The 123,155-nt window shown below is 47.0% G+C and overlaps 1 protein-coding gene across 3 annotated transcripts; it reads left to right on the forward strand.

The window, feature by feature from the left end:
• The first annotated feature begins 1,555 nt into the window (after positions 1 to 1,555).
• Positions 1,556 to 115,503, forward strand: Bcar3 (BCAR3 adaptor protein, NSP family member). Of its 3 annotated transcripts, none has more exons than XM_036191070.1 (12): positions 1,556 to 1,977; positions 7,789 to 8,116; positions 37,713 to 37,752; positions 89,161 to 89,289; positions 92,751 to 93,193; positions 95,960 to 96,063; positions 97,053 to 97,705; positions 103,361 to 103,476; positions 106,688 to 106,859; positions 108,243 to 108,354; positions 108,595 to 108,807; positions 114,877 to 115,503. In XM_036191070.1, exons 2-12 carry the CDS (start codon positions 7,800 to 7,802, stop codon positions 115,053 to 115,055), a joined length of 2,478 nt encoding a protein of 825 aa, XP_036046963.1. In that variant the 5' UTR covers positions 1,556 to 1,977; positions 7,789 to 7,799; the 3' UTR covers positions 115,056 to 115,503. The 3 variants fall into 3 exon arrangements, with proteins under 3 accessions (XP_036046963.1, XP_036046964.1, XP_036046965.1); XM_036191071.1 differs by having other exon boundaries at positions 1,562 to 1,680; XM_036191072.1 differs by lacking the exons at positions 1,556 to 1,977; positions 7,789 to 8,116; positions 37,713 to 37,752 and adding an exon at positions 67,094 to 67,509.
• The last annotated feature ends 7,652 nt before the right edge of the window (positions 115,504 to 123,155 follow it).

The following is a 123,155-nucleotide window of genomic DNA, read 5'->3' on the forward strand; positions in this document are numbered from 1 at the left end:
AACGAATGTCAAGGCTCTGCCTGTAAAGTCTGAGGGTAAGGCAGCTTATATTTCTGCTTAATTGGTTAACATGCTCTGGGCTCCATGGATCGGGATGTTCCTTTCTCAGTCCAGATTCAGGACGTTTCCTTCCACTGCCTCTTTTTCTGTTCCTACAAGAATACCCAGAATGCGATACATAGATTGGTTCACTTGATTGGCATGGCATAAACTAATAGGCTTTTCCTTTCTTTTTTAAAAAACACAAAGTTCCTCAAGTTTAATGATTGTTTTAAAAAAATTATTATTCTTGAGTCCATCGTTAAAGCTGACTGTGGAATTTTTCACTCCGGCCATTCTCTAGCTGCGAAATCATTTGGCTCATTTTACAGATTTATCCTTGGTGAACTCCTGGTTGTGCTCATGCCTTCCTGGGTTCATCCAGTTGCCCATCTATGGTGGTTAGTTTTTGTCAACTGGAACAATCTAGAGTCACCTGGGAAGAGGGGACATCAGTTGAAGAATTATCTCCATCAGATTGGCCTGTAGGCATGTCTGTGGGGTGTTTCCTTGAGCAGTGTTGAAGTTGGCCCCTGGGCAGGTGGGCCTGGATTGCGTAAGAAAGCTGAGCGCACCACGGAGAGCAAGCCAGGGAATCCCATTCCTCCCTGGTCTCTGCTTGAATTCCTGCCTTGCCTTCCCGTGACAACCGACTGTAACTGGTAAGCCAAGTAAACACCTTTCTCTCTCAAGTTGCCCTTGGTCACAGCATTCATCACAGCTACAGAGAAGCGAAACCGGACACTTCTTCCTAAATAAAACACCCTGCCTGTTTTCAGTTGAACTTTCTGGCTTATTCATGTGATCTGAAGGTGTTCGTTATATAATCTGTATACATTTCCTTTATTAGATGTCTTGCTTATGTTTTGTCTGTGATTTGCGTTTTCATTCATGGTATGGGAGCTCTTAATGTCAGTTATGTCAATGAGCAGTGTCCCATTCTAGTTAATACTTCATGTATTTAAGGAATCTCAACAGCAAGGTATTTTCCAATAATTTCTTTAGTGTTACTACCGTTTTACCTTTTATATTTACATCTAAAATCTATCAGGATTTGATCTGGGGTGTGGTATGGGGTTGGCATCAAGACTCCAAGACCTAGCATCATTTATTGGACTGTGAACTGTCTCCCACAGGTCAAGCCACCAGATAGTGCAGATGTGTCTCTGGATTCTGGTCCATTGGTCCTTTAGTCTGTGTGTGTGTGTGTGTGTGTGTGTGTGTGTGTGTGTGTGTGTGTTTCTGTAACTTTATAAATAGGTTTGATAACTGCTATTATGGGTAGCCCCACGAAACCATCTAGTACTGCGTGCACATCCCCCAACTTGGCTTTCCAAGCTTCCGTGTGGAGAGCGACTGATCTGCCTGTTTCCAGGCTAGTTCACTGTGGTTACCTCGGTCTTTGTCCCATCAAAGCCCTTTAAATTGAAAACCAGCCAGGTGTCTGCAGAGCCGCAGATTTGTTGGGTAATTAAATAACGCCGGGAAGGGGGAGGAGTGGATTAGGCGAAGCCGGCCGGTTGAGTGGAGTTCCGTCAGTAAGAGTTCCCTCTACACTTGAAGTCTAGCTTCTGGAGGAAGACCCCGGGGAGTCAAAACTCTCAAATCCAGGCGGAGGAGGGCCAGACGAGGTCACCGAATGTAAATGTCGCGGGGGGTTCGGCCCAGCCCGGCGAATCGGCTGGGCGGGGTGGGGCCGCGAAGCCGCAAATCACCAGTTGAGGGCCCGAGAGCGCGCCGCCCGCTCAGAGCCGTGCTTGCCGCCGCGGGGCCGGGCGGGAGCCGGAGCGGAGCCGCCGTGCGCACCGAGCAGCCGCGCCGGCCTCTCGGCGGACGCCCGCGGACCATGAGCCGCCCGCGCTCCCGGAGCAGCTGCGGGGCGGGGCGGGCAGAGCGGCGCTGAGCCGCAACCCGGGACCCCGAGCGCCGCGCCGGGAGGTGAGTGTGCCCCGTGCGTTCCTGCTCAGGCTCCCGGGCTCGTCCTGAGACGGGACTGGGAAGTTCTTTAGAGACAAGTTAGGCTCGGGAAAGGGCGCAGCCCGCGTGTTTGCCCCCTAGAGTCCCCACAGACGGCGTGGGGGTGGGGGTGGCCAAAGTAGGGATGAGACTTGCGCCCTCGGGGTCGTCGGATCCCGGAGCTCCCGGGAGTGAAGCGCCGGGATGTGTGTGCTTCCAGCATCTCCACCCTCGGGCTCCCGGACGGTAGCATCCCGGGCGGTAGCATCCCGGGCGCTGGCTTCCAGACCCCCTCCGGACCCCTTCCCAGTCCCGTCCCGTCCTGCCCGAGGCCGGTCTAAGTTGGGGAGATGAGATGGCAAAGAGGATTCTGCTGGACGCCGGAGGCTTTCTCCGCTAATCTCTTGGGAAGTTTGCAAAGAAAGTGAAGGAGCCTGCCCTGTAACCGTTGACAACATCTCCCTCCCCTCGCCTTCCCTTTGTTGAGAAAGAATGAATAGTTGGTTGTGTGGCTCCCCTTGAGTCGGGGAGGGGAAGGCAAAAGGAGGGAGGGACGGGTCGCAGCCCATCTTCCTTTACCCGTCTAGTCTACTGCCACTTAAGAAGTTTGATCAGGTGTAGACACTCATCGAGGGCAGCGAGTGCTGGAGGACCGCGCATCACAGGACTCAGGCTTAACAGTCGCTTGAGGCGAGGTGGAAAGGGGAGTAACCCGAGTCTGTTTTCGCCACCGCAGTTAGGCAGGAAAAGTAGAGCCCCGAGTTCAGAGATTCTTTTAAACCTTGACTCTTATCTCCCAAGGTTCCACCGACCTCTCAATGGCAAGTACTCTGGGCCAGGGAAGGTCGGTTTCAAAGCTGATTATCTCACTCTGTGTTCCCCCTGGTGGAGGTGAGATCCTGAAGGGGGCTCTGCAAGGCCGAGTGGGGGAAGCCCACTGGCTAAACCGTTCGCCCACCCACGAGTGTGCCAGGAAGCCTCCTGAGTATAAAGAAAACAGTTTACCATGCCAAACGCCCCCTCGGCGCCCAGCACCGACTCCCTCACAGGTGCTGTTAAAAAGCTTGGCATTTCCAAGATGAGTAACCAAGACTTCAGTTCCTATTGATAAGAAAGAACTGCTTTGTCAGATGGGTGCTAATCTTAAGAACCTTGCACTGTAAATCCTTCACTGTATTGCTTGAAATATAATCCATGGAAGAATTATTCATACTTCAGTCATTTGGCTAGACTTCATAAGTTTACTTCAAAAAGAAAAGGATACCCCCGATTCGTAAAGCCAAGCCAAGGTTCTAAGTGGAGAAGCCAATTTTGTCTGCCTTTGCAGAAGACAGGGTCACTGATTTGAATTGTAAATTCTCTGTCGTGGTAAGGGCGGCTGAGGCAGTGATATTTCCAGTTTGAGATATAAACGTACTTGAGGCCCTTTCATCAGATTGCTATGTGAGTTCAAACCTGAAAATATTCCCCATTTCAGAACCAGAGAAAAATCTAAGCAAGTGGGCTGTTTTTATCTTTTGCCTCAGCTGGCAAGATCATCAGGTCTTACTGTTCTGTTTTAGAGCAAGTGAGTTGGACCCAGCTCATTAATGTTTCAAAGCTTGGTGGCTGACCAGGAAGGCAGGCAGCAAGGCTGTTAGGAGTTTGTTTTGAGGCTCGCTCATGTTCTCAGCCTTCCCAGAGTCCCATACTTCCCCTATCAAGATGGAGCATCTGACCTTTGTGTGTGTTTCAGGATCTGGCCGTAGCCGATGGTCAAAGTCTCTGCTGGTGTTTGTTTGAAAGCACGTTAGTTCACTTGGTGCCTATGCCCTTTTGTGTCTATGCCCTCTCGGCTTGGTGTGTTTACATCTGTTCTAGGTTGAAACATCTCAGCTCCTCACCCTCCCCAGCTGCTGCAGTGGGTGCTTTCATTTGTGAACTCCAGCTTCAGACGGCTGGAGGAGATGGATTCTTGCTTGCTGTGCATCAAGGACTTCATTATACACGATCACATTTAATTTTCACCACAACCCATGGTTGTTAACGCGTTTAACACATGACCACTGACTGTTGGGGAGGGGTGTGACTTGTCCTAAGCCTCCTAGCTACCGAGGCAGAGCCAGGGCAGAGGTTTGAAGTAGTGAATACTGACTCCAGGACCCAGGTTCTGAGTCATATCATTTGATTGTCAAAGACCAAAGGGTACACAGAGTGTTTAACGGCATCAGAAACATCTGCAAGTGGAGAATACTTGAGAGTCCAAGTTACTGTGGTAGCTCCTTAGTCCCAGGCTTCTGCCTTTGTGGAACTGGAATCCTTTCCCTGCCTGGGGCTGCCTTAGATCTCTTCTTGCCTGGTCCCTTATCTTTTTTCTCACATCTCATGCCATTGTTAACTCTTCAGAAAGGTCCTGCCAGACCATCATCACATCATAAAGTTATCTTTCCCTCCAACCAGTATCCTCTATCATTTCACTCTGTTCTGTTTTTGAATTCTTTGGAGTACTTACAACTTGGGTATTGCCTGGTTTATTTTCTTGTTTATGTGGTTTGGTTGGACTCCCTACATCTCAGCTCAGGCGTCTTGAGAGCAGAGTGTTATTATAGCCCCGTCCCTGGTACACTCTAAGCCCTCACAGAAAATATTTTGAGTGAATGAATGTTATTCCTTCAAACTGGGAAAATGAGCTTGAACTAGCAACAGTTACTGTCAGTTTCCTATATAAATTTTAAGGTCAGGGATCATTTCTAGATTATTATTATTTTTATTGTTGTTGTTTGAAGAACATGCACAGTGTCAGCCATATTTGAGGCTTTCCAGCATTTGATTCTGTTACCCAGGTTGACATTTTGAGTGACAGGTGCTCTCTGCCAAGGAGAATCCCCAGTGTGGTGCTTCTGAATCCTGGCTTCAGATTGGGCAATGCTGTAGAGCTTTAAAAATGCTGACGCTGGTGCTCTGCCCACAGAGATTCTGATTTTAGAATCTGGTTTGCGGTTGAGCCACACTGTAAATATTCCCTATAGGATGCCTAACATGCAGCCAGACCGAGCCCTAGGTGTTGGTATTCTAGAGCTCACCCTCTCTGCCTTGGCCCCCGACACGCTTGAGGCGGCCATGGTGAGAAGCAGGGCCGTCCTTCATGTTTTATTGATGATTCCTGGTAGCGTGGGAGATACTTTCACATCCGCTGTCATAGGTGACAATCCTCAGTGCTCTGGATTCTTCCCTCTGTGTTGATGATTCCATGATGATTCTAACCTACACTGAACTGTCCCCTGGTGTCTCACACACAGCTCCAGTTGGTGACCTTATCTTCCTCCTGCCTGGATCCCTTCTGAAACCACTTGTGTTAACGCACCATGCCATCCCCCATGGCCATGGCTTTGGCTTCCTTCCAGCTAGAGACCTTGAGCTTCTAATAATTCTTTGCTCTGCCCTATCCTTTCTCTTGGCCACTTCCTGAGGTCAGAATCCTTCCCTGTTCTTCCTGGTTTACTGCCATCTGCCTGAGTGACAGCCTGGCTTCCTTTTCCCTTTCCAGAATTACCAGAGTCACCCGCCGAGGTGCAGTCTGGACCCCTCCTGTACAGGTCTTCCCTGGTGCTCACCAGTCAAGTCCAGACACTTTGGCAGAACCCTTGAGACTCTATGGCCTTGTCCTAAGCTGTAGATCTCTCAGGAAATGTTTCTCAGCCTCTCCACTTGGCCTGCAGTGACGTGGTGTGTGGGGTTGCTTCCATACCTGCAAGGGCTTGCTGTCACAGTGTCCTCTCAGAAGGCTTTTCCTGATATGTTCAGTATTTTGTCTCTTGTCTTTTGGATCTCTAGGAGTACTTCTGTCAAAGTTACTCATTGTTCCTTCCGGCTTGAGGTTTGCTGTTTGCGAGTTCTGTTGAAGTAGAAATAAGAAAGGAAGATGTTAACACTTTGTTATCAGAGGATATATTGAGGTGTGGGGCATTCACGGGCATCGTAGAACCTTTTAGTGCAATGGCAAATTCCAGATCAAACTTGGATGTCCAGAGAAGCCACATGCCAGAGTCACTGGGGCTAAGTTACTCTTGCTCTTCTTGGTCCACAGCGTGGCCTTTACACAGGAAGATGTTTTGTGTGGTGTTAGTGGAGTGTGCTGTATCTCTCTCTCCCTACCCCCACCCTGCCAGTTTCTTTGAGATGAAGCAGGCCTGTCGATGAAGAAGAAAGAAGCTTGACCAGAGGGAGTCCACAGCTGTGAGGGGTGGGGGGACTGCTATTTGGTTTGCGTCACTGGTGGTCAGGTAGAGGGCTAGGGAATTTCGATTTCTTCTTCTTCTTTTTTTTTTTTTTTTAATAACAATGATTAACACTGAGTAAGTGCTGACAGTGTGCCAGGAACTGGCCAGGACGGGAAGGGCCCTCCCAGGACTCACCGCCCTGTTTTTCTCTATCCCTGTGAGCCAAGCCTTCTGTGGTCTCACGGGCCATGGACAAGCCTCTGAATTATCAAGGATGAGAAAAAAGAGGCCAGGGTTAGGACTGTATTCTTGAGTATATTCTACCTCGTTCTCAGTACTCGTGAACTTTTCTCTGTTGCACGGGGCAGTGGATTTGTGTGGCTCCGCATTCAGAGTGGGTTTCCTTTGCAGATTCCCGTTATCCCGCTGCCACCACTTCCGGGAGCTCAAGAGTGGTCGGTGGTGAAGCCAAGTCTGCAGGGGCGCTACCAGGGGCAGTTTTCATTGAAAGCTCCTTCCCCATGAGGACTGCAGTGGAAAGGCTAGTGAGGAGTAGGTGCTGGGAGCTGAGAATGGGCTGTGGAGTTCAGCTGTCCCGCGGTGACGTGCAGATCCTGGTAGGATGTCATAGGCCATGTAGAACATCTTCTGGGATTTTAGGTATCCAGGGAATTGTTACAATTGGATTTGTATGTTGGCCATGATGGGTCTTGTACAATTTGGCTTAGGATAAAACTACAGTTCAAGGCCAGTGATACTGCCAGCCATACGTGGGGGCAGTTGGAGCTGGCATTGCCGTCTCACTGAAAAGTTTCCTCTTTTTCTGTGCCCCCCCCCCCTTTCTTATTGTCTCTGCCTTCCTTTTTTCTTCTTCCCTGACTTTACATGCACCTGTGGGCATCGCGTAACCCTGCTGGTGGCTGCCAGGTTCCTGACTCCTCTTGGAAAGAATCTACAGGGTGTTCCCACCTGATGGCTTTCCGGTACAACTTAGTGTGCTGATATGTGGAAGAAAGAGCCACCCCTGACCCCTGTCCCTGCCTTGGTTAATTAGAGTACACTGATTTATTTATAAAGCATCCAGTCTTTGCCAGAAAAGCTGCCCTATCATTGTGGGTAGCACAGTTTTGGTCTGGCATGGTAGAAATCCCAGTAGCTAAAGAATTCCAGCCGTCTCTGCTGGTCTTATCATTTTCAGGGTGGTGGACATCAGGGTAGCCATCATCCAACAATTTATAGTATTTTTCCTGGTATTTATTACTGAACCTGCCAATCCTTCCATAACAGTCTTTTCCCCTTAATTGCACCCCCCCCCCTCTGCAACAATGATAAAGATGGCCCACATGCCTCTAACAACTCTGAGATGTGCTCATCTATTTGGATTTGCTGTCCATCCAGCTGAATTTCTCTATAGAATCCTGAAAAACAGAGATGAACAAACTATCCCTGCTTAGGATGTTCTGCTAGTGATGCCTTCAGGCATTATTTCCCTTCTGAGGTTTCATGTTTTTTTTCCAGTTTCTTCCATAAGCTTGAAGTTGATTCTTGTGGATGGTTACTTAGCTTTATCCTTTCCTTTATTTTCCCTCGGCAGTGTTGAGAATCATGGCGGCAGGGAAATTTGCAAGCCTTCCCAGAAACATGGTTGTGAATCACCAGTTCCCCTTGGCCTCGTCCATGGACCTTCTGAGCAGCAAGTCCCCTCTCGCTGAGCATCGCACAGATGCCTATCAAGACGTGTCTATACACGGGACTCTTCCACGGAAGAAAAAAGGCCCTCCTCCCATACGGTCCTGTGACAATGCCAGCCACATGGGTACCCTCCCCCACTCCAAGTCCCCACGACAGAGCTCACCTCTGACCCAGGACATCATCCAGGAAAACCCACTGCAAGACTGGAAAGGGGAAGCCTTCACCTTCAGGTAACTCCTGTTATTTTATGAGTGAAAATTATTTGTCTGGAGGGCTTTGTGTTAAACGTATGCAAAGCTGCATGACTCCCCTTCCCTATCTCCCTTCCCTCTTCCTCTCTTCCTTCTTCCCTTCCTTCCGGTGTTAGAGGACCCAGGGCCTTACACACGTGAGAAAGTGCTTTCTCCCAGAACTGCGTCCCTAACCTAGGTGAATAGTGTAACTTCTGAAGCTCTCACTGCACCTTAACTGTTACCACCTGATACAGCCAGTCCTGTTTTGTCTTTATTTCTCCCTAGCTCCCCTCCTCTGCCATTATTGAGGCAAATCTCATTTTCTTTCCCTTTTTTGTGGGGGAGGGGAGACAGGGTTTCTCTGTGTAGTTTTGCGCCTTTCCTGGAATTCACTCTGTAGACCAGGCTGGCCTTGAACTCACAGAGATCCACCTGGCTCTGCTGGGATTAGCCTGCGCCACCACTGCCCGGCGTGCAAATCTCATTTTCTAATAAACTTATTTTATCTATTTTTGTATGTGCCTTTTAAGAGTAAGGATTCTGATTTAAAGTGTAACTAACCACAACTTAAATATAACAGCTTAAAAAAAATCATTTTGTCATATCATCTAATATTTGAGATCTAAAGGATTTAAAAATCCAACTTGCTACATTAAGACTCTTAAAAGAAAACACATTTAAAAAAATCATAGCATTGGATTAAACTACATTTAATTCTGTAACAATGCCAAGGTATATGTAAGTTAGGATCCAGACTTCCTTTAGTTGCTAATAGGCCAAAATTGCATTTTGTGTGGCTGCATCACCAGATCTGCTCATGACAGTGTTGTGGAAGGGTGGATTTCTCTGTGCTTAGTCCAGGGCTCTGGTAAGGAAGCCTCAAGCTGGGAATGGCTGGGCTGTGATTGGCTTCTGCTCCTCAGAGCTGGTTCAGGGACTGGGCTCCCTTTCCTGTAGATGAGTGGCCTCTGGTGGTATCAGGTAAAGAAAGGGCGGTTTCCTCCTTTATCTTTCTTGTTCAACCTTGTAGCAAAGAAAGCTACTCTGATCCTGTCTCATTTTTTGGTGCCATCTATATATTAGACACCTATGTTCATTGGAGTATATTGATCTTATAGGCCCCAGGGTCTCAGCAGGAAAGTTCTCCCCAGTCCCAGTGAGTACTTAAAGGGTTGGTTCAGCATTGCAGATACTCCAGCAGCCACAGTATTGGAGTAATGTGCTTTTGTCCTCTTGCGTCTGAAGCAATGCCCTCTCTGAACTGCATTTCAGTGAGAGATCAGATACAAGTAATTAAATAAGACAACTCAAGAGTATACTAAACGCTGTGGAAGGAGTAAGTTGACATGCTGGCCCCCGATGGACATAGGTAGTCATTGCTTTGTATTTGTAAAGGCCATTAGGAGATGATTTTAGATCTAAGATGACTACTTAATGAAAAAGGCAACCTTGACACATGTAGGCTCTTCCAAAGGCAAAGAGCTGGAGTTCAGAGCAAGTTCGGTGTGTTTGCAAATACCAAAGAAAGCTGGTGTGGCCTGTAACTGGAGTAGGTTAAGTTGAGAGGTGAACAGTAGAGATACTGGGGTTTAGGGAATGGGCAGACAAGACTGGAGCAATGCTGGGCAGTGGTGGCGCACGCCTTTAATCCCAGCACTCAGGAGGCAGAGCCAGGCAGATCTCTGTGAGTTTGAGGCCAGCCTGGTCTACAGAGCGAGATCCAGGACAGGCACCAAAACTACACAGAGAAACCCTGTCTTGAAAAACAAAACAAAACAAAACAACAACAACAACAACAACAAAAGAGTGGAGCATCAATTTTTAGTTTCATAATGTTTGTAAGAGGAAAATAGGTGAAGCCTAGGTATTCTCCATGGGCAGTGTTAGAGAGCCCTGGAGTGTTTCCTGGAGAATGGAAAGCCATGGACACCTCTGGGATACCCAGATGTGTGGTTTCCTAACATAGGGAGCCTGCAGGCAGCCTGCTGCTGAAATGAGCAGGTACCTGAGTGCATTATTGTTAATATGGCACTGCTGGCATCCAGTAGGCAAGCATGGAGAAGGACTGCCAGACACAAGCTCCAATCAGTGTTGTGTTACTGGATGCAGAGGCAGAAGTGACTGCTGTGATTGGCTTACTGGGGAGCATGTTTTCTTGCCTAGTCTCTTCGGGAGCTAGCTATCTGCCATGTACCAGACACAGACACTCCACAGAGCCACACCTTAGAACTGTGAGGTCCTCCCTCACCAGGTGCCAGCTCATACAGTGGGGGTAGGGGATGGGGGGTGGGGGATGGGGGACATGGACATGGACACGGGACCTGGAGAGCAGGGCTGCTCAGGAGGAGGTGGTAGAGAGTCGCCTCCTACCTCCAGGAAGTTCTTCAATAAATATCCAAGGTCCAACCTGCCAACCTGCCTGGAGTTCAAAGCTTTTTTATTTGAAAACTGACTTGGACAGAGGTCAGAGCTCTGTAACAGATCTTATCAGAGGGTGGACACAAGTCCTGACTTTCATGTCCTGGCTGCAGAATTAGCAAGTCCTGCCGACTTAGGGTTTGCATGTTGTTCACAGCTCCAATAATCTACATTCATACCTTCTTTTCTTCACTCAGAAGATCATACTATTTAGCATAAATACGAGAAGTATCAAGTGCATCTCCCACACAAATCACCGAGAGCGGGAAGGCCATGGTTGTGTGTGAAAGGCCCATGAAGTCTGACCCATTGAGACTCGTTATCAACAGATTCATTTTCCATGTTTTTTTTTTTTTTTTTAATCTCCCTTTGATTTTTAAGAGTTCAGAGTACATGATTTTTTTTCTTCTTTTAAAAATATTCCAGTAAGATTATGAGCTACTTCAATTCCTTTTTGGAATAAAACATGGTCTGAGGAAAGAGTCTGTACATGGGAGGTTAGAGATAAGGAGTGTAAATGAGAACCTGAGGTCCTGGAGAGGGAGGTTTTACCTGAATGTCACAACAGAAACTCAGTGAATGGTAGAACATCTCCATCTGTTCTGGCTTAGAGCTGAAGGCAGCCAGGCAAATGGCAGCCACCCACAGTTAGTTTCAGTTTGTGAGTGACCGGGCCAGATGCAGGGGATGGACACTTTCCATCTCTTCACATTTGGCCTTGACCTGGCAATGGCGGGTCCTTGTGGACATCCTAGATGCCCTCTTTGTGTGTACCCCACCAACACACAGGAGGCGACACTCCAGACAGGTGCCTCTTTGTGTTGTAAATCTCCATCTGCACTTCTGGGGTTTCAGTTACCCAGCATCAGCTGTTAGCTAAAATATTAAATGGAAAATTTTAGAAATAATTTACAAAATTTCAGTGTGGGCCACACAAAGTAGCATGAAAAAGAAAATCTCCTTGTGTTCTGTTCTGTTCCACTCAGGACAAGAATCTCATTCTGGTGCAGTGTCCCCAAACTCTATATGGTACTTCCCATTAGTCACTTAGAAGCCATGTTGACTGTTAGCGGTAGGGCAGTGTTTGTGTTCAGATGGCCACACTTGACTTCATAATGGCCCCAAGACAAGAGTAGTGATGTTGGCAACTCAGATACGCTAAAGAGCAGCGCTAAAGAAATTTTTTAAAAGTGAGAATTGAAAGTTTTTACCTAAAAAAAAAAAAAGTATGTTGAAGTTGCCAAGATGTACAGAATATTATTATGCTTGTTATAGTTTCCTTTTGCTGATGTTATTTTACTATGCCTGGTTTATAAATTATACTTTATCATAGCTGTGTGTCTAGGACAAAACAGGATGTACCGGGTCCAGAACTATCTCGTCTTCCAGCACCCATGGGAGATAAGGGGACTACTGTATTCTGACTTGTTGCAGAGCTGCTGTTTTTACAACGGACATGCTTAGTTTATCAATCATTAAACTGTGACTGTTATTGTAATTGCAAACGAATTGAACACCCATCCCACGGGAGGCCTTGAACAAAGTAGACAATCTCCCTTGTGACCCAAATGTTTACAGTTCTTAAGCTGACATATCCACACAGATCAAATGCTCCATTTTCTAAGTAAGCCATGCACAAAGAAAGCTATACAATATAAAAGGGTACTATTAGTATTCTTACATTTTATAGCTTTAAAATACCTTAAAGAGCTGGGTGGTAGTGGCAAATGCCTTTAATCCCAGCACTTGGGAGGGAGAGGCAGGTGGATCTCTGTGAGTTCAAGTCCAGCCTGGTCTACAGAGTGAGTTCCAGGACAGCCAGAGATACACAGAAAAAAAGAAAACCTGTCCCCAAACCAAAGATATATATATATATATCTTAAAGGGTATATCTTATTGGAACATCACAACCCGTATAAGGCATGGCACATCTCCTCCTTTCCTCCTCCTCCTCCTATCTCCTCCTCTTCCTCCTCCCTCTCCTCCCCTCCCCCTCCTCTCCCTCCTATCTTGCTCTTCTTCCTCCCCCTCCCCATCCTTTTCATCATCATCAACATCACCATCATCATCAGTGTGGAATGGGTTGAGAGCTCTTGAGGCACCTGAGCATAAACCCTAGTGGATAACTGAATTTGATGGGAAGGGATGGTGCTTGTTGGCTGCTCCCCAGACACTATGCTCCACAGTCTCCAAGAACGATGGTGACAGCTGTGGGCACCCTGAACTGTTTGCTTGAATGGAAGCGGGGAGTCTCCCATCTGACACCCTAACACCTCAGACATGGGCTTTGGAGAGAAGAGCCTCAGCGGCCAAGAGTCAGAGGCCCGCCTGGAGAAGGGAGTTGGTCTTCTCTTTCGGAGGCGGTATCGATTAGCTTTCTTGTTGTCTTGGCCGCCCTTGGATGCACTTGTGGTTTTGAAAAGTGGCCAGAGCCAGAAGCCAGAGAGTTCGTAAGCCTGCTGCTTGATGTCACAGGGGAGCCTTTGTTCTACACACACAGCCAGGCTTCTCCAGAAGGCCTCCAGACAGGATTTCCTCCTGATATTCGAGTCATTGGTTGCTGTCCCTTTGATTCATTTATCTTCAAGGATGGACTTGTGTTTGAATCTAGAACCCTACTTGAGCTGAGTTCCTACTGGGATGTCTGTGTTGTCAGGATCTCCGAGAGAGCAATGCTTGGGCCCTCTTCCTGCCTGTGGGTATGTGGAGGCATGCATTCCTGGGAACAGCTGTGCGGGGCTAATTCCTTCCGAATCTTGTGCTGTGGGCACACGTGGTGGGACAATGTGGCGTTTCATTAATTTGCACGAAGCATTCTGACTGACTCAGCACAGGTGTGGTAACTGACAGTGGGCCGCAAAGTCTGTGCAATTATTCTTGGTGAAAACCGGTTTGCTTTCCCAGACAGTAAGTAACCTACCACGCCACCACATCAGATCCTTAGGGAGGTGGAGCTGGGGGATCAGGCCCCAGATCCATGCAGACTTTTCTCTGAAAATCATTTCAAAGACATGACTCTGGGCTGTCAGTGCCCCCATCTGAAAAATTCTCCAACTATGGCTTTCTCCTTGACAAAACAAGATGTTGTCCCAGACACACCAGCAAACCATCCTTTCCTCTCAGAGATAACCAGAAGATCCTCAGTGCACGGGGCCACTCGCGGGTGTCTATAGTTTGTGCATGTCACACCTGCCACCTACCAGTTGCCAATTTTTCATAGATAGAGGAAAAACTGGCTTTTGAGTTTTAAAAATGTATCTAGTAGAATAATAGATGCTGTTTAATAAAAGGTTCGCTTATTGGGTGATTAGGGTAACATTGGCTTTTTAATAACTCTGAGCATAAGAATGTCTCGAGTGGGTTGAGTTTTCCTAACATATGGAAGTGCCTCCTTGATGTCCAAATGCAGCTGTTGTTGATGGGCAACTGTTTCCCGGAAATGGTATATGGCCTGGCCCTGTTTGTCCCTGGTGTGCTGAGTCTAGGAGCAGCTGGGTCAGAGGTGAGCCTGTCCCTTAGCTTACACTGCTTCTCTCTTGAAGGAGACCAGTATGAGCTGCCCAGAGCTCTACCAGCTGCTTGATGGTAGCCCTAAATCCTGTCCTGACAAGGAGCTGGGGGGGGGGGGGGCTGGGATCTGTGCATTCCCAGCTGTTCTGGGAGAAAGGAAAAGATTAAAAAAACAAAACAAAACAAAACTGATTGTAAACACAACCAAGAAAATGACCAGAGAGTGACACAACCCAGTCCTTGTCTAGCTGAACTTCTTAAATCCTCTCCCCTCCCCCGGGGCAGACCTGCTTTAACTCAGGCTTCTTCCAGACTCACCCATGCTATTTGGGAAGGGCCATGCTTTATTCTTAGCTGTTTACCTCCCACAGTATCTGCTAAGGCGCACTGTCAAGAGATCCTCAGCTACGCCAGTGAATCTGCCCGCCATCCCAGACTGGCCAGGATATGCGCTCTGGAGAATCTGTAGTTTGCTTTTGTTCAGTGGAAAGAAAGATTGTCTTCCAGGGACGAGGATTAGATGACCTCCACACCCTCAGGTCACAGCCACCCTGTGGTTTGTAATGGTCATCATCCAAGAGAAGCTCATGTTGTCTTGTTGGAGAATTGTGCTTTTATGTGCAAGCTATGGAGGGCTGAGGCACCGTCTAGTCTGTATAATCTATAGTTCCAGATTCACCTGCAAATAGATATCAGATTAGGGTGACTCTTGTCAAAATAGCTCCTAATGCAGATGAGCTAGACGCCTCAGTTCAGATTCCTGCTTCTGCCACTCAGGCAAGTGCCTGGAGAAAATTATAAATTATAAAATTGGTTTGAAAATGACCTGTCCTAAGGAGTGCTGTCATGGTTAACTGGTCCCCAGAGAGGAAGGTGTCTCTAACTTTCCCAGCTAAGCCCGGGCCACCTGAGGATCACTGGGAAGTTCATGTTGCCATGACTACCAAAGCTGCCAGGGATCTTGACACTGATTCCAACAGCCAGACCTGGTAGCTTTGTGTGACATTAGGCACGTTAGTTTACTCTTTTGAATGATCACATTCTTACAGGGTAGCTCAAAGCAGGTATGGAGGAGGGGCCCAGGCTGGTAGGTTTCCTTCCTTCCTCCAGGAAGGCTGAGCAGGGAGGCTCCTAATCCCCTTGTCTAAGCTGAGAGCACGTTCTAGGCCTGCTGCTCCAGTAGGAGAGAGTTGTGTTGATGGAGTTTGGCTAGGATTCCATTATCTAGGTCTGCCCCACAGCACTGTGCCTCAGCCATCACTCAGTGTCTGGGGTCTAACAGTCATCCAGGGTGGCCGTGAAATACCAGTGCACCTTTGCCTTCAGGCACTGAACAGAGCCTGGCTTCCCCTGGGGACTGAGGCAGCCCTACCTGGATTGTTCTTGTGCTAAGGTGAGTCTGCTGTTCATTCTTTGCACTTTATTAAGCTGCTTTTATTTGAGGTATTGTGTTAGATACCAGGGACCAGTGGAGAATAGAGGTGGCCCCTGTCCATAGGGAGCACCCAGTTTAGGGGCCCTGGGATAAATGCATTGCTAATACAAAAGGAAGTGTTGGGAAGATGCCATCAGAGGGCCCTGGCTTAGATTGGTGGCGACATCTTCTCTAGGCTTGGGAACACTCGCAGATTAAAAACATAAAGAAAATATGAAATACTTCACTAGTAATTTTTACATTACCGTGTATTAAAAGGGTAATATCTTCAGAATGTGTTAAATAAAATATACTATTAAAATGAACTCTACCTGTTGGTCTTTTTTTCCCCTTGACTATTATTAGGAGACTTTGAATCACCTGAATGATTCGTGATGTGTTCCCATTGGACAGCACCAGTCTAGACCTTGCTTAAGGAGTTTAGATCTCCTCTGTATGCAGAGGGGAACCTTTGAGTACATGATCAGACCCAGGTTTAGAAGATGCCTTGTCCCTCTGTGTAGGACTGACTTAGGGTGACGGAGGGTTGAGAGGGGACAGGAGCCAGTTCTGCTCCTGAATGACATCAGAGGAGACAAAAGGAGTGGATTCAAGATTGACTTTAAAGCCAGGAGAGCTAGTCCTCGTCTGTAATCCCAGCACTTGGGAGGCGAAGCAGGAGGACCTCAAGTTTAAAGACAATTTGAGTTAGAGGGAAAAAAAAATCTATGTAAAAAAAAATGCTCTGTAGAGTCTGACAAGTGTGCCGAGGGTTGAGTGTGGTAAGCTGGGGATGGCCAGGTGTGGCTCTGGCAGTAGGGGGTTGGAGGTGAGGATGGAGGGCAGGGACATTATGAGGGTAAAAGTAGGAGACTGAGGAAGGTGTTGCTTTTGGTTGTGTGCTTTTCCTTGAGGGAGGTGGTGGCTGGTCTCTGGGAATGGAAAGTTCTGTTTGGGGTGTGCCAAGTTGGAGGTGTGGAGATGGAAGACTTCCTTACTAGACAGGCGGTTGAAATCGAGAACCTGGGGCTGTGGAGAGGGGTCTGGTCTAGAAAATAAAAGTCTGCACCGAACTGAAATTAAAGCCATGAGAGTAGATTCTGTCTGTCCCCAAGGGAAAGACCTTATGAAGGAGAGAAACCCTGGGATCCAGCCCTGAGGGATCACAGCAGAGTGCATTCTGGGATCAGCAAAGGAAGCTGAGTTTGTGGGCAGAGAAACGGATTTGAATCTGGAAAGGGTCATTCAAAGGAAGGCCTTTTTATGTTTTAGAAACATTTTAGTAGGAAAAGATGAAATCTTTTCTGTTATGTAGCCCTGACTGTCCTGGAACTTGCTGTGTGTCAGGCTGGCCTTGAACTCAGAGATCCGCCTGCCCCTGCTTCTGCTGGGATAAAAGGCGTGCGCCACCATGCCTGGCTCAAGACTTTCTCATATAAGCTTTTGACAAAACAAAACACACTTTCTTTGTTTGTTTTTCGAGATAGGGTTTCTCTGTGTAGTTTTGGTACCTGTTCTGGATCTTACTCTGTAGACCAGGTTGGCCTCGAACTCACAGAGATCTGCCTGGCTCTGCCTCCCAAGTGCTGGGATTAAAGGCGTGCACCACCACTGGCCAGCTCAAAACACTTTTTTAATAGATCCTTTTCAAAGAGCATTTTTTATTTGGTTAAAGCGGACGTACCTTCAGGGGCCAGCATACCTGTGAACCTGTGTCTGCATCTCAGGGACATGCTTTAATGGCTCCAGCTATCCCCAGCTGATCCAGTTGCTGCCAAAGACAACTATGAGTATGGCCTGACATAAACTCATAAACTTACTTAAAACACTGAAGTGGTGGTGGTGGTTGTTTTGTGGTTCTGTTTGTTTTGGTGACTAGATTATGTGGTGGTTAAGCATCAGCTTTGTAGATGAACAGCATCATGATGTATTGTCTTGGATCAGACAAGTCTGTGTTGGCAGTCAGGCTTTGGCAGGAAGAGTGACAGGTGCTTTTCCAAATAGTAGACGGGCAGCCCCTTGAGAATGGCTGTGGACCACAGAAGGCAGATCTTATGTCTTCCTATCCGGTTAGATGGAACTCTTTTTCTGAGAGGCCCCAACAGCAACTAAAATCCTACCACTTTTATTCTGCTTTTGAAACTTGAGAAGAAACCTTAGCTAAATATGCTCTTTTAGAAGTGGGTGGGGAAGAGGGAAGGATGGGGGCAGGGTGAAGGGACCAGGGCGGCACCGAGGGAGGACAGATAGATACCAGCCAGACAATGCCTCTGCTGTCGTCAAAGGTGCTGTGTTTGGGCCTCGACAGCCTCACGGGTCCCGATGCCAGACCGTGTGTGCCTGCCAAGAGACACGCTGGCCTTATATGGCTTTTCTTATTCTAACTCTGTTCAGTCTGGAGACCGCCAAGTTAAAATTTCAGCAGTGACCTTTAGCTTAACGCTGTCACTGGGATTCTGCTGGGCACAAGCTGACCCCAGCTTGGTGGTTTACCAACTAGTCCCTGCCTGCTATCAGTCTTGGGTTCCCATGCCAATTTATAGTAGTGGAGGGTGCAAGAAACACAGAGGGAGATGTTGAATCATGATGCCGACTGCTGGTTTTTTTGTTTTTGTTTTTGTTTTTTGTTTTTTTTTAACTCAGGCATTGTTTCATTTTCAGATGAGCTAGAGACTGACTCAAGTAAGCATTGGCTCTTTGAGAGGACGTGTGTCCTCATCTCCAGCTTCTCTGGACTATAAAAAGAAAGATTCTCAAAGTTGAAAGTGATGGTAAATGTGACCCCATGGACTCAGGCTCCATATGGGAAAGGTAGGAAAACTAAAATAGAGTCCTCTGACCTAGTCAGAGGAGGAAGAGGCACATGACCTTCCAGGTGGTTCACACACATACACACACACACACACACACACACACACACACACACACACACACACACGCCAGAGTCCCTTCATGTTTTCATTCACAGTACTTTAACCCACCCTCAGGTGTGAGGCTTTGCGCCAGGGACTGGAGACTCAGAAAGAGGCCGGGCTTTGTCCTAAGGAGTTCATAGGTTTTGGATAAAGATGCCGCTTTGAACCATCTGTTCTTCCCAGCATTGTTCTTTCCTTCTTTGCACGCTCCTAACTTCCCACCCACCAGGTAGCCCTCTGTTCCACTCAGTTAATCCTTCTGACCTCCGACCTTAGCACCTGTCCAGGTATATCACACAAACACACCACAACATGGTGTGGAGGTAATCTTTCCCTCGGGGCCTGCCTCTTCGGGGTTCCCACTGCCCACTGCCGCTATGGCATAGACCCCAGGAAAGGTCAGGTCATGCAACCGAGACCCACGGCGGAGGATGTCACCGGCCTGTGAAAGAAGCAGGGTGCAGAGCAAGCAGGACTGTGAAAAATGTAACAAAGGGGCTTTCAGAAGTTATGGTTGGAACAACCAGAGCACAGAGGGGGCTCTAGAGAAACCAAATTGTTGGGCTCATTCGAGGGGGTGGGTACAGGAAGTAACTGCTCTGATTGGGAAGGGGGTGCGTGAGAATTGCACAGGCCTGGAGTGGGTGAGGCCAGGAGAAGAGGCCCAGAGGTCACGGAGACCGAGAGAAGAGGTGCTGAGGGTACCCACAGGCACTGCCACTGTAGGGATATTGGGGTGAGGAAAACTGCGGGAAGAATCTACAGATAGTTTTTTGGTTTGTGTTTTATAAAGAGGGCAGGGGTTGAAACTAGTCTCCAAAATGGGCTAAGGCTTCAATATGGCGGGGTGTAGGAGAGGAACGTTCCAGGTGTGGCCCTGGCAGCCAGGGTGGGCCGATGACTGAGATGGGAAGAACAGGAAAGAGGGAGAGGTCATTGTTTTCGTCGGGTGGTGTTCCTTGGGGGAGATGGTGGTGTCTGGTCTATGAGAAAGAAGAACTAATGTTGGGGTGTGACAAGTTGGAGATGTACACATGTCTCAGGGGACTTCCTTTTAACAAAGCCAGCAGAGCTTTAATGAAAGGAAGCCATCCCTGGCTTCCTGAGCTTGCTGGGATGAGAGTTTATAGCAATGCTGAGAAGGTGTGCATGCAAATGTGAGCTATTGGAGCCGTCCTTAGGGTGAGAGATTCAGGCTCCAGGATGGTGTATGAAGTCTGCGGGGGGCTGTGTCCTCAGCCCCCTTCTTACCAATTTTTAAAAATGCCGTTTAGACCACAATACTGGCATAGCAATGTCATCGAACCTGGGTTCCTGCTGTGAATCTTGAAGGATGTCCAACGACAGACATGAGCCCCAGAAAAGGATGTTCCGATTCTGAAACAACACACCAAATTTAATTAAATAAGACTTACACCAGGAGTCCAAAACACTAATTACAAAGTAAAAATATGGGGTTCAGATTCACTGCTTGCCGTGAGAAATGCCCTAGGAGTTGGACCACTGTAGCCTCAGAATGAGTCAGGGGCATGCTACGGTTGTCTAAGAAAATTACTGTGATTTTAGGGGCATTAATTGAAGCTCAGTATTCAGACCAAGGGAGGTCGTCACACATGACCGTGCAGATCACATGTGGTGGATGGTTTTAACTCTGACCTCAGAAACACAAGATGATTCCTGTGCCCCAGTGCTTCACGCCTTTCTGGTGTGAAGACCTGTTGATTTAATCTTTAAGGAACAGACCTTACATTCTTCTGTATCGGTTACGAGGTAATTCTGGTGTCATGTGTTCACCCTGTGAGAATATTAAAAAGTCCTCACTTTGGCCGGGCGGTGGTGGCCAGCAGCGTGTACACACCGTGACATCATCAGTAAGCATGCTGAGATATAGAGGAATGATTCTCATTTGTTTGTGCAAGCTGATGTGACAAAGATATCCCCCTACGTCATGTGTCTAAAGTGTGCTAGTCCTTGTGCTAGCAGCTACATCCCTTCCAAAGGTAGCAAAGGCAAATCTAGACAGTGTTTCCTGGTACCATTAATATTTCCCGGTATAATTAATCTCAGTATCAGAAACAAACAACAACAAACAAAAAAATAAAAAACAACCTTGTCACCCTGGTCACAGCTAATACCCCCCCCCCCCCATGTCATTACTTCACTCCCTCCCTGGATCAGTGCTGGAGTTTGTTCTTTTTTTGAGAGAGTTGCTGTATAGTCCAAGCTGGCCTTCAACTCACTATCCTCCTTCCTCAGCCTCCTGAGTGCTGGGATTGCAAGTGTGCATCACCATATGCAGCACCTGCCCTTTGTGAAACATCTGTTTCTTCTTATTTTCCCAGCTAACAGAGAGAAATTGTCCCGTGATGAACTCTGTCCTCTGGGTTATTGCCCCAGTTAACTTCCTCCCTGGCATTTCAAACATGCCCAGAGATTTTCCTGTTGGGCAGGAGCAGCCAGCCTGTCAACATCACTTCAGAAGCATCTGGTCTGTGGTGTGGGGAGGGAGGCAGTCCTCTGGCATGCATTGGGGATGGGTATTCTGTTGCTGAAGGAGCTATCTTGAGGCGGCCACACTTCAGTCTCGGGTCTGTAATGAAAGGCTTGGGGACCAGGTCTTCTGCACAGTGCAGGACACACACTCATACACACACACACACACACACACACACACACACACACACACACACACAAACTAACATTTATTGAGCAGCTGTGCCCTAGAGATGCAAGGATGGCGAGAATATGGAGTCTGTGCTCAGTATTTTTGTAGTCCTGTAAAAGAGACAGGGCACACAGTGTGTATTAAATTATTCTTGCCTTAAAACTTCAGACTTGGAGGCTGTAGAGATGGCTCACTGGTGAAGAGCACTTGTTGCTCTTCCAGAGGACACAGGTTTGATTCCCAACATCCACATGGTGGCTCACAACCATCTGTAGCTTCAATACCAGGGGATCTGATGTTTGCTTCTGACCTCTGTGGGCTCCAGGCTTGCATGTGGTGCACATACATACATGAAGCAAACACTCATACACATAAAATAAATAACTTTAAGAGATTAAAAACTTTCTAATTAATAAGAAAGGTGAACTGAGATGCTACTAATTCTTTGAGTTGTGGTTATAACAGCATAGAAAAGAGTGGTCACAATGTGTGTGTGTACAGATGTTAATAAGTTGGACAATCAAGGCTTGATTCAGAGAATTTGGATTGATTGGAGTTGTAAAGAGATAGGCTGGCAGGGTAGACAGGAACTTAGAACCACAGATAACCTCTAATGAAATAGAAGATGTTGGACTTTTCTGTATATTAATCTTCTCTAATCGAACATTACAGTTAAGTATATAATATATTGATATGTAAGGTGTAATTCGGTTGTAGTAGAAGGAAGATTAGGTTTAGAGTCTGTTGCCATCTCCCCCTTCCCCCCACCTTCCTTGTCCCAGCCAAGACTCAGAGCTCAATGGAGCTCAGGTGGAGACGAGATTCTATTCCTGAGGTGCAGAAGCCACCAAGTTACCAGGAAGGCAGGCTTTGTCCTAGTTGTTGGGTCCCTTGTCCTGATTTTTGTGGCATGCCCTGGTGCAGGGGTTGGTTAAGAAAGTAACTGGCAAGACTCCAGGTCTACAGGATTGCTCCTTTTGGGGGCCTGTTACTTTAGGTACGCAGACTCAGCCTGCTGGCCACACTTAAGTCTTCTTGTATTGCATCCACTCAGGGTTCTAGGAATGAGTTAATTTTGTGTTCAATAAGCCACCCATAAAGCAAGGCCTCTATTTCAGACTTACAAACTTTCTGGTTCCTGTCCTCAAGAAGTTTTTATTCTAAGATTTCATATAGTACTCTACTATCTAGATCCTTGCCCTAATTCCAAGAGCTTTGTAGATTTCCTTTGGGTTCTGTGCAGACAGTAGTGTAGCACTTTTCTCATACTTGTGACAGAAACACCTCAGAGGGGAAAGGTTATTGGCTCATGGCTTCAGAGGAGGTCTGCCCACCAGGATGGGGAAAACATGATCCAGCACTTGCAGCAGTAAGAGCTTGTGGCTCTGGGTTTTCACACCGTGAACTGCTGAGGACAGCATGACCTTCAAAGACTTGCCTCCAGTGACTGACTTCCGCCAGCCAGGTCCCACCGCCTAAAGGTTCCACAGCCTCCCAGTATTCAAACCATGAGCCTGTGGGGGACATTTCCTATTCATATCCTAACATCATTTATGAATTGTGACAGTTCGAGTCTCCTTTGCCAGCCCTTTACCTTTAATTTCTTTTGCTTCCTTCTAGTCTAAGGTCTGCCAGACAGTGGCAGACAGAAGCGGTCACTGGGGGTGTCTTTCTCTTGTTTCTGATTGGTTGATGCAGTGACTGACTGATTTTACTAATGCTTCTAATACTTTATAAGTGAGACTGATGCTTGCTGATAGGAACCTTCCATCAGATAGTTCTAGTTTACACCTTCTACCTAAGATGCCATGAAATGATATTTTTAAAAGTATATTCCCAATCAATTGGATGCCCCCAATTATTTTTCTCTTTCAATACATGAACGTGGCCAATTGTATTATTAGAACTTCCTTATTAAATTGTCAATATCCCTGGAGCAAATCTGACTTCATTGTATTTTTCATGTGTTCCTGGCTTTGGTTTATCAGTATTTTGCTTGGACTTTTTTTTTTAATACAATGTGTGAAATTTGGCATATGTATTTCCTCTTTCTTTTTTCCTTTTACTGGCTTTGCTATTGCTATCAAAATAATAGCATCTTCTTTGTCTGGTCTCTTGGAGAGTTTTATAGTTTTCAAGGACTAGATCATTTCAGTTTGGCCGAACTGACGATGTAGTAAAAGCTGTCTAGTGCAGAGACTTTTCTTACTGGGAGGATTTGAACTGCTAACTCTGTGTTTCAGATGGTTGTGGGCGTAGGTGTTCTCTTTCTTCTTGGAGTCTGATTTAGTGCTGTGTTTGCCCCCCCCCCCCAATATCTTTGGTTTTCCTAAGTTTCTAAACGCATTGATAATTGTGCTCTGTTTCATTCCTGCGGTGTCCTGTGCCTTCTTCCCTCCCTGTTTTCTCTGTCAGGGGTTGTTCCAGCGGACTCTGTCAAGAGCCAAGTTTGCCTGTTCCTTCATGCTCTCATGATTCACCATTTAGTTTCTGCCCATCTTTATCTCCATTTTGTATTTAGTCTGTTGTGTTAATTTAAACCAAACCCTTAGTGAGTTTCCAATCTTGCTTTCCAGAAACAGGCACTTAAGGGCACATACTTCTTTCTCAACTGGGTCCTTCTCTTACCATATCCTGTATTCTGAAATGTGCCTTGTAATTGTGAGTTCGACTTCGTTCCTGTGTCTGTGTTTTATAATATAATGGGTTTATACCTGCCTCTTATTCTGTAACATTTGTGAACTAAAAACATATGGGTTTTTGTTAGTGCTTTATTTTGAAGTTTTAAAAGAAATAGTTTAAGGCTGGGCATGGTAACATCTGCCTTTAATTCTAGCACTCGGGAGGAAGAGGTAGGTGGATCTCTAGGAGTTCTAGACCAGACAGAACTACATAGTGAGACCCTGTACCCCTGCCCCCCCAAACAAAACCCAAACCAAAAAACCCACAAAGCCCCAAACAAATAAAAATTCCACTCCTGTTCATTTAGAGGGTACCCTTAAACTCCTTTGGATTAGACTGTGGGACAGCAGTACTTGTCTTGAGCCTTTAAATACCAGCCCCGGTCACTTTCCTCGTAACTTTTACGTCATTATTGTCCCATATTTTAGGGGTTCTTGTTTGTTAAAAAAAAAAAAAAAAAAAAAAAAAAAAAAAAAAAAAAAAACCTATGTGAAAATACAATGCAAAACATAACATATTCAACATTTTAGTATAATATTGCATTTATTGTAACGCACACATTAAAAACTTAAGAATCATGCATATGAACTGAATAGTGTGACGTTTTGATACATGTATACAGTGTGTTGTGTTTGAATTTGATTACACACTAACGCTAGGGGGAGGGATCAGGGGGTAAGATGCTTGCTCTGTAAGCACACAGACCTAAGTTTGAATCCCCAGCACCCAGGTAAGAAAAGCCAGGTATGGCTATGTGTCCCTGGTACTGCAGCACCAGGGAGGGCGGAGACAGGTGGATTATGGGAGCCCATGGCCAGGTGGATTATGGGAGCCCAGTGGCCATCCAGCCAATGAGAAAGAAGAATTTCAAGTTCAGTGAGAGACTATGCTAGGGGAATATGGCATAACACAGTGGAGAAAGACGACAGCTTCCACAGGCACAGACGCCGCGCGTGCACACACACACACACACACACACATACACACTACACACACACACTTACACACACACACACACATACATACACATACTTACACACACATACACACACATGCACAACACACACATACATACACACATACACACTATACACACATACACACACACACACACACTACACACACAGACACACACATACATACAACACACATGTACACACACATACACAGACACACACATACACACATACACACACAACACACACATATACACACACATATACACACACATACACACACAACACACACACACACACACACACACACACACACACACACACACCATGTTAAATGTTGCTGTCCCTACATTTATTGTTGCCTTGCAGTGAAGTGTGTAATCCTTTCAGCTTTCTGAAATACAGAGCGGATTATTGTGAGCTGCAGGTGCCTCATTGGACCATCCTGCTGGTCAGTGTGTGATTTAATATCTGCTCATCAGCCTGGCCCCATCCCTTGCTCCAGCCTACTCTCCCCAGCCAGCCTCTGCAAGCCGTCGCTCTGCCCTCAACTTTCCCACAACACCCTTTTCTGAGTCTGTGTGAGGTCACGTGGTACATGTCTTTCTGTGCCCGCCTCGGTTCTTAGTGTGTCAGTAAGCGCCTTGACAGTGCTGTGCTGCCATTTTCTTTTTTTCTTCCTTTTTACTTTTTAATTATGGGTCTGTCTCTTTTTTGGTTTTGTATCTTTTTTATTTTAATATTTTTTCATTTTACATACCAACCACAGTTCCCTCTTCATCCCCCCTCCCCCCCCACTCTACCCCCGATTCACTCCTCAGAGAGGGTAAGGCCTTCCGTGGGAGTCAACTGAGTCTGGCACATCAAGTTGAGGCTGGACCAAGCCCCTCTTCTCTGTATCATGACTGAGCAGGTATCCCCCACTAAGGAATGGGCTCCAGAAAGCCAGTTCATAAATCCTGGTCCCACTGCCAGGGGTCTCACAAACAGACCAAGCCACACAACTGTCCACCACATTCAGGGGGCCTAGTTTGGTCCCATGCAGGTTGCTTAGCTGTTAGTCCAGAGTCCGTGAGCTCCCTCTAGCTCAGGTCAGCTGTCTCTGTGGGTTTCCCCTTCTTGTTCTTGACCCCCGCCCCCCTGCTCATACAATCCCGCCTCTCTCTCTCTTTGACTGGATTCCAGGTGCTTGGCCCAGTGCCTAGCTGTGGATCTCTGCATCTGCTTCTATCAGTCACTGGATGAAGGCTCTATGATGACAATTAGGGGAGTCACCAATCTGATTACATGGGAAGGCCAGTTCAGGCATCCTCTCCACTGTTGCTAGGAGTCTTAGCTGGGGTCTTCCTTGTGGGTTCCTGGGAATTTTCCTAGCACCAGGTTTCTCCCTAACCCCATAATGGCTCCCTCTATCAAGATACCTCTTTCATTGCTCTCCGTTTCTGTACCTCCCCGTACTCTGCCATCCTGTTCCCTCATGTTCTCATCCCCATCTTCTTCCCTCTGCCCCCTCAGTTTACTCAGGAGATCTTATCTATTTCCCTCTCCCAGGGTGTTTCATGTGTGTCCCTTTTGGGGTCCTCCTCTTGGCCTAGCATCTCTGGGGTTATGGATTGTGGCCTGGTTATCCTTTGCTTTGCATTAATATTCACTTATGAGGAGGACATCGCATGTTGGTCTTTCTGGGTCTGGGTTACCTCACTCGGGATGCTTTTCTCTAAGACTCTTTTCCTCTTACAGTATGTGTGCTGTACACTCTTCACTCTGCCTGTTTTCCTCCCCGATCAGAAGGACAGCACCGTTTCACTTTCTGTCTCTCTGAATTTGCCTGCCCTGGGTACCTCATGTATGTACAATCATACGCTGTGTCCTTCTGTCACTGGCTTATTTCACTCAGCATAATGTTTTCAAGGTCTAGCCATGCTGTAACACATGTCAGAAATGCCCTCTTGAAGACTAAATTATGTCCCATTGGATGTCTATGCCCTCTTTTCTTGGTACTTAGAGTCTTGTGTACATCTTGGCTTTTGTAAATATTGCACCTAAGAACATGAATACATGAATATTTCCCTAAGAGCTTGCTTTCAGTATCTACAGAGCTGTATAGATAGAACTGAAAAGAAGAATTTTCATTACTGGCTCATATGGTAATTGTGCCAGGGGCCTCATAGGCCCTGTCATAATCTCACATCAAGAGCAGGATCCCTCATCTAGCTCACCTGGATAACGACTATATTGTAAAGAAAACCAAAATGGGACCTACATTGTGTCCTCAAAAACCCCTTGGCGGAAGTACCCACATCGGTGTTTGATTGAATCCCTATAGGATAGGGCTCTTGGTGGGAAGGTGTCTGTAGAATTCTGCCGCTGGTATGAGGTTGTTGAGCTGACTGGTGTCATTACAAACTGGTTGATAGGCCATGAGGATGACAGAGGAGGGTCTTCCTTTGAGGTAGTAGCAGTCCTGGGATGGCGAGTTGGGAAGGATCTCTGCTACTGTGTGGCGAGAAGGTTGCAGGGCAGGGGAATGCAGGGAAGTCACTGCTGGAGCCCAACAGAATTAAGAGGTGCTGGCGGCCTAGACGAAGGCATGTTAACTCTTGAACAGTTTACAGTTCCCCAAACACGCCGTGTCATCCATGCCCTCAGCTTTGCCCATGTGTCTCCTCTTGGCTGGAACATTTCTCGTTCCCGCTCACCCTGTGACCTCTCCCCAAGACTGCGTGGGCTTCAGTTCAGCTTGTGTGTTGTTGAAAGGCTCTGTGGGGTACTCCACCTACCCACCCACACTCCCTCGCCTACTGAAGCTGAGCTGGACCTCTTGATCTGTCCTTCCCGTGTGCCAGAGGCCTCCCTGAGAGTGAGGACTTTGTGTGCCGTGCTGCGTGTGGCACACGGTAGGAAGGTGCCAAGGACATTTGTGGGTTGAATTTAAGATGTGTGGGAGATGCTGAGCGTGAAGCAGGTGTGACATTCCTTTTAGGGGTTGGTCATGTGGAGGGGGAAGAAAGCATACGATGGATATGTACAGGGAGTGGGGGAGTATACAGTGACCCATGCAGGATGGGGCGCTGGCTCTGCAGATTTTGAGTGTATGTGGAGTTATCTCCGTCTAGAACAGTTAGGTCTGATTTCTCACACTCTTCTATGATATAAAATAATGATCCCAATAAAGGTGACTTATTTTGTTGTTGCTGCTGTTACATTTCAAAAGATTTCTAGTGACACTGATAACCACTAATTATACATTATTATTATTATTATTTTTTAAAAAAGCAATCCTTAAGACATTTTGTAGATAGGCAGAGCTCTGTGAGTTCAAGGCTAGCCTGGTTTACATAGCAAGTTCCAGGCCAGCCAAGGCCATATAGTGAGACCCTAGCTTTAAAAAAAAAGACATTCTGTGATTGAGGACAGAGCATTTCTCAGTTTGTATTCTAACCACTCCAGAAAAATGGGGAGGCCTCTTAAGGTGTAACTCAAAACAGCAAACACTCAGATCAAGTGTCCTATTAAGAGGAAGGAAATAATCTGGTTCCTAATAAGAAAGTAAATTGTAAGTGTATCATTTCCGTGACTCAGACATTCCTGAAGTTGAAACTGTAAAAAGTGAGATGCTTTTTAAATAACTTAGCTTGAGTAGAGAGTGACGTTATCCATGATTTAATAAACTTAAAAATAAAATAACAAGAGTCTGGTCTCACCTCCTGTCATCTCTGCTGACCTTCTTGGTACACCAGCCTGCCCACCCACCAGGAAGGTCTGTGGCGCCTGCCAGACCCCCCCCCCCCATTTGTAACCAGAGATGCCACATCATGGACTCATGGAGTGGGGAGTCATCATTAGCATAAGCCAAAAATATTGTTTTTACCCCTGCCCTCTTCACTTAGATTGCCAAGACCCTCTGTTTGTTTTCTAGTGATCTTGCTTGGAGAATAGAAATCTATAATTTGAGACTTCTGGCTACAGTCTCATGTGAATAATTGGATATTCTGTTTCAACTCTGAGGCACGTCTCTAATGTCAACTGCTATGCTCTCTGGCCCATTGGGAAGGGTATTTGTAGGAGAATGTTTGCTCCTTTCTGGTGAGCTTAGTGCAAGTGGCTGCCGGAGAAGGGAGTAGACACAATCTTCTGTGTCCAAATAAGTGTCTTCTAAAAAATTGCTTGAATTTCCTCTGGAGTGCTAGTTTTTAAAGTATTTGGAGGGGGGATCGAACACAGGGTCTCATACATACTGCTACCAAGAAATAGTCCCAGCCCCAACCAGCCTGGTTTTCTGTTTCTATCCTTAATTTTCCCCCCACTCCATCTATGTCTAACTAGGAGACTAGTTAAGGAGTCTTGATGCTTGATTGACTATGTGAGCTGCTGTGTTCCCCTTCCCCGTACGGAATGTAGTCCTCGCTGGGTTCATTTGAGGATGTGGCCAAGGGGGACTTTGGTGGTGTTCTCATTCTGCTCTCAAAGCCTTTCAGATGAGGAAAACAGAATAATCGAGGGACTGCCAAATCACCCCTTGGAAGATCCTCCAAGCAGCTTGCCAGGGTTTCCTTCCCACCCTGCTCAGAGCGCCTTCCAGTCCATCCATGCAGAGAAGCGTGAGCTGACATGCTCCCTGCTGATGTCTTCCATGTGCCAACTCAGAGCTGTGTTGACAAGGGCTGGGGAGATTTGCTCTGGCTTCCTGAACACCAAGTGTTTTCTCTTGGCTTCACCTTTTGTAAGAGAATCGGGAAAGCGGGAGTGGCAGACAGTTCTGATTGTCTCTTGGCCTCTGCTGCCCAGACAGCTCTGCACAACTGACTCTCTCAGCTGCTGCTTTTGAGAGTCGGGGTTGTACATGATCCCTTGCTAGGTGCCAAGTGATATTATCAGTTAGAGGTTCAATCACTAATCTTCCCCCTATCTCTCTATTAATCTGTAAGTTGGGGGAAATACCACTTGCTTCCCAGGAGTATGATTAAATATTACAGTTTCTTTCCTTTTTTTTTTTAAAGACAGGGTTTCACTGTTGCCTTGGCTAGCCCCAGAACTCCCTATGTAGATGAGACTGACCTCAAATTCTCAGAGATCTGCTTGCCTCTGCCTTGCAGAGGCTGAAATAAAGGTGTCAGTCATCATGCCTGACTCCCCTGAAACATTTTAGCACAAGTTAAATGTTTTGTTGCTCTGTAGAAAGTCAGCCCCCACCCTCATGCCCTAGCTTTTCTGCTTAGCATAGACCTGCCCAGCCCCCGACTCTGACAAGTGACCAGCACCTTCCCTCCTGTGTCTTGGGAAGGTGCTTTCCCCCCATCTTCAGATGGTCTTGATGATTGGAAAGCACTCCCTTAAGTGAGGCCGACATCTTCCTGTGGCCCCCTGCCCCCCCCCCACGTCTAAACAGAATGTTTGATCTTTCTTGCACAGAGACATTGAGCTGTGAGGTGGCAATCTTGTCCACTCTCTCCTCAAGCCCATTCTTTACGGGCTAATATCTTAGTGTCAAGACCTTCTTCCCCCCCCTGCTTAGTCCTGCTTTTTCTGGCTGCCCTCAGTGAGCCAGCATTTCATTTATTACTGTCCTGTCACTTCTAGTGTATTAGTAAATATTCCAGACATGTTCCAACAAGCAGCTCCTCCCTCCCTCCCTTTCGTCTGGCCTAGGATCCCTCCAGATCCCTGATAATCTCATCTCGCTATTTCATGATGTAAATATGATCATCTAAATCTGATAATAATAAACTTTCTATCTTTCCCACCATCTATTGATGTAAGAACATTTTTAAAATTACAGGTTAAAATTGTATCCATCAATTGCATTTGGTTAGATTTTTCTTCTTCATGTGAACTATTTGGGGAGAAGACAGGCATCCTAATTAATGTTATCTGATGCACTGTTCAGACTTGTACTATATATAAATTTGTGTATTGGGCACTGTTTAAAAATATTTTGATAAATTAATGTCATCCTTATTTGGTATTCACAACTCCTATGATCTAGGAGCTGTTATTATTCCCACATTACAGACGACAAAACCAAGACACAGAGAGATTTCTTTCACATGGCAAATTGGGCCCAGGTTCTCATGGTTCATAGCTGTGCATGGAATCCATTAGCATGGCTGCCTGTCCCATGAACTCGCCCTGCTAGGTTTCTGTAACTTGAATGCTAAATGGTCTTTTAATAAAAAACCTGGACCAGATATTGGGGTGAAAGCTGCAAGATCAGGGAAGCAGAGCAAACCACAGCCATCACCTCTTACCTCACCAACTCCTCAGCCTGACAGAGCCTCAGCTGATAGGCGTCTAGCCAAATGAGCTTCCTCAGCCAAAAAGCCTCAGTTCCTTTCTCCTCATGCCTTATATACCTTTCTCCGCCCACCATATTACTTACTTCCTGTTGCTGGGATTAAAGGCGTCTGACTCCTAAATTCTAGGATTAAAGGCGTGTTTCACCACTGGCTGGCTCTGTTTCTCTCCTAGACTGGATCAATCTCGTAGTCCAGGGTGGCTTTGAACTCACAGAGATCTAGACGAATCTCTGCCTTCATGTGCTAGGATTAAAGGTGTGTGCCACCACTGCTTGGCCTCTATATTTAATCTAGTGGCTTGTTCTGTTCTCTGATCTTCAGGCAAAGTTTATTGGGGTACACAATCTATCACCACAGGTTTCCTTCATGTGTCCACTGATCACTGTGCTGTCAAGCCACCGTAACAGTGTGACTAGCATGGGGGCTGGGCTGGAGCGCTTTGTCAGGGCCTTTCTAGGTCATCAGGGGTTGCTTTGGCTTTGAAGGGGTGATGTTGGTTCAGTTTGCATCTGAACTACTTTACTGACTTCTTGTAAGTTGTTTTACTGTAGCAGTATCATGACCTCTCAGTTCTCGTACTGAAATCCGGATAAAATTTAGCTACTGCATTCCTCAGACCAGCTCAGCTGTTTAGCATATCGCAAGGGGAAATACAGTTATGGGCTGTGATTGGAGCCTCTAATTTTAGATGGAACTTTCTGTAATCTAGGATCTGCCCTTCCCACCATATCTGGATATAAAATCCCTTCCTTTTCCCCCCTTTGAGCTGGAACATTCTTTGCTCCTGTCTCCCGCAATACGTGTTGATATTCACTGTATTCCAAACCTCAAACCTTGGGAAAGGGGGTAAATATCCAGTACTCACTCTACCAGGTGCTGTGCCCTGTGGCTCCTGAGCCAGTGCCAGCTTCAGGGTCCCCCAAGAAATGGGGTCACCCAAGTGCTGGGTGGTCTATGCTCCTCCTCAGGTAGGCCTCAGTGAGAATGCCTCTTTAATGTCGCAGGGGGAAGCTTGACCGGCCACTTGGAACAGTGCACAGCAGTGGTGTGGACTAGAGTGACCTGGGGCCAGGCTCCGCTAGGGCCAGCTTCCTGGAGGAAGGACTCAGAAGGGGGGCGGTTCTCAGATGAACCATGCCTGGGGAAGAGCAGTCTTGGCCAGAATAATGACTGTCTTTCTCAGGAAGGAGAGGAAGATGGGGTTCCTTAGGTAATTTGGGGTTTCCAAATAGTGGATCCTTCGCTCTGCCCCTGAGACACTGGAGATTCTATTAGGAATTAGGAATTTTAGTCACTGGTGTGTAGGAAATTGAAGCAAGTGCTCACTGGTGCATCAGAGATGAAAGGAAATCAAACCTCCAAGCTGGTTAGCCATCTCATGGGAAAATGCTTGTGTTTTCCTTTTCTTTGTCTCCTCCACTTGAAGCCTTGGTCATTAAGGAAGAGCCTCTGGGATTGTCTGCAGTGAGGCTCCTGAGAAATATGGTGGCAGAATTGATCTGTAATTGGGATGTGTTGGATGAGAGCTATTTACCACACAAGGCATTGAGCACTTGGACATTTCACTCAACTTTAAATGGCCACTGGGACTAGTGACAACCACATTGAATAGTGAGGCTTTAGAAGGAGGTCATTGACCTGTGATGTGGAGCACATCATATTGTACTGATGTGAGCTCTTGCTTAGTAAACACAGTCCTGAGTTCAGTTCACAGCACCATAAAAATAGAAATGGCAGGAAAAAAGGAAGGGAAGAAAGAAAAAAAGCAAGGAAGAGAGAGAAAAGAAAGAAATTTATATGAAATAGATGAATTTTGTGGGCCAGAGAGATGGCTCAGTGGTTAAAAGCACTTACTGTTCTTCCAGAAGACCCAGGTTCAATTCCCAGCACCCACATGGTGGTTCACAACCATCTGCAACTCCAGCTCCAGTGGATCCAGTGTTCTCTTCTGACCTCCATGGGCATTGTATGCACATGGTGCACATACATACATGCAGGCAAACTTCATATATATAAAATATCTTGAATAGATGAATTTTGTCTCCTAAGAACAAGCATCACTGTGCATGGTGCTAGCCACACAACAGTTGTATTTTTAAAGGTGTTTGGGGTGTTTTTAGTACCTGATTAAAATGCCAGCCTGTTACTGCAGAATGAGAAGCACAGAAGACCTTTCACTTAGGACGTTGTGTTAAGCCCATGAAGCTGTAGTTGGCTCCATCCAGGACTTGTTGATGGCTTGGGCCTTGGCCATCATGATACTTCCTTCCATGATGTTTGCCTTTAACAGGTTGTAGAGACATTGACAGGCTCCATTGCACGTTGAAGATGGTGTGTGATGTGTGTCATAGATGATGAGAGTTCTGTAAGGTAAAGTAGAGTGAGAAGAAGTCGAAGGTGATGAGGGAATGCTGGAGCTGTGTTAGATCAGTTACTAGCAGCAAGGGTTTGAAGGACAGAAGCTGACGTGTCTGTGCACTGCTGCCCATGATAGCTGAGGAAGACTGACGGGCACCATGGGAGTGGGGTCTCCAGAGTCCTGATGGTACTTTTAAAACAGACATCTAAGGTATGCAGCATACTATGATGGGATACATACAGATAGTTAAAAAGTACTATAATTAGACAAATTGACACATCATCATCTCATATAGTTACCTTAACTTCTTTCTTTATTTTCAAGGGAAGAGCAGAAAAAAAAAAATCTCTTCATTTACTATGAATCCCAGATGCAGTCCAGTTTTAATATCTGTATGCCTGGTGTTACAGCAGAAAAATCTAAGTTTTGAGCACTTGGCTGACATGTAAATAGTTGTGTGCATGAGTACACACACACACACACACACACACACACACTCACTCCTTTTGGAATGAAAATTCTTGAAGTGTGATCTTGAGCTGGGAGAGCTTCTATAATAGCTAGTCCATTTTCGTAATGGTACTAGGATGCCACTGACCTTTTCTCTCTGTGACGACATTCGCAGCGACCATGGTAGAGGAAATGGCTGATACCTCAAGACAGAGCTCACTGTAGTTCTCATCTCTGGGCCATCACAGTTAGACGAGACTGCTTTTTAGTTTAAAATGTCTGATGAAAAGGTTAAAAACTTTATGAATTTTATTACTAGGTCTCATTCTCTTAAAAACTATTCACTCATGTGCGTGTGTGTGTGTGTGTGTGTGTGTGTGTGTGTGTGTGTGTCTGTGTGTGTGCGCCTCATTGTGTGCAGTGCCCTTGGGGGCCAGAAAAGGTTGTCAAATCCCCTGAAGCCAAAGGTACAGGCGGTTGTGAGCTGCCCCATGTAGGTGCGGGAAAACTGTCCTCTGGATGAGAAGCGTGGCCATCACCCCAGCCTCTAGACCTCAGGTCTTAAGTAGCCTTTCATACTTCTGAGACAGGAAGTGAAAAGCATGTGAGGAGCTCTTGTTCTCAGTGAGGGTGCTCACTGCAGCCAGCAGAGCCTCAGGCGTCACCTAGGCCCCACACACGGCCCAGCCACGCTGGTTACACAGACAGCCCCTTCCAGTAGAGTTTGAGGTTTAGCCTGAGACCTGACAGGGTGAGTGAAGTGAGTTTTCACATACACTTCTGGAAAGAGAGAGAAGTGCTGTAGCTTTCAAGGGTCAGGGCATATTGCAGCCAAGGAGGTAAGAAGGGCAAAGATTCCAGACAAAATTCTAAGTAAAATTATGAAATCGAGACTTGTAACGCTGCTTTAAAAAAAAAAGTTGAAGTCACACACATCATGACATTATGGCCTTGGTATTTGTCAGATATTTTTCTGAAAATGAATGACACCCAAGGAAAATATTTGATACTGTTCATTGCCAATGATGGGAGTGGAGGAGGGGAGAAAGAGACAAAAAACAAGAACTTAATCTTTGAAGTGAAAATGAGGAGTTTTGAAAATTTGTATCTTTCACCATAAAACTGACTTAATAACTTGTTACTTAATAACTTCCTCAGTGATGTCAGTGATGATGGTAACAAACAAATGTGTGTATGTGAGTGTGAGTGTGAGTGTGTGTGTGTGTGTGTGTGTGTGTGTGTGTGTGTGTGTAGAGGTGGTGGTGGTGGTTATGCTGGAATATTTGAGTCAAGATATGGGAGATCTGAAAAATTCATTAGCCAGTGTTTCCCAGAGTTATTGGTCACAGAATCACACACACTAGATAAAGGATACTCAAAGCATGAGAGTAAGACACTAAATTTTTGGTTTCATACTTACACCTAACCCATGCAAAAATACCACTAGCTAGCCTGTCATGAGTTCAAGGCCTGCCTGGGATGCAGAGTGAGACTATCTAAAACGCCAGGAGGAGGAGAAAGCTGTAGTGGTACCTCCCACTCACCGGCGTGTTCTGATTTTGTTGTGTTTTCTAAGACAGGGTCTCACTAAGGTGCCCAGGCTGGCTATGAACCTGTGGTCAGCCTCCGGCTTCAGCTGCCTGACTTTTAGCATTAGAGCAGATATCTGTGATTGTTATTATGTGATTGTAATATCTGTATTTCTTGGGGGTCTATTAAAGTGGCCTTCCCTTTGCCGCTTACATATCTGTGCGTCTGGCTCTTCCCCTTTCGTTGAAAACAGCACATATCACATCATCCATGGAATGCAGTAGACTTGAATTCAGCTGAACCCTACAGAGCCCGTGAAAAGATCCACAGAACTAAAATGATGTCATCCTCACTAAATCTTTACTGGGTAAACATGGCTGTTTTTAATGTAAATAGAGTAGCTTTAAAATCCTTCCCCCCCCTCCCTCCCTCCTTCCCTCTTTCTTTCTTTCTTTCTTTCTTTCTTTCTCTCTCTCTCTCTCTCTCTCTCTCTCTCTCTCTTTCTTTCTTTCTTTCGAGACAGAGTCTCTCTACATAGCCCTGGCTGCCCTGGATGAGTTTTCTCAGTTTGGTCAGATATGTTGAAGTTTCTCAGTTTTAATTTCTAATATCAATAATTAATAAATACTAAAACCAAAAAGCTTGAAAGCCATCCATTTCAACAGTACATATCATTGGTTTTTTGTGTGTGTTTTAATCCATGTGTTAGGGCATGTGTGTGTATGAAGTAAGTTTTAACATGTACATGGAATAGAAAGATGGAGAGGATGGAAGTTAGCATTGTAGTGACCAACTCCCAGAGTTGGGCCACTGGGCCTGTAAGCTCCAGACGTCAAGTGAGTGAACCCCAAGTTTTAAGAACTTAAATGGGGGAGTGCAGGCAAAAGGCTGGTGACAGTTCTGGTCACTGGCCGGGTGTTCCCATGGAAGCAGGGCTTGATGACATGACCACACTCCAGAGCATGGCACTTTCCAGAATGAGTCTAGCAGCGGCTTCACAGCGACCTGCAGAAGGAGGTAGTGATGTCGCAGCAGGTAGACTCAAGATGCCTGGCAAGAGAGCGCCCCCCCCCCCCCCTCCACAGACTCTGCTGAAAGCTTGGAAAGGTTTGGATTCACACCTATCTTCAATGGGAACATACCTGTTACTGAAAGCTTAGGCCCTGCGTGGATCCTTTGACCCCACAAAGGACTCACGTGGGAACCTATTTGCCTGCCCAGCAGCACCTTGAACACCAGCCTGTCTCAGTGCCACATGCTCTGAACAGTCACAGCAGCGTGAGGAGTAGGCTCCATCGTCACAACAGGGTCATCATATCCTTGACCTGTAGGATGGAACACTGTGTCCCCAACAGTGGCCTTGCAATCGTTCATGTCCTTCGCCGCAGCGGTGGGCTCACCCTCCCAAGGCATCAGCTGCCCGTGGGTTTCCCTGTGTTCCTAGGGCGGTCTTTCTGTCTCTGCTAAGAAACCTGCCTGCTCTTCAGAGACTGGCCTTGCAGGCTGTAGAGCCTTCCGGTTCTTTGTAAGGGATCTCCCATCTGTCCAAATGTGTTGCGCTGTTGAAGCTTAAGTCTGTGAAGCAGTTATCCTTTTCACGTTTACGTCTCATTAAAACCACACGAGCTCAGAAGGGCTAGATCTGGTGTCTCCCCTTTCTTCTCCTGGATCTCCCCATCTGCAGTAAGTCACCCTCCCCAGCACCACCCCTGCCGTCTACTTCTGATATCTGCTCAGCCCTTATGGAGGATTTTGGCAGACACAAAGTGGACATTAGATCGAGTGATGTACCAGGGCACTAAAAGATACTCGGCCGAGTCACTCAGGTTTACACAAGTGGGTGGGAAGGGCTAGTGATAAGACGAAGAGGAAGATGTTCTTGAGAAGCAGAGCTGTGCATGAGGACCCAGGGGCTGGCCAGCTGCCCGCCTGCCAGGACCTCCGTTTTCTTACTGTCCAAGCAGGGCAGCACAGTGGCCTGCTGTGGTTGTCTGGGCATTAACCTAGAAGACCTCAGTGCTGGAAAGGGCTGCATGTTTGAGCATCCAATGCTGCCCCCTCTCTCCTCTGCTCCTCTGGGGCTCTGCTTTCATACCTGAGGCTACCTTTAAATGTTTGTGTGCACTTAGAGTCACCACATATAAAACACTGTAACTTCCTGAGACCCGAATTTGGCTGGAAAAGATGACACATCTTGACTAAGCTCAGGGCTGTTCTCTCTCTCTCATGAGAAGAATCTGTTTCATCCTGACTTCCTTGTGTGAGGGGCATACCATCTGGGAACTGGGGGCAGCTGACTAACTTAAATGAAGAGAGGAAATAATGTTGGATGTCTTCACTCAGCATCAATGTGCATTGTTCTAACTGTCTTATATCTTTCCCTTTGTTCTCCTTTCAGGGATCCATATCTTCTGGACCCAACTCTGGAATATGTGAAGGTAGGAAAGCAGAGCTTAGCATGTAGTTATGACTCTGGGTAACAGACTTCCCGCTCTAACAGCCCTGCCCAATGCTGCCTGCAGTCTGGCGTATGTAGGGGGCTGGCCAGACCACCCGAAACAACCAGAGGAAAACTGGCGCTCAGGAGCCTTTGGTAAGCTTGGGAAGGGTCTCTATTGTTCTGTGAGAGTCTGTGGTCTCTCCCCCATGTTCTAAAATTCAGAGTCACGGGTTTGTTTTGGTTTTGTTTTATAAGATCTGGCTTACACTCAGTAATACCTCCAAAGAGGTCTGGAGTCAGCACCATATAATCAAACTCATTATTGTGGCACTCATATAATACTCACACTGGGTAAACAGCTAGCAGAGGATTTTATGTGTCCAAATCACATTTTGCCACCAAGTGAAGTCATTCTGTTCTGTTGTTGAGTGAATTCTTTTTTTAATCTCCTAGTTTCAGATTTGGAGGATTTGGGCAGGGCGTAGAAAGGCATTGTGGACCAAGCTTTATCTTGGGTAGGAGAATGAAGGCCCTGGGGTTTTAGAGTTTCTGGTCTTTTCTGTTGCAAGAGCCCCTACCCCCACCCCTCCTCAGGAACTAACTTGGAGCCAAGCAGTAACACTGCCCCTCAGTGGGTCTCACAGCCACAGCTCACAGTGGGGCTCTGACATTCCCTCCTTTTTGACCAGAGGGTAGATGGGAGGTGGAGAAAGTTCTAGTCAAATTGCCTGGTCATGTGGAGCAGCAGTGATGGAGTATGTGGTGATGGAGGAGGGGATAATTTCCTTATTCTTTCTTTCTTTCTTTCTTTCTTTCTTTCTTTCTTTCTTTCTTCCTTTCTTTTTCTTTCTTTCCTTTCCTTTCCTTCCTTCCTTCCTTCCTTCCTCTCTCTCTCTCTCTCTCTCTCTCTCTCTCTCTCTCTCTCTCTTCTTTTTTTTTGGTGGTGGTGGTGGGGTTTCTCTGTGTAGCCTTGGCTGTCCTGGAACTTGCTCTGTAGACCAGGCTGGCCTCGAACTCATAGAGATCTACCTTCTTCTTCTGAGTTGCTGAGATTAAAGGCGGGCGCCACCACCATGGGCCTTCTTCAAACCCTTTCTTAATCCTGAATAACGTGTGAGCTTTGGGACTGTGGCAAGTGTGTGGGCCAAGCCAGCAGGGTCACCACGCCGCATCTCGTCAGAGGTCTGTAAACTGTGTCTGCACCCCTCCTGTATGCACCCTGCACCGCCAAGCATTGACAGTACCCACATAGAGTGTGTTTTGACTTGCCCATAGCAAGGGAATGGTGTGTGCTACACTGATGCAGGTCACACTTTAAGTCACTCTGGGCCACGGTTCAGAGGCCGGCCATCTCCCACCAGAGGCCCAGACCCTCTGTATTCACCAAGTGTAGCCCTGATCCTTGCTCCAGTCACTCATGCCCCACTTTTACAAAACTCTAAACCTCTTTTACAAGAATCCCTTGATGAATCTGCTAAGGATGGGCCATGTTAGCACGGTCTGTTTTAATACAGCAGCCCTCACTTCTCCGTGGTTTTACCTGCCTACAAGCAACCATGATTCAAAAATACAAAATCAAAAATTCCAGAAGTAAGCAGTTCATAGGTTTTAAATTGTGTGTGTTTCCGAGTAGCATCTTGAAATCTTGTTGGATCCTGCTCATCCTTTTGGTGTATCCACACTGTATATGCTGCCGTTCCGTCTGTCACACAGTAGTTGATTGGCTGTCACTGAATTGCAGGGCTTGTGTTCAGGTAACTCTCCATTTACTTACGGGTCCCACAGCACAGGTGAGGGATGTGAAGGCAATGCTAGGGTGTTCCCACATGGCAGCCCTGCGGGGAACATAGGATAAGGCGTAGTATGGTATCCATAGACTGTGATATGATCTGTGATTCAGTCATCCACTGGAATATATCCCTGCGGATAAGGGAAGGACTATCGTATTACCTGAGTTATTGCAACTCATTCATGAATGTCAGCCATGGTGAGTTGAACTGTATATAAACATGTCGAAGTGGTGTAGTGAATTTCATTGTCTTCCATTTACCCCCGCTTTCCCTGCCTTCTCCTGGGAATGGCAAGGTTGATAGAGATGCCCTTTGGAGAGTCTTATTTTCAAGAGATTGTTTGTGGGGCAGGGGATGGGTGGTTCTGTTGTTCTGTGATATGCGTTTTCTCTCTTCCCTGATCTGAATCCCATCAGAGCTTTAAACTGTGGCTCCATCCTTCTTGACTATAGAACAAAGTTGGTTTTTTCCTCCACCACCCCCACCAGTGTGTGTGTGTGTGTGTGTGTGTGTGTGTGTCCTGAGGAGGCTGGAAGAGAGCATCGGATCCCCTGGGACAGGCGGTACAGACGGTTTGAGCCACTATGTGGGTGGTGGGAACCAAACTTGGATCCTCTAGAAGAGCAACAATTGCTCCTGACCATGGAGCCATCTCTCCAGCCCCCCAGCTTTTATTTTCTTGCTTTGTCCTTGCACTTCATCAGTGGTTCTCAACCTTCCTAATGCTGCAACCCTTTAATGCAGGTCCTCATGCTGTGGTGACCCCCCCCCCAACCATAAAGTTATTTTCATTGCTACTTCATAACTGTAATTTTGCTACTGTTATGAACTGTAATGTAAATACCTGTGTTTTCTGATGGTCTCAGGCGACCCCTGTGAAAGGGTCATTGGCTCCCCAAAGGGTCTTGACCTATAGGTTGAGAACCACTGGTCTAAAGCAAAAGGCTGGAAGAGGGTTGGGCCACTGGAAGATTTCATGGCCTCAATGGTTCAGGAAGCTCCAAAATAACATTCTGAGCACCAGGTCCCAAGGACCCTACCTGTCAGTCTTCTTGCGTGAGTTCTGCCCATCACAGCACCTCTGATGGAACTGTCCTTCAGAGCCAGGCAAATGGTGTCAGGAAGACCCGAGTCGGGGTAACTGGTGCCTGTGAGGGCTGAGGAGAGGTGTGGATAAAGGGAGGGCAGTCTAGACCCTAGACTCTGAGCTGTTTCTCCCCTACAACCTCCTGGTGCAGTCAAGTCTTTGGGGCATGAAGAAAAACAATTGTGCATTAAGTCTGTTGTGCCATGAAGGACCCTTCTGGTAGGGTCACCATTGGCCTAAGGAACTAGAGTCGAGGGGTCAGATGCTTAAGGATTTAAGGATGCCCTAGAACAGGAGTGGTCTGCTCTGTGGCCAAGCCCCATCTGAACAGAATCCCCAAACTGTGGCAAGACAGAGTCTCCCTCGCTTCCCAGTTGTGAAGCTGCCCTTTGCCTCCCAGGCCTGAGGGAAACAAGGCGCTGAGGCTGTCCCCATAGCTTGGACTGCAGTGTTGAAACAAGACAGTGCTGAGGAGAGAGGATCCGGACCTCAGCTCTGCCCAGTTTGAGTTCTCGGTCCTCACACCTGAGCGTTTGCATTCACAGCACATTAATGTGGCACTGAAGGGGACTGTTGCCTAGTTACCTAAGTTCTTTGCATATGGAATAGAAGGAAATCACCAGGCTGAGAAGCCCCAGGGTGGTTGATGGGTTCTTTCATATTGTCCACGGGGCTGGCCTCCTGCTGAACCTCCTGCCTAGATCCTAGAGGTTGCATTTGATGTATGGATGGACAGGAAAATTAATAGCAGATCTGAAGTAGCCCCCCACCCTACAGTGGAGAGGCATCGCCTTCCTTACAGATTTTGTCTTTCATTTACCTTTAAAGAGTATTGGGTCTGTTTTCTTCTTTTTCATGAAGTGCCCCCTCACAGGTTTCTCCCTCCAACACCCTCAGAAGGCTGTCCTCTTGAAGGTCAGACCTGAGCTGTTTTGTGTAATCCCAGAGCCTTTTCTGTAGTCAACTACCACTGCTTCTCACTACACCTCAGGGAGACTGGAATTCGTCTCAGTGGCTACCTGGCCTCCTTCCCTGCTGCCTTCTACTGTGTAGTCACTGACTTGGTTAGTACTGAACTGTTCTGGAATTTTCCTCTGCATATCTGGCATACTTGATGCTAGATAAAACCAACTTTTTTTTTTTTTTTTTTTTTTAGAAGTAAGCAGCGTGGTTAGAGGTCAGAAGTTAGAGGTGGTTGCCCTGAGCATAGCTGTGGTAGATTTTTGTGCCCACCTCCTTCGTGCCTGGTCTTGTCATATGCCAGGCCTACCAAGACGTATTTACTCTGCGTCCAGTTTCTTAGACATGTCGGGTGATTGCTTAGGAAACTTGATGCTAAAAACCATTGGTAATAGTCCAGTGTGCTGTCCTTCCAACGGAAGCTGAGCCCCATGTCCCATGGGGAGTTTGGTCCACACCCGGGTTTTAATTAACAGTGTGACCTGGATGGCCCACTCCAACATCCACTGAATCTATGAACTGTTGGAGCATGTGAAGGGGACGAACCTACAGATCCAAAGTGGCACGATCTCCACGACACAGGACAACAGGCTATCCGAGAAGAGCCCAGTGAGGGCCCATTATTGGTGTAGCAGAAACCAGAGGCCTGGAGGCAGACCAGTGACTCCAGGCAGTGCACACTTGCAAGTGAAGGTGAGTGGACTAAAGGTCAACTGTGTGACTCATGGGTCCACACCACAGCTTCCACGACAGATTCTCCTGCATCTGTTTTGTTTTCGTTGGGTTTGGTTTTTGGTTTTTCTTTTAAATTCGGTTTTGATTTGGGCAGCAGGTTGCAAGGGTAGAGGGTGGACAAGATGGGACAGAGAGATGAGTAGGATCGGAATGCAGGATGTGAAATCCACAAAGAAATCAATAAAAGTTAACAACAACAACAACAAACCAGTGTGCCCTGGAACTTAGCTCTTTCAACGTGGGTTCTGTCTTCCCCAGCACGAGGAAGATTGGGAAGGGATTTTGTTCTTCTAATTGTAACATTTTGGGGATCTTTATGTCTACGACAGATCAGAGATGGAGAGAAAGACACTCCCTCCCCCTCAAGTGGTAGGAGTTCTTATATCGTCACTGTGGTTTGTTTTCGTTGCTGTTTGAGGCAGACTGTGTAGCTGAGGCTAGCCACAAACTCACTATGTAGCCGGGGCTGGCCAGCTTGGAGTCTGTAATCCCCTTGCCTCAGCCTCCTGAGAGCCCGTGTTGTAGACACCGCCTGCCAGCTGTGCTGGCACTCTTGATTACAGAGTTGCCATGCTGTTTGGACCCCAAGAAGCATTTTCAAGTTGTATCTGTTGTATCTCAGACACTAGGACCAAGGCCGTGACGGACAGTGGTCACTTACTGGTTCTGTTCCTGCTGAGGAACGGAGATCTACCCCTATATTTGCTTTATGATCCATTATGCTGCACTTTTTAAAAAGCCATTCCTGCCAGCCCTAGAGTTCTGTTCTATCTATTTACTTGGTGTGTGCACACGTATGTGTGCAAAGCAGGGTAAGTTGCTGGAGTCACCTTTACGGGGGATGGAGCTCAGGCTGTGGGGCTTGGCAGCCATCACCTTGGCTGGCTAAGCCGCATCGATGGCCCATGTTTCACTTCTGTAACCCCTTTCTACACTTACTTTTGCTTTAACTTTTTGGCATTCTTGCGCTGGTTTTCTGGGCCTACTTGGTTAAGCTTCAACAGTTGCCCATCTCCTTTCACTAAATTCCACAGGCGTCTCTTATTCCTGTCTCTTTAGTTCATCTTGCTTTTTATAATTAAAATTTTAATGGATATATAATTACATCACTTCCTTTCCTATTCTCTTTCTGACCTTCCCACCCCTCCCCCAACTCCCTCTTAAACTGATGGCTTCTTTTTCATTGTTATTGCCACACACACACATAGGCATGGATCGATAAATACAGCCCGCTGGGTTTGTTTAGCATGGCTTGTGTGTATACGGTTTCGGGGCTGACCACTTGGTATTGGCTAGCCAGTTAGGGGGCTCATCCCTGGCAGAGGCTGATTCTCCCTTTCTCTGCTTACTCATTAGCATGTCTGTTGAGGTCACCATTGCTTGGGTCGTGTTTAGGCACCTAGGTTGAGGAATTATCCTGGATGAGTGTGCCTGTCATTTCCAGGAGACAATCTTGCAGCAGCCTTCCTGGTCCTCCGGCTCTTAACAACCTTCAATCCTCTCTTTCAAGATGTTCCCTGAGCTGTAGATGTAAGCTCATCTTCCTTATGCCACAGATTCTCTCTAGCTTCTTCACACAGATGTTACTTTAGTGAAATCTATTTCCTGGGCATGTTTTAAAGTTGAGGAGGGATGTGATTGGCAAGGGCATCATGGCTAGGTGATTTTCTCCTGGGGTGAAAAAGTGTTTATTATAGGTTTTCCATCTTGAAATAAATTGCTTTTAAGACAGATAAGTTAGAAAGCCTGGTGGAGCGGGAAGCACGGGCTGCCTGCATTTTCTAGTTAGGAGTGGAGAGGCAAGTGTCCTCCGGTGGGTGGGATGTGGACATCACAGTGTGGCCAGTAGACAAAGGCTTGCTCTCCAGACATTACATAAAGGAAGTGTCAGGAGGGGATGCAGCCTTTGTTCCTGGCTGGGTTCCTAGTCATCAGCCCTGGTGGCTTCTTGTGGCCCACTTGTGAGCATTAATAAAACTTGCAGTCTCTAAGCCTGCTTTGCAGGTTAGAGGAAAGGTCACCACCCTGGAGCTGGTGTGCTGAATGGGGACCAGAGCCCTTCACTTCCTCCTCTGGAGCCTAGAGGAGTCCTAAGAGGCTTAGAAAGCCATCCTTTGTGGGCTTAATGCTCATTCCCAGAGGGTCTTCTAAGTCTGTACATGTTAGTTTGCCAGGGGCTCAAATCTCCGTGAGGCCATTTCCCACAGTTGGCTTGGGACACCTTAGGTCACCCAGCAGATGAAAAGCGAAATAATTATGCGAATTCCAGCACTGAGAATAAGCAGTGTGGCTTTGGGAGGCCTCCGTAGAAGAGGGGGCAGGAGGGCCTCCGCTCCCCTTTGTGCTCAGTGTGGCTGCAGCCATGGTCACGGCTAAATAGCATGGTCTTTGAGGGAAGTCTTTTCTTCCAGCAGGAAAACAGGCGGGTCTGCTCTGAATTAGCCAGCTCACAAAGTCATGAAAGGGACTTACAGAAACAATGGTGTGCTGTGCATTCCGTGAGATTTTAACAAGCTATACGAACCAGATAATGGCCCAATTGGCTGGCGCTGCAGGTTTTTGCCTGAGTGTGCACATCCGCAGAGCCCATGTTGTCCCCGTGGGACCAGATGAAATGGGCGCCAGCAGCAAATGTGAAATAGCCCAGGCGCACTCTGGGCCCACGTTCAACTTCGCCCACTCTGCCCCCCAACGCATGCTCTGTTGCTATTCTTAGGAAGTTTAGTGTTCCTACAGTTTAGGAAATTGTAGCAGCTGGGTAGGAAGACAGATAAATATGATAGTAAACAGTCCCTCATCCAGCAGAATCATTTCCTTCAGGTTTACAGAAATATAGCCACTTTAAAAAAAAAAGTTAAGACTTACAACAAGAGCATATGACCATAGGAAAGTCTCTGTGTACATGCTTATATATGATGTTATTTAACATTATCCACCATTGACAAAAGCTGAAAACAACCTGAATATGTCTGCTTCAGTTGTGACCCATACAATGGTGCACTCTTCAGCTAGAGAAAGAAATGAACACACAAAGCCATTAGTGTACCGAAAGTGCCCTATGCTTCATGGAAAGATAGTCTCAAAGGCCACCAGCAGGGCTGGGGAGATGGCTCAGTATTTAAGGGCATGCATAGCTTCTTAGAGGGGTTCTCTAGTCCCAGCACCCATTTTGGGTGGTTCATAACCACCTGTAACTCCAGCTTCCTTCAGAGGATCTGATACATGTGGTCCTCCATGGGCGCCTGGGCTCACATGCACACGCACAGACACATACATGTACATAATTTTCAAAAAGCAAACTTTTGTTTTCCGTCTTTCAAAGTCTGCCAGCTGGAACTGCATCCGTAGTTCATGGTTGACAAGGGGTGAGAAAGGGCATCTTTTAAAAGGGAACTAAGTGGGAAATGTCAGGGGAAAAAGTCTTTGATTGTGGAAATAATCACCTAACTGGTCATTTGTCAAAGCTCACAGAATTGTACTAAAAAGGGTAACACTCACTGAATGCAAATTAGACTTAATAAGCCTGGCTTTTGAACAGAAGGGAAGTGAAAATCTCTTTTAGCCTCTGGGGACTGCCACCTGAGGAGGAGGGCAAGTTTCCAGTATGAGCTGGGCTGATTCAGTGGGACAGACCCCCTGCCCGTGCCCCCCATCAGCAGGTGGAGACAGCCCTTAGAGATGGTTTTCCCCATGGAGGTTCATTCAGAAGGTGTTTTCTCAGCCTACCCTAAATTCACAATGCTAGTCAAGAGGGACCAGGTGAGGGAGAGTGACATGAAGTGTCCTTACCTAAGAGAGTGGCAGTTGGCAGGCAAGGCCAGGTGTCCCTGTGTTTCCAGACGCCTTTTAGAGGGAGAATTAGGAGCCATTTTATGAAGCAAGCCAGCAGATCCTGGCGGGACTTGAATGGAGCAGGTGAGGGAGAGGAAGTTGGGGGCAGCCCAAGTTCACATGAGGCCTGCGATCTTGCCAGAGGCCAGGCAGCTTCTTGAGAAGGAAGGGAGTCCCACACAGAAACCTTGCTACCACCGTGATAAATCAACCCACAAGCATTTGGGGATATGTTTAAAGCTAGGGGTGAGGAAGCTCCCACACCGGGCCAAATCTGGCCCATCCCCTGGTTTTCATGGGCACAACCTGGATGTTACCATTTAAATGTCTTTATTTCTGAACTTAAAAAGAGTGTATAAATGATACAAAATTCACATGCCAGTGTATATTTATAAAATTGTATCGGGGCACAGCCAGACCTATATTATAAATTACCTGCTTTTGTGCTGTCGTGGTGTGGCAGCAGAGCCTAGAAGAACCCTTCATCGGGAGGTTTGCTGACACCCCTTCCCTCCCCCCACCATAGCTGGCTTATTCCCTCTCTCTCCCTCCTTCTCCTCTCTGATGATGTCTTGCAGGCCTCCAACAGAAAGTTCTGTCAGCTCATGCTGACATTGCCATTGTGCAACTTGGTGTCACTGACATCACCCTTATCTTGCCTTATGACCCAGCTGTGAGTCCTTGGGCAAGGCCTGTGATCTCACACCATCACAAATGCCATACCATTGCAACACCATGCAGCCCTTGGATGCGCCTTGTGGGGTAGACATACTGGCTTCCAGCAGCATCTCTTTGCTGATCTGGTCAGCTCCGTTGTGATAAAGAGATGTGTGGGGACATCCTGGTGTTGGAAGCCTGGCGGCTCTGGGACTTGTCTAGATGAGTCCATAGGTCAGACACCGCTCTGCTGGGGCCGCCCCAGAGTCCGGTTTGACCAGTGAGTAGAATTTATATTTCATATTACAAGCTTCAGCCTTGAAGTTAAGATGCAGCCGTCCTAGGTGTAGGGAGGCTTTTCTAAGACCACCTAGAACAGTTCTCAACCTTCCCAAAGCTGCGACCTTTTAGTATAGTTCCTCATGTTGTGGTGACCCCCAGCCATACAATTATTTTGTGCTACTTCCTAACTGTAATTTTGCTACTGTTATGAACCATAATGTAAATATCTGTGTTTTCCTATGGTCTTAGGCGACACCTGTGAAAGGGTCGCTCAACCCACGGGGTCGTGACCCACAGGTTGAGAACTGCTGATGTAGACCCTGCGAAAAGGAAGTCACCAGAAAACCAATGAGTAAACATAAACCAGAAATGTGGCTTCTTTTAGAATCAGCTCCATGGTTGGACCTAAAATCCTAGGGAGCCTGTTTGCTTCTAACCTTATGTCCTACCAAGCCCCGTGGTGTCTAAACTCCACCATCCGGTCTTTGCCACTGCCCCTGGGACTAGACATCTTTCTCTTATCCTAGAAGGTTCTGAGGCCGGAACAGTTGAGTGGCTTGAAGCTGTGTCCACTGATAATATATATTGAAAATGTAACTTCTAGTATCTGGGCATATGACCTTATTTACAAATAAAGTTTTGCAGATGTAAGCAAAAAAAAAAAAAAAAGATTGAAATTCTAACCTATTCTAACCTATTCGTGAGTGACTCGTTACTTAGGAAATGGCCTCTTTTTTTTTTGGATCAACTGACCAAATTAAGAGGCTAGGGACTCTGCTTGTTCTCTTAATAAACAGGTGGTGCCTGAGTGACATGCAGCTGAAGACGGGGCATCTACTTGAAGACTGAAACAGGATCTTCCCATGTAGCCCGAGGCTACTTGAATCCCTCATCCTTAGTTTCTCACACGCTGGGATTATAGGTGTTTACCCCTGATCCCAACATTCCAAAGATCTTTATGTTTCTCAATGCAAGTACAGCTTATATCTGTAAGAAATTTTCAGAATTTCATCGGTGTGTCTGTTCCAAGACCTTTGAGAGGTTCCTAATTGTAGCCTTGGTCTGCCTTGTAAACCTGCTATACAAGATGAAACCTGGAGTCACTTCTTCTCTAATTACTCACATATTTAGGAAGAGGTGTCCTAAGTTTTTAGAGATGGAGTTCCGGCATCTTCTGTGGCTTAGGTCTGTCTGCTTAAGAGATCTTATTCTCAGAATATCGTGGCACTTAGATATGTTAGAGGCCAGGATTTCAGCCTTGGAGTTGTTTGCTGTTAAACTCTGCCCTCTAGTGGTCATTACATGTTACAACAGTGCAGCACTTGGTATAGCTCTGTTTCTGAACACTTCTATTATGAAATATAACATCATAGCACGTTACAGCTCAGCTTCAAAAGGGAGGGCTGTGTTTAGAATACATGAAGAAGCAGGGTGTTTGTGTTGGCTTCATGCAAGGCAATGTGACGTTCTAAAGGCCTTTTGTTATTATTGTCTGGCATTGTTTGCGTGGAGACTGTTGGGTTTGGCGTAAGTTTTTGCCCACACTAAAGTTTCCTCGGAAGGACTTGCATTTACATTGTGAAAAAAACCTGACACTTTGTCGGGAAGGATGATTGTCTTAGCGAGGCAGGAAACAGCTGTCAGGACTTTGAAGACTGTTAGGGAAGACTCCTCCACCCTTGTGGACAGGGTGTGTGCTCAGGCTGACGGAAGCAGGAGAGGGTAGCAGGTACTTAGGAAAGCCGTGGTTGCTCTCATAGTCCTTGAATGAGGAAAGCTGAGGGAACAGTGTTCTGGGGAATTCTGAAAAGATCATCACATTGTTGAGAGACCATGACTGGTTTTTCAGATGGAGTTTTATTTATTTGTCACCAAAATAATATATCATCGGATAATTCTTTGTGACCTGCTTTGTTGGTTATATTTCATTCTGTGGTAAACACATAGTTGCACTCAGTGTTAAATACAAGAGCCCATCTTCTTTTGGTACAGGTAAGTGACCCAAATATATCTGAAATCCAACGTGCTTCATAACCTATAAATTTTGAGCATCAGCTTGAAACCCCAACTAGGAGCTTCCATACCGTGCAACTTTGTTTCATGAACAAAATTACTAGAATAATGCATAAATTTTCTTCAGTCCATACATATTAAGTATATTTGGAACATAAATTAATTTCATGTTTAGACTTTGATCGCACTCCCAAGTTCTTTCTCTCTCTCTCTTTTCCTCTCCATATATATTTGTGTGTATGTATATGTGTCCGTGTTCCATGTGTGTATACACACACACACACACACACACACACACACACACACTCTGAAATCTGAAGCATTCCAGTATTTCAGATGACACGTACCCAACCTGAATTTCTGTATAAGAAAGTGCCCTAGTGACATCTGGGCTTTTCCAATCATCTCTTGTTTAAAACAGCTTTGCAGTGAGTACAAAGTCATTTCACAGTGTGCCTTAGCTACTAGGCTGTTACTACTGTGAGCTGCCGTGCCCGGGCCAAGGACACAACACTGAATACAGTCCGGGGTCGTCTCCTGGTGTGGCAGGAGGGGATGACAATAAGAAAGACAACCAAGTCAATTAGACTGTGTTCTGTGTTAAGGGGGAGAAGGCTCACCAGGCACGGGCCTGGGAGATGTGAGGGTAAAGGAGCTGGGGCCTCACTGAGAACTTGCCTTCCCAGTGGAAGGGCCAGTCTGCGAGGCGTCTAAGGAGAAAATGAAGTAGCTAGGATTGCTGGGAAGTCAGAGCATCCTTTTCTGTAGAGGACCGTGGGGAGGCCGTCAGAGCTGCTGAGAGCAGTGGGTTCAGCGGCCTGAGAGGCCAGGGTGACGGTGAGTGGGCAGGTTGGACAGGGCCTACATGTCAGAGGAAGGACTAGAATGTGTACAGAATGAGACTGGAAGCTGTCTGGGGTGCACTTTGGATTCCCCATGGCTAGTGGACAGAAAGGGAAAAGGCACAGAGGAGGAGGGCAGTTGGGAGGCCGCGAGGGTTCAGGTGACCGGGGATGGGAGTTTGGACCCGCTAGATAACAGGGGAGGTGGGGAAGAAGGAATTGGATGGGTAATATGAAGGCAGAGCTAGATTTCCTGGGCATTGGTTATGAGGTGGGAGAGAGGGGTCAGGAGAAATCCTGGAGGAGTCAACAACTGAGGACAATTGGGGTACATTTCCCCAAGAATTTCTGGTCATATGAAAACCCAGGGGCTGGAGACATGGACCAGTGGTTAAGATTACTTGTTGCTCTCCCAGAGTTCCTGGATTCTGTTCCCAGCACTCACATCAGACAGCTCACAGCTGCCTGTAACTCCAGTTCCAGGGACTCTGGTGTCCTCTTCTGACCTCCATGGACACCCACACACACTCACACACACACACACATGCATAAATAAAAATAGCTCTTTTTAAAAAGAAAGATAACAAGCCAAGGGCAGAATGGCTAAGTTTAAGTAACAAATGGATGAAAATAAATCCTCCTGGCAATTAAAGGGATTTTTCTGTTTTGTTTTGCTTTTTGTTTTTCACATTTCTCTCAGTTTACATATTTTTCTCTAGTAGTGTTTTATAATACTTATGTATAAAATTAAAACACTCCCTTCTTATACCATAGTTTACTCCATAAATATACTGAAAACTTGTGGGTTGAGTTGAATTATCTAAAACAGCAGTGTAAATATATTAGGGAAAAATCCCTAAACTCTGGTCTCAAGACTTTACACACTGTTAAAAATTGTTGAGATCTTTTAAAAGATCCTTTAGTTATATGAGTTATAACTATACTCATTGTGTTGGAAATTAAAATGGAGACATTATTTACGCGTGTGTGTGTGTGTGTGTGTGTGTGTGTGTGTGTGTGTGTGTGTGTTATGCATGTATGTGTGTATACATGTCCACATCACATGTGTGGGGTACACGTCTCTGCTGGTGTGTGTGTGTGTGTGTGTGTGTGTGTGTGTGTGTGTGTGTGTGCATTTGTGTGCACTTGTGGAGGCTCAAGGTTAATGATGAATGTCTTCCTAGATTTCTCTTCCCCATATATGTTGAGGCAGGGTCTCTTGGCAGATCATTTTGGCTAGTCTGACTGGTTAACTTGCTCTAGGGATTACAGACAGGCTGCCAGGTATACCGAACTTTTACATGAGTTCTGGGATCAACCTCTGAGGCATCTCCCCAGCCAACAGTGGGGGATTTTTTAAAATATTTTATTTCATGTCATTTTGTGTTCATTTAGTGTATTCATTTAAAATGAACAATAAGGCTATTGTGCATGAAGATGAAGTGCATATTTCTGTGAAAAGATAGTCATTTTTCAAGACAAAACACATTTAGTGGTAAGAATGGCATTGTGTTGTGTCTTTGCAAATCTCTTCCTTGCAGCTGTCCCTCGTGCCTGCCTTGGCTGCCAGTGTATTAGGTTGTTCTGGTTGGATGCTGAAGAAACCAGTCTCACATAGCTACGTGGTTCAAAAGGACAGAAACTGTTTAAGATAATTACACATGTCCTCTGATGCTAATCTAGACCTTGGAGGTTGCCTCACCTAGGAGGTTAGCTATGGTGTAGACTCTGAAGTGAGGCCTTATTGGTGAGCTCTGTCCCTTTACGATCCATCTGTCTGTTTGCTGTTTGAGTGAGTGGCGGTGTTGTGCAATGGATATTTGAAGAATATTGGTTCATGGAGTCAGGTAGGGCCTTGTAGCATTTACACATCTCATTATATCCTGTCAAAACACACTAGTTGATATCATCACCAATCTTCCCAGAAAAGTTGTTAAAATGTGGACAAGCTGTGAACTTCTTGGTGGTTGACTATAAGTCCTTCAAAATCTGTTTTCACTTGATGGCTCAAATCTTTGTTTTGGTAACAAATGCTATGGGTTGTTTTCGTTGAAGAAACATCCCACTTCGTTCATCCCCACCCTACCCATACCCAGAAAATGTCTGCCAATTAAATACTCAAGTGAGGGGCTGGAGAGATGGCTCAGAGATTAAGAGCACTGGCTGCTCTTCCAGAGGTCCTGAGTTCAATTCCCAGCAACCACATGGTGGCTCACAACCATCTATACTAGGATCTAATGCCCTCTCTGGCATGCAGGCATATATGCAGGCAGAATACTGTATACATTAATAAATAAACAAACATATTTTTTATAAATATCTTTAAAATAGAATAATAATAAATACTCAAGTGAGAAAACCGTCGTTTGTTAGATCGTCTTTGTTGGATAGAAAATGGTGTTCCATGATAGAAGGCCTGGTCAGTAGGTAATGCAGGCCAAGCTGTGCTTGCAGCCACTGCGTCTGGATGTATCGACCAAGTGAGGCTCTAGACTGCCCACAAACTCTGAGCCGAGTCCCAATAAATTGAGTGGTTCTCACAGTATCATCTCCACCTTCCTCGGTGGGAACCGCCTCCGTATTCTTACATGCTGTGGGCCTGGGATGCTCAGGAGTGGAACCTTCTGGATCACTGTAGCCTTGCATCCTCTCAAGGAACCTGCATTTCACTCAGCAGAACTTTGACCCCATCAGTGTGACTGTTGACCCAGTGTTACAGGCAAAGAAGGTCTCGGTGTTATTATGAAAAGAAATGTTGGGCTCTTGGACCCTTTGGAAGATCCCCCAGAACTAGAGGGTACCCTGACATTTAAGAGCTGTAGAAATACGAACAATTCAAGTAGCCCTTCTTTGCTACTATCTAAGTCCATCTCCACCATCCCAACTCAGCCTTACAAAACAGTTGCATTTATATTTAAAGACTGATTATTAATATAGAGAAGACATTAAATTTTTATTTAAAAATAAGAAAAAAATGAGGATGTATACCAAAGATAGGGGCTCTGAGCCACGGGTCAGTTCCTTACAAAGGGGTAAGCTGTGAGTCCTCTGTAACTACTAATGTTGAACATAACCAAATCATTAATCACTCTATACTATAAAGAGCTGGGCCAGAAACAGTTGCTGTTCTGTAGTTACTTTATATTAAAACTGTGAAGCTGGGCGGTGGTGGTGCACGCCTGTAATCCCAGCACTTGGGAGGCAGAGCCAGGTGGATCTCTGTGAGTTCGAGGCCAGCCTGGGCTACCAAGTGAGTTCCAGGAAAAGGCGCAAAGCTACACAGAGAAACCCTGTCTCGGAAAACAAAAAAACAACAACAACAAAAAAAACCAAAAAAACCAAAACCAAACCAAACCAAAACAAAAAACCAAAAACAAAACTAAAGCCCAAATTTAGTTGAGGCCAAGGCCCGATTCACAACAAAGATGCTGTTCTCGGAGTAAAAGTACCAGCAAGGGATAAATTCGCTTAGGGGATGGATTGACTGGGGAAAGCTAGAAATGCACGTACCCTTGATCCTTCCTTTTTTTATCAGTTGCCCAAGCGCTTGCTCAGCTCTCTCCGAGCCGCAGTGTGGATGAGCTGGCCGGCCTCCATCCCTCCTCTCTGTGAATGAGATAAGGATGCGTCAGACCCTGGGAATGAGAACATAGCTGTTTGGCCCCCGGAGGCAATTCCCCAGCTCTCTCCAGATGGCATCTAATTGTTTCTTGAATGACCTCAGTGTCCAGGCTGCAGGAACCTGGTCCGAGAGGCCATTCCACATATTTATTAGCTTGTGGATGAGAACTTGGTACATAAAGCCTCCATTCACCCTCTCCAAAGAGCTTTCTGTGCAGAAGCAGCAACGGAGCTGATGGACTGCTTCCTGTGCCCCCAGGCTCCATCTGGACTCTGATTTTCCCAGGCCCAGGTGGCTGTGTTAGGCAAGGGGTCTGTGTGCTTGGCCGAATCCATCCTGTGTGGACTCTCTCTGCTCTGTGTCCTCGCGGTCTGTATAGAAGAGACCCAGACCTGAGCAGAGCCGAGGTGGTGTGAGTTGGGAGTTAATGTATTCTGCCTTGCCTCTACCCAGTTTGGGTTCCCGGGGTTGTTTGCAGACTAAGGGACCAAGATGATTATTTGAGTTAAAGTGAGCACCAGTTCTGCCTCTGTTTCGTTCCTGTTGAGATAAAACACCCTTGCCTAAAAGGAGAGCAAGGTTTTATTTGGCTTACAATTATAGGCCATTATTTCCAGGAAATCAAGGCAGCTGGTCACATCACATCCAAGAGCAGAGAAAGAATGATGCACACATGCTCATTTTCTCTCTACTCTTATACAATACAGGACCCAAACCCAAGGAGCTGGATTGTCCACAGTGGGCTGGGCCTTCCACTTAATTAAGACCATCCCCTACAGGGATGGAGAGATGGCTCAGCTGTAAAGAGTGCTTGCTGCTCCTGGCAGAGGATCCAGGTTCAGTTCCTAGCACTCACATGGCGGCTAGGCTCTCCAGTTCCTGGGGATCCTACATGGTCTTCAGACCGCCATGAGCACTACATGCATGTGGTGCACATACATACATGCTGGCAGAGCACTCATGCACATAAAATAAAAATAAATAAAACTTTTAAAAAGGAAGAGAGAATCCTGCCCCCTCTCCCCAGACATGACCTCAGAACAACCCGATATAGCCAAACCTCTTTCCAACTTTCTTCCCAGGTGATTTTTAGATTGTGTCCAGTTGACAATTAATAACTGCCACAAGTCCTGATCCACACAGAGGATGGCAAGGCTGGCTCATCATTGTGTGTGTGTGTGTGTGTGTGTGTGTGTGTGTGTGTGTGTGTGTGTGGCGGCGGCGGCGGCATCTGGCTTCAGTGTGGCATGTTATTCCATAGGATCCCTACTTTTTGACATCTAAGATGATAAAGACCATGCCCTAGGAAGTACATGTGCACAACTCTTGTGCGCCTGTCTCCCCAGGCGCTTGTGAGCTGCAGATTGAGAATCACTAACAGTCCTCATGTCTCGTTGGCCCCTGGTATATTTGTTGTGCTGGACATCATGGTGATGAATGTCACATCTGAAGAAGAGATGGGAGCTAAGCACATCAGTCGATCTAGTAGCTGGACCTGCTGGGCAGGACAGAGGAAGAAAAGGAATGGGATGAGGAATTCCTAAAGAGGCCATAGAGACCGACAACCAGGGCCGCAAGCCCTCTAAGCCTGCCCACCTATAGACCAGCTCCAGAACAAATCTGAGGGCTATTTGAGTGTGTGTGGAGATGGTGTCAATTCCATGTCTTTATTTTTCTCGTGAGTCTGACCACCAGAGGGGCTCCAGGCTTCTGGAAGGAAATGGCTCTCTGACACCTCTGAATCTGGCCCTGTGGTTTTGCAAATAACCAAACGGCCTTTAAGAACTATCCTCAAGGAGTTTAAGGTAAGTAGATCGTGCCAGTGCCTGCATGGAGGAAGCGCTGAGATGTTCTTGATTCATAGCTTCCGCTAGCGTGGGAGGGTGCTGAGTGTGGAGCAAAGGTCACACCGGTACTCCCTGACACAGAACATCCCAGCTCCAAGAATCTCCTTCGCTAAAGGCAAATCATGTCTTCAAAACTCAAGACAACTCAGTTCTCCCATGTAAGTCCCTGGAGCAGACTGAGGAACGGCGTTCATTTCCACCTGTTGCTGACACGTCAGTGTAGAGCCCTGCTATTCACGGAGAAAATCATACACCCAGTTCCATGCAGCATCAATTGATATTGGCTCCTTTTTTAGCATCTCTCAGATGCAAGGATGGCACACACATCATTGCAGCAGAGCCCAACATGGTGCTGTTAACATACACCTTGGACTTCAGCTAGACTTTGTTGTTATTGTTGACATGTTAAGGAAACATTTTAGGAAAATCAGTTTTAAGGACACAAATGAAGTTTATGCCATACCATTAGCCCTACTCCCAAGCCTGGTAAAGGGTCCTGTGTTAGGGATAATCTCAAGTTTGATTCTCGCTCCGATAAGTGATACTGTAAACTTAACTGCTGATATAATAATATAGTAAACTTCCTACGGGGAAGGGCTTGGGTTTGGGACAGCCTGGGTCACTGCTCCTTCTGGGAAGGAGAACACCCCAGGGATGCTCACTCCTCTGCTTTTCAGTACAGTGGATGTATTTTCTTAGATCAGCTTTATACATGATCACCCAATGGATGCTTAACTTTCTGGTGTCAAAAATTCCTGTTCAAAGGAAAGGGAACTTCTTCCTCAATTCCAGTTTGGAAAATCCCAGGGAAGCTCTTTGACTGGTCTTAGGTTGGTCATATGTCCACTTTTGAACAGCTCAGTGTCCAGTATTCTGATCGGTTTATACAACCATCACCAAGGGTAAATACACATGCTATCCAGTAAAGCTCTGCACTATGAGAAGCAGTGTCAGAATTAGATCATCATTAGGTCTGCTTGTAGTGAGGTGTACTTAGAGTTCATCAGTCAGGGACAAGCAGGGGGCCCACCCCTCTGGAGCTGCCACCTGCTTGTCCCAGAACTCTGAGAGGCGGAAGGTTACAGGAAGTCTGCTAAGTGACTGGGCCCACATCAGAAAAAAGGGGCAGTCTCAAGGCCCAACTTATTCATGGGTCCCAGCCAATGGGAGAAAAGGACAGAGAGCTCTCACAGCCGGGGAACTTTTGAAAATATACCAAGTCAGCACACCAGCCACCCCAGATGTTTTCTGTTGTGTCCCCCTTGCTGAAGAATTATATATTAAAAATGGCTTCGTTTTCACTAGTCCCTTGAATTTGTTATGGTCTTATTTCTATTACCACCTGCTATTTACACCTTTCTCCATAATTCTTTAGGATCATAGTAGGCTGTTTTTCTAATTGTCTATGTCTAGTTGGGATACACATATAATGTGTTGACGTGTGACTGCTAAACTTTGCAGAAATCCCTCCCCCAACCCTCCTGCATTTGATCTTTTACTTTTTTTTCCAGAGCTGAGGATCGAACTGAGGGCCTTGCCCTTGCTAGGCAAGCGCTCTACCGCTGAGCTAAATCCTCAACCCCGCACTTGATCTTTTAAAGCCCTGTACAGAGCATTCTGTAGTTTCACTCTCTGTGGGTTGATTTAGGGGCTGGATACCCATTGCCTCAGTTTCATGGTGGCTGCCATGACAGAGGAGTTATAAGTGGGACCTTGTGAGAGCTTGTTATCTGGTATGTGGCCCTGGAAAGATTCCCACATCTGTTATCGCAAGTGACCCAATCCTAAGACACAGTGTTCCAGAGAATTATCCAGGTCAGCTTCAGCAGCTCACCCCGTTCTTCTCCCTCCTTCCACCCAGCCCTCCCACCTAGTTGGGAAGGAACACATAAGGCATGCAGGGACCGGGTAGGGGTTGTGGATATTGTACTAGCCTTTGAACATTGGCAAAAACAATCCATTGTCCCCACACTGGGCACCAGGTAAAGAAAACATTGACCTTCTAGATGTCACTTCTGAAGACATTGTACTTGGCAGCAATCAAGGAAGTGAAAAGATTGGCTGCAGATCATTTCAGTTTCTTGCAGAGAATTCTGGGATCTGGCCTTTCCCCCATCAAGGGCACAGGTATCTCTACACAGAGGTGCTCCTGGTCTTCACAAAGTACCTGAGGTTCTATTGCCTCCTGGTCCTGAGATTCTGATCTCAGCATCCTTAGTCTCTGCCCTGCTCCATTTTATGTTGTCAGCATCCCTGACATTCCAGATGAACCCTCAGCCTGTGTTGTAGGAGTGCCTATCATTGGATAAAGGGAGGTCTGCTCTCTGGATTTGCATTAGATAAAGCAGTCCTGGCAACCAGCCGTGATGGGCTTCTATTAGCACATCTGATAGAACAGAGTCTGACTTGCTTCCATTATTTGCTCTAAAGAGCTGCTGGTTGGTGCCCACAGAACAGTGATAATGATGCCAGTCTCCCCGTGTGTTAAATGAGACACCGGTAGAATTTTCTGTAGAAACTCTGGCTGTTGGGAACCCCACTAGGAAATAAGGTAGAAAGATGTTGGTGACTGCTGTGTCCTTCCTAGATGAGCTCCCCAAATGTGTGGCTGCCAGGGGGTTGCTGAGGTCTGACTTGTACACATTCCATGTTTACTGGGATAGACAACAAGGCCCTCCTCCAGAGGTGTGCAAAGGCTTCTCTTCTGACAAGTAGGAAAGCTACTTCTTAGCCATAAGGGGCCTAGATGCTGCTTGCTGGCCCCTCCTCTTACCAGTCAGAGCCCTGCCAAGCCAAACTGTGTCCATGGTAACCAGACAAGTGTTTTCTGTGTCCTCAGTTACGGTCATGACCACTAGGGTGTTTTTGTTCACTTCCTTCCTACTGACTATTGAAAGACTTTCTGCATCTCAGGCTGGTGACACTCAGCAGGTAAAGGCACCTGTCATCAAGCCTGATGACTTTGAGTTTGAACTCCTAGACCCACATGATGGAGAGAGTGGATTCTCATATGCGTGTGCATGCACAAACACGCACGTGCACGTGCGTGCGCGCGTGCACTCCCCCCACCACCACTAAATAAATGGATAAATAAACAAATGAAAAATAAAATTACCTATTTTTTAAAGTGAGGAAACAATCAGTGAGGACTTCTAGGTACCTAAGTGTTTAAATATAAGCAGAAAACCATGTCTCCAGTAAGTAAATCATCACACAGCAGTTTGTATGGCTCATGGAAGCCATATTTCACCCCAAAACTAAGAGCTCCTAATCTGGACTGATTCTCAGAGCTATTTTGGAAGAATGCAGGCTTGGCCATTGTACCATTCAGATGATAATACCCAGGACATTTCTGATGGGACAAAAGGCCATTTTCCTGCTGAAGTGGTGAGGTGGCTAACGTTCACCGATAAGTGATGGATTAGACTGTTTTCGACTGTCGTGGCTGGGATGGGTGGGGTTAACCCTGACATCTCACCTGGTGCCTGCCCACCCTGCACTCTGGCAGTGATGCATGTCTTTGCATTCCTTAATAGCCAGCGTTTGGGAGCCTTTCTAGGTGGCGGTGGAGTGGGATGGCTTAGAAGGAATGCACCGTGAATGCCTGCTGCTAGGGGCTAAAGGAGAAGCGGGGAGGCAGAGAATAGCTTCTTGGGGATACAGACAGGCAGGATTAAGAAGGACAAGGAGGCCACAGCCTTCATGGGGTTAGCTCTGGCATGACTCTAGAAATAGCTGGCCTCAGACAATCCGGTAATATAAACCAGAGCAGTATGAAGAAATCGGGCACCTGGGAGGTGGTTCTCGGGGGACTCTAAGCAGAAGCCAAAGATCTGTTGTCATGGCAACAGCCACCTGGTGTGGCAGTCTTGGAGGAGTGAGATTGGCAGGCCTTCAGGTCAGAGCATAGACCAAAGTCCAGTTCTACAGCCAGAGTGGTACAGGGCGGTGAAGGGGTTGGGAGATGCCACCCACAACCCATGGGAATTGCCCACAGCTGCTCAGTCAGATCTGCTGGGCCACGGGTGGCCTGTGGAGAGCTTAGAAGTTGTAGATGGGCCCTGGGGGTGGGCATGGAGGCAGACACCATGGATATGTTTCCTACCTGTTCCCATAAACAGCTCCTCAGATGAGGACACAGGAGACTGTGTGAGATGCCTGAGCAAATGTGATTAAGACCCTTCATGTATGTAATTGATTTTCAGGTTTTAAACGTGAGGACTAAAATGTACTTTTAAGGCTAAGTACTCTTGACCATCTCCTCTTTATTCTCAGTTTTAAAAGAAGGGTCCTAAGCACCAGCTGCAGTTGGGCCGTGGCCCAAGTCATTGTCCATTCTCTGAGGACACAGGTCTAGTAGCCCAGCATGTGAGAGTGGGCAGGAGAGGGTGGTTTCTTGTGCCTTTCTTCAAGGCTGACCGTGCCTTCCATGTGATAGGGGATAGGCTGTATGTTGTTATTTGATGCTTTTGATCACCTGGTAAGTTTGGGGAACAGACAGACTTTTGAGAGGTTAAGTAATTTCCCAAGGTCACTCAGCTGGCTCCTGGTGCAGTGTTCTGAGTCCCGACCTTCCTCTGCTCTGGAGTGTGTTCAGAGCTTTGGAGTCATATGGATGACTGTCTCACAGCTCAGTCTCTAAAGGTGCCGATGTGCAGAAGTGCTTGTAAGATGGGAAAAGCTCAGTTGCTCCTGGTGGAGGTGGGGCGTCTCCTGAAGGCACCCCTGCACAGAGGGGCCCCTGAGCCACTTCTGTGGTCATGAGCCGCCGGCTGCTCCTGTTGTTCACATTTACTAAAAGTAGGAGGGAAGGAAAAGGCAATGTGTATAGCAGAGAAAACCCAGTAGAGAGGACAGAAACAACCTGCCCTGGGTTGATGTCTACATAGTTAGTGTGTAATAAAAGGGGCCTGGCAAAGTAGGCGGCGAGCCAACTTGGATGGGCTAGATTCCCAGAGGTTCACAGGGGATATATAGGAGCCCCCTGAAATGTTATGTCAAGCGTCATGAATCTGTGCCTCTTGCCCTGGGAAGATAACCCATGACCTTCTACTCAAAGATCCCAAGACCGCCAGATAGCCTGAATCTGCTGTTTGAGAGCTGAAATGACTACATTCTCCTCCTCCTCTCCTCTCTCTTCCCCCTCTCCTCCTCCTCCTAGACAGGATCTTGTGTATCCCAGACTGACCTCCAACTCATTCTGTCATTAAAGACGACCTTGAACTTCTGATCCTCCTGCCTCACCTCTCCAGTGTGGGGGTGTAGGCGTGTTCCCCCACAGCCAGGTTCAGCAGTGCTGGGATATGGGGTCCAGGGCATCGTTTGTGCTAAGTAAGGGCTTTGCCGACTGAGTTACAGCCTTAATCTGGGTGCACATTCTTTTCATTTTACCTTAATGCCCCAGCATAGACACAGAAGCCTGTGAAATAAAGCATTTCTGAGGAGGTGCCAGGAAGTAATAGATGGTTGTTGTGACAGAGGGAAATATGGAGTAGACTTATATGAGATACAGTCAGAAAGAAAACTGGCGACTGCCTATTGCCTCACATTATTCAGTTTTGCAATGTTAATAGCTGTTTAGAGAATTGTAAAGCTGCTGGGGAGGCGGAGGAACCTGGTGTCCAATAGAAAGACATCTATTTGTGGAGACCGTGCTTAGTTGCCTTGTATTGGGCGGATCAATACCATTTCCTGAAAGAGACTTTTAGCGGTCATCCCCCTTGAGGAATCTGGGGAAACTGTCAACCTGAGATCACATGTCCATCAGAGAGTGTCTGCCACCCTGGAGAGTCTGCTTCCAGAGGCTCTGTCATGTCCACCGAGGCACAGCAGGTGCTCATGGACCCAGAGCAGCAGAGATCGCAACAGCATTGCCTGCCCTCTGCCCACCACCTCCAGCTTGCATTCCTGTTTGGAGCAAGAACTGACTCTCGTTTGCATGGAGCAGAATGTGTTGGACTGTCGTCAACAGCCTGAGCTGCTCTGTCTGGCCTGAAGAAAAGTTGGCTTCTCCTCCAGTCCCATCATTTCTCAATGGTATCTGAGATGAGCTCTGTCCCTTCAGGCCCTGTGGCTCTTTGTGTGAGGGTGTGTGTGGGAATCACATCAGCCCCTTTCTGCCTTACAGATGCTCGTCAACTTAGGACGGGTGATGTCCTAAGGGGCTGCCCAGAAGCTGAAACTATTCTGACACAAAGAGGAACTTAATATACCTAACCCACCAGGCATCCCAGCTTTGCCCAGCCTACCCTGAATATTCAGAGCAGTTAGCCTCCAGCATTGGGAAGCCCTCTGATACAAAGTCTATTCTATAAGAACATGTCCAGTGTCTCCTGTAACTGACCGACTACTATTTTGAAAGGGAAATGCAGAGTGAATGCTCCCTATGTTCACCGTGGAACAAAGACCAGCACAGCAAGTCCAAATCCTGGAACTCCATGTTCGGTGGCAAAGAACTTAGATGTGTCTTCCACTCCTGCTCTGTGGAGGGCATTCTCTTCTCTCTCTTGGGCTGGTTAACTCCCTTTCTCTAACTCTTCTTGACTGTTATCCTAAGGATATGGCATCTCCAACATCTTGGAGTCTCCAAGGCAGTCCAGGCTCCACCCCACATCGCCACACAATGGCGTCTCCCGTCCTGCATGCCTGCCTGCCTCCTGCGCCACACTCCTGGCCTCAGTGGGTTCTTGTCTGTCACAGAAGATTTTTATAGCCCCTCTCCTGTCCTTTCTTGGTTCTACATACAGAACCAGGTGGACAGAGCTCCAAAGGGAAGTTGGAGATGGTCGTGCTTGTTCCCAATTGGGCAGATGCCGAGCGGGTATCTTGGGAAGCAGAAGACCCAAACCCTGCTTCTCCTCCTGCAGCCCCTTCCCTGGCATTTGCCACACAGTCCTTCAGGGCGGTGAGACTGTGGAGAGTGTCACATTGCAAAGTCCAGTTACCTTTCCTCTTTTCGGGGACACCAGAGGCCAACCACAGGTTTCTTTAGCCTTATCCCATAGCTCATTAAAGATGCCTTTGTTCACCAAAAGCCAGGTCACTAGGACTTGGTGGAATGGAAACAAACCACAACAAGGCAGAAAGGATTGGTGGTGTGTGTGGGAGAGAGGCGGGAGAATTCCAGTGTTTTGTGTGGGTGGGGGAGGGGAGGGGAGGCTCCCTTGGTCACCTTGAGAAACTCAGCTATTTTGAGCACAATGACTGATGTTCATCCCAATTGCTAATCTGAGACTGCTCACTCTGGGCAGGGATGAGCTGGACCTTGCAGCCCTGGACAGTGCCTTTCAGTACACTGATTACCAGCAGTGAACCATGGGACTGCTTGAAAGAGACCCAGAGTAGCCCCATGTAAGCTTGATGTCTTGATTTTGAGGTGGGGAAGGGATGGAGGTTGTGGGCAGCATTATTTCCCCGGATGTCCTGAATAGAGAAAGATGGAGAGATAGTGGCCTCCATGTTCTCTCCACCATGTCCCATCAGAGAGAGTCCCTGTCACGCTGGGGAGCCTGCTTCTGCTTGGGGTGGTTCTGACACTTCGGTGAAGGGACTCTTCACGCGCTTGCTCATTCCTTGGAGCCAGCCCCTGCTGCCAACAGGAAGCATGTGTATGTTGAATGTGGCTGGCAGGCTGCTCCAGTTTCCATGGTTACTGTGTAGGGCAGGTCAGTTAGTAGGGCTACTCAAGGGAAGCCTGCCATTGAGGGCAGTTCTTTTGTGTGTTTTCTGGGGGTGGGGGTGGACTGGGGGTGTCCCTTTGCCAGGCGAATTCTCCATTTTGGATGGGGTAGATCTGAGGAATGGGGATTTCCTACAAAAGTCCACATGGCTACCTGGCTTGGCCTAATCACCTTCCAGGTGTTTCCCTCTTAGGCAGCCTGGAGGGGTACTTCAAAGCACCCCAGTACCCAGCTCAGAGTTCTGCCCACTGGCCCCTTCCTTCTACTGGGATTCTATTAGAGGCTACCTTCTCATCCACAGAAAGGCATGATATTTAGAAAACCCTAAATCTGAATTGGCTTTAAATCTCATTTACCAAGATGACAGAGAACCACTTCTCCAGGTCTCAACATTGTTGTGTGGCTACACAAGTGACAGGTTTCATTACACAGCATTATCAGATCTTCCATTTGGGCTCCATGCGATCGGTTAACTGGTTTCTTCAGTCCAAAACTGGAGCCTCTGGTCCTTTGTTCTCTGCAAATGACACACCATTCTGGTCCTCTCTTTCTTTGCAACTAGAATAGAAGAATCATTGTAAGGAGAGTGTGGGGGAATTGATCAGTGTGGACAGGAGACATTTAAAAGCCCGACTAGGCAGTGAAGGGTGCTTTGGGAGCTCGTACAATTACCATCTTTACATGCAAGAATACACTATTGTGGTGTCTCTTTGGCCATTTTAGAAGAAAGTTAAGATTTGAGTGCTGCTTCAGAAATGTGTGTGCATGTGTGTCACTGCGTGTGTGTCACTGTGTGTGTGTTTGTGTCACTGCATATGCACGTGCGTGCACTTGCATGTAACAAAAGCAAAAAACGTGTTCAGGAAACTGTTACCCAATAAGATTAGCCCACTCTTAAATCCTGATGGACCGGTCGTTGGCCATTTCTTTAATAGGGAAATCCCCTGGTGACAGAGCAGCGACTCTGTAGTGACCCAAAGCCATTGTTCTGTTTTTACCTGACTCTGGAGCACTGGACTTCAGAATTCTATGTGCTTTATGTCCACAGTGTTTGCACACTTGCTTCCAAGAATGCATGTCCAGGGCTGGCAGGATGGTTCAGTAAAGGTACTTGCCATGCAAGCCTAGTGTCCCCCAGAACCCACTTAAAGCTGGGAGAAGAGCAGACTTCACAGATTTGTCCTCTGAGCTGTGTACACACACCATTGCATGAACATGCCTCCCCCACTCCCAACATCGTAGACACACCATAATATATATTTTTGAAGAATACATTCTCTCTTTCTGGAGATGGGGGCTGGAATTCAGGGGCTCTTTGCTGACTAATCTTACAAAGTTTCTGTGCAGGAGTGAGGATGTGCCTTTTCCTGAGCCCAGGAAATGGGTTTCTAGCCCCTTGGAGAGGTTTTTAGCCTGAAGGAGCTTATCATTTCCTGCCAAGGGAATAATGGCGGTGAAGACTGGGCCCCTTCTGTCGTGGCTCTTAGCCTGGCTGATGAGTCATCTCTGTAAAGCTTCTCTGGAGACTTGCCATTTGAGCCCATCCTACAGAAATGATAGCAATTAGAAAATGCTTCCTCCTGGGTGCAAGATAGGAACCCTGAAGGACGATGTTGACCCACCAACTGGACGAACTCTGGGCTCAGCCATCTCAGAAGCCGGTTTGAGGCTTGCCTAACCATTTGATCTTTCAGGTAGACTTTTCAAGGCCCAGGAGCTCCCAGGATGGTGAAGCCAGTCTCTAGCAGGGCAAGTGTGAGGGAGGCAGCTCATGCAAGACAAGTGAAGCCGGCTTCCCTGGCTCTTCCTAAGCCTAAAGAGCCTTCCTATCCCTGAGCCCATGCTGGACATGTCCTAGGCAGAGCCTCAGCCTCTTCTGGAGGGTATGAGGCCTGTGGCTCCCCGTTCTCCCTGATCAAATATAGAAGCCGCTCACTGGGCACTGGACAAACAATCCCGTTTTTATAGGCAGTTCTGACCTAGGCCACAGCCTCTGAGGATTTGCCGCTAATCCCGCTGGGTATTTCTCACAGCTCTCTCATGCCTCATCCGGTGTTGTTCCTTGCCGGAATGAGTAGGTTCTGTTTCTCCCTTGTTACAAGGTTCTGCCTGGGTGAACTTTTAGGAAGCTTTGGGACACGGTCCACTTCTGAAAGGGGTTGGAGCCACTGAAAGCTAATTCATGGGATGGCGGGAGGAGAGGAGCTGTGGGCCAAAACCTGGGTTTGATCTTAAAACAAAACAAACGCAAAGCATAGCAGAAGAGCTGAGCAGCCACTGTGACTGGGAATCCACTGCTGCTGTCCCCTCAAGAAAGAGGGGATCCACTGCTGCTGTCCCCTCAAGAAAGAGGGATCTACTGCTGTCCCCTCAAGAAAGAGGGGATCCACTGCTGTCCCCTCAAGAAAGAGGGAATCTACTGCTGCTGTCCCCTCAAGAAAGAGGGGATCTACTGCTGTCCCCTCAAGAAAGAGGGAATCCACTGCTGTCCCCTCAAGAAAGAGGGATCTACTGCTGTCCCCTCAAGAAAGAGGGGATCCACTGCTGTCCCCTCAAGAAAGAGGGAATCCACTGCTGCTGTCCTCTCAAGAAAGAGGGAATCCACTGCTGTCCCCTCAAGAAAGAGGGGATCTACTGCTGTCCCCTCAAGAAAGAGGGAATTCACTGCTGCTGTCCTCTCAAGAAAGAGGGAATCCACTGCTGTCCCCTCAAGAAAGAGGGAATCCACTGCTGCTGTCCCCTCAAGAAAGAGGGGATCTACTGCTGTCCCCTCAAGAAAGAGGGGATCCACTGCTGCTGTCCCCTCAAGAAAGAGGGATCTACTGCTGTCCCCTCAAGAAAGAGGGGATCCACTGCTGTCCCCTCAAGAAAGAGGGAATCTACTGCTGCTGTCCCCTCAAGAAAGAGGGGATCTACTGCTGTCCCCTCAAGAAAGAGGGAATCCACTGCTGTCCCCTCAAGAAAGAGGGATCTACTGCTGTCCCCTCAAGAAAGAGGGGATCCACTGCTGTCCCCTCAAGAAAGAGGGAATCCACTGCTGCTGTCCCCTCAAGAAAGAGGGAATTCACTGCTGTCCCCTCAAGAAAGAGGGGATCTACTGCTGTCCCCTCAAGAAAGAGGGAATTCACTGCTGCTGTCCCCTCAAGAAAGAGGGAATCCACTGCTGTCCCCTCAAGAAAGAGGGAATCCACTGCTGCTGTCCCCTCAAGAAAGAGGGGATCTACTGCTGTCCCCTCAAGAAAGAGGGGATCCACTGCTGCTGTCCCCTCAAGAAAGAGGGATCTACTGCTGCTGTCCCCTCAAGAAAGAGGGAATCAACCCACTGCTGTCCCCTCAAGGGCTCGGAGGCTCTTGCTAGGCCTCTCTCCTTAGTCTTCTAGAAGGACCCTCCTTAGTGGTGGTGAATGCATGGCTTGTGTGCTGAAAGGTTAGGCAGGGAAGGCAATTAAGTGAAGATGGGTAATTAAAGTGGAGGACTTAAAGGGGGCGGGGAGCAAACAGCTGGCTCAGGAGGGAGTACTCAGTCCCCGTCCCCTGCACTCAGTCCTGCCTTGCTGCACAACCAGGTGGGAAGGGCATAGGCCCTTCCGGGTATTTGCTGACAGAGTTGCTAATTAAACACCAAAAGGCAATAGTGCTTTGCTAATAATGATGACTGCACCAGTGTTATCAGCTGCAAACCGACTGCCAGGAGCATCCTAATTAAAAATAAACAGCCCTGGAGGTGGGCATGGAGACCTGGATCCTGCCTGGTTTCTGAGAGCTTCTCAGATTCCTCTCAGGGAAAGCCACAACCTGATCACTTGCGGGCCACCTTTCCTGAAAGGAACCTCTGTCTCGCACTAGGATGGTGTGATGTGGACAAGTTGCCCTGCTTCTAAAAAAGCCCTAAGTGCTGGGGTGAGAAGCAAACAAAGCCTCTAGGAGCAGATTGCTGTGGTGTGTTCCAGCCCTGGGAAGGGAAGGCTGCCCGGAGGGGGGCGGGTATAACGATTTCTGCCTGGCCTCTGAATTAGGGGACAGCTAAAAGCCCAAGCCCAAGCCCTCTTCTAAGAGGGTTAGAATTTCATCAAGTCTGGTCACATGAGAATTTCTGGCACCGTGTGCATGGCAGGCTGGACACAAGCCGGCCAGAATTGAGCGAGTGGATCGTATTGGCTTTAGCCGAGGGGAAAAGTCACAGACTGGCCTGGGAGAAGGAGCCGACTCACTCACTCCCTTGGCTGCTGGCTGTGGACAGGAGCCGCAGAGCTGGGGACCCACCATCCGATGCGCCCTTCCTTTTAACTTGAATGAAGGTGTGTGGCGTCTGGGACCGAAGACAAGATGCCTAAAGAATGCAACGCTTTCCACGCCCTCTCTGCAGCCCTATGCTGCTTCTATCACCGAAAGTCCTTCCTCGGAGTCAAGGTAGGTGTGGCCTGGGGATGTGCGCATCTCTAAATCCTTTTGGGGTTTCTAGAAGGCACTAGAGGAAGTCTGCATTTTGCAAAATCCATCTGGTCCGGAGGATCTTCCTGAGGCCTTGGCCGTCTCCCCACCAAGAAAGTCAAAAGGATCGTAGAGAATGGGGCTCCCTGTCCGTGTTTGGGACAAAACTCTGTTGTTCGTGACACTTTCAGGCTCCCTGGGTTGAAATTGTATGCCAGAGTAACCAAATATGACGAAGCTGTTTTTTCCCTCTTTCTCTTTGTCTCTTTTCCTGTGTTCAGAATGAGTGTGAGGCAGCTGAGTCCCCTTGCTCTGTTTAACCTCCTGGTCCATTATACGCCCACAATGTATATAATGGACAGAAACCACAAATTATCTGCAGCCAGCTCCCCAAACATTTCAGGGTTCAGAAATGGGTTTCTCTTTACCACTTGCATTTGAACCTTTGTGACTAGACACCCGTGTCAGAGGCTTTTGCATAACATGTCAATAACTATGTGGGGGTCTTGACCAATTTAAACTGAGGTCTGTGTTCTGTGTTGCCTGCCTGTGATGGACTAAGGATTAATATAAACATAGGCTTTCGCCAGTCTTGAGATTTGTCAGCCTTGAGAAGACTCCCACCAGCCCCAGAATAACTGCAGACCTCAACTATTCCTGGGAAATTGGAGGCTGAAAGCTCTCAAGGAATCCTTCCCACCCCAAAGCACAGCTGCGTCTCCCAAGGGACTGAGCAGCCACAGTGAGGCTATAGCCCTCTGTTCCTTCCTTGCTACACAAAAACCAAACCTTGGGAAAGTGGCCTGCTTGCCACAGGGGGAAAGACCCAGCTATAGCAAAGTGTACAGTGGATAAGAAGGGTATAGGCATCCTCTGCCTCTGCTGGTTGGGGTGTTCGGAATTTCCCTTCAGCTACTCTGCAAGTTCATTCTGTGCCTCTCTGTCAAGAACTTTTGAGGAGAACACTAAGGTGTGGGTTGAACGCGTTCCTCCCTGACTTACTACAGAGCTTCTGTGTTATCCCAGAGCCCAGCAGGGTGCTGTGATTTTAGACCTAAATATGGATTGTTCTGGAATGGGGTAGATGATGTCATTCCATCAGCAATATTTTTGAGTTGTCAAAGATAGACTGGGAGGTCCCAAAGGGACTCATGCACTTCAGGGATTGGCAGTATGTTCTCCCTCGAATAGAAGCCCATCCGTGAGCCAACTGCTGTTAATTCAGATGAGCTCAGCATTTGGTATATGAAGAATAAACTCATAAATGTCTGGGTCTCAGTGGTGAGCCGTTGGGATGTCCCCAAGGCCAACACAGAAGGGGCTACATAGTGGGTTAACTCGGATCATCTGTCCTTCTGTTTATTCTTTCTTGACCTCCCTGCCATGATCTATCCTGGTGGGTTCCTCTTAGTAGAAATGACTTCCTTTCTGCCCAGGTTTCCCATCCTACCCAGTTATGTTGATGCTTTTATAACATGAAGAAAGGCACTGACCCACTCACATGTCAGTCACTGTAGCGTCCTACAGAACCCTCCAGATGAGTTTCCCTGTTTTGTTTTGCTTAGCTTGTTACCTGGGAAGGAAATCTGCTTGTACTTACTTCTTCACGGTGCCAGTGTTGCCCCAACGATAATAGAGAATCATTTTATTGACTCCCATTTTAATTAGGGGGTTCAGGTCATGCTGCTCATAATTAGTTTCTGTTGCAATTAGAATTTCAAAATTAAGTTGGGATTGATTGCCTGATAACAAGGCGGAAACGCTGCTCCAGTTTGACCATGAATGCTACTTCCCTTGGTGTGACTGTCTCCTACCCAAAAATAACACTGCGGTAGCCATGGTAACTTTCCATTTGGTCTAATCCATATCATCTCAGGAGAAAGCAGGGTGTTATTAATAGTGTTGGTTGTATGGGAAGAAAACTAAAAATATGAAAGTTCCTTGGTTGCATAGGAGACAAGTCACACAATTGCACTCTGGGAATAAGATCTTATTTGCAGAGGTCTTACAGAATTTAGCATGTAGTTAGGAGCCTCCTTTTTGTATACAAAAACCCTGGGAAGGAATGGTGTGGGAGGCCAAAGCAGGGAGAATGATCAGTGTTGAATGTATATTGCTGGCCCTCATCAAGAAGAGAAGAAAGATGTTCCAGCCAGGCTGAGTATCACAACTCTCACATCCCAAAGTGGTGCAGTTGGCACCCATTTCCGAAAAGGGAATCTTCACTCTGCATGAAAAAGAAAGTCTTTTGCTTAAGCCCATCCAGTGGGAGGAAGCTGGTAACAAAGAGATTCCAGATCCATGATACCAACAAGGCACACTCAGATCCACAAGTCCTTGAATGTTGAACAGAACCCTGTCCATGTGCAAACATCTTGTAAGTGGGTGAGCCTGGAAATAGAAGTAAAGTAATAAAGGACAATTGAGGTATAATTCCCGACTTCAAAGGACTTGCCACCAGAATGCTAGACCATGGCATCATTTGGATCCTTCCAGCAGGCTTTCCAATGGCTTCATTTTCCATGGGTTGTTTCCTCAGAACAAGTTCTGTAAACTGGGCAGGGTAATATTTTACCTTTTCCATAGAGGAGAAGCTGAGCCTTGGAAACAGCCTGTCCACAATCAATCTGTGGGGCACCAGGAAGGGGAGCCGGATGTTCCCGCCTTGAACTTAGCAGTCTTTCTGCAATGCTGTCGTGTATATTAATACTTCATTTTGCGTTGCAGTTGGGAAAGGGCAGTGTGAGCCTTTGTTTTTAGAAAATATTTCAAGGAGGATATTGCATGTGTGCAATGCATGTGTTTAGAGGAGATACTTCTTAAAAACATGATTTTCAGTGACTCGGGATTTAGAAGGATAAAGAAGAGGATGGGTTGGAGGAGGAGACACTCCAGTCTGGGTGAGCTGCAGGCTCCATGGCTCCAAGGGGTACATGGTGTTAGCAGAAGCTCTGAGTCCAGGCCTAGTCAGAGCAGAAAGCTCACAGAAAGGCTCTGTTCATAACATGGCAGGAAAAAGTAGTGAGAGTGAAGACGCTCCATCCCTGCCCGCCAGGAGTTCACTAACAGGAGAGGCAGATTTCATCCCACTTACATCCGTAGTTCAGGAAACAGTAATCGATTGTCGTGCCTTTGTGTGTCTGGCCTTTGCCAGCTGCTTTGGTCCTGAGTAGTTAGGACCCAGTCTCTACTCAGAGGATGGTCTGGGTCCATTTGGAGAGATCTGCTGCTATACTGGACAGGTGTTTACTAACAGGCGGAAAGGAAGCCTCATTTGTCAGAGATTTGGTAGAAGGCACCTTGGCTCCCCAGCAGAGGGTAACTGATGTAGTCTGTGCTGGAGCAAGCTGCAGCAGTGGAGGACCCCCCTGGGGAAACAGGTCTCTGCTCAGCCTACAAGAGTTAGTAGAGGGTGTCGTGAGAGAGGAAATGGCATTCTGGGTTGAGGGAGGGGTATCTACGAAAGTCACATGAGAGTTAGATGTGGGCAGTGGGGCAGCCAGTGGCAGAGAGCACACTGTGTCCTTTAAGGAGCTGAAGAAGGACTTTGGGTTAAGAAAGTATGGAAGACTTCATTTTAGAGGCTAGCAATGGGATCCCTTTACTTCTGGCCCCTTTGTCTCTGATGACTGATGTTTTTGCTTGTGGGAGACACACACACACACACACACACACACACACACACACGTAGACAGACAGACAGATAGATACAGCACTAGCTTTGAAACTCAGCACTGTACTAGCATCTGGGCATAAGGAAGAGCAGTGTGATTGTATTGGAGAAATCTAAGAGACAGAACCACCATGCAAGTGTTGAATGCTTCTTGCCCCAAACAGTAGAGACAGAAAGGTGGGGTATAGAGACTACACGGAGAAGTGGCCCCGGAAGACCATTAAGTCCAGTCCAGTGGTCTTGCCATGAGCTGCCAGAGTCAGGTGGAGTTGCGAGTGTAGACTTCCCCACACTGGGACTGAGCCATCTTTGCAGTCATGAAGTGGCGCCGTATAGTGAAAAGATCCTGAAGTGTGCTAGGATGTTTCATTTGGGTTGACATTCTCTTTTCTTCCCCCTGCGGGGAGACTTGAAGCCTACTGAATCCACATTTTAGCCCAGGATATCACACTGGCCATCCATGGAGTGTCAGGTCCCTGGTTTCCTTTGAAACTGCCTTCCTCCTGTGAAGGAAGACTGAGGAGTGACAGCCTCGCTCCTCCCCCCCCCCCCCCCCCCAACCCCCCACTCCCACTCCCCGACCCCCCACCCCACCCCCTCCCCCCACCCCATCCCCGACCCCCCACCCCCGCTCCCCGCGGCTGATCCTTTGGTCTATGTTACCTGGGTAGCCTGAGTGAGAGTGAGACATTATGGCAATGTCAGGGACCCCATTGCCTTTGTACTGGTGCAGACGCCTTGTCAGCACAAACTGTAAAAGGTGGAAAAAGCTATGATGAAGAGTCTTTCCAAGTGACTCAGCCTCTTTCCTCCTGGTGGGTGCTAGTTGCTCATTTCTGCCTCCAGGCCTTACACTAAAAAGCCCAGCATAGCTTCTTTGTAAGAAGAGACCATCAAGTACATGCCATTGGCATCTGGGAGCTCTGGGGATCTGGCCTCAGTGTCAGGACATGGCTGACAGAGGCCGTGTCCCAGTGTTTCCCAGCCAACCTCAGAGCTTGGATCCCCACTGAGGACTTTTTTTCACTGGAGAAACCAGAAGGGAATCAGGGACAGGGTTGGGACCCTGGGAAAATCTGTCTGGGGATTCAGCACCAACTGAGCTAAACACTGTGATGACGCTGGAGAGGTTGAAGGTTGTGTGTGTGTGTGCGCGCATGCGTGCACAGAGAAAGAACATCCTAGAACTTTCAGCAGAAGTGGGGAAGATTAAGGTTAGAACAGTGGAGAGGCCTCTCTGCTGTGGCCAGGGTAAGAGGTCACCAGGACACAGCAGATCCCCAGGCCCTGCTACTAGGGTTAAAGCCATTGCTGAGGATGGCCCAGTGCATTTTAACTGACAGGTCATTTGGATGTTCTGGCTAGAGAGGAAAGGAGTGTGTCATGGGGTTGGATGCCACAGTGGCACCTCTGTCGTCAACTGTCATAGCCCCGGGAGCTGCTGTTGCTCTCTGGCTCTGGTCACGAGAATGTGCCGACTTTCTGTCTAGCTCCCGAAACCTATCATCAGTGTGTTAATTTTTGTGGCTAAGAGCTTTCCCTGGTTTCTACTATAGATACATGTATACTTTTATAAAGATGGTTACATGTAAAGGAATGACTCCCCCAAATCCGGGCTTCTCCCTGAAGGACTGGTGGAACTGTTAGAAGGCTCAGCTGCACCTCCCAGCTCCACGCTCTCCACTGCGTGTCCATATACACCAGCTCATGTAGGCTCAGAATAGACCTGCTCACAGTCTGGAGTGGGTATGTGCATCTGACAGCTAGAATTCCCTCCTGACCAGAAGAACTAGGGATATGTTGAAGCTGCAGAGATTTTTGAGTCAAGTAAGATGGGACCCTGTAGAATCTAGCACTCAGATTTGTTCAAATTTGGGAATGCGCCGCCCCCTGTGGAAATGACAAGGTTCTGTGAAGGCTTAGGAGACCTCGAGTGTACTAGGGAAACAGGCTTGGCTTCCCACCTGGAAGGAGCCCTCCATGGCTGCCGGGACATGGCTCCACAGCCAGTTCTCTCCATACCTATGACAGTTATGAAGGAAGGAAGAAGGAAGGCAGACAGCCCAACACAGCTTATTGTGACATCCTAGAGGCTTTTAGTGCCAGCTCTGGCCAGAGAACTTCCCAGAAGAGGTAACAGTAGGGGACCGTGTGTGTGAGGCAGAAAAAAAAAAAATCAGTCTAGAACTTTGAGTGAAAGGGAGATCAGATGGGGGAGAGTGAAGAAAAGTGGGGGGATGGTGGAGCACACAGGCTTATGTGCTGGGCAGAGGAAGGACACCCCCCACTGAACAGCGGGGATGAGGAGCTCGGTGAAGATCTGATGGGTGTCCTGAGTAGAGGCTGAGTGTGTGGGACATCAACAGCATCTCTCCCAGCACAGACTCCTCCAGGCTCCATCCGTTCTGTGTCCTTGCTCAGTTCATGCCTGTGTTCCTGTTGTCCTAGATAGACACCGATATATGGTTTCTTTCTCAGAAGTAGCCATCAGGGCCACCCAGCAGGGTCTCTTCGGCCTTCCCCCTCCACCACACTGTTCCCTCAACTCCAGCTCTTTTCCATGTCCTCAGTTTATTCCTGCAGCTTGTGAGGGTCAAGTCCCCTGTGTTGACCCAGGCCTGTCCGTCACCTATGCTCCTTTAGAGCCCCCTGACCTTGGTCCCTCCTCTCTGTGGGACACTTTAGCATTTCCTCCAATATTCTCTCTTAGCTTAGAAACATTTTCTGGTCTCCCCCATTCTAAAAGCCATCTCTACTTCCTCATATGTCCTCTCAGCCCCCTTTCCCAATGACCTGCACATGATCAAGTCCAGTGGGTGCTGTCTAACTGATCGATTGGAACTCCCTGTTGCACTTGACATTGACAATTATGTTTTCCAGGAATTGCTCTTCCAACCTCCAAGAGTCTGTACCCTCCTTGATCTCCTGGGTATTTCTTAGCTGGGTGCACACTGTCCACTTGGGTTTCTTTCTAGTATGCCTCTTCAAAACCAATATCCCCAGCTTTCTTCTCCTGCTAGATTCTATCTCTGAGGTGGGAGCTGAGCTAGGCTCTTCTAATCCATGGAGGGTCCCATGTTGTGTGTCTGGTCAACCTGTCTCCACAGTGCCCCACAGCCCGATGAACAACCTCATTCAGATACCACACCAACACCCCAGACTCTACACCTTCTTCCAAAAGCCTGTTTACCTCACTCTTGTGTTTCTGTATTGGCGGTTGGTGACTCATGCATCCTTTCGGGACACTTATACATCTTCCCTTATTCACTTTCCTCATGTAATCAATCACCAAGACTTCACAGTAGCACCTAAACATAGCTCTCCTTGGTTTCTTCCCTTCTGTTTCCTCCACCACTGTGTTAATTCAGGCCTCATTATCTCTTGCCAGATTACCTCACTAACTTCCCAACTGGTCTCTTAAGCCTTCACAGAACGTTGTTATTTCCAGAGGGGGTGGTGCATTCCCAAATTTGAACAAATCTAAGTGCTAGATTCTACAGGGTCCCATCTTACTTGACTCAGAAATCTCTGCAGCTTCAACATATTCCTAGTTCTGGTCAGGAGGGAATTCTAGCTGTCAGATGCACATATTCCACTCCAGACTGTGAGCAGGTCTATTCCAAGGCTGCATGAGCTGGTGTAAATGGATACCTAGAAATAAGGAAAAGAGAAATTCTGGATCCATTTCTCTGGGACATTGAATCCAGAATATCTGACCTGTTATCTTGGGACAAACTAGCCTCATGAATTTTAAGCAGCCCTCAGGGGCCCCTAAGTGTTCTTCTGTACAGGCTAAGCATTTCCAGTTGTATTCTCTGTAGATATTCTGGATGACTTTCATTCTTGGTGTCAGGCAACCCTCATTTCATTAAGTCTGATCAAACCATGAAACACGAGGCACCAGTCATACTTCCTCTTGTGATGTACAAAGACTCCCATTAGCTATTAGCTCCCAGGCACTGTGTGATCTTAGGTGCGTTGTATTGAGTGTCTTGTCCAAGTGAAAATCTCAGGTCTCTGTTTCTTTTCACAAAACTGAGTGTGGTGTTATATCTTTAAAATAGCTCATTAAACAAGATTGGTGGGTGTCAAGTGGCATGATCTCCTCTGGGAAATATACCTTTGAAGTGATCAGTGAGTTCTACAGTGAAAGTAGTGGAGTTGATTCTGAGCCTAAACCCATCTTGTGACGAGTAGTTTGGTTCTACTGAAAGGCTTCCATGTACTCAGTACTGCCATGTTAAGTTCTATCCCAGTTTGGAGTTCTAAGACATGGTTCTATTTTGGAGAGACAATTTGAAAGTCGTTTATTTCATATCCCACACTAGAAGACTATCTTTTCCTTTTTCCTCTCTGTGTGTTGGCACATCTCAGCTTTGCTTCTAATTACATCTCCCAGTGCCTTTCAACTGTGATACATTTCATTGATTCATCAAAACTCCATCCATTCAAGATGAATTAAGAAAAGGATGGTGTTAGAATTAAGTTGATTTTGATTTTCTGACATTCCTTATTGAAGGGCAAATAGGACATCTATTTTGGTTAAAAGCTATGTTGCAACTCATTTATAATTTACAGTAAGATGTTAAATCAATGAGGTTAAATTACCAGTGATCAAAAATTCTGGCTCAGATCTTTGAACTGTGAATTCTGGTCATCTGGTCTTCAAACCCTCTTGCCATGGCCCACCTCAACCCCACAGTCTGTTTTCATTCTCTGTAGACCTTTACTAAACACTGCTGTTTCTGAATGCAAATCACACTGAACAGTGATTGATGTCTCACTTATGCTGTCTTTCAGCACACATGTCAACCCTGTATGAGAGAAAAGTATTATGGGAGTCTCTTGAGGACATAGTGAAAGGGACCAAACTGATTTAGAGGGGTTTTGTAGGCCAAGCTAGTACTCAGCTTTTATTTCAAGCCCATCATGTCATCAGCCCATTAAATAATTAAGTGTAACCAAATGACCTTTGACCATAAATGTGGCTGTTACTCTGGATTTCTCCATGGGAATCAGAACGCAGAGCTGCCTCACAGAGTGATTCAGGTATTGACTCCACTTGAGGCTGCTCCTGAAACCATCATCTAAATTTGATGTAGATAGAAGGTCCCCACCCAGGCTGGAGCAGAGCAGTGTGCTAACAAATGGCCTATTGAAAATCTCTTAGTTTATTGGTTCACAAAGGAGAGACACCACCACCTTGGAGCTGAGCTCTGAGTAGCCAAGGGTAAATAACACTTTGTCAAAAGTAAGCCACGCTTTGGCATGCCTTTAGGGGCCAAGGTGGAAGGAAATCTTAGAGCAGATAATTGTGAGCAGCTTTTCCAGTGCTTAGAAGAAATAAGCTGTGTTTGTCTCCTTTGGGGTTGCTACATTTTCTAAAGCTTAGCTGCTTCAGTCTTCAGTCCAAAATCAGTCTTTTTACGTTTGGGGAAAAAAAAAAGTCTGTTCAGTCCCTTGATGTTTCATCAAAATAAAACTGAGCAGCAAAAGCAATAGCTTCCTGATCCTGCAGGGTGGGAATGCATAGAGGAGACCTTGCCCAGAGGATGAGTGCGGATGAAAGGCAGAGGCAGTCTAGCATCAAAGGGAGCCATGGGCTCCCTTCAGAGTGACGCTAATGTAATTAGTTTGGATGTAGGATTAAGTTCCTGCTTGCAGGGTGCTCTACTTCAAAACGCCAATCCACAAAAATTGCAATTAAATTAGTCTCTTTAGTCCGCACACGGGAGCAGGAGAATTTTAATGAGTGTTTCTCGGAACCTTGACAAGCAGAGAGCTCTGAAGAGGGCCTCTTCTTGGTTCCATTCATGGTGTCTGAGCCTCTTTGATAAGGGTTTGATAAGTTTGGGTAATGAATAATCTCTTGGACTTGGGCTCTCTGGGGGTTCTGACGGTTTTCCTGTCTGCAAGAGCATCTGATGGGCCTTGTAATCACCGTTCGTCTGCCAAAGGGAAAACCATGTACAGCATCTTCATTTAACTGAAAATTGCAAATCAGTTTTTAATGGTACTGGAGTGGGAATCTGCTCCACGGGGTGATAAATTGCATAGGTTGAATTACAAAATGGGGAAATGGTGAGAGCCCGTCTGCAGAATCTGTCCAAGATGATGAAATTCTTCAAGGATTCGGAGGAGCAAGTAATGTCGTCCAGGTACTTAAACATTAGCAGCATATTAGAAAACAGGTCGTGAAAACTTGCTGAGGTTTTTAGAATTTCTTCCCAACTGATCCCTTTCTCAGAAGAGGCCCAAAACCTCCACTGATCTCATAAAACAGAGACTCCGGGGCCTCTACAGTACCACTGGCCAGTTTTCAAATGCCTTGTCTCCTCAAAGAGACAGTGGCCACTCCCAGGCATGGTGTCCTTCTACCATGCCATTTGTGCCTTTCTCGAATCCAGGCAGGGCGAGGGCAGAACCAGCAGGCTCACTCTGGGGCCTGGGTTTAGGTAAAGGCAGTTGGGCCAAAGACTGTCAAACTGATTTAAAGTGACCTCCTGTTTGTTTCTGCAGACTCAGAGCCAGCAGGGTGACGAGTTAGGAAGGTATTACAGAGCTATCGAGGGAGGATCGGAAGAAAGGCTCAAAAGCAGGGGGCCTAGGTAAGGCCAGAGGTGCTCATCACTAAGTGCTCAGCACCCACAGGCTAACAGGGCCACAGGGATATGCTCCTAGGGTGCCCTTGGTGACTTACAATAAGGCACCCTTTCCTTAAGACCCTTCATTGCCATTTGCCTGGCAATGGCTACAAACAGTAGACAACTTTCCCCTGGCCCCATGACCAGCACATGCTTCAGTACAACTGCCCACATCTGGAACCATTGGCCAAGCCAGCATGTGCCCATTGGGCTAGAAGAGGCAGGGATGCTCCTGAGGCTTTCTGTACTAAGTAGGATTGTAAATTTTGAATTTGTTGTTTTTTTTTTTGTTTTCCTCTTTGGATTTTTCTTTCCAGAGTTAATTGTTGATTTAAGTAAAACCTTTGGCATTTTGATCACCATGATGAACGAAAGAAACTTCTCTTAGCCTGAAGAGGGTCATGCGCACCTAGTTTAAAAATGGGAGCAGGGAATTCATAGCTTCCATGATTTATCTTTGGATTTCTACTTCTTTAGGAAGGTGGGGTAGGCATGCACATGCCATGGTACATGTGTGGAGGTGAGAGGACACCTCGGGGGTAAGAGTTCTCCCCTTCTACCCTTTGCTTAGGGGTCAAACTCAAGTCATCAGGGTCAGTGATATACTTCCCCTCTGAGCATTGGCTGGAGCACTCCCTTGCTGAGATACAGTAAAGTATTTTTAGGTAAGCCACAAAGGCAGCTGGTGACCACAGGAGGTGAAACAAAACTGATATACTGTCGCAAATACACCTGGTCACACGCTCTCATTCTTTCTGTTCAACTTCAGATTGATATGTCCAAGGGCTTGAACTAAAAGTTGCTGGTCCTGAAATCTATAGAGAACTAGATCTCTTTGGGCTGTGGGCAGAGTTAAGGGTTATGCAAGTAGTTGAGATGTATTTGTTTGGGGGTAGTTTATGATCCATTCAGGCAGAGTTTTGATTGTAAAAGACCATCTGGGTCTTTAAAAGTCATTTATGGGGCTGGAGAGATGGCTCAGCTGTTAGAAGCTAGGCTCACAACTAAGTCGTTTATGTGTCTACTTTGGAATTTGGCTTTAAATTTGGCCGGTTTGAAATTCAACAAAAGACAGGGTTCTAAAGAGCTGGGTTTCTGAATTCTACAAGGAACAGGATGTTTAAAAGGTGGGGTTCTTGCAAGATGATCACAAAGGCGGCCCATTTCAGAGTGATTTGTGGGTTGGCTATCCAAGACACATGTTTGTGGAGGGTTTAACTCTTTTCCATATGTTTAAGACATTGATCAGGGATAGTGATGTTTTTTTCATGTTACAATGGGTCTTGTCAGAGTTCAGAGAATCTGAGATGGGAGTTTGTCATTTTGAATCCCTGCACCAGCCTGGGTGGCCAGCACAGCATCCACCATGCCACAGGATCCCTGCCTGAGTTCCAGGGAGGACAGATTTCACTTAGAAATTAGACCAGTTTGCGTGATGAGCTAGAAGTCCAGTCAGACTTATAAATTCGTGAGCATACTTTCTGGGTAAAATTTCTTTAAAAAACCTGGCCTACGGAGTTGTTTGGTACAACTGGATAGGAGGCCTGCACTGTTGTTGATGTCTCCCTTAATCTAATAAACTGTTCCAAGGCTGAAGAAAGGAAGCTTTTGTGTGAGCTCCCTAATGGCATCCTGGGTATAGTGGCCAGATATTCTGAAGCAGAACAGAAAACCCCAGACGCCTGCCGGCTTTGGTGTTCTCTGTCTTCTCCTCTCTCCCCACCTCTCCTTCCCCTCTCTTCCTGCATGAAGTTTCTTCTTCGTGTCTAGTCATTTAATTTCCAGCCTGGATCATAAAATGAATGGATGACCAAAAATTTACCTTCTTTGTGAAAATTCAGTAAGATTTTCTGGTTTTGTTTCCAACTAAATGTTCAAGGTATATTTTATACAAGGAGCTCTCTCAGCTTTGCACACATCTCGAAACTTTCTTACACTCTGTGTGAGGCTTTGCCATCTTTGTGTCTGTGGCCTGATGGGTCACCTGGGGCCAACTGGATATATATATACATACATACATACATACATACATACATACATACATATATATATATATATATATATATATATATATGTATGTGTATATATATATATAAAGGTTGAAATCTGTGAGTCAGGGTGCTGATCACCAAGGATGGCTTCTTATAAGGGACCAGCTTTGTTTGCCTAGACAGAACATTTACTGACCCCTCCCCAGATCCCAAGAATTGCTGGCTTTGAACTTGAACAAACAGACTAAACAAAGTTGTGTCTAAATAGAGATTAAATTGTCTAACAGCTGGTTTTTATTTTTTAATTCCATTAGAACTAATTTCTCAGAGGCCAGAGAGATGTCTCAATGGGTAAAGGCGCTTGCTGCCAAGCCTAACAACTTGAATTTGATCTCCAGAACCCACATGGTGAGAGGGAGAGACCAAATTATCCTCTGATCCCTCCCCCCTCAGTCAATCAAACAATCTATCAATGTAATTGAAATATATTTTTATAATTTCTTCAGGACAGATCACTAAAACTTCCTGGTGGATTTTATTCATAGATTCTGTTCTAATTTTTTGGTAAAAAGAAACTTTTCATGTCTGTTGCTAAGAATCATCTTTGAAAGAAGTTTCTGGTTCTACATGGGTTCAAACAAGTGTCTGCCTGTGCCTCCTCCGGAACTGGGTTCTCTGTGCATATTAGGTTGTTCTATGAGGTGAGAATTCTCACTCCTGGGTGCCAGAAAAAAAGTTCCCATGCCTAAGGTCACTCCTCTTTGACTGGCCTACAGACTCTCCATACTCAGTGACAGAAAAGCTACCCCGAGGAAGGTGAGCAGATGAGCACCATTCCTGTGTCTGTCAGAAAGTGCCTGCTTGGGCTCAGCTGTGTGTGAGGCTCTGGGCTAGTAGCCTCTCGGACCCAAAGGCAAAAGAGGCCTGGCCCGCCATATTCCGTCAGGATTAATGTCCTGGGGGCCTTCCATACTGCTGCTTACAGTCTTTGAGTGGACTCCGCCACCTTAGCTAATTAGCTTAAGCTTCAAGTCCTTCCTGCGCCTTGTCTAGCTCCCCTCTGGCTGCTCCCCAGCCCCCCTCCTGGACTCCAGCCAGCATGCACAGTCAGCATTGCCCCAGGCTTGTCAGTCTGTCTTTCCATCCACACTACTGAAGAACAAAGGGGAGTCACGGGGGACAGTGTACTGGGGAGCCATGGAACAGGGGTCCGACATGAAGATAGTAATAGCAGGTTATTTGGGGGCCTTATGGGAGGAAGCTGGGTTTCATCTGTAGGTGACTATGAGCCCTGGGAGACATGTCCAATATCTCTAAGGCCTCAATAACCTGTAGACCCAAGGAAGAGCCTGAATGTCTTTACGCAAACTTGTGGGCTCTTAGACACCCCCCCCCCCCCCCCCCCGCTTGGCTGTGCATGCCCACCTTCCCCATCCTTAGTCCTCTGCCGGTATCCTCAGTGGTCATCACCCTTTCGTGAGGTGGGTCTCCTGACAAGTTCAGAGCTGATCCCAGCAAATCAACAGGTTCAGTGTATGGCAAGGCTGTGGCTCAGCTTGTGGAGCTCTGTGGAGAACAGGACAGGGCAGGATGGGGGTCTGGGCCTCTGGCCCTCATGGACAGGAGCCCTAAGACAGGGGTTACTTTGTATTAGAAACCCATGAATTAGGGGGTGACATTCAGGATCTCATGTCTCCTTAACCTGGTGCAACTGTGACTAAAAATCTCTTGATATAATGAGACCTGAGTCACTGCGGGCGGCAGGTTTAGGGCTGAGGACAGGAGGTGGAGAAATCATCGGAAGTGGTTACTACAAATGTTTCAGAACAGGAATTGAACTCAAATGGGAAACAAATCAGGGATTTTCATTAACAAAAGGTAGTTCTGAGGGTGATTGGGGTATGAGGTCAGAGGAGATGCCAGTGGCCAGGAATGAGTGGGTTTATCCGTATGGACCTTAGAGCCTGCCACTCACTGTAAGGGGTGGAAATGGAGACTTGAACATTCAGACGTGACTGCACTGGCCTTGTGTCTCCTCCAAGCCCTGCTCCACTCAGCCTTCTGCCCATGGCAATAGATTGGCCCTCTAAAGCACCTTTGTGTACCTGTGCCTTCCCAGGGAGAACTTTTCAATGACATCATCCATGGAATGAAGATCTGACCCTCAGCGCCCCAGTGCCAGGTCCCCTGCGTCTGCCCTGCCTTTCTTACTTAGATCTACTTTGGTCACAGTGTGACCCAGCTCATACTGGCTAAGTCACCGGGGACTTTACTGCCTGCTATAAGGGTTTGTGCCTAGGGACTTGCATGTCACAGGGACACCAGTCATCCCTTGTCTCTCTTTGAGTGCTGATTTCATCCTCTCAGCCACATTGGTCCTTCTGGAAAAAAACAAAAAAACAAAAAAACCAACAACAACAACAAAAAACAAAACAAAACAACCGTGAAGGTGAAGTAACTACCAGGCTACGAGTCTCTTGGCATTTTCACCAGAGTGAAGTAAGCTGTCTTCTTCCAGAATGATGAGGGGCCCTCTCCCAGGCCGACCAGTGATGGCCGGGAAGACGCTCCACACCACACGCCTGGAGTGAAGATGGAGTGGGTGGGATGGGGCTGGAGGTAGGAGGCTGGAGACACAGGTGTACATCACACCCTGTTACAACTTTGAAGGTTTCAGTCCTGTGTTCCCCAACACCTCTAGGCCACTGTACTCTGCTAGGTACTCATCTCCCCTGGCTGGGATGCCCAACGTAGTCCTGCCCTCCTCTTTCAGTTTTGTCCTGGAGATGCAGCTCCGATGCTCTAACCCTTCCCTTTCACCCACCCTGTGGATCTGTCTTGAGAGCAGCTCCAGGCCACAGTGTTTCTCATTTTGACATGGGAGAAAACCCAAAGACAAAGAGGTGGAGTAACTCACCCAGGCTGCAGAGTGGGGAGAGGTGGGGATCATATGGCGAGGCAGTTGGGCTGTTCCCGGAGTGTGGTGTTGGACTGGTGTGTGTGTGTGGTCTTCCCAGAGAATGTGCCTCTCTGGATCCTCCATCCCCTGCTCACAGCCCCATGCTTGATCAGGTCCCCAAGTGGCCCTCCAGAGGGGTGCCACTACCAGTTCCTCGTGATTTGTACAACGTAAAATCCTATGGCAGCTTTCCTTACTCCAGGGATAGACTTAAGCAAATAGAAATTACAATGCAGATGCTGTCTTTTTCTGAGTCTCCTGTCTCCTTCATACAAATGAGTGTCTAGAGCAGTCTCTGAGGGTTTATGGCAGATGCCTCCTGCCCTCCCTCCGCTGCTGGCTTAGGAACTCTCATTGCCTGCATGTCCAGGCCCATTCTTGTGCTTGATTTGAAATTTGGCTCTGGTGCTCACGCAGGAGACCCAGGGCTCAACTCCTCCCAGGCCAGAATAGCTTTTTCTTCCTTGGAGAGCTGCTGAAACATGGGTTTCCACAGTAATGGAGGTTCCCAGCGTATTGTTGGAGCTGGCTCTGAGCCTCCAAAATCTGTTTTGCAACATTTCCTGGGCTCTGGCTATTCCAGCCCGCCAAGAGCAGACATGTAAGGTGTGGGGGCTACAGACACCCTCTTTCCACAGTTGGAGTGATAGTTATGGTTTTCAGAGGCTTGCTCAGCCATAGTATCAGTTCTGGCTGAGGAACTGGGCCATGGCAAACTGTTTTTGAGCTCTCTCGGGAGGGCCGAAGGAGCTTGAGGCAGGTCCTTTCTCTAACTGCTCCCTTCCCAAACTCTAGCCTTTCTGTGCCTCATGCGCTGGACTTCAGTATGAAGTCTGCTTATTTTATAGACCTAAATTAATAGCATCTGGATATACTTACAATGACAGCTAACGTTAGTGCTCATTCCTCCGCCAGCATGTACCCCAAGGCCTTGCAGATACCCACTTGTTTGGTCCCTATTAACATCATGTGACATATTATCCCCACTTAGCAGACAGAGAACCTAAGGCTCTAACAAAGAATTATTGTCATTTGCCTAAGACCACACAGCTGTTCAGTATTACTGTGGCCTCTGGACTGAGGTGGCCAACTGGCCCAAGCTCCTAAATACTGCGCTGTAACATCTGTTAACATCAGGGTTATTAAGACACCAGTGCCAGAGCCATGTGTGGTGGTGTATGCCTGTATCCCAGCCCTCGGGAGGCAGAGGTAAGAGGTGTAGGACTTCAAAGCCGCCCTTAACAAACAGTGAGTTCAAGACTGGCCTGGACTGCATTAACCTTGTCTCAAACAGCGACAACAAAGTGCCAGTAATTCAGATCCCCATAAAAGACATCAATTTATAGTGATTTATGAATTTTCTAGCCAGTCTTCAGTTTAGCTGGACGACTGTAGGTCTCACACACCGTGTCCATCCGCTCACACATCAGCTGTCTGCATCTCAGCTCAGACTCTAGTGCTGATGGTGGCACTTGGATGCTAATTTACACCTGAGTCTGGGGTGGAGGGTAACCTTGATACAGGAGTCAGGAACTCTGCTTAAAATCAGGCAAGCTCCAGGTCCTGTCTGCCTCTGCCCCATTGGATTGTGGATAGTTTCGGCTCCTGGAATGAAGCTGCTGGACTCGTGGGCAGAATGCCCTTGACCCAGAGTTGAGTAGCTTCCTTTCTTTAGGTGACTGAGCCCTACAGAACTGTGGTTGGTGCTTATGAGAGTCGGAGCCTACCAGGCCACCACCTCCTTCCCCTGCAGACAAAATGGGAGGAACACTCTGAGGTGCTCTCCTCTGGACATAACAGGCTACTGTACACATGAACTACAGCAGCTGTGGTGACCTACACTAGACCTGCGCAAAGTTAAGCAGGGAGGGCCAGGTGTGGTGGGTGCACCTTTAATCCCAGCACTCGGGAGGCAGAGGAAGGCAGAGCTTCGAGTTCAAGGCCAGCCTGGTCTATATAGTGAGTTGCAGGACATCTGGGGCTATACGGAGAAAACCTCTCCTTCTCCCTCCCTTTCCCCCTCCGTCTCCTTCCCCTCCCCCCCTTCTCTCTCTCTCTCTCTCTCTGTCTCTCTCTCTCTCTCTCTCTCTCTCACACACACACACACACACACACACACACACATACTCTCACTCCAGCACAGAGGAGGGAGGGGCTCTCAAGGCCGTACCCCTAGCTGAGGAACTATTGACTGCTGTGGGAGAGAGTCACTTCTCATTGAGAGTGTGGCCACTGGTGGGTTCCTCATGCCCCACCCAGTGCATGACCCAATGCTCCCGTGCGTCTGGGCAGCACCAAGGGGACTCAGTGAGTAAATAAATAGGGATGTTGGCAGGGAAACTCGGATGTGATAGTGGGGTCCTGGGGAGAGCTGGAGGGGGACACTTAAGGGTGGGTATGACCAAGAAGATACATTGTGTCGTATACACAGATGAAAATGTCAGAGAGCATATAAAAATAAAATAGCTGAGCAGACTGTGAGAAACAGGGAAACCAAACTTGCCTTCTAGAATGGAGTTCAGGTTTGGTAGATAGACGGAGGTGGAGCCCAGAGAGAAAATCTTTTGCACCGTTGCAGTGTGATGAACATGTGAGAGAGAACTGGTCCTTGAATGTTCTTGCCGTTGCTCTCTGTCTGGCCGCTGGAGAATGTACATCTCAAGGAGCTGAGTTCGAGGCTAGCCAAGCCCTGTCTCCAACAAGTGAAAGTTTTAGAGGCTAGCCACTCCCGCCAAAAGCACCCCTTACTCATGTGGCGGCCCCAAGTGCTGAGCCGTGACATCCCTTCTTCAGTGCAAGAGATACCACACACAGGTTCCCCACAGCAGTCCATGACCGAGTTTTAAAGTCTGGCCTCCATCTCAGTTATTAGGGAAGGCCCATGTCAACACTCCCCTTTCCTCTCCTGTCCAGGTGCCTCCAACTTGTCACCCCTGTCTCCCGCAGCATGCTGTCACAGCCTGTCTGTGAGCACAGAAGCCGGGAGCAGTAATTATGGAGTTTCCTCTAAGGAGTCAGGACAGAAGTCACAGGAGAGCCAGCTGAATTTATAGTTTGGTAGCAAGTAAGAGCTCAAAGTACTTTAGAGGAAAAGTCACAGGGAAGCCCATGCCGAGAAGGGTGGGGAGAGGCACCGGGGGCTGGATGTTGGGGCCCCATGAGGAGAGCACAGTAGCAATACAGGAATAGCGTTTTGGGTGCAAGCAGATAAAATCTCCAGGATTACAGTAGAGCTGGCTGTACACGTTGAGACCTCCCCATTGTCTCAGCTCAAACCTGGGCGTGGGCTCGGGGTACAGCCCCAGAGCTTAAGGGAGACTGCCTGTCAGGGTGACTAAAGAGCAATTGGGTTCGCAATGTAGGTTAGGCTTCAGTACAGCCACCCTGAGGGGGAGCCCCCAAAGTCATAGGGTTCATGAGCCTTCCCAGTGAAAACTGGGGACCATGAGTCCTCAAGTTGGTGTGTGGGCCCCTTGGGTATCGGTGCCCCAGCTTTGTTCCACCTTTCTGTGCTCTTGTCCCTACTGATGGCTTCCCCCGCATAGTGTAGGCTATTGTTGGGGCACTGGCTCTCCCACATCACCCAGAGGTCCCTTTAACTCTGCAACTCCATCTTTCTTGGCTGGACTTCCGTGCAGCATCCTATAAAAGGCAGTGAGGAATGTCACCTTTGTGTCGGCGGCATGCACGGGTAAAGTAAAACTGTAGGGGATTTGGGAGAGGAGAAAAATCCCCACAACTGAGAGAAGCCTCGGAAGCCTCATTGTGGGATGTTTGTTCCTGTGGCATCACTGAGTTGTTGAGGTGTTCAGGCCCTGCCTGCCTGAGGCCCTGCTGTGGGAAAAAGGTTGACAGAGTGAGTTCCTTCCCCATGAAACTTAGAGTCTAGCAGGAGGGAAGACAGATAATACCAGCCGTCCGTTGACAACTTGCCATCTATACACGAGTCTTCAGATGTAGCCTTGCATAATTAATGCCAGGAGCTGCCAGTGCCAAACTGCTGTGTGCAGCCCACAGGCGTCATAGACAGCCAGCCTTGTTCATCTTTGTTATAAATTCCATTCAACAAATGCCCCTCACTAGGCATAGTGGTGGCTCACACCTCTAATCCCAGCACTCCGCAGGTAGAATCGAAAGCATTGCTGTGATGTGGAGGCCAGTCTGGGTTATGTAGTGAGTTCTAAGCCAGTCTGTTACATCGTGAGACTCTGTCTCACACAAACTGAATGAACAGAACCACCTTTGAATGCCTGTCCTGCGGTCACGAGAGAGGAGGAGGGTGGGAAGTGGAGGGAACGTGCAGGTCCACCCTGACATCCACCCGCATCTTGCTAGCCAGCACCGTGAAAGGCCACACACACAGTTAATCCTAAATCTCATTTTGCTTTGCTTGGCGGGGGAATGTTTGGGGGGAATCTTTCATTGTTAAGCAGTGTGAGGAGGCATCTGGAGAGAAAGCTGGGGGACTTGGGGAAGCCCAGGGACCTGGCCTTTCCCTTCCTATGTAACATTCAGGGAGTGCTCCCCAAACCCAGGAGGGGTCACACTTAGTGTGTGTGCATAAACGGGAGTGATTCTAAATCCAATCTGTGACCAGTGTCACCGCCTAGAAACTCCACTGCTATTGCTGTACATTGCTCTCGGGCTCTTTAGGGCAAAGGACCCGTTCTTCATTTAACAACAATAAAATGTTATTCAAGCTGGGTGTCTTAGCCAAGGTTTCTGTTGCTGTGATGAAACACCAAGACTAGAGTAACTTGAGGAGGAAAGGGGTTATTTCAGCTTACACGTCCAGGTGATAGTCCCTTGCTGAGGGAGGTCAAGGCAGGAATTCAAAGAGGGCAGGAGCCTGGAGGCAGGAGCTGATGCAAGGCTGTGGAGGGGTGCTGCTTACTGGCTTGCTCATCATGGCTTGCTCAGCCTGCTTTCTTGTAAAACCCAGGACCACCAGCCCAGAGGTGGTACCACCCACAATAGCCTTCTCACTAGTTAAGGAAATGCCCTGCAGGCTTGCCTATAGCCCAGTCTTATGGAGATGCTTATTTTTCAATTGCAGTTCCCTTCTCTCAGATAACAATAGCTTGTGTCAAACTGGTTAAAAAAAGGCTAGCCAGCACACTGGGTATAGTGGCATATACCTGTAATCCCAGCATTTGAGAGGCTGAGGCAGGAGGATTATTAATTCAAGTCCAGCCAAGGCTATAGAGATAGCAAGACCCTGTCTCAAAAAAAGGGGCTGGGGACCAGGGAGATGGTGTAGTGGGTAAAGCTCTTGTCATGCAGGCGCGAGGACCAGAGTGTGAATCCTCAGAACCACAAAAACAGGTTGGGTATGGTGACCTGTACGGAAGGTAGAGACTGGGAAATCCTAGAGCCAGCTGGCTAGCCAGACTAGCCAAAATTGTTAACTTTGGGTTCAGTCAGAGACCCTGCCTCAGTATATAAGGTGGAGCTCCATCAAGGAAGATGCCCAATGTCAACCACAGGAACCAACAGGCACATATGTGTGCATCTGTCCACATGCAAACTCCAACATCCATATACACATAACATAGCATAAGAGTTACCTATAACTCATGGAGAGATGGCTTAGGGGTTAAGAGTCCCAGCACCACACGGCAGCTCAGAACCATCTGGAACTCCAGTTCCAGAGGATCTGACCCCCTCTTCTGGCCTCCAGTCATTGTATACATGTGGCACACAGACAAAAATTGCGGGCAAAACACCCAGAAAAACAAAATTAAAATAAATAAGATCTTTTTAAAAAGAAATCTTCAAAAATTATTTTAACAGTTATGTGTAACTCAGACATCTATTATTAGATTTAAGGGTCATAAAACTGTTCCATCTACTTAAAAGTCTTTTATAAACTAACTTAATTCTTAAACTGGAGTTTGCCTACAGCAACAAATAAAAAGAAAAAAGAAGACAGGCAGAGCCTTTGCTACCAGTCTCAAGGACTGTGCTTTGGGCTATACTGGCCCTGAGGCCCAGGTCAAAGGCCAGTGGGGAACTGCTGGCCTTCCCAGCTCCACGTTAGGGCAGTTATAAAAGAGAAACAGGAAGCTCCCACAGGAAGAGAGCTGTGTTCCTCTGTCCCTTACACCTCTCTCGATCAGCTCACTGCTTTGTGAGTCCATTTCCCTGCCAGAACTCAGTGCGCAGGTGAAGACTTCATTCTGTACCTGCAGCTGGAGAAGGGAAAGGTCACGACTAATTGTAATCTGTCTCCAGTTCCCTTCCCAAATGCAGCTTTGGGTCTACGCCGCTCTGCTCCGCACAGCAGAGGACCAGCGTGGTGGTGGGCATCTCTGGCTGGCATGGCCTGGGGAAGGTGAAGTCACTCTCCACTCTGTGTTGCAGTTCTCCAAGGAGAGGCACATCATGGACAGGACCCCTGAGAGGCTGAAAAAGGAACTGGAGGAGGAGCTGCTGCTGAGCAGTGAGGACCTGCGGAGCCACGCCTGGTACCATGGCCGGATCCCCCGACAGGTATGTGTTCTGCTCTCCTGAGGCAATGTCATACTGATGGGACTGTTGGGGTCCAGCTCAAAGATCACAAAACTCTAGTACTATAATGCGACTTAACTTAGACCTTGGGAAGAGCCAAAGGTGGGACTTCAAATACATCTCCAGTTACAGAGGAAAGGTCAGCGCCCTGGAGTCTACATACATGTGGGCAGGCTGCAGCAGCAGTACCAGCTGCCGGAAGTAGGTAGATGGCTACGGTTCAGATAATTATGCTCTTAGCCAGTGGCTAGAGCTCCCTACCACCTGACCCTTTTTTGAAGGCAGTGACTTATCTCAGATGACCAGGCAGGTGGCACAGACTGACAAAGCCACCTCTGCTCCGACTGGGCCAGCAAGTGTCCACTGTCTCTCTTTCTTCTCTGCTGGGTCCTGTGACCCAAGGGTGGGCAGGAAGGGGGATTATCCCAGGGCCCACAGCTTATCGTTAATGTGGTTGCCATAATGTTTTTATTTAATACTATAAGAATTGAAAGCTGGGCAGTGGTGGCTTTTAATCCCAGTACTTGGGAGGCAGAGCCAGGTGGATCTCTGTGAGTTCGAGGCTAGCCTGGACTACAGAGTGAGTTCTAGGAAAAGGTACAAAGCTACACAGAGAAACCCTGTCTTGAAAAAACAAAAACAAAAAAACAAAACAAAAAAACAAAACAAAAAAAAAAGAAAGAAAGAATTGAAAAATAGACTTAAGTCTGCAGAATTGAGGTGTACAGTCACCCATGGGTTTTTATTATAAGCATAGTCTGGCTGGTCATTACCCAAGGGCAACAGAATAGGAAATGGATGAACAAGTCTAAGGAGAATGGGCATGTTTTAAAGATTGTCTTTGGTGTAACTGATCTCATTTTTTAAAATTATTACATTCATTTATTTATTGTGTGTGTGGAGTGTGCCACAGCACACGTGGAGGGCAGAAGACAACTCGTGGGAATCCTTTCTGTCTTTCCATCATGTGAATTCGAGATTCAAACTCAAGTCATCAGCTTGGCAGCAAGTGCCTTTTCCTGCTAAGCCAGCCCCAAATTTATTTATTTATGTAGTTAGTTATGGGATATTTGTTGTTGTTGTTTGTTTTGAGACAGGGTTTTTCAGTGTAGCCCTGGCTGTCCCAGAACTTGCTCTGTAGACCAGGTTGGCCTTGAACTCACAGAGATCCACCTGCTTCTGCCTACCAAGTGTTAGGGTTAAAGGTGTGTGCCACCACTGCCTGCTTCAGCCCCAAATTTCTTAACACTATCAAAGAAATAATTCTTATTCCAATCTTGATATTTGTGTGTGTGTGTGTGTGCACATAATCTTAAAACTGATTGTAGAGGGAGCAGTAGAGAGATGGCTTAGCAGTTAAGAGCACTGACTGCTCTTCCAGAGGACCTGGGTTCAATTCCTAGCACCCACATGGCAGCTCACAACTGTCTGTGACTTTAGTTCCAGGGGACCTGACACTCATGGTCAAACACCAATGCACATAAAATAAAAATAAATAAAAATTTAAAAAATTGATTGTGAAAAATATAGATAACAGAAAAGAAAATTCAGCTCTTATCCCTCGATTGTCTCCCCTGGAGATAGTCATTATGAACATTTTGGTGTATATCTCTCCAGACCTCCTCAAGTAGATCTTATGCTTTCTCTGGCCCACTTTCTTCACTTAATGATGTGCCCTGGGAATTCGCTCTGGCTGTAAAATATCCTCCTGCACCAGCGCACACTGAGTATGTGTCCATCACACACATGCATCACAATTTATTGGGTACTTAGAGTGTTTCTCGCAGTCTGACCAACATCCTGTAAGATAACTGCCATGTTCAGACCTATAATTCTTTCTACTGGCTCGATTCTGGGAAATGGAATTTCTGTGTGAAAATGTATTTTAAGGCAAAGATGCAATTTTAAAGTAACCATGGTAGCATACTATTCTGAGCTAGCAGAAGTATAGCATCACTTGGATGCTAGAATATCCTAGAAAAAATTGCCATCACTGCTGTCCTTCTTAGTACACCAGGTGGAGGGTAAACCCTCGCTAATGCATCATCTGGACTGGATAACTGAAACCTCATAGCAATGATAATAGTGTGCCAGCATTCTATCCCTTTGAAACTTTCAGCCACTCTGTAAGCAATAACATCATCTTTATCTTATAGATGATGTAATTGAACCACAAAAAGCTTATGTAATTTGTCTAGTCACACATCTGGGGCAGAATGCAAACCTAGGAGGTCAGGCTCCAAAATGACTGATACAGTATAATTCTTTGCTGCACACATCACCATCATAGTGGTTACCTGTCTGGGGTGTCCATTGTGTTACAGGCATTGCACTAGTGTTTTGCATATTTTATATATGCAAATGTGTTGTCTTTATAATAACTTTGTGAGGTGAAGGGACCTCAAGTGACTTTTTTTCTAGCCTCCTAGCATGTCCAGAACACACCATGTCACCCCTGGGCTCATCTTGCTTTGTAGACAGGAATCTTAGGAGCATGTCTAGGCACCAGAACAGCCTCCTGCTCCTTCTCCCTTCCTTGGTTAGAAGGAAAGTCAGACCCACAGGGCACACAGTCTCATTTCTTCCTGCCGTTTCACATCCTTCAAGTCTGTGTTAATGTCATGTTCTGTGGCATCTTCCTGACCACCCTCATTTGGAAGATAACCCTCCCAAGCACCCTGCCTCCCTTTTAAAGTTTCTTTCCCTTCACGACATCTGACATGTACCAGTGGCTGTCTAAGATAAGAGTGTCCACACCAAACATCAAAAGCCCCCGCAGAAGTGGTACCCTTTGTCACTACTGTGTCCCCTGAGCCCGCAGTAGTGCTGGGCATCTAGAGGATGGTCAATAAATAGTTCGGGTGTTTTGTTTTTGAGAGAGGGCTGACCTCAGGTGTATTATGTATCCCAGGCTGGCCTCAGACTAACAGTCCTGTTTTAGTCTCCTGAGTCTCAGTTGCACATGGGCATACCCAGCTAGTCAGTACTTCCTGGGTGACATTTAACAGACTATAAAGATCTGAAGACAGGGGTGCTAGGAGATGGTTCAGCTGGTAAAACGGTCGCCATGTAAGGACAAGATCAATTCCCAGAACCCGCATAATGAAAGAGAGAGCAAGGGGAGGGAGGGAGAGACAGAGAGAGAGGAAAAAAAGGAAAGTCAAATGTGGTAACACATGCAATGAGGAGGCAGAAGCAGATCCCTGGCTTGCTGGCCAGCTAGCCCAGTCTACTTGGAGAGTTCCAGACCAGTGGGAGGCCCTGCCTCAAGAAAAGATGGATTGTGCCTAAGGACTGGCACCCAGGATTATCCTCTGGCCTCTGCACGGATGCACACACATGTGCACACACAGAAAGAAGAGTCGTAGCAGTACTGACTTCTGTTATGCTTTTGAGAAGACATGTTTGCCTTTCCTGCACCTCATTCACCATTTCATCTACAGGTATCTGAAAACCTCGTGCAGCGAGATGGTGATTTCCTGGTTCGTGATTCCCTGTCTAGTCCGGGAAACTTTGTCCTGACCTGTCAGTGGAAGAACCTCGCTCAGCACTTTAAGATCAACAGGACTGTTCTTCGGCTCAGTGAGGCCTACAGCCGTGTGCAGTATCAGTTTGAGATGGAGAGCTTTGACTCCATCCCTGGTTTGGTGCGTTGCTATGTGGGCAACCGGCGGCCCATCTCACAGCAGAGTGGTGCCATCATCTTCCAGCCCATCAACAGGACAGTGCCCCTCTGGTGTCTGGAGGAGCGTTACGGCACCTCACCCAGCTATGGCCGGGAAGGCAGCTTTGCGGATGGAAGGCCAGATATGGCTAAGAGGCTGAGCCTCACCACCGGTAGCATCCAGGCTCGGGAACACAGCTTGCCCCGGGGAAACCTCCTCAGGTAGGTCTGAGGGGTACTGGGGGCCCATCTTAGAACAAGGAGAGTAGAGGATATTCCTATACTCAGTGTGAGTGGACAGCTGTTACGAGATGTGCATCCTTAGTTCCTAGTTGAAGAGCGTGAAAAGCAGATGGTGGAGCCGGGTGTGTAATGCATGCCTATCAATCTCAGGCTGAAGTGGGGAGATTGTCCCAAGTCCAAGGCCTTCCTAGATTACAGAATGAAACCCCATTTCAAAAACAAAAATAGCAACAAGAGGCACAGGGGCTGGGCAGGGGGGAGGTTGCTCTGAAGGCAAGGGGGTGCTTGGAGGGCACTGTAAAGAGTCAAGGGCCAGAGGAGCCTGGAGGGTTGATTGGTCAGTCTAGAACAGAGGGCCTATGTAAGGGAAGGATGGGGAAGGGGGGAAACCTAGCTAATGCTGGAGGCCTTTGTGGCAGGCTAAGGGGTTACAAAAGCTTGGTATGGTAAACAAATCCTAAACCAGAACTGGGTAGCAGTAGGCATAGCCTGAAGAGAGAGACTGAATGAAGCAAGAAAGTCAGTTAGGGTTTCAGGAGGGGCCCAGGCTGGAAGGGAGAGAAAGAGAGAGAAGCTAGGCTTCTGGGGTCTTTGGGGAGAGAGGTATGCCTTGGAGGAAAAAGTCATTTCATCTGAGCAGGGACCGTGGACATGATGGTGTCAGCATCCAGCAGGGGGCAGTGTTGAGGTCTCGGACTGGTAGCGTGGAAAAGGGTTGACTTGAAGGGACTGGAGGATTTGAAAGACTTGCCCCTGGGCCTCCCAGTTGTCATTTGGTGACCATGCCTGCCACTGTGCTTCTGACTCAGCTGGAGGTCATCTGTGGGTGTTCCAGGCACACCAGGAAGATAGGTATGGCAGCCACCCGCTTTGTGCCCCGGGGAATGAGGAGAGACATTCAGAGAATAGAGCAGCAAAGGGCTGAGAGGAGAGCTCTATATTTGTACAGCTCTGGCTTCCAGAGCTGAGAATCCTTCACAGATCCAACTGCCAGAGCAGGTGGGAGGGGAGAGGCTGGGATGTAGACTGATTCCATATGATGCCGCAGCCCTCCCTGCCTCCTCTCCTGGCGTCTGAGCTCCCATGTGTAAGTGAACGTGTCCATTCTCCTCTCTCTCTGCATTTCTGTCTGGGCCAGGAGAAAATGTAAGCTATAGTTTCTTCCTGGCAAAATGCCTCATGAAATACAGGACTATGTGAGTAACATAAATTACAGTTGTGTTCCCTGGTTCATATTAGTCAGCAGCTGACTCAGAACCTGTGGCTCCAGGCTGGCTCCATGTGGCTAGCTGTGCAACCCTGGGCAGAGACCTTAACTTCTCTGGGAGTCCCTTTCTCCATCTGGAAGCATGGGGCTTGCCAGGGTGAAATGGGAAGTGCTTACTTACAGTAAGTAAGTGCTGATGTTCCGGGTAGCTGTTATTATCTGCAGGGGGAGGCAGAAGTCAGACTTGGGTGTAAGCAGGCAGGCAGGGATGGATATCAGAGATGCTGTTCTGATTGTTCTCTGGAATGTAGAGGCTCTGCTACAGCCTCCCACAAGCAGCAGTCCACACACTCCAGGTGGAGGGAGGGTGACCTCAGCATGACCAGTGGCCTTCATGGGCTTGTCACCCTACCCTGCTGCCCTTCAGTGGCTTCCCCCACGTCAGCTTTGGCCCACTGCCACCTGCCCTGATATTGGCCATGCTTCTTGGCTGGCCACCTCAGGCCCTGGGCAAAAGGTGTGTATTCTCGGGCGGGCAGGCTGCATTCCACCTGTCCAGCCGCTCTGGGCTCCTGGAATCTGACCGTTTGATGGCTGATCATGGTGGACATGGTTCAAGTATCATTTCTCAGAAGCCATTCCCTTTTGGAATTTGCCCCGTCTTGACTTTCTTGACTTACTTATCTTGGAGAGGTTGCTGGAAGTTTGTTTCCCAAAGGTAGGGCAGATCTGGTTTGTGTGAGCTTGGTTTATGCTGCAGCAGGGGTGGGGTGGTGGGGTGGGGTGGGATCCATTCCATGCAGCCTGGCCGGTCCCTCCTCTATTGGGAGAATCCAGTCTCCTGCTGAGTGTAATTAGAACAAGCTCCAATGTGAATCTGAAAGGACAGAGGGAGTGGCCTTGGCAAAAGTGATTCAAGTTCTGCTCTACCCTGCCCCTGTGCGGTTGTGCCCCTGGGCCTCCCTGTTGTCATTGGTGACCATGTCTGCCACTGTGCTTCTAACTCAGCAGCTGGAGGTCACCTGTGGGTGCCCCAGGCACACCAGGAAGATAGGTAGGACAGCCACCCTGTGGGATCTGCAGATTATTTAGGGGTAGGGAGGAAGGAGTGCTGATCTGTTCATAGACACCGAGTAGCCTCCTCCTGCTTCCTTCCAGCTGACACGGATCCATCGTGGAAAAGTCATGTCAGTTAAATAAGTCATTTCCCCAGGGAGTGAGAGTCACTTTAAGCTTTTTTGAAAGCACACATTCCCATTCATCAGATTCTTCCTTGCTGACCCCAGAGGCTCGTGACCCATTCACCCTGTTCTGTTCAACAGGATGGAAGGGGTGAGGAGGCCTCCTAGGACTTGGCTGCCTTGGCCCTTGGGGACTCAGCACACCCCATCAGTTCTTCCTCCTCTGTGGCCATTCCTCTACTGTTAGGGTATGCGCTGTGCTCATCCTGGAAGATTTCTTTCCTTGACTTTCCGTGACGTTGCCTAAAGAAGGTTTTACTACTTAGTGACACGTTTGTGCCTGGTCTTTGGCTTCAGGGACAAAGAGAAGAGTGGCAGCCAGCCCGCCCGCCTGGACCATGTGCAGGACAGGAGGGCCTTAGCCCTCAAAGCCCACCAGTCGGAGACTCACCTGCCCAGAGGTAGGTGTGTGGGAGTCTCAGGGAGGAGGGTGGTAGTGTGACCCTAGTTGCTCTCGGGCTTCTCCTGCCTGAACGAGCCACCGGCTCTGAAGACTCCATACCTGCAGCCTGGAGGGGACATTAGCAGAGCTGCGTGGTTGTGGCACACCAAGCTCAATGCTTTGTCATTCAGGCATTTAAGTCCCATACCCGGCCTTCAAAGTGGGCAGTTCTCCTCATTTTGCAGTCGAAGAGACCGAGGAACTATTAAGGAAGAGGGTGGTCACCTAGCATTTGCATCCAGGCTTTTTACATTGCAAACCCTTTTGGTAAGTGGTGGGCATCATGAAAGAAGAAGAGCCTGCTCCTTGGTGCTCCCCACCCCCACCCCGTGTACCGTGCCTCAGCTGGTCCAGGACTGCCGACAGAGCAACTGTCCACCGACACCTTGCCGCTTCTCTGCTCTTTTCAGGACGGGGAGGGTGGTGGAGTGTAGGACTTGGGGAAGCCATCAGCATTCATGGGGCGGTTTTTCATTTCTTTTGTATGTAACCTTCCATGGGAACACAGTGATTTTCCCTAGTTCCCCTTTGTAAACTGTTTCTGTGAGCCTGATCTCGGCGTGTCTGTCTCCCGTCCTTGCCTCTCTTGCTGACATCCACCCGGACTTTGAGAGTGACTCAGAGCTCTTCATGCTCTGTGGCTGGAGACTTCTGTGCCTGGTATTCACTGCCCAAGACGTGTTTTCCTGTTCTGACTGCCCCAACCTGCTGTGACCATAAAGTGGTGTTACAGCCCAGCCCCTGGGGTTGAGACTCCAAGAGTGAGGTGGAGCCTTCAGAGTGTCCTAGACCGCCACAGACCAGACCTGGTATGAGAAAGTCACTGTGCTTTCTTTTGTGGCAGAGAAGGCAACCCAAGGGCATGGAGTGAGAGCTGGGAGCTGTCACTCCTGTTCTGTTTTCTGTTCTCCAGACAACTGAGCTTTCTCTGACCTTCTCCCTCCACAGGCTGCAAGCTGCCCCCTCAGTCTTCAGGTATGGACACAAGCCCTTGCCCCAACTCCCCCGTGTTCAGGACTGGCAGCGAGCCCACTCTGAGTCCGGCGCTGGTCCGACGGTTCTCTTCAGACGCTAGGGCAGGGGAGGCGCTGAGGGGATCAGACAGCCAGCTGTGCCCCAAGCCACCCCCAAAGCCCTGCAAGGTGCCCTACCTCAAGGCTTCCCCCTCTCCGTCTGCCTGGCTCAACTCAGAGGCCAACTACTGTGAACTGAACCCTCCTTTTCCTGTGGGCTGTGACAGGGGAGCCAAGCTTCCCTCACACGCTCACAGCTGCCATGTGGAGCTGCTGACAGCCAAACAGAATGGGGCATCAGGTCCCCGGAACTCTGGTGTCAACTACTTGATCCTCGATGGGGATGACCAAGCGAGACCTTGGGATCCACTGGCAGCACAGACGGATGAGGGTGCGGAGGACAAGACCACATTTGTGCCACCTCTCATGGAAACTGTGTCCTCATTCAGACCCAATGACTTTGAGTCCAAGCTCCTTCCTCCAGAGAACAAGCCCTTGGAAACTGCCATGCTGAAGCATGCAAAAGAACTGTTCACCAACAACGATGCCAGGGTCATCGCACAGCACATGCTGAGTGTGGACTGCAAGGTCAGTGTTGTGTGGCTGGCCCCTTCCCACAGCATAAGGCTTGTAAGGAGGTCTACCTGGCTGTACTCTGCCTTGCCAAGTAGATACTTTTGTCATAGGGGAAAGCCAGAGGAGAATGCAGGTGTGGAGATTTACTTACAGGGTGGGGACCACCATCAGGACAACCTTTGCCCATCAGGAAACTGGTAAACTTCACCTTGGACAGAGGGAGAGCAGGCCTGCCCCTGAACCCAACCTGCTGGTGACAAGAGCTTCTGTGAATCTTCCTCCTCCTCCTCTTCCTCCTTTTCCTCCTCCTCCTCTTCCTCTTCTTCTTCCTCTTCCTCCTCCTCCTCTTTCTCCTCCTCCTCCTCCTCCTCTTCTTCCTCCTCCTCTTCCTCTTCTTCCTCCTCCTCCTCCTCCTCCTCCTCCTCCTCCTCCTCCTCCTCCTCTTCCTCCTCTTTCTCCTCCTCCTCCTCCTATCTGGTGCTTAGTTAAGAATTCTCCTCAGGCCTGTCAGAACTGGAACAGCTGGAGGTGAAGGAGTTTAGCTGAAAGCCTGGTTTCAGGAGTTGCAGGGCCCTGGCTATCTTATGCTATGATGCATTATACTTACCTATATGCCATATTTATTTTATTATTGATACAATCTCTAGGATAATAATCTTCAACTGGATCTTTTTGTTTGTTTGTTTGTTTGTCTTTTTACAAGAATTGTTTAAATTAGAAAGATTGTAAGATGAACATTAGAAGAAAAGATAAAATCATACAAAATCCAGTTTCCTGGGCCGGAAACTCTCAGCTCAGCAGGTATATGTAATGACTGCCAGGACACGACCTGAATAGTCCCCAGAATCCACGTGGGTGAGAGAGAGTACAAGGTGACCTCTGACCTACACACAAATCATCACACATACACACAGAGAGACAGAGAGAGAGAGAATAAATAAATGTAATAACAATCTTAAAACTCAGGCTGGAGAGATGGATCAGAAGACCCTAGTTTGATGCCAGCACCCACGTGGCACTCATAACCCTGTGTAACTCCAGGTCCAGGAGGTCTTGCTCCCTCTTCTGGTGTCTGTGGGCACCAGCCACACATGTATTGTACAGACACACATGCAGGCAAAACACCCATACACATAAAATAAAAAATTAAAAACTAATTTAAAAAGTTCAGTTTCCTAATGATCACCACTGACAACACTTGGTATGTGGAATACCAGGCCCATTAGATTTGTAAATAACACTTGTTTACCATACACAGATACAGTTTCAAGCCTGGGACTCTGATTCCACATCTACACATTTCATCTTCATTTTTTATATGGGCAGTGACCTGTGTTCATAAGCTCTTAGTAGATCTTAGACAACGGGCATTGTGGGCTTAACCCACCTTCTCAGTATACAGTAGTTAATTAATCATTGGGCATTTAAATGACAGAGAAGGCCTCAGTGAAATCTGAAGTCCCATTTCATTCAGCTCAGAGAAGGCCGTGAGTTTCAAAGGTTAGGATTGGTTCAAGAGCTGGATCTCCCTTCCCAGTGTCAGGAATCTTAGCTGGAAATCTAATCTCCTAGCAATCCCCTAGGGAGTTCTGGAGCTGATAAAGGACTCCCAGAATAACCTGAAGAACCACTCAATACCTGTTGGCTATTCTGGGTAGAAAAAGCCCTTTTCTTGAATCCAGGGCTGGAAGGGTAACTATAACTAGTTAGCTTGTGTAGGTCGGTGCCCATGGTTGAGGGGGTCGTCCATGCTGGTAGACCAAGGAGGGGGTGTCCCAGCTAAGCAGGCCCCAAGGGGAGAGCCGAGAAACAGGACTGCTGTGAAAGAACAGGCCTTGTTGACTCCGTTGGCTGGGCATCCTTGGCCAGAACACACGGGTGGGCAGATAATTTGCCATATTAAATCCTTGCCTTACTGTCCTGTGGCAAGAGGATTGAGAATTTCTGTCCCAGCAAGTCAGTCATGCTGGGCCCCGGGTCGGAATGTTCAGCACCATGCCAGGAGGCCAGAGGTGAGAGAGATTCACACCTAGTGTGAGCCTGCCTGCCCACCCCCACCCCTTGGAGGAAGCCCCTTGTGCACACAGGGGTCGTATTTACAGAACACCTCCTCCTCTGGGAGCAGTGAGCCCTTGAGTGTCTAGGAGGAGGAAAAGGGGAGATGTCTCCTCACCCTTCCCAGGTCTGGAACCTTCCCACTGCTTTTGACCGGCTTGAAAGGAGAGCCCAAGTCTGACGTCACCTGACAAGCACGCAGGCCTCCCTTTCCCACCCTGTGCGTTTTATCCTCCTGATGGGTCTCCTCCCATATCTGTCTTCGGGAAGACCAGCTTCCTGGGAGTCCCCTGCAAGCCAGGAGAAACCAGCCTTGACTGTTCACCCTAGCCTCCCAGGCAAGGCTGGGTTCAGCCCTCCACATATTTCCCTCCACCACCCTTTCCTAGCTTTTTTTTCCCAGAACTACCAGGCACAGCTAGCGTTTCCAACAGGAAAATTGTTTCCCAGCCCAAATGTAGCAGCAATGAGATGAGGCCACCCAGGAACCACAAGCAGGCATGGAGCAGCATCTGGGTCCCACGTGCCCATTCCCACCCCAGCACGTGTTTCAGGCACAGCTGCTTATTACGGGCATCAGGGCAGTGGGTGGTTCTGAGTACACTGGACGCTGGAGCCCATCAGGATCCAGCACCCCCAACTCACGGGCCCCTCCCACCCGCTGGTGGGCACTGCTTGTTCCTTACCCACCCTGGTGGAGCACAGCCACTCTCCCACCTACTGTGAAATCCAGTAGTCAAAAACTTTGCCTTTAGGGATGAGTTCAAACCCCACCACTGCCCATTAGCTGCATGGCCCTCATTCTCTCTCCATCTGTGGGATGGAGTACCACTACCCACGTGGTCAGTGAAGCCCCAGTCACGTTGCCTGGCCAGAGCAAGCACTAGGTGTTGGTTACATATTCAGCCTCAACTAAGCAACTGCTGTCACCTGTATCCTGGACTTCTGTCTGGTGGGAAGGGGTTAAGAGAGAAAGTGATACAAGAACCTGGTCTACAGCAGGGCTGGGAAATGCTCTGTGCAGGGTGGGTGGACTGCTAGGCAAGAGCCTGAAGCTAGAGATTAGGGCAGCTGAGATGAATTTACAAGGCTGAAGAGTTGGCAAGGTGAATGCAGAAAGTGTCTGGCAGGTGGCTAGGAGGCACGCGTGCCAGGATTTCTGTCAAAAGCCATGGGGAGAGAGGTTGGTCTAAACAGGATTCATTTCTGGATTAAAGAGGAGAATGGTGGGTTAGGAAGGGCCTGATTGCCTTTGTAAGTTTCTTTTTCTGAGCTCATACAGGATCCTGCTGTTATAGCACTTTTTACCATCGAGTTAGGGAAACAAACCCATGGGTCTGTGGGTGCAGGTCTGAGTCCTCTGTGCTGTGGACAGCAGAGCCAGCACAGCCAGTGACTGGGCCTGGCCTCTTGGTAACTGAGAAGAGGGCCAGGCCAGGGACCCACCAGGGCTCCTGCACACTGCAGTGGCCTTGAAGTGGAGTGTGGAGGAATGGGGTCCAGAGGCTTCACAGAGTGATGGCAAGGGAGACTTGGAGGGTAGAAGGAGGGCATTTATGCCACCCTGCCCTGCCAAGGTAGGGGCGGCCCACAGTAAACACTGCCTCTCCCTCCTCTATAGTCCCCAGAGGACTTAGGCCCCAAGTGTGGGCTCCACATCCCTTAGTCCTCTAGCTTGGCCCTGGAAAGTACGTGTAGCCCAGGAAAGGGATCTGATGATGGCTGACTTACACTTAAGTCAGAATGGAGGCTTCTTGCTCTCAGAACGGAGCCCCCAGAATGCCGACTAGTGCTTCCAGAAGAAAAAACTGTCAGTGGTGAGCCCTTCAGTCTTATTGAGTAGATGGTATGGGTTACAGTGCACCCCAAAGATAGAGGGCTTAGAATCTCTGGCAGGATGATGGTCTAAACTCGTGAAAGGCCATCATATGGAATGCCTTGTGGTAATCAAGGTAGAACTCTCTTTCCTGAGATCTGGACAGAACTGGCCCCTTTCCACATGGCCATTGATTCTCAGCTTGTATTTTCAAATAGTCATTTGAATCCTTGGCAAAGCCCTTGAGGAAGGCGAATTGAAACTGCAGTGATGAGCTGAGACTGAAGCCTGAAAACCGTCCCGGGCATCACTACTAGACAGCCGTCCTCAAGCTGATCCCCCAGGGCTGACTGATGATAGTGACCTTGCTCGGCTGCAGAAGCTTAAGGCCAGGTTTCACCTTGCTGAACGTGCAGACATTTGTGTGTGTGTGGTGGGGGGCATATTATAACGATCTTTGCACTGCTTGCATTCGTGGTGTGATTATGGCAGAGGACAGCCCACCAGATGAAGCACAGGAACCGTCGTGTGGCAGCGACATGTCCAGACCTGGTTAGCCCCACTGACCCCCAGGGTCCCACTGCAGTGTGTCAGTGAGCTACCATGGCCCCAGTTTAGAGACACGCTGAGTCCACTGACACTCTTCAGCATGATGTGTACCTAGAAATGGTCAGGTCTAAGATCCAATTCCATTAAACTGCCATTAGACACATTAGAAACAAGGTGGTAAAAAGAACACACTATAAGAAACTCAAAGAACAAATTTAATCAATGAATGAAAAAGAAAAGAATTGGGTTGAGATGAGAGCTGGCTCAGACAAAGATTTTCTTTCAGGAAAATCTCTCTGGAGGAGACGTGGGTGTATTGGTTTCAAATCATCACATATGTTTATAATGGTTTCCAGCCGTAAGGTGCACTTACTGCACCCAGGAGAGGCGTAATTAGGGGCAACAGCAGCCAGCCATGGCTGTTCAGTGAGAACATGAATGGCAAAGCCCAGAGCAGAGGGGAGCTTGGACGGAACTCTGCTTTTCCACTGAACAGACTGGTAGGCTCCACACACATTGTAGCTTTGCTGTTGGCAGCAAAATGTCTCTCCAGGATCCAGGCTGTGTCAGGCCAAAGCTCAAACAAATGATTAATTCCTTGGCTGGGCATGAATGCATGCCACATCTGCAGGTTGTAGAGACCATTTAGGAGTTCCCTCAGTCTTTTGCCCACTAAGCAAGGAAGCATTGTGTGTGTGCGTGTGTGCGTGTGCGTGTGTGTGCGTGTGTGTGTGTGTGTGTGTGTGTGTGTGTGTGTGTGTGAGGTAGTACATACGAGGGTACATATGCACATGTTAGAGAGTGGAGGTCAGAGGACAACCTCAGGTGTCCTGAGGTGCTATCCACCTTGTTGCTTGAGAGACAGTCTCTCACATGGACCTAGGGCTTGCAAACTAGGTAGGCTGACTGGCTGGTGAGCCCCAGGGATCCACCTGTCTCTTCCTCCTCTGTGCTGAAGATTAAGGCCACACCACCATGCTTGGCGTTTTGCACGAGTCCTAATAATCACACCCAGGTTCTCAGGCTTGTACCGCAAGCAGTTTATGGACCGAGCTATTTTCCCAGCCCCTCACCCAGTTTTATATCTTATTATGTATATTAAGATTATGCTGTCACTCAAAGAAATACAAGCGCGTTCTCTCTGCAGCCACAGGGTTTCCATGGACTGTATTTCTTTCCTTATGCTAAATTAACACTGCGGCCAACCCACTTCCTGATCCAGCGAATTTCTACTTGGCTCCTGACAGGTTGCTAGGATACTAGAAGTCTCTGAAGACATGAAGAGGAGCATGGGTGTGAGCTCAGGACTGGAACTCATTACCTTGCCTCATGGACGCCAGCTGCGCCTGGACATTATAGAAAGGTGAGCATGCAGTCTCTGCGTTTCCCACCCTTGCAGACATCTGTGCAGCAGGATGCAGAGGGAGAAAGGAGCAGCATCAGCCTGTCCTGGAGTCACGTCACTCCAGGGTCCACACGGCTCTTCTCCAGCCTGAGCTGTAGAATACCTGGAGATGAGCAGACAGTGTGAGTCAGGGACATCACACCTTCCTGGCCTGTTCTTGAGTGGGGGCTGGAGAGTGGCTCTGAAGCTATGGCATGGCTGCAGCTGGAACACCACACCTTCCTTTCCTGCTGTGCTCTACCTCTCATGAGCATCTCACTTTGTCTCTGAAGCTTCAGACCTCTTGATCAATCAGGCAGGATTGGGAGACTGACAAGAACGGATTCTGACCTTTCTTTTAAGGGGTAGACAGCAGGAAAATTATGAATCCCAGGGCTCTGAAACCATGCTGCCATTTTTCAAAACCACTGCAAGCCCTGGGTGCTTAGTCTCCTTTCTTGTTGCATACTAAATTACCCTGGCAAATGCATCCAAAGAAAGCGTTTATTTAAGTTCACAGTCCTACATGGTGGGAAGCAGGAACTTGAAAGATCTGGTCACACTGTGTCCACAGTCAGGAAGCAAAGATCACTCACTGCCTGTCAGCTGCTGCTCAGTGCCCTTCTCCATTTGTACAGTACAGGATCCCCACTGGGGGACACTGCCACCCACTGTGGCAGGTCTTCCTGCCTCAGCTAAGAAAATCCCCCAGCGGCCCATCTACCAACTGATTTTAGATTCTCTCAACTTGACAGTACTGACCATCCCACCAGGTGTCCATTAAAACACACACATGCCTATAATCTCAGCACTTGGGAGGCTGAGGCAGGAGGATCAAGGCCAGCCCATAATGAAGCCCTTTCTGAAACAAGCAAACAAAACCATGCTCCTGAACATGGAATGCTTAGAGATGAGACGTGCTTTTAGACAAAAAGCACAAGACTAGATTTTCATATTACCACAAAAGCTGGCCCTTTGCGCGTGTGCACACACACACTCACTATTGTGCAAACTATTTCCCAGTAGCCATGACTAATTTGTATGGCTTCCGTGATAGTCTCAGGTATAGCCCTGACCAGTTGAGTTTGCAGGGAATGTGAGCAAACCACTGACTGTTTCCGCTGCTGTACATGGGTGGCAGGTGCAGCTGAGAGATGAAAACTTTTAAAGTTTTAGTGTTTAAGTATAAATATCCACATGTGCTAGCAGCTGTTGGCCTCTAGGAAGCAAAGGCTTTATTTCACATAACTTTACAAAGATGAGCATGGGATTACATGTCTGTAATCCCAGCAATGGGGAAGCAGAGGCAGGAGGATCACAATTTTGAGGCCAGTCTGTCGTATATACAGTCAGTTCAGGCCAGCCTGGGCTGTATATGGAGACATGGAGGGTACCTTTGTCCTCGCTGGGGTGGGGTGGGGATCGGGCATCAGGAGCAGGAGAGGTGTCTTGAAAGTGCCCACTGCCATCTTTGTTCAGGCAGGTTGGGGTGTAAGGCTCTGGGGAATTACATGTCCCATTTCTGAGCTGCCTGCTTTTTCCTGACAAGACTTCTCAGTTCCAACCTCCTCTTCCTCCTCATGCCCAGCAGCAGCACATCTCACTTCCCCTGTGCTGCCTGGGCGGAGCGGTCTTTCTCACTTCCTCATCCCTAGTGGATACACTACAGTCTGAAATCTCCAGAGATTTTTTTTTTTATTGGCCGAGAGGTGTGCTGGAGCCTGAGCTCTGAGCCTAAGCCACAACCAGCAGCCATGGTGCCACTCTCTTGCCTGTTTTCTGACTTCAGCTCATGTCAACATCCCTTTCCTTTTGTTGTCTAGAATCTTGCACCCTAACTTGTCTCCTGTCCATATCTGACTGTGGGATCTACCCATAGAGCCAGGGGGATACTTTGATTAGTTGCCGTGTGTTTCCTAGATAAGGGTCAAGGTTGAAGGAATCTTGGCTTGCCCAATGACTTCATTTTCTTACTCTTGAGTCAAATACAAAACTACCCTTGACTTCTGATTTACTACCTCATTCCTGGGGTGTCCTTCTGGTAACACATGAGTACTTCTAGCTGCTAGCCGTTGACATGTAACCCACACACTGAGTCCTACACACACACACACACACACACACACACACACACACACACACACATACACACACACCACAGCCTTCTGGTAACATGTGAATACCAATAGCTGCTGGCCACTAACATGAAAGCTACAGATGAGCCTCCCTCCCCACCCCCATCCCTACCCCCCACACACGTAAAGACACTTGGAAACAGCAGAGCTCAGGACCTAGGTAGGCACAGAAGGAACACAGCAAGGAGCAACAGCCCCAGCTATAAGCTTTCAGAACAGTGTAACCCTGGAGTTTCAAAGACACATGGTATCTTAGGAGTCACAGCTACACATTTACCTCCAGCAATTGCATAGTAGCCTAGGAAATTAAGAGTACTTTGACCCAGTGCAGTGAATTCCTGGGGTTAGATTTACAGAGGGAAAGAAAGAGGTCACTATCTGAGCTTCCCGACACTGACTGACCCTGTTCATAGGGTCCCATTGTCATGTACAGAAAAGTCACCCCATTTCCTGCCCTGAGTCTCTTAGTTTGACCCCTGTAGTTTAGGGTGAAAAAAGGGAGACTGGGGTTGTGGATGCTGTGTTATTAGGGTCTGACCCTAGCAAATCCTGCCTGGCCTCCAGTCTTTGTCCACCTCTCCGATCACTCTGTGGCATCTGTTCTGGGACTGCAGAACACCCTTCTCCTCTCCTCTTGTTCTAATACCCATGACATCTTTCTGGATCATATATAGTCTCTTTTGTTTTCATTTTTTTCCCATTCCTCACTAAGTGGTGGTCCCAGTCTTCCTTGGGGATAGCATCCCATTTGTTGGGTGGCCCAGTATCTCCTTAATAAGCTTTTCATAGTAGGAGAGGGAGCATGTAGCCACGTGCACTTCTAAGGTCCTCTTCATGCTCTCATGTGCAGGGCTGAGCCTGGTTATATCCAAGGGAATCTTACTTTCTGAATCCATACTGCATTCTCTGCCTGGTGTGGGATGGGCTTTACTGGGATCAACTTTCCAAACTGGCTCCTAGCCAGTGGCACACAAATAATCCTCTTCTGGATGACTAGCGCCATTTTCTCCTCATCTTGTTGACCTGAGCCTGACTCTTGGTCTTCTCCCACTTAGACACAACACCATGGCCATTGGCATCGCTGTGGACATTCTGGGCTGCACAGGCACTTTGGAGAACCGAGCAGGTACCCTCAATAAGATCATCCAGGTGGCAGTGGAACTGAAAGATGCCATGGGAGACCTCTATTCTTTCTCAGCCATCATGAAAGCCCTAGAGATGCCTCAGGTGAGATGCTGGCTTTGTGCAGCCTCCCACACAAGTGTGCATTCAACACTGTGCAGAGTTCTGTTCATCTATACCATGTATGTCTGACTGCTCCAGCCAGTCTCTAAAGATAAACTGAACTTTAGTGAAAGCTGCCTTGGTTAGAGGCAGCCAAGAGTATCGTCCTCGGTATTTTGGCTCTGTTCATAAAAGCTTTGGTAACTGCTTACAGTCTACATCTCATCTTTGATATGTAATGACAAGAATTAGCTCTACTAACAAGCGATATTCCTGAAGAACCAGTTAGGACAAGACCCCATGCTGGAGTGTATAGCATGGCAGAGGCTGCATCTATTTGGGTAATCAGGAATGTGGCCAGTTTGGGTAATACCTTGGGGAAACCAAAGCATTTAAGGAACTTATATCAGAGAGTCCCTACACCAGCAGTTCTCAACCCATGGGTCATGACCCCTTCTACAAGGGTCATATATCATATATCCTGTATATCAAATATTTACATTACAGTTCAGTTATAAAGTAGCAATGCAAATAATTTTCTGGCCGGGGGTCACCACAACATGAAGAACTGTATTAAGGGTCGAAGCATTAGGAAGGTTGAGAACCACTATCCCAGACTGATTGTTTCAAAGTATCTCCCTCAAATTACTTAAGACAGATGGCTAGCTCTCTCACTTGCCATGCAGCTCCCCAGAGAATGTCTCAGGTCTGGCTTCTGACTTTGCATTGACAGATGTTGGATGTTTTCAGAAGGATGTCAAATAGAATGGGCCTCCTAGAAGGAAGCTAGGTCTTCTGTCCTCCCTTGCGTGAGTGCTTCAAGAACTTGGAGTAGTCAGTTGAGTCCTGCAAGCCAGGTCAGACCAGCAGCATCAGCACTGCTGGGTCTTTATCTGGACTGTTTGCTAGACACCGATTATCTCTGAAATCCTGCCAGGTGCGCATAAACATTCGTCCTTGCCACTTAGGGACACAGCTGCAGTCACATGTCCTGGAAGTCAGAGCATGCTTGGCACATAATTTCCTTCATTAAAAAGAGCGACCACCTTAAAAGCAAGATGCTGAATAAATTAAGTACCCTTACCAGAAACTTCTTGGAATCATGTGGTAGGAGAGAACCCACTCTCACACACAAAATAACTATAAATGTGATAGTTACTTTTAGGCCTTTATGTTTTCAAAGTATGTACAGGCAAACACATGCAAGCATTTAAGAGTTGTGGGATGCGTCATCAGAACTGTGCAGAATAGAGGGCTTACATTTTTCTCTCAACTCACAACTGCTTCTGACATTGCCATGAACATCTATTACCTATTCCAAACTTTAAGCAGGAAGGTAACTTTTAAAAAGCAGCTTTCTGAAATAATAGCTTCTCCTTCTTCCAGATCACAAGGTTAGAAAAGACATGGACTGCTCTACGGCACCATTACACTCAAACAGCTATCCTCTATGAAAAGCAGCTGAAGCCCTTCAGCAAAGTCCTGCATGAAGGCAAAGGTGAGGGCAGAGTGAGTGCTGGGGCTGCTCCTTTAGTAGTTCCTAATCTGTTGTCAAGCTTTTAACGGGGCACAGGTAAGGCCCTGTCATCGGCAAGGCTGATGCTGGCTCCTCCAATTTTATAACCACACAATGGCCTTGCATGTACAGATCTGCAGTTGCTAAATAAAATACAGACTACCAGTTGGTTTATTAGCTGTCAACAAAACATAATACGGAACGTTCCTCCTCAATCCTCAGAGTCCACAAATGTCTCACCAAGCAGTGTATCGGTCCCACTGCTGATGCCTCTTGTGACCTTAATGGAACGCCAGGCTGTCACTTTTGAAGGAACTGACATGTGGGAAAAAAATGACGAGAGCTGTGAAATTATGCTGAACCACTTGGCAACAGCCAGGTTCATGGCTGAGGCTTCGGAGAGCTACAGGATGAATGCGGAGAGGATCCTGGCAGGTAGGAACTTGTTTCTGGAATCCTCTCTCTGTGAGGATTAGAATGAAGAAATTAAAAAAAAAGGCATGAATGCCCTCAGTTAGAAAATGACCAACGAGAAGAGATTAAGTATATAGACACTCCATTTCTTATGTCATTGCTCATTACTTCCCATTTCAATAATGTCTAAGAACACACAAAGAAAGGGGTTGCATTGTGTGTGTGTGTGTGTGTGTGTGTGTGTGTGTGTGTGTGTGTACACGTACACGCACCTGTGTGGAAGCTAGAGGTCAACCTCAGATGTCTTTCTTCAGGTACTGTACACCCCTTTTTTGAGTCAGCATTTCTTACTGGCCTGGAACTTAACTATGGAAGCTAGGCTGGCTGGCCAACAACATCCCAGGGATCCTTCTATCTCTGTCTCCCCACAATGGGAATTAGAGGTACATACATGCCTGCCTTTAACAAAACAGTGTCTTGATTGTATGTGTCTGTTTGTAGGTATGTATATAGCATGAGCGAAGGTGCACGGGGAGGCTGGAGGCATCATCCTGTTGAGCTAGTTACAGGCAGTTGTAGGCCACCTGACACAGGTGCTCAGAGCCAAACTCAGGTCCTCTATAGCAGTGCACATTCTGAGCCACTCAGCCATCTCTCAGCTGACCATGCCCAGTTGTTTTTTTTTTAAACATTTCAATTTTTTATGAGTACTGTGTTTATGTAATTTCTATCATACACATACTCTTACTCACTTTCATCTGTCTCCATATGTAGACAACTTTAATTATTGTTACACACAAGCACGCACAAAGATCTATCTATAAATACAATCTACTGAGTCCACTTAGTGTTGTTTATATGTGCATGTGTTCAGGGGATTGGATAACCTAACAGGGAGCTTGTTCCTTGAGGGGACTGATTCTTCTTCTCTCAGCCATTCTCAGCACTTCATCTAGGGGTGGGGCCGTGTGAACTTCCCCATCCACTATGGGATGTCAGCTGGTGTTGCCATTGTATAGGTCTAGTTTCCATGACCTATTTTTGAGATTTCATGGCTGCCACTCCTTGTATGTAGAAGATAGCACCTCATAGCATATATCTGGTCCTCTGGCTAATATACTCTTTCCACATCCTCTTCCTTGATGTTCCCAGAGCCTTAAGTGTAGAGAATGGGTTGTAGATCATCAGCTGGGAGATGGGCAGCCCACAGTCAACTGTTCTCTATATTTGACCACTTGGATTTCTGTTGAGGGTCGCCATCTGCTGCAGAAAGCAGTTGTTTTGATGAGGGCGAGAGCTACACCTATCTGTGGGTGTAAGAGTTGATATTAGAATGCAGTTGGGAAGTATACTGGTTTAGGAAAGTGGTAGTAGTATGTTCTCCCCTGACCTCATCAGCCATAGATAGTTGGCTAGGTCAACAGTACCAGGCCTGAATTCCCTCCTACTGAGAGGGCCTTAAATCCAATTAGATGCTGTTGGTTACCTCTAAGATGCCACTTCTGAACCCTTGGAGATATTGTGCTACAATAGTCAAAGTTGTGGCTCGCAGGCTTTACAGCCGAGTAGGGCTGTTAATGGCGTTTCTTCCTTGGCAGCTTGCATAGCACCTTCAGATACTATGAGAGCCCATCCTCAGGGAGGCAGCTTCCAGGTCAGTCCCAGCTCGATTCCTCAAGGTCCTGTGTCTAAAGTATGTGGTATCTTCAGCAACAGGGTCTTACCTTCAAGTTCTGGGAGTCAATTGAACCCCTTGACCAAAGACTAAAAGAAGGGTTTCCTATGACACTGGGGTTTGTTAGACAGACTATGGTTCTTGGAGGGAGCATTATCACCCCTGGTAGCACACCTTCATTTAAATTATACACATACACTAACATAAGTAAACATAAGCTATGTTTCCCTACAGCTTTTCCAATCATTCTTAGTGTCCTTTAACTGGGAATGGGGTGGGAGAAAGGATAAAGCACCCCCTCCCTCTTATAGTACCTGTGTCGTCCTGTCCTGCTCTCTAGAGCTCCCACACAACTCACCACGGTCTCTTTTCATGAGGCATTTGTCTTTCCTGGTCTTGGTTACTCCTGTCAGAATAGTATTTCCTAGTTACCTGCAAAATTCATTATTTCACTTTCTTTTACAGCTGGATAGTGTTCCGCAGAATCGCGCGCGTGTGCGTGCGTGCGTGCGTGCGTGCGTGCGTGCGTGCGTGTGTGTGTGTGTGTGGTGTGTGTGTATCACATTTTCATTATCCACTCATCAGCTGAAGGACATTTAGGTTGTTTCCATTTCCTAGCTATTGTGACTAGAGCACAGTGAACATGGCTGAACAAGTATCTGTGGAGTAGGATGCCAAGTACTTTGGGCATATGCCAAGGAGTGGTATAGTTGGATCATATGGAAGATCTACTTTTAGTTTTTTGAGAATCCTTCACAATAATTTCCACAGTGGGTGCACCAGTTTACAATCCCTCCAGCATTTATTTTTTAAAAAATCTTAGCTATTCTGACTACCCATTACGGGGTAAGATGAAATCTCAAAGGCAGTTTTGATTGCGTTTTCCTAATTGCTGAAGATGAACACTTTTTAGGGTACTGGTCATTTTTGTTTCTTGAGGACTCCACAGCACATTTTTAAGTTGGGTCATCTGTCTTCTTGACTCTGTTTTTTGAGATCTTTGTCGATTCTGGATATGAATCCTCTGTCCAAAGCGTTTTTGTATTATGATGCCCATTTGTCAAGTCTTTATGCTTAGTTTTTGAAGTGCACGTGGAGACTGAATTCAGGCCCTGTACTTCCACAGCAAGCACTTTACTGGCTGAGCTATCTTCTGTATATGTTGGAAGATATTCGTTATCACTATTCGAACTCATCCCCAAACTATGTCCTGTCATTCCTGATAATCTAGGGGTCCTGTATTCCTTTCTTCCATGTTCTATCAAGGGGTAGAATAAATAAAGAGCAGAGTCAAGAAGAATGAATATCCACCAGTAGCCACCACAGGGTGTTTTATCTAGACTTGTCTGTGCTCCTCTTCCTTCCTAGTTAGCCTGCTCCAAGTGTCCCCCACACCCAGGAAAGTGCTATCTAAACTGAACGTCCTTAAGCTCTGTAGAAGAAGATAGATTATCTATCTTCCTCAGACAGATTGCTAAACATTCATCACAGGTGTGCTGTGTGTGCTGCACCGAGCTAAATGGTGGTCCTCAAAGTGCTCAGAGGCATCTCAACAGGTATCTCAGCACACAGTGGCAAGTGCAGAGAATGCCATGGAACACTTGGGAAACATGATTTGCTCAGAGAGGCAGCATGTGGGGATAACTTCCAGAAGAAAAGAAACTCCACTGTTTTTGTTACAGCTGTGCTGTTTGGTGACACAGGGTCTCATAGATCCCAGACTGACCTCAAATTTGCTATCTAACCAAGGATGACCTTGAACTTCTCGATCCTTCTGCTTCCATCTCCCAAGTGCTAGGATTATGGGTATATGTGAGCCACCAAGTCTGATTCATGCATTGCTGGGGATTGAACCTAGAGCTTCATGCATGCTAGGCAAACATTCTAGCAAGTGAGCCATGTCCTCAGCCTCCTTTATTATTAAAACACAAAAGTCATTTGCCAGAAAGCAGAGATAGGCTGAGTTAGGAATTCTACCCAGCAAGTAAAACCCTGAATTCTGAGAGAGCTCAGGGGGAGTGGGAAGTCCAGTGCCTAAGCCTGAACTAGTATGAAGTGTAAATTGGAGGATGGCCAACTACACTGAAGACCCAGGGGGCTGCAGCGCGGGAGGGGTTTAAACTGAGTCACCTTGGTGACATGGAGGATGGCTGCGGCCCTGAAGGAAAACAGCCTCCTTAGGAAGGAAGCAAGTGTTAGACCAAGAACTCAGCCAAGGCATCTATTTGTCAAACCCTTCAAGGTACTGTGCCGGCCAAAAGAGGCCTATCAATTTCATTTTAAAAGAATGCTGTTACCTCAGAGCTACACTTTAGGACTCTTCCTCTGCGTTGTGAGTGCAGATCCTTGTTGTTCTCACAGAGTGCTCAGGGGCTAGGGAAATGGCTCAGTCAGCAGAGGACCTGACATCAACCTCCAGAGTCCACATAAGAAGCCAGGGATGGTAGTTACTGTGTGTGTTTGTACTCTGAGCACTGGAGAGACAGGAGGGTCCCCGAGGCCCACTGGCAGCAAGCACAGCCTGTTCCAGGAGTTCCAGGCCAATGAAAGATCCTGTCTCGAAAAACTACAGCAGATAGCCTCTTACTGTGACACACATGTGGACTCACACCAAGTCCTCTCACTCAGGTCTGGCCTTGTGACTCAAATAATTAGAGTATACAGTTCATTAGATAGTAAAGCACCAAGTATATATGACATCGGATATTGCATAATCAGTGCATTTAGATGAACTTAGAGAAAAGTTGCTTGAAGCTAATCTATATAGCTAATCACTTTAGCTCTTATATTTTTCACCTTTTAAAGTATAAAAAAAACTCCTGTAAGAAAACATAAAAGAAACTCATGGTGCAGATTTCTTTGGACATAAAAAATATAAATCCTAACCAAAACATTAAGCAAAAAAGCAAGATACTACTAGGGAAAATACAGTTCAACGTATATCTTAGGAGAAAGACTTACAGCTTAAAGACCTCTTAAAACATGGCGAGTAGCTGGGTGGTGTTGCATGCCTTTATCAGGAGGCAGAGACAGTTGGGTCTCTCTGAGTTTGAGGCCAGTCTGGCCTACAGAGTGAGTTCTAGAACAGTCAGAGCTACACATAGAAACCCTGTCTCAAAAAAACCAAAACCAAAAACCCAAATGAGTAATTTAAATAGCTTAAAGACCTTAAAAACCTAGTGAACAATTTAAATAGACACTACATCAGAGAAGATGCAGAATCGTTAAGGAAAGAAATTGTTTAGGAATAGAAATTTTATCTGCAGTTAGATACCCAAAATGGCTGTAATTAATATTGACAAAACTCAGGCAGAGAGACACTGGAATCTTCATATGTTAAGAGAGAATATAAAACTGAAGAGTTATTACTAGTTCTTTCAAAGTAAACACAGACTTACTTGTATGGCCCAATAACTCTTTGCCTGAAGAAATGAACATCCACAGGGCCTTGTACATGTTGACATTACTCACAGTACATCAATTTAGTGAATGATTAACAGAATCTGATATGTCTATATAAATGCCTATTAATCAACAATTGAATGGAATGTGTTATTGCTAACATGCCACACACAGAACAGTCATACAAAGTGAAAGTACCCTGACCGTACATAGCATATGTAGCTGAAAGCTTTTGTGTCCCACCTGGCCCACGGTCAGGACAAATCTCTCTCACCCGCTAGTCCCACAGCTGCTCAGACCCAAGTAAACACACAGAGGTTTATATTAATTAAAACTGGTTGGCCATTAGCTCAGGCTTACTACTGACTAGCTCTTGCACTTAAACTCAGTCCATTTCTGTTAATCTATATGTTGCCACGTGTTCCGTGGCTTTACCTGTGTGCCATTACATGTTGCTCCCTGGACAGCAGGCTGGCATCTTCTCTCCTTCTTCCCATCTCTCTCTTTGAATTTCCTGCCTGCCTCTAAGCTGCCTTGCCATAGGCCAAACAGTTTTATTTATCAACCAATAAGAGCAACACATATTCACAGCATACAAAAAAACATTGCCCCATCAAACATATCATGTGATTCCATTTCTGTCAGACTTCTAAAGCAGCACAACTCATCTGTAGTTCTCTAGGATGGGGCAGGAACAGAGACTGGCTGCCTGGAAGTACTAGGGAACTAAACTATAAAGTTACTGGCATCAACCAAATTTTACAGTTAAAATAGTTGCATCACAGCAAGTAAAGTTGTTACAAACCAATCCAGACAAGATGCCAGCCAACACTCCTCAAAGGGGACACAGGCCTATGAGTTCTTTGAAGCTGGTCAATGAGGAGTCCTACATTCTTCTATGGAAGCATTTTTAGATTCTGAGAGAGGAGGAAGTTCATGTAATTCTACTGTAAAATAGGAAGGCTTTCCACCCTTTGAGGCAGAACTGGACTTACCTGTTTTCTTTTGATTAGATTTTCAACCAGATGAAGAAATGAGTGAAATCTTGAAGACTGAATTTCAGATGCGATTACTGTGGGGCAGCAAGGGTGCCGAAGTCAACCAGACCGAGAGATATGAGAAGTTCAACCAGATTTTAACTGCACTCTCACGTAAATTGGAACCTCCTTCTGCAAAGCAGGCTGAGCTCTGAGAACTACCCAGAAGTCCTTGGGGTGTAACCGGAAGCTTCTGCAGTCCTGATGGGAATACTCAGCAACCGATAAAGTAATAATGTGCAAATCTAACAAGACAAAGCTTTGAATATCCACAGGATATTAAATGTGTAAACTGCACAGAGCGTACTTATTTATGAATTGTTTAAAATTACTACTGATTTTTAAATGAATGGTAATTTATTATTAAGAGATAACTATTGCTAATGTTGATCAGCAAATTTAAGAAGACATAGCTATGTTGCTGGTTGTTTAATGTCATGGTATTTGACCATCTTAGTTTTAATTTCATGTCATATAAATGTAAATAGAAGCATACAAAAGAAAAGCATGAAACATTGCAGAAGGTATCAGTTATATGATATTCTTTGAATATGAAACTGTAAATAGTAATGAGTGGAAATATATCTTTTTTTGTGAAATGACTGTATGGCTGTCTCTTTAATATTGATTCACCTTAGCATGACAAAGTCTAACTCCTGAATTCTAAGGAACTTTCTTCCCTATTCCCACATTAAACCAAAGTTAACAAAAGTGGTTTGCAAATCTACAGGCTCTGCTGTAAAGACAGAATGAATAGTGAGCCAAAGGAGTCCTGCTTCAAAAGACCTAGGGAAAGTGCTCGCTAACAATTGGACTGAACACCCAGATGTCATCTGCCATTCTATTTCATGATACAATTGGTCTACTACATTGCAAGCCCTCCAAGACACACTTGGAGCAATGCTTTCCTGTTCATAGTTCTTTGGGTATCCTTTAATCCTTTTATGTTACTTTTTGTTGTGCCCAAAATCAACTTGAGGAAGAAAGGGTTTATTTTGGATTATGGCTCTAGAGGGACAGAGAACATCATGGCAGGAGGAAGCTCCAATCTTTTTCATCTACACACAAGGATAAGCAAGAACAGGGTAAGGTGAGGCTATAAATACCGCCCACTCCCAGTGACATACTTCCTCTAGCAAGACTCCACTTCCTAAAGGTTCAATGATCTTGACCTCCCCAAGTACATGAGTGTTTAGGGGATATTTCCACGACACCAACCCAATGAACTCAGAATCTCCATGTGAAGGCAAACCCTAACACTTTTAGGTAAAGTATTTGCTATACTCTGAACGAACTAATCGTTTCCTCTAGCTGATAAATACACAAATCTTATAGGCTCATTTTCTAGGTTTCTGGCTTCCCCAAAAGAATAGTGTCTAGTATTTAAATAGACTTTCTATTATTTTTCCATTTTAAAAATTTTGGAATATAATATTTTAAAGTATTCTGTTACCAACAGTTAACTATGTTTTCCTATCTTTTTGTCGCAACATGGTCTTACCATGTGGTCCTGGCTGGTCTTGATTACAAGAGATCCGCCTGCCTCTGCCTTCAAGTACTGGGACTAAAGGCATGTGCCACCATGCCTGGCTTGTTTATCTTTGAAGTATTTAAATCATACCCCAAGTTTTATGGCCATCAAACAAGTCATGAAGGTTTCTTCACAATACTAAGTAGTCCTTAGAGGACTGACTGGTTAGCTATCACACTGTGACGTGGCCATCTTACATATACTGTCCTAGTTAGCTTCTTTGTTGCTGTGATAAGCAAAGGGTTGGAAATGGTTTATTACAATTTCTAGGTTAGAGTCCATCAGCAAGGCAAGCTGGGCAGGAACTCAACGCTGGAACCTGGAGGAATGCAGAGGCCATGGAGGAATGCCGCCTATTGTCCTGCTTCCTGCTTCTGCCTGAGCTGGCACCATCTACAGAGGGCTGGGCCCTTCCACGTCAATCTTTCATAAAATGTCCCACAGACATGCCCACAGGCCAACCTGATGAAGACAATGCCTCAACTGGGGTTCTCTTCCTGGGTGACTTCTATTTGTGTCAAGCTGACAAAGTAACCAGCACATCTGCCTACCAGCACCAAGTTTGAGTCAGTTTAATAGAATAGCACTATTAGTTTCAAATCCTAGACTGTATTTCCATTACTACAACCTAGAATTGTAAGTTTGCCACCCTTTAAAAGGTGTGTGTGTGTGTGTGTGTGTGTGTGTGTGTACATTATATGTACTTGTTTGTGAACAGCTGTGCTGAATGTTTTCCTCTATTGCTTTAAAAAAAAAATCTTTTCAATAGTCTTTCACTGTACTTGAGGCTAGTGGCTACAGTGGTTGGCCAATGAGCTTTAGGGATCCACCTGTCTCCATGCCTACGCTGAGTTTATAGTCTCCATGTTTGGCTTTATGTAGGTAATGAGGAACTACTCAGGTCCCCATGTTTATAGACCAAGAATTTTATAGACTGAATCATTCTGATACCCTCCTCACCCCCAGGATTATTTTTTGTGAGAAAGGGTCTCGTGTAGTTTAGGCTGGCCTCCAGCTCACTGTGTAGTCAAGGATTGTTGGAGAATAATATTTAAGGTGTGCTACTTTTATTTATGTTGCATTTTTTAAAAACTGTGAAGCTGTGTTATTTTGCCTGTCTAAAACACCTGATGGTCTAATAAAGAGCTGAATTGCCAATATCAAGGCATGAGAAAGGACTGGGAGGCTCGCAGAGAGACTCTACAGGAGAAATCTGGGAGGAGGGGGAGAAAGAGCAAGAAAAGGAAGGAGAAGGACTCCAGGGGCCAGTCACCCAGTCACCCAGCTGCACAGCAAGCCATGGAGTAAGAGTGGAAGCAAGATATACAGAAGAAAAGGTAAAAGCCCAGAGGCAAAAAGATAGATGGGATAGTTTAAAGTTAAGAAAAGCTGGCAAGAAACAAACCAAGCTAAGGCCAGGCATTTATAATTAAGAATAAACCTCCATGTGTGATTTATTTGGGAGCTGGGTGGTGGGCTCCCCAAACAGCAAAGAGTTAAAACAACCAACATTTTGGTGTTCCAACGTGGGGCCTTAGAAAGCTGAACAACAATGGATGACCTAGAACTTGAATTCTCCTGCATCCACCTCCCAAATGCCCCTGGGATTCTAGGCATGTGCTACCAGGTCTAGTCTTCGTTTGTCAATTGTTGTTAGGATATACATCTACTTTGTGCAATATAAAGGTTCAGATACCTTTAGAAAGCTCTTTCCCAAAAGAATACTAAATAATTGGTAATAGTGAGCTCAATAGAATGAAACTCTCTTGGAACATTCCCTCCCCTCCTCAACCCCAAAAGGTACAACAAAGCTAAATCAGAGTAACTTGAAGGTAGACCTGACAGAAAGCGCTGAAGTCAGCCCAGTGACTGGAAGACGGTTTTGGAGGAGCTGAACTTGAACTGTCTCTGGTAAACAGGGACTCTACTGACTAAATAGGGTCGAAGAGAACACCTACCAACAAAGGAAGGATACCAGCTGGTTACAGATACATTCTGGCTCTCCAGAGACAGAACCAAAATATATTTATACAGAGATATGGGGCGGAAGTTAGTAAGGGAATTAACTTGATTATGGAGATTATTAAGTCCCATGCCAGGCCATCTGCACACTAGAGACCCTGGAATGCTGTAGCCTCGCTCAGTCCAATTCCAAATGCCTCAGAATCAGGAAAAGCGATGGTGTAACTTCCAGTCCAGGGCAAAAGCCCCAGGACCCTGGGGGTCTATGCTACCAGTAGTGGAGTCCAAAGAGCAGAGGAGGAGTCATTAAGCTTGAGAACAGCATCCCTGTTCCAGAAAAGAATGCACTGTTCCTGTGTTTATGTTCTGTCTAGGCTCGCTGCTTAGTTAGTGCCGTCGACACTGAGGTGGAATTTTTCCCAACTCACATGCCAGTCTCTGGAAACAACCCCACACATAACTAGTAATACTTTCTCTCCAGTGTTCTAGGTATCCCTTGCTTACTCCAGGCAACTCGACACCTAACATTAACCACCACACTACAAAACATGCCTGTCTTCACATACAACTCCAAGGAGAAAAAGCGTACCCTTCAGTGAGGTTCTGCAGGCACTCTTCTCCCCATACAGGTCTTGCAGCTACTTTACAAATAGATATCAAATCCAAGACACTGACTTATTGTGATCCCAGGTTGGTGTAATCTACTCGACAGATACATGTTTGTCTTGCTAGATATGTCTTGCTCACTATGAGGCTACAGTTCAAAATAAGAAACTATTGTTAGGACTTTAATACATGAAGGCAACACTGCTTCTCGGGGGTCAGGGAAGAGGATGACTTCTCCAAATTCTTAAACAACTAGCTCAGCAAACAAACAGGGGGAAAAAAAAAGGTTCTGTGCAATAGTACAACGAAAATCTAGATGAATTAACCTACATGTAAAAGGCCAAATGACAGCACTTTTGGAATACAGAATATCCTTTTGACCTTAGACAACTAAGAATTCTGAGGTTTTATTATTATGTTCTGTGTGTATGTGTGTGGTGGTGGAGGATTGTGCACTTGAGTGTATGCCCATAGGAGCCAGAAGAGAGCATCCAATCCCCTGGACCTAAAGTTATAGGTAGTTGTGAGTTGCCTAATGTGGGTGCTGAGAAATCAACTGAAGTCCTCTACAAGAGCAGTTCATGATCCTAACTGCTAAGCTATCTCTCCAACCCAACTAAGAGTTTTCTTACAGTAGATTAAAAAAACAAAAACAAAAAAAAACTAGTAGTCATGAACAAGTAGTTAATATGGATGAAAATGAATTTCATCAAAAGAATAACTGGGAAAGAACTGGACATAGAACTAACAAAAGATTGGTGCGACAGGCATCCCCTGAGCAGGCCCCAATGTTCCCTGCCCTCTGCTACTAACAACCATGTACTATTCCATTCACACTATGCCAGGGTTGGTCATTGCGATCACAAGCATAAGACAAATGTTATGTACACCTGAGATTAGGGCACAAAAGGGCTTCCGCCTCCATCATGGCTCTTCACTCTCTTGGACTACTCACTGTAAGATGCTACCCTGACAGTGTCCCAGAAGAGAGGTTCATGTGGTAAGCCTTTGGTCAGAGTCCAGCAAAGAACATTTTAACACCAGGTAAGCCTTCAGATAAATGCAACCTATGAGAATGTCTGAGTCAAAACTAGGCATTTATGTTACATATCTATCTGCTGTGTGTTTACAAGGACAAACAAATGATATAATACCCTTAATATCTTAAGAATTCCCATGAAAGACAACCAACCAACCAACCAAAGGAAAAGAACAACAAAGATAAAAATGGATTTACACAGAAAGAGAAACACGGCATACATGTAAAGATGCCCAATATAAGTAATCAGAGAAAAACCAAACTACAATGAACTTTGACATCTTTTGAACTAAGATTAGAATGCCTGACACACAAGAGTGGGTCAGAATGTAGAACAAGTAAACCTTACGCAGAAATTACTAGAATGTAAAAACACAGTAACTTTGGAGGTTAAATGTGGCATTATTTTTAAAATTGAACACTGTCTTAGTTTCTGTTGCTGTGAAGAGAAACTATGTCTAAGGCAATGTATAAAAGAAAGCATTTAATTGGGGGCCTGCTTACAGTTTCAGAGGGTTATCAGTCCATGACCACCACAGCATGGTGGCAGGCAAGCAGGAATAAAGCTTGGAGTAGTAGCTGAAAGCTCACACCTGATCCATGAGTTGTCGGCAGAGAGAGACGGCCTGGTGGGACTTTTGACACTTCAAAGTCCATCCCCAGTGCCACATCTACCAGTTCTTCCTTAAAAGTCAACCATGAACCAAGCATTCGAATACACCAGCCTACGGAGGCCATTCTCATTTAACCCCCACAGAGAGGTTAGGAATTCCACTTCTAGGTGTAGATTTCAGAGAAACTCCTGTGTCAATAAATACACATGTGAATATTCTCAAACAATACTGTTTGGACTAGACAAAGTTCAGGAAATAGCCAAAATACCCACCAAAATGTTGGGTAAAGTGTATATTTGTAGAATAGCGTACTACACACAGTAAAATGAACTATGCAGTATGTGGATAATCTCACAATGAACCTTGGATGAAAATCAATCTTAAGCCACAGGAATACTGCAAGTATATATAACAAGTGAGCTGTTAATCCCTTGTATCCATAATACACAAGTAAGTATATAAACTGATGTACAAACCAAATGAGTTATTTCACTTTTCTAAACTACACGATGAGACTATTAAGAGCTGTAAGTACTCCAAACTGCCAGGAATGGTCAGATCCTGTTTCTCTAGACTCCTGTTTGCAACAGTCAGCACAAGGCATGGCACTCCTGTGACTCCATTCAGGGAACTGCATTTTTCCAGTGATTTTCTCCTCTGAATTCAGTCATGAATTTCCTACTGTGCTGTCCGGCACCTGAAGAAGAGCCATGCAAGGATGCCTCCAGGTCACATATACCACCTCAGTGCCGAGAGAACACAGGAGAGGGGAGAGAGGGGCCTGAGCCCTGTCCCATTTCACACCCAGATTGCACATTTACACCAGGCAAGCAGGAAGCCATTGGCTGTCAAATAGCTGCTGTGAGACGGGACAAACGCTAGACAGAAAGAAGGCTGAAGGCAAACACACAGGGCACATCCGCCAGGGTTTCCTCTAGTTCTGAGTCACAGCAACTTGGTCCTCTCAGCAGGTCAGCAGAGGGAGACAGAATATCCTGGCGACCAACCAGAGAACAGCATGACAGCTGTGCTGTGTCATCCAAAGAGCTCTTTTCTAAGTAGACAGGAGTCCTTTCCTCATACCTTAAATGCACAAGGTGGGCCCGATCTCCTTACCAAATAAGGTAAAAAATTTCCAGACCATTCTAAGGGGACATTACTGCACTCACTGTAGAGGGGCCTGCAACTCAAGCTGATAGCCAGCCTTTTGGCCCTTGGAGCAGGCCAAGGAATTTCTCTGTAGGGTGAACAGAGTAGGGCCCCTCTTATCCAAGGGTTTAGCTCAACATGTGAAGAAAGTAACAAAAAAACCATAGCAAACTGTAGCTTTCTGTTCAGTGTTCATATCTGAAGTGCTGACTACCACGGGCTACCACGTATACTTCCTGGACTGGACCACAGAAACTGGGACTTACATGCTTCACTTTATGATTTTTCTGAGTTACTCCCTCCACTGAGCAGTACGGAGTGTTGCAAGATTTAGCATTCACTTCAGCTACACATGAGTGCACACAGGAAGAACATTGGCTCTGCTTATATGGAGCATCTCTACAGAATCATCTGTCCAGAGGACAAAAAAAACCCCCAAAACCAAAGAACCATTTTGGAAAACCCAAACTTAAATTCACATAGAATTTCATAGTTCCTCATCGAAGAGGTGGCGATGGTACTTTCTCCATTTGTTAAGTTGTGTGACGGCTGCTTCTTCAGTGTGGTTTACAACCCCCCCACACACATTTTCCTTAGAAACTCTCCTCAGGCTTGACATTCTGGGTTACCAAATCAGCTGGTTAAAAAAGCTCCCATTCTCTACATCATCTCATAAAAATGAGAGGTCTTGTCACAATGGTGCTGAAATCAAGACAGTATGTCTTAGACTTCTTCATCTGTCGATGAGGCTTTAATTTCTTAAGAACTTAAGTCAGTTTACCATTAAATTTTCCCTGAATGCTGACACTATGTAGTACCTTTAACAGTTGCTCTCAAAACAGAAATTACTCTCCAAAATTTATTTTTGTCCATTTCCCAATTTCTTGGTGCCTTTCAATTTCCTATCATCTCCATAACTGCCGACAGTGACTGTCAACTTGACTACATCTGGGGTCACGAAAATCCAAGCAGCTGGGCACAGCAGTGAAGGATTTTCTTGACTGACTCATTTGATTTGGGAAGATGCATCCCTAAATCTGGATCATTTGAGGTTGGAAGGCCCAACCAACACCTGGGCCACACCTAGTGGCAGCCCACGTAAGAGGACACAGAAGGAAGCTTGTGCTCTTTGCCTGCACGCCCTCGCTCTCATTGGCGGGCTCCTCCCCTGCTGCCGCGGCGTTCCTTCACTGGGATTAGTCTACCATTTCAGACACCCAACAGAGAAAAAGGACCTGCTGAAACATCCACTGAAAAACTACTGGATTCTTGGCCTCTCCATTGAGATGCCCCTTGTTGGACGAGCCAGACCACAGCCTCTAAAGCCACCCTAATGAATCACCTTGTAGTAAGT

The sequence above is a fragment of the Onychomys torridus genome, chromosome 6 (genome assembly GCF_903995425.1).
Source record: "Onychomys torridus chromosome 6, mOncTor1.1, whole genome shotgun sequence".
Classification (NCBI taxonomy): Eukaryota; Metazoa; Chordata; class Mammalia; order Rodentia; family Cricetidae; genus Onychomys; species Onychomys torridus.

What these genes read in the sequence shown, in the direction of transcription:
- Bcar3 (XM_036191070.1), top strand. Translation starts at nt 7,800, where the DNA reads ATGGCGGCAGGGAAATTTGCAAGCCTTCCCAGAAACATGGTTGTGAAT. An exon ending in CGCCTGGACATTATAGAAAG is followed by an intron (nt 103,477 to 106,687) that starts GTGAGCATGCAG and finishes TCTCCCACTTAG; the next exon opens with ACACAACACCATGGCCATTG. An exon ending in AAGCCCTAGAGATGCCTCAG is followed by an intron (nt 106,860 to 108,242) that starts GTGAGATGCTGG and finishes TCCTTCTTCCAG; the next exon opens with ATCACAAGGTTAGAAAAGAC.